Source organism: Melospiza georgiana, chromosome 22 (assembly GCF_028018845.1).
Source record: "Melospiza georgiana isolate bMelGeo1 chromosome 22, bMelGeo1.pri, whole genome shotgun sequence".
NCBI classification, from domain to species: domain Eukaryota; kingdom Metazoa; phylum Chordata; class Aves; order Passeriformes; family Passerellidae; genus Melospiza; species Melospiza georgiana.
The window spans coordinates 7,013,983-7,115,499 of NC_080451.1; the positions used below are offsets into that span (position 1 = coordinate 7,013,983).

Consider the following 101,517-nt stretch of genomic DNA (forward strand, 5'->3'; position numbering starts at 1 on the left):
GAGAATATTCCAGGGGAAAGGAGGCAAGGTCTCCTTTGCTGTAAGGAGGGAAAAACAGAAATTATCTTGAAATATCTGCAAACCAAGTTTGAATTTTCTCAGGAAAAAGTGTATAGGTTTAATTTAAATAAGTGATTTTTCTCAGGAGGAAGTGTATAGGTTTAATTTGTCCTCTGTGCTTCCTCAAAAATCTTTTGGGGGAGTTTGCTCTGTTCTAAGGAGCAGCAAATGGATTTGAAGCAATTAAAGCTGTTGAGTAATGTTTATAAAAATCCCACATGGAAACTGTCTGAGTTTAAAGCCCTTCCAGATCATGAGGTCTGCACGGTACACCAGAGACTGTAATAAACCACAAAACCCCAAAAAACCTCAAACTAACCCCATAACAACTGAAAGAGCCCTAAAACAAACCAAAAAAGAACTTGAATTAATCTTTGATTAATGCTGTAACATTGATGGCCAAAAAGGATGGTGCACTTGAGAGGATTTAATGCAAATTAGCACCAAAAATACACTCAGCAATGAAAATTCCATTTACAAAGGCACTGATTTAATTGGAAGTGAAGGTCTTTTAGTGACTCCTCAGTCTGCTTTGGTAAGGGAATTTCACAAAGACATTCTGTGGAATGTCTTCTCTGGCTGTATTTATTAAAGTTATATATATATATTATATATTTATTAACATTATATCTATATTAAAGTGGTACAAGCTATTCACAACAGGACTTAAAAACAGGCTGGGTCCTCTAAATCTTTGTTGTAATGCAGAGAAAACAACCCCAAGACAGTCATTAGTGCTCCCTTCTCTTCTCCCTTCTGCATTGTTGCTGCCTGCACTCCATGGATTTAAATATGCAGAAAGCATGTTTGTGTCAGTGGGAATTCCAAGCATCAGCTGAGAGGCAGAAATAATGGAAATAATTATCACACCCTTCTCTGTTGCTCTTTACCATAAAAATACTTCATGAAAAATAGAATTATGTTCTTAGAAGATCAGGTTACTTACAAAATAGGACTTGAAAACTGTCCTTTAAAGTGCATCTCACACTCATTAAATTAAGTGCACCCTTCCCAGAAGGGCTTTTAAGACTAAACTGTCCAATTAAGAGCTGACACCTGGATTATTTTCACTTTTATAACCCAATAACTGATCCCACAGAGCTGCAATGGGAACTTTTCTGCTCAATTACAAAATGCCCCCAAACCCATGGAGAAGGAAGAAGCATGAAGAAGAAACCCAGGACAACACCCTGTGCCCTCCATCTTGCTGCCATCCACAACACACTAAAAATCCCCAAACCTCAATTTCTCACCAAGTGACACACCTACACTGCTCTCTGTAATCTATTCCACACTTTTGTGGGTTCCAGTCTATTCTGGAGTTTAGGAAACTTTCTCCATGAATGAGGGTCAGAGTCAGTGCTGCCCTGGGGGTCAGGGCAGCCCAGAGCAGACACAGAAATATTCCCAGTGCCCTGGGCTTCCACAACCTTTCTCTTACACCATCCTTGAGAAGAAGAGAGAGATAAAGTAGAAGAACACCACCTGCAGATGGTTTATACTCCACAAGTTATCACATCCTTACAACCCCCTACAAATTCTCACAAGGCGCCGTGAGAAACATTTGCCGTTTCTCTCTCTCTGTCCCGTAGCATCCCCATCTCTCCGTTCCATCCTCTTAAAAGTTTCCCTGGCCGTGCAGAAGTTGAGTGTCCCTCAGGGGAGGCAGCAGGCTGACTTGATGCCTTGTGACATCTCCCTGGCCCTGTTAACAAGCTGGCTGGGATGTCAGGTGGGATCTCGTCAGCGAGCGCAGCGGGGCCCGAGGAGCCGCGCCGAGCTCTCCGTGCTGCTCTGGAGCTCCTTTCCACAAACCAGCGCTAATTATTGCACTGAGCACTTTCCATAATTGCCTCAGAAACCACTCACTCACTGGCAACACACTGGGGGGACTTCTCTGGTACTCGGTAATTCAAAAAAAATAACCTCCCAAATTTTATTGCAGTCCCGCTGGGAGTGGTGCGAGCTGCTCTAGTGTCACCCTGATTTTTTAAAATTTTCTAAGCCTTCTGATGTTTACATTCTTGTAACGAACTTTCTCACACACTTTCTGTAAACAACTCATTGTTTTGCATCCTCTTATGGAGGAGGAGAAATTTTATGGACTGTTGGTTTGTCCAGTGTCATTGGAGAGGTGGCACTGTCACCCTCCAATCCACTGTCACTCTTGGAAAACTATAAATGTTGGAGTCAGAAAATAAAGTTCCCTTTTCTTCATCTTGAGAGCAGCAGTGTGTGCACTCGTTTTGTGTCCTACAGTGACACTCTAACACAGGGTTTCAGCCTCTGTGGTGGAACTACAGTGGTGTTAAAAACAGGAGCAGACTCCTGGTGCTGAAGTGATTTCAGAATTTATTATAATAAAAGAAAGGCCTAAAGCAAGGGGTACTGAAGTGATAATAATCCAGGTGTCAGCTCTTAATTGGACAGTTTAGTCTGAAAAGCCCTTGTACCAAGAGATTGTTGGCCATTTTGCGGCTGCTAATGAAAAACTCACAGCAGTGAGACTGTTTTACTGATAAGAAACAATAAACACCTGAGTGTGAACATGAACTGCTGTCTCAGTGCCTTCAATCCAGACCCACAGAAACCCACAACTGGGACCACCACAAGCAGGGGTAGCTCAGTGCCCTGTGCCAGTTTATGGTTGTAATTTATGTCTGGATAAATCCTTCATCCATCTGTTCATCCTGCCTTCTACAGCTCTGGGGTCTGCCTCATTTCAGAGACCCTACAGCTGAGTGACATCACCAAAAAATGGAAAACCCCAGTTAAACCCCATTAACTCCACTAATGTTCCTCCCTGGGGAGCATAATGAAGTTAATGGGCACTCTGCAGTGTTGTATATGGTTCTACATATTTTTTTTTCTTTTTTTTTTCTTTAGTAGCATCAAAAATAAATCCATCTCACAAGAAGGGAATAAGTAAAATCACTTAAATTTGAAGGGAACACAGAAGAGAAAGTAAGTTTGCTTCAGGCTGTTGTAAATTTTTCAGGAAGTTAATGGCACAAAAAAAGAAATATGGTAAAAATATTGTCCACGTGGTAACATGTGGAATGCACTGTCCATTTTCTCAGGCAGTGCTACAAGCAAAAAGACATTTTTAGTGAATGTGGAGTGGCTGCAGACTAAAAATAGAGAAACCAAAAATGTCTAACAAAATGCATTCAATAAAAAAAAAAACCTGAAAATTACTTTTTTTTGGTATTGTTATTTTTGGGTCCATAAAGGTAGGACCTTTCTTTCACCAAAATTATATAAGAAGTCACATATTACCCAGAAGATCAACTTTCCTCTGGTTACTATCCCAGTCAGGTATTACAGGGCATAATTTTCCATGAAGAAAGCATTTCCTATGCTATTCCATGGGATGATCAGAGGAACAGAGTTAATAAGAAGTGTTTAATGTCCAGTTTTTGAGTAAGATTAATCAGTCACTTGTGATGCTAAAAAAATTTAATCCAATAAAGGATTGAAGTGAATGCAAATATTCAAGAAAACCTCAATGATTTTTAGTTTGTTTTAGACTTGTCACTTTTAAAAAAATCCAGTTTACTGCAAAAAGGTGGCACCAGGTGTCACTCAGAGCAGACACCTTATTGCTCCTTTCCAGAGCCCTTCTGCTGCTGTGACACATCCTCATTCCCTGCTGGGACAGGGCCAAAGCAGGGCCAGCACTGAACCAAGAATTCCTGGGGAGCTCTTGGGAAGATTTGTGTGCACACAAATCTTCTATATTCTTCTCTATTCTTCTCTATTCTTCTATATTCTTCTATGTTCTTCTATATTCTTCTATATACTTCTATATTCTTTTATATTCTTCTATATTCTATATTCAAATCTTCCATATTCTGTTCTATACAGTAATGAGGTACAAGTCAAACTCCATGGATGCACATTCTGAGATTTAAAAAATCCATCTCAAAACCAGAGTTTTACCTTAGTTTACACTTAGAGTGTGATACCTTGGGGCCTCAGTTTCCCTTTTTTTTTAACAGGAGAAGGGGTAAAACTGCTCTCAGATTTAAGGGCTATAACACAGGATATTTAGATCTAAGTCACCCATTTTAAAAGTAATCTTATTTGCTGTGAAATATATTGAATTATCAGTAGTGCTTTCAGGCAGTTAAAACTGTTAATATTCTTTGTACTTGGTGTTCAGCTGCCTACGCCTACAAATCCATGAATCATGGTCCTCTAATTCAGTTTCCTGCAGTGAAAGCAAGATATTATTAACATTCAAATAAAGAAAAACCCTCTTAATTCACTACTTGTATTTAATGAACTGATTTATAGAATCGGGACAGTGTTGGCACTGAAGGGAGAATCTGCAATATTTATTTCCACTCCTATCTGCTGTATAACCTTGGGAAAGTCACCAGAGTGCTCAGCACCTCAGTTTCCTCCCCATTTCATATGGAAAATAACCCAGAGCAGCAACAGGATGGAGCTTTAAAGTTAAATGATATTCACTGCAAAAGCTTTCAGCATTTCCATGTTAAAAGGCCCTGGCTTTTAAATATTTATTTTTTTAACAGCACAATAGTGCCTTGATCTGAAGATGATGTGTGGATGGCTTGGGGCTATTAAAGTGCTGAGCAGACCTCCAAGAGTGCAGCTCTCTCCTTCTCCTTTGTGTCCCTGGATTAGTTTATGCAAGACAGGTCTTGCAAATACAGAGCAGAGCATAAAACATTCATCCCCTAATTTAACTTACCACTTAGATAGGAAAATCCTGCATTTAAACTGCTTTCCCTTGTCTCCCTGGACTGACAGGCTGCTGTCACACAAAGTGATCCCAGGCAGGGCTTTGAGTGATGCAGAGATAAGGTTTATCTTTGTAAACCGATTTTAATCCTTTTCCTCGAGGTCCACCTTCTCCTCACAGACTGGCACTACCCACTCTCAAGTCATCATTTTATTTTATCCAGACATAAATAATTTATAGTGTAGTCCAGACAAAAATCAAACTCTGAATCTGATCGTTGTTTTAACTGTGATGAAGATTCACTAAATATTTTTTATGTCCTCTGTTGCTTTTTTCCCCCTTGTCATGACACTTAATGACTTAATTTTTCAGATAAACAGTGCAATATTATAAACATTTAGCAGGAATGTTTGTAAAGCCATGCTCTTGGTCTAGTATTTCTCCTAGACAAAACATTTGCAGTTGCAGCTGAGACCTTTGTTAAACTCCCTGGTTTAGAATTTCATGTGAGGAGATTGCAGTGCATGATTCAGCAGCATGTCAGTGCAAGGAGATGTGAATGAATCCAGATTTTGCAGAGCAGCTGAAACACCCATGATCTCTGCCCTGATTTCAGTGCTTGGGTTCATTCTCAGCTGAGGTGTGCTTTGCAAAGCAATAAAAATAATAAAGCTTAATAATCCTTAATAAATAACCCTCATTTAAATAATTTATAATTGTCAATTAAATAATCCTTAATAAACTCTCAGGATTGCTGCTCCCTGTTGGTGTGGCTGCCAGTCAGAAGGTGAGCTGGGATCACCATCAGTGCCACTGCTTTCTGTGCTGAGAACTCTGTGAAAAATGTGTATTTTATGATTGGCTTTTCACAAATATTAAAATTAATATTATATGTGTTATGTTAGAAAGTGATGCTGTATTAATTTTCTTAAGTAGTGTGTTAAATATAGTTTTAGGTTATAACATAATAGAAACTATGCTATGTAAGATACCTTTTTCAAAGAAAGGACTTGCACTATATAGCAGCCACAGGACACCTGAATCTTTCAGAGAAAGAGAATTTATTGCTCCATTATCAGAAGAAATTAATTTCTTCCTGCCTCACTCAGCCCTGAAGATGCTGTCAGGATTCAGAGGAAGAAGCTGACACTGCCCAGACAGAATCCTGTGTTTGAATGGAATTTATGCATCATGGATGAGGTGTATGAATATGCAACGGGCTGTTGCTTTTAAGGGTTAATCCTCTGTTAACGTGGGTCCTTTTTTGGGTTTATTTTGCCCAGAAAGAGGTACCCAGACTGTCTGTAACTCTTTGTTCTTATTGCCTCATATTGTCCTAATCCAAATTTTCCAAATTTTTATTACTCTAATTATATTACTATTTTTATAACCATTTTATTACTATTAAACTTTCAAAATTTTAAAACCAAGCGATTGGTGTTTTTCACACCACTCTGCCTTGTTTCTCTCACCAAACCACACATTTCCATCCCCATCTGGCAGCACAGCTGGGGTGGAAAGGCATGCTGCTTCTGGAAGATGTGGCAAAAATATTGCAAAAACGTGGCAAAAATACTTCAACTCAAACTTTGCTGGTCTGGAGTGTGTTTCTCTGCTCGAATTCCTCACTGGCACTGGGGGAGCAGTGCAGGAATCTCATCCCAGCCAGGAGCTGTGAGCATCTCGCTCCCTCTCGTGGCCTGGCCGCAGGTGCTGAGGGAATGGGCTCTGTTGATTCCCTGACATTGTTTGCAGATAAATCCCACTCTGGATTGGGAAATACCACTCTGCACTCCTTCCCCACAGTGCTGAGTCTTCATCCCCACACGGAGCTGCTTTTCTGTCCCTCCCTCATTTGGAACACAACTCTTCTTTCCAGCAGCCTTTGTTCATTTGTGCATTTCCTCCACAAAGCTGCTCGTTCTTGGGAACATGCTTTGTACACAGAAAGGCAAAGAAACCACATTAATTTATACGTGATTCCTGCCTAAAATCAGAGTTTAAATGGGTTTCTTTTTCTCATGGAACTTCAAGGGGGGTAGTGTTCGTCATTTATTCATCCATGTGCATTTCATTTCTTCTCAAAGACTCACGAGTTCATTCGAAGAGACAATTAGTCACTTAATGAGGAGCTGGCTGTGCCCTTATGCAATGTGGGTCTCCCTGTAAACCCAGGCAAGTCCTGCTACACCTTAAAGGTGCCCAGACACAGCATGGCTTCAAATAGTCCAGAGACCACCCCAGGTTCTGCTGAAATTCCCAGCAGGAGTGATCTAAGTCACCTTGTCAGGGTTTCAATGTCTCTTGCTAAATTTCCAGCATGCTATCACTATGTGTATTTTAAAAAATTAGGGCATGTAAATTCCCACTGACAGGCATTTGCTTCATCTGTATAAGCTCACTCTCAATGCAGTGAAAGCCTCTGAAAGTATTAACAAACTCCTAGGACCATTCTGCAATAAATGAGACTGAGAACACAGTCTGAGTGTTTTCCCCTCCTGGCTCCATTGCTGTGTTGCTTTCCTTATATAACTGTTCTAGTCAAAAAACACTCCTGACCTAAGAAAACCTACGTCAACCTTATAATTTTTTGTTAAATACAATGTGGTCAGTGACAGGTTTAAAAGTAGTAAAGAGTGGGCATTCCATATTTAACTCTGAGTCACTCCATTGTCTGTCACGTAGAGACAGCTGCTGGCAGGCTTGGAGAAGAGTTTTTCTGCATAAAGTTCTCACTGAACAGAAATCCCAACTCCAGGGTGTCCTGAGGGGCATCTCCACTCCCTAAAATCTGCTCTTAACCTGTTGAACTCCATGAAAATTCTGATTCCAGGACTGTGTCCCCTGAGAATTTCTGTGTTTCTGGAGGAAGCCTCATTGAAGAGCTCAAAGCTCTGCTCTGGGGTCCTATAAACAACCAACACTCCTATCCTCGTGAGAAAGGCACTGCAGACCATTTACCAAATGTCTCCTACTCCCTTCACACCTGTGTTTTTCTTGAGGTGGGCAATGGTGTTATCTTACATAAAAAATAGGATTCAGGCTTTTGTGTTAAACGGCCTGAGTTTATCTGCTTCTAATGGAAAACCTTAAAATATGAACAAAATCCAATTTCAGCTTTGAAACATCAGCATCAAATGACAGGCTTTGAAATATCATAGAGAAATTTTGCCATTTTACATAGAGAAATCTTGCCATTTTACATAGGCCAACTCGCCCTACACAAAACTGCTGTGCAGTTTCCCTGTGTGCCCTTTCCCTCTCCCAGCACATCTTAATCAGCTCCTTTCAGGACTGACTAAAATGCCACCATGGAGAACAGCAATTTGCACAAGGAACATCTGCCCATAAATCTCAAATGAAAGTGTAGAGACTTGCTTCTTTCTCTTTAAATATATTGCTTTTGAGAGTCAATTCAATATATCTAGATTTCCTGGCTGGGAGGGCACCTGGCTGTCCCAGAATTTCTCCCTCCATCACCTCCTGTACAGCCTGGAGGCACTGACTCAATGTGTGCCCATTTCTCAGATCCTAAAATATTTTTGGTTTCCTCAATGCCCCATAGATTGGAGGCCTGGTTTGTGAAGACTGACTTTGGTGAAACTGATTTATATCAGCTGAAAATGCAGCCCCATCTCTAAAACTGAGTGACAAACATCATTGTTGTAGCCTCAGGACTCCAAGCTCAAGGATTGCTGCAATTTTCTCATTCACAGTCTCTCTTCTCCTCATCTGACAGCTTGGGCTCTGTGCATTTATTAAACTGTCAGAGCACAGATGGTCAAGGAACAGGGTTTGATTTACAGCTGCTTATCTTAAAAAAGCTGCATGATATGGATATCTGAGTTTGTCAATACTGAGACCTATCTCTTCCTATAGGACACATTTTACTTTTTATTCTTTTATTAACAAGTCTGACTTGACATTCCCTGTCATATAGGAAAGGCTGCCTGAAACACAGACAGGGTGAAAGCAGCACCTTCCATTCTCCCATTCCCTGTCATCAATTAAAAATTTTGAAATTGCCATTTTAGCAGCTAGAGGCTGCCAGGTGTTCTCATCTCTTGCATTCCAGAAATCAGGAACTAAACCCAAAGTGACTCAAACCCAAAAGATACAACCACAGGACACACCTTTAAGGACTGCACAAATCAGTGACAAGATAGGATGGATTTGAACTCCAACAGTTTGGGACTAAGGGAAGGTAAAAGCCATTCCTGAAGGCAAAGATCTGTAATTCTGCAAAAGCTGTCTGCAATCCCACACAGCATAATCTGCTGGAAAATCACCCCACAGGAAAGCAAAGTTACCTCACAGAAAACAGATAACAAAAATTGGAGTTATCACCTCCTCTCCCAAGTAATTGAGCTTTTCTTCAGACTGAATTGGGTGTTTCTGTATCTCAGTACCTGCCAAAAGGGGTGGGTTTGGCTGCAAAGGGAAAACAGGAAATGGCTTGAAAATTAATAAAGCTTGCAGAAAACAGCTTTTCTGCTTCTGACCAAATATTGCAGGGCCCACAGCTGCCCCCAGGGTACAGAAACAGGAAATTTGGCAACAAAAAGAGACAGTGTTTCTTTTTGAGTTGCAGAGCAGATTTGTAAAGGATGTCACCAAACAGAATGCTTAATTTACACTTTTTGAGCGCTTTTACTGAAAGAATAGGAAGGGAAAATTTGTGTTTACTTTCTATGGATTGGAGGTGTTGCAAGCTAGGATTTCACTTGTCCAGTGATGATGGAGCAGATGTGTCACAGCACAGCTGGCCTGTGGATGGACAGATAAATCTGGCCATAACAAAAAATCCAATTCAGTTAGTCTAGTTCATTATAGAAAAGAAGCAAACAAGTCCCTGAGTGAGCAAGCATAAAATGGGATTGAACTGGAACAGGGGACCCCAGCCAAGTCCATTCAATCCTAAATGCAGATAAATCATTGGCCAGGGAGCTGGGTGGTGCAGGGACCCCAACAAATCCGTTTTCCAAGGGCAGGAATTTTGAACCCCCTATAAAAGGGGTGCTAGGCAATAAACAGAGCTGTTTGTCCATGATCCTCAGTGATTTCTGTTGTGTGTCTGTCTCCAACCTACGACTGTAACATAACAGAGATGGTTCCATGGAAAGAGAAATTTTAGCAGCACATGGAGATGCACACTCATGAAAAGTTCTGTAAGAAGTCAGGCAGAAGCCAGGACATTAAAGTGTGTCCCCATGCTACAGCCCCTGCCCATCTGTGAGACTTTGTGGGACTGTGGAGGGGTACAGCATTGCAGGGAACCCCCAACGAGGGGAGAGAATGATGGATCTGACTCCATCTTATCAGAAGGATAATTAATTTATTTATTATACTGTATTATTCTATACTATACACTATACACTATATTACATTACATCTAAACTGAATCTGCCAAGCACTCAACTGCACAGAATCTCATGACAGTCCTGACACACACACTCACCTGGCCCTGACAGGCCAAGGAAACAAAACTCCATCACTGTGGGTAAACAATCTCCATGTTGCATTCTACTTTTTCACAAACACAGGCACAGCAAATGATAAGAATTGTTTTTCCTTTCTCTGAGGTTCAGAGAATGTGAAACCCAGAAATATTCTTGGGAAGAATTGTGCCTTCCTTGCTTTTCTCTGTGAGGAGAAATGAGGTGACAGAGGGGTGGCTGGGATATTCCTCTGTGGAGAGACATTTGTGTGCCCTTCCTAGTGTGTGTTGGAGAGAATTCATCCTTGAGTGTAACTTTGGTCTACATTGGACATTAAACAGAGTGTGGATGATCATGTGTCGCAGACATCTTTTTATGAAAATCCTTTCCTTAGGATTTTTTCCTCCTGAGAAGCTGAGAGGCCTCAGGGACAAAATGGAAACATTGATTATCTGCTGCTGTGGAATGCAACAGGTGCATCTGGGATTGGTCTCATGTGGTTGTTTCTAATTAATGGTCAATCACAGTCAGCTGGCTTGCACAGAGAGTCTGGGACAGCTGCCTTTGTTATCATTCTTTCTTTTCTATTCTTAGCTTAACTAGCCTTCTGACTGAGATGAAACCCTTCCTTCTATTATTTTAGTATACTTTTAATGTAATATATATAATAAAATAATAAATCAAGCCTTCTGAAATATGGAGTCAGATCTCCATCTCTTCCTTCAACATAAAACCCTTGTGAACACCATCACAATCATGTTCCCATCTTATGGGTTATTCACACGAAGTGAAACCTTTTTGTGATGGGGGGAATCTCTGATTGAGCCCAACCCCTGGGTTCCTGCAGCGACACTGACTGAGCCAGGGGAAAACATCCTCCCCCAAAGCTGTGCCTGTGAGGCAGAACGTGCTGCAGGTTACAGTCACCACTCCTCCACTCCCCCAGCCCGGCTTCATTCCTTGCTCTCACTGAACCAGAGACAGTCTGAGCCTCCCACAGGACTCTGCAAAACCCTGGTACAATGAGACGGAAAGAACGGGTTATGAAATGAAAACAGAAAGGGCTGAGTGGACTCGAGACCCTCTCCACCTCCTCCCCTAAACCACAGGGGCTGAAAACACAGACCTGGCTGGCAAAAAAAAAAAAAAAAAAAAAAAAAAAAAAAAAAAAGAGTGACCCATGCACTCATATCCTGGCAATTTGTGGGATTTGTCGTAACACACCCAGACCAAATTACAACATCCCTATGTAGATCTAACCTGCATTTCATGGCAGCATCAAGCACGGTGCAGATCCACTGCAGGCAGCACAAACACACACTGGGGTGTGTGCTCACTCCTGCTCTGACACAGGCACAGGTGCTGCTTTAAATGCAGATGAATTGTTAAATCAGAACCTGTATGTGGAAACCCAGGGCACTGGGAATATTTCTGTGTCTGCTCTGACCCCCAGGGCAGCACTGACTCTGACCCTCATTCATGGAGAAAGTTTCCTAAACTCCAGAATAGACTGGAACCCACAAAAGTGTGAAATAGATTATAGAGAGCAGTGTAGGTGTATCACTTGGTGAGAAATTGAGGTTTTGGGATTTTTAGTGTGTTGTGGATGGCAGCAGGATGGAGGGCACAGGGTGTTGTCCTAGGTTTCTTCTTCATGCTTCTTCTTCCTCCTTCTCCATGGGTTTGGGTGGCATTTTGTAATTGGGGCAGAAAAGTCTGTATTGGGGCTCTTTGGGATCAATTATTGGGTTAAAAGGGGAAATAATCCAGGTGTCAGCTCTTAATAGTTTAGTCTGGATAGTTTAGTCTGAAAAGCCCTTGTACCAAGAGATTGTTGGCCATTTTGTGCCTTCTAATGAAAAGCTGCCCAACTCACAGCAGTGAGACTGTTTTACTGATAAGAAATAAACACCTGAGTGTGAAAGTGAACCGCTGTCTCAGTGCCTTCAATTCAGACCCAGAGGAACCCACAACTGAAACCCCCATCTGTACACAACTCCTTTATTGCCACAGAACCGTTTGGCTTAGCAGAATTCCAAACCAGTGATCCACAGTTCCATCAAACCCCCTTAGTCTGGTACAGTCCAGAGGAAAATGCTCCCTCATCTCCCTGGATCCATCCCCTCTCCCAAGGGCACATGGGCTCCTCTGAAACAATTCTGTTGATGTTTTCAGTCAGAGGGCTCAGCAGTGTCTCCCAGCCTTAATCTCCTTGCACAGCAGCACACTGTCCCCATGGGGGCAAGTTCCTGCCCCTGCTGTCCTCCAGGAACAATTCCATCCCCAGCTGACCATTACTGAGACATTTCTACCTTTTGCTCTGACTTCTTTTGCATCTGTGGGCACATTTCTTGCCCTTTGTTGCACTATATACCATGATAGAAGGTGAATTCATTAAATAGTTCAATAAAGTTATATAAGGAGTTTTTCTTTCAGGAACAGGCTGGAGCAGGAGAAATAGGCTCATACAGAAGAAACTATTCCTTATTAGGAAGAATAATAAAAGTATTAAAAAGTGTTGGAGTAGCCACAGGAACTTGGATATCTCCAATTCCTGAAAGCTCAAGTGCCTCAAGTCTATACCCAGGATAAAGCACAATTTAAAGCAAGACTTTATATAACTCAGGAAAAAGGTTTTCTTTAGAAAAACTTATTCCTAAACATGAGACAAATTTGTTTATATGAATAATCATAAAAGTAAAAGGTCTTCTGAATACTTTTGAAAATTGAATGGAATTCTAAAAATCCCTTCTTTTCACTCTTGCTGAGAATATGTTAACATTTAAAAGTCAGTGTTCTGGTTTGTTTTTCCTAGTGCACTGCATTAATTTTTTGTTCTGAAGATACATACAGAATTCCAAACATTCCATTCCGATAAGGTAATAAAAAATTGTTTCAGTCTTTCAAAATAGGTTCCATTAAAACTGATATACTACTGATATACTCCCCTAGCAAGCTTCAGTTTCTTATAAGGAACATTTCCACAAAAAGCAAACATTCTTTTAAATAAACTTGAAGCAGAGTTATCAAGAAATAATTAATTCCAGATTTCAAGATACTGAATGTTTGTGGCAATACATGGCAATATTTGTTTTGCTATTTTCCTGAAGACAATCAGCCAACATTGCCTGTTGTTTCTTTGCATTGGCACCAACTGTTCTCATCCTACACTCCTTTTCATCACAAATAACACAATTATAGCACCATAATTGATAGCTCACAAATTCCTTTGGCAAGGTCTTTTAAGACTAAACTATCCAAGAGCTGACACCTGGATTATTTCCCTTTTTAACCCAATAACTGATCCCACAGAGCTGCAATGGGGACTTCTCTGCCCCAATTACAAAATGCCACCCAAACCCATGGAGAAGGAGGAAGAAGAAGCATGAAGAAGAAACCCAGGACAACACCCTGTGCCCTCCATCTTGCTGCCATCCACAACACACTAAAAATCCCAAAACCTCAATTTCTCACCAAGTGATGCACCTACACTGCTCTCTATAATATATTTCACACTTTTGTGGATTCCAGTCTATTCTGGAGTTTAGAAAACTTTCTCCATGAATGAGGGTCAGAGTCAGTGCTGCCCTGGGGGTCAGGGCAGCCCAGAGCAGACACAGAAATATTCCCAGTGCTCTGGGTTCCCACAGGGTTTCTGCACTCCTAATATTGCACATTAAAAGGAGAAATCCTCTCTCTGAAGGGTGGTATTGGCTCTCTGCAAGCCTGTGGGCAGAGAGAAGTGGTCGAGCACAGCCAGGATGTCACTTGAGGACACAAGCTGAGAGACACAGACACACAGGAAAATTCAGACAGTATTTACTACAGAATTAAATAGCCTGCCCTAAAAACTATTTCAGTGTCCCTAAATGCACATTCAGTACCACACTTGCTTAGATAAACATGGAGGCTCACCTTGAAATGAAAAAAAACATCAGTTCACTGCTAGAAATAACAAGAGAAGTGTCCTTAGTGTTGTTTCTTAAGGATGTTTTAAAGACAGTTTGCAGAAGGGAGGGAACAAACACCTAGCTTTGCCTAAATTCCTTTTCCCCCCTTGCTAAATAAAAGTCTTCTGAAAGCCACCACAGGTCCTGTAACTTTAAATCTGAGCTGAGATCATAACTTTGGTCCTGACCAAACAGCGTGGGGAGGGCGGGCCTGGCTGCTCATTGAGGACCACCTTAGGCTGCTCCCATCCCTTGGCTAAAGAAAACAACTCTGACTCCTCTCAGCTTTCTTTAACTGCTCAGTTATCATCTGAGAAAACCTCCCCTCCTCACGTTACAGCAGCTGAAGGAATATTTGGAATACCAAAGTATTTTTTTCGCAGTGATTTCTTTTTATCATCGCGATTCTCCAATAACCCAAATTTGGATCCGTCTGGTCTCAGGATTGGAAAGCGACCCTCTGAGCAGATCCAACATGTTTCTAAAAGTTCCATTCTTCATCCTGCTCCTCGGGAGCCTGCCTTTTGCAGCACTTGCTCAAGAAGGTAAGGGGAAAGTTTGCTTACAGTTATTCCCAGATATTTCCTGTAATTTAACAGTTTCTGCGCTCTCTCATGGGTTACAAAGTTACTCTGTTTGTAAAACTTTCTTTGTAATCCTTAAGCTGCAACAGGGCACTTACTACAGCTGTGATCGGGATAGAAGCAGCAAAAGTTTTCTATGGGCTGAGTTTGACTCCATTAGGAAAGAATTTTCTGTGTGTGAGCAGGGTAGGGAGAGGGGCAGGGGCAGGGGAGGCATTCCCTGCACTTGGAAATGCATTTGGAAATGAGACTTGGAAATGGCTCCAGTCTCACTGCAACACTCACAGCAGCCTCTGCAAGCCATAAATTATGGGTATAACTCTCTGAAAGTGACTTGTGAATCTGTTCATTCAGGAGTTTGACTTCTGTGCTTAGAGACATTTCAGACTTTTAGAATTTGAGGCTTATGCAGGGCTTTGCTGAGTCTAACTTAGCCATTATATATATATATATATATATATATATATATATATAAAATATTTATTTTATATTTATTTTTTAAATATATTATTTGATATTTATTTTGTATATATTTTATATACAAATAGATATATATAGCTATTTTATATATGTTATATATATAACATATATTATACGTACATTTTTATATTATTTATATATATATATATACACATATAAGTATTATATATATTTATATACATATAAATATAATATATCTCTTATATATGTGGCTCAATATATATACAAAGAGGGAAAATAAACCAGGAGGATTTTTTGCCAAAGACCAATTTGAAAAGCATTATGTACCAAAAAGATTAATTTCAGAAGATTAATTTTGAATTTTATAAGAAAGATACAATATATACTTTTAGGTAAAATAGACATTATTGTTAAAAATTCTTTCTACAGCTAACGGATTGGAGGCTGATTCGTTAACAGTAAATCAGAATTACCCTGATAAGTACTTGATTCCAGGAATGTCATTTTGAAACTGAGTTTTTCTGAGTAGAGTTTGACTCATGTGGGTGAACTGGCCAAGAGGCAGTATGGTTTGCAGCTGCCATGGCCATGGAGCACGTTCCAAGCAGCAGCTTCATACCAGTGCTCTGAAAACAGCAACTCTAAACTCAGCTCACTCTTCAAAAGCACAGATCTCCTCATCAGGCTTAGATCTGAACACCCAAACTGCAAAAATTACCTGACTTTGGCCTGATAACAATCAATGTCATCCTGCTGGGAAAATGGAGATATATTGACATACACTGTGTGTGGATGTTGACTTGAAACTTCTAGTGGTGTTCTGTATGTCACAATGTGAGGCTGAAATTTGGAGTTATGCTACAAAATTTCACAGAAAAACCAAAATCAACAGATATTAGGCAAGTCACAAAAGTCGTTTTCCAGGCTCACCCAGCCACTTTGTTCTTAAAAAGCATCTATATTAGGTATACCAAAATTTAAAACCATTAGAAATGAGGTAAAACCACCACTACTTTATAGAATTGCTTTAAGCAATCTAAGACACCAGAATTAAAAGGTTAAAAGGTCCTTTATCCTCAAGCTTTTGAGAAGTTTTTCAGCTTATTTTCTCTCAACTCTGAGATGAGTCCAGCAATGCTCAGGCTGAAACTCTACTAGTCATAAAAAATACAAGAATATTTCCTGCTTTAAGAATAAGAATATTACCTCTGCTTTATTACCTTTATTACAGTTTGCATTGAACTCCAGAGCTGGATCAATAATGTGATTTACAGTATGTGAGGTTTTCTGTGTCTGTTTAGGGTTTGTGACTTTTTCTTCACATGGAGCCAGTCATTTGGGACAACTTCCAAAGGATACAGCAGGAGAACAGACTCCAGATAAAATAAGCCTTGAGTATTTAGTGTCTATCACTGCTGTTTACTGATAATCATCAGCAATTACAAGTTAGAAGAGATGGGAAATGACAATGACAACTTCAGCAGTCTCTGCTGGGTGACAGGGAGATGGAGAGGGCTTGGTGGAGTGGCTTTATCCAGATCCATGAACCTCTGGGGAACACAGTTTTAGAGGAAAAAGGTTTCCATCTGACACCTCTTAACCTAAAAAAGGCCATAAATAACCTGCAGCTACCCTTTTCTTATGGCTGGGCACTCCAGGTTATGGACTGAGATGAAATCGAGAAAAGCAGCTTTGTGTCCAGCAGGAAGCACATTTCCAATTTCCAAAAGTATTGCTATTAGTATTATAATTGTTTTTATTATTATGTACATTTTGTCCCTTCTGATCTCATTCAGCATGCCAAAACTCAGGCAAATCCTCACACACAGAATCAGACAGACCAAAGGAGCTGAGATGGAAGTTGGCTTTTGATTCCAAATCTTTCCATGGTGCTGTATCATAGCAGGGAGGGAGATTACTCTGTTGGCTGTCACATAACATGAACAAAATTTAACATGATTGTTTAACAAGATACCACACGTCACCTGGGCTGTATCAACTGTCCATGTGCCTGATCTTACCTCAAGGCAAATATTAGATTTTATTTCCTTATGCAAGGCAGGTTTATGCAAGGTCATGTTACGTTTGGTTTGGACTGAAAGTAAGAACATGGGCAGGATAATTCAGATTAAAAGTGTTTATATCATAAGAAAGGAAATTGAAGTTTACAGTCAACTGTGAAAGACTAAAAAGCTTTCTGTTTTTCAAAATCATAACAAAGAGAATTGACAAAACCACAAGAAAAGATTGTTTCAATACAGTCCTGATTTACCCAAACCCTGTCACTATTGCAGTGGCAAAACTAAATAATAAAATCAGGCAACTCCAAAGCCTTTTGAAAATCCAACTCTGTAAATGCTGGTGGTAAAAGCAAATGGAATAGTCACATTTGACTCAAAAGGGACCCAGTTTTCTACTAAATAAGTGCTGCACAACCTTTCATCCTGCATGAAGAAAGAGGAGTACTCTTACACATGCCCCATATGCACCTTTTCACCATATGAATCTAACTCTACATGCCCAATACTCAAAATTATTATCACAGAAAGGAGAAAATCATCTTGCTCATCTCAGGTCTGCAAGTCTGAATTTTGCAGTATCTTTGTGGAAGACAGAAGAGAACAAATAAAATTCAATTTCTCCTCAGCTAGGCAAGGAAAAAAGTTACCTGATTTAAAAATTTAAAATTACCAGGGAGCTTTGCACATCTGTATTCTGACAGTTAGTTTTAGAATCTGTAACTTCACAAACAAAGAAAAGAGTCATATTTAAGGGCTTACAAGTGGACCTTTCATTAACTCAAACTGGAAACAGAGAGGCCAGATTCTCAGCTCCTGCAGTTCAGCAGTTTCTACTCAATCTGTGCATTTACCTCAGATCAAGGACTTGTAAATCATATAAAAAAAAAAAAAAACAGCAAAAAACCCCAAAGCAGCAAAGAGTCTGGAGAGCATTTAGGCAGATGATGAGGCAGTGCAGGAAGGTTTTCAGGCTGTGAGGCTCCAACAGGACCGTGTGGTGTTTCTCCATGTGTCACTTGAGGTGAGCCACACAAGGACCACAGAAATGCCCACTGTGGCTGGTGGCACGTTTGTTTTGTTGGTTTGTTTGCTTTTTGTCTGGATGTGGTCAGGGATTACAGGATGAGCCCAAATGCTGCCAGATCCTTCCTCCCAGATCCTCTCAAAGGGCCCCTCTGATCTGTGTGTGCCCAGACCATCCCCTCCATGGGGACTGATCCCACAGCAAAGCTCAGAGCTCTGCAGTGCACAGTTTGTTACACAGAGTTGCAGGAAAAGATGTGGCATTGGGGGTATAGGTATGCTGGGATGTGCTAAAGAGAAACAAATGAGGGAAAAAATAAGAGACAAATGCACCATTGATTTCCAACTCCCCATCTCAGAAGCTTGGCCAAAACCTCTCAAAGGACATGGAAGCTGATGCTGAGCACATTCTCATGTTGCTTTATGACTCCCTCATGTTTTTTCCATCCTTGTACTCGTTGATTACAAACACTGCAACATCCAGCATCAGAATAATCCTTAGTGAGGGCACAATTCAGCTCTTACACCAGCACCATTTTCAGGCAGCATGTACTGTGTTAGGACAGTTTGAGACACTACTAAATCTCTAATGGGGACACACACAACTCCAAACCCACTTGAAAATGTTTTTATGACTATGAAACCCATCCAAACATTAGTCTATTGTTAGTGGAATATAAAAGTCAGACTAAACACATTTGAAGGGAACATGCCTGCTGCATGGCAATATAAAGTGGGTAGTCAAAAATCACTGTGTGGACAGAATTAACTCCTAAAAGTTTCCAGTTCAGGGTCTGGCATGAGTATTCCAAACAAATGAGATGAGGAATCTGCAAAACATTCTGCTTGCAGATACAAAGGGTTAGTAATCTACAACAAGGCAGCTGTGAAAGGGCACACAGCTGCAGCCTCAGAGTCCATGGAAGGAAGTCATTTAGGGGAAAGATGAGTTTATTACTGTATTAGAGGTCATTTCTTAATTCCTTTCATTTGCTTTTATATATCCCAGTATTTGTAAGCAGATGTCTGCTTTGTGCTGCATATCTGCCCAGCTTGCTGATCCCTTCCACTAAGTTTTGTATTTTTTGTCTTGGCTGCAACTCTTCCTCCTAGCCAGCCATGCAGCAAAAGACTGAAAGTTCTGTGATTCTGCCACTTTACAGCAAGATACAAGAGGCATTTACACCTTGATCACAAGCCCAACCTTGTTATTCCATCCCTCACTGATCAGAGGAAACAATTACACAGTTATAAAATTGCAAACAGGGAAACAGGGTCACAAGGCAGCAAATCTCAATAAAAAAGTAATTTTATCCCATATTAATGGGATAACTCTGAGGTTAGTGTTCTTAGCAGACAAGAAAGCAGATGTTGACATAGCAACATTATTAAAAGCAAGAATTTGGAATACTCATCTGTAGCTCTGCAAGGAATATTTTAAAGGAAAGTCCTGTAATGGAGTTTGTAATTTCCTTCCTAATGCCCACAGCTCTGTGGCTGATTTCACTGTACATAGGACAAAGCTTAGGAAGTTTGCAGTTTTTCCTTTCCTGGTTTTGCTTTGTGACTCTGGTTGGAGATCATTGTACACACTTTAAGAGCAGTGGCTTCTCTGTATCTGCCCAGCTAAAGCACATTTTGGTTTGCCTTTCTGGCAGTGCAATATTGTAACATTGAGACATGTGAATTACTTGACGAGCAGCTGAGTGGTTCTTTGCCACTTTGGCACTGTTGATTTAAACTCTGGCTTTAAACCAGGTTTTTAAACCAGGACAGTTCCTTTGGCTGAGCCAGCCCCAGCAATAAAATCCCATCTGCAGCAGGGTGTGGTGAGCAAAGGAAATGTTTCTGACAGTTCAGCAAAGCATTGTCATCACATGCTACATGGAATACCTGACCAAAGTCAGTCATGCTCTAAATTAGGCTGAGCTAAATCCTTCCTTGTGCTTCATGACCATTTCCCCAACTGGCAGATCCTTTCCAGAGTTTCTGGTGTTCTCTCATCCAGCTTCCTTTGTTATATATAGCAGAGCTGTCAGTCTTTGTCTTAGGAAACTGCAGAAAGCACTTCAGGATTTACACAGTACATACTTTCTCCTCAACAACAGTCTAGACATTGAAATACACGCCAGGGGATTTTTAAGGACATGACAGATTACTCCAGCTTCCAGAAAGAATTAAGAGAGAAAGAAAATGCCAATGCTGTGGCCCCAAACAGGCCAAGGACACAGAGCTCTCTGGATATTGCAGATATGATTTTGCAGGAGCCCCAGGCACAAATGAGAATTTCAGTTCTCATTAACAAACTTCCCTACTTTTCTGAAGTTTGAAAATTGTAACTGTCCAAAGAGTCAAGCTGCAAAATTCAAACACCAGAATCGACTATATTATATTCTTCAAATCCTTGCATTTTCAAAGTGCAAAAAAATTTTGTATCTTGGATTTGGAAGTGTTGAATGATTTCACAACAAAAGAGACACCTGTATACTTAAAAAATCCAAAAGTATAAAAATAATGGAAAATTATTCTCAGACAAAATTAATCTAATGTTGGAGGTTTTGGACATGACTCTGGAATACACTGAAATTGAGGATGAAGCCAAATCACAGACAAAACTGCTTTTGAGAATTCCAGAGCTGCTGTATTTAAAATGCAGATCATATAATGCATTTTTGTTAAACCTCCACCACCATGAATAGAATTTTTCAATTAACTACAACAGAACCAATTCCAGTAATGAGATACTAAGACTCAGTTTGCTCACAATCAAATGAATGTCTCTAAGTGAAGAATACTTCTGCAGAAAGGGAATTCCCTTATCAGGAAGACTAGTTTGCTCACAATCAAATTAACTAACACTCAGTTTGCTCACAATCAAATGAAGGTCTGTAAGTGAAGAATACTTCTGCAGGAAGGGAATTCCTGTATCAGGACATAAATGCTGAATAAAATGCAGTCAAAACAGGAAGGCCAACACACTCATCCATACTCAGTCTTTCAAACAACGCCCCTTGGTCTGCACCAATTCCGGAAGCAGAAACTGAAAACCATCAGTCAGCTCCAGATGTTTGCTCTGTTACATCTCCAACAGAAAAGTGATGTGTCCCAAGTGATCCATCCTGCTAAACTCTCTGCTAGTTAATATTTTTAGCTGTTATGAATAACTGAAGCTGGGTTTTTTGGGGTTTTTGGTTTTCTTTTTTCATGTAGAAGCAGAGGGCAACGAGCAAAGGATTATTGCAGTTCTTGCTGGAGGGAATCCTTTAAGGTTTGCCATTTTTATCTCCTGGTCTCTTATCAGAAATGGAAACATTCTATTTTGAGGGCTTACTATTTCAAGGACTAAGCTAAAATACAGGCTTACAACTGCCTTTACCCACTAGGGTTTGGGTTTATTTTGGTTTATGCAAGGAAAGAAGCAAGGTCCTACAACATTTTTCATCTTCAGAAGTATCTTTGTTGGTTTTGGAGACACCTGAAAGAAATGCTAATGAACAACAGTTTTACAACTCCCTCTCCTTTCCAACACAACCACTGTGCTTTGAGAGCAGCTCTAAGAGGTTTCTGTAGTAAATTGTCACTCTGTGCATGCAAGTAGTGAGCTCAGCTTCCCCTAAAGTGGGTCATGGGATGCTGAAGCAAGGGAGGTTTTTCAAAGTAGTATTAAACTTTTAAAGACATCAAATTTTGTCCTGGTGTGAGAAGCTTCAGCCTGAGAGCAGCTGGGGCTTTGAACTGAGGGGCTCCCAGCTGGAACTTTGGCAGAAAGGGATGCAATGATTAATTCACATCTGCAGCAACATTTAGCTGCAAACAGAGGGGGCTCCTTGGAGACAGCCCAGCACTGTGAGGCAATGTTTTTATTTACAACCTCCTCTAAGATAATATTAAGAACACATGCAGAAGCACCACTCAGCCCTGAATCTTGCTACATTTGGCCCACATCAGATGAAATCCAGGAATGACACAGGCACACACCCCTTCAGTCCCATTTCCATCCCCTTTGGTGGCAGTGGTGCTGAGCCCTGTAGTGGGTACAGTGAAAGAATCTTAAAGTCCATTTTCATTTCAATATTTAATTTCATTATAACTTTCTCTGACAAAGAGCTGTCTAGCAGCCAGTGTTCCTTCCTACAAATAAAAATTGCCTCCCAGTCTTTCTCTGGGTAATAATTTGGTAGTGCCTAACCACCAGCCAGCCACCTCCTCTGTCAGTCTAAAATGAACCTGGAAATAGAATCCAGGGATTATTCTGCATCAGGTACAGAATTTCAGCTTGAACAGGGCTGGGACAAGACCTTCAGAGTGACAGAAACCAGATCAGATCAGTCTGAGCCTTGGGCAGTTCATAGGGAAGCCATATTCCAGTTTCCCTTTGCAATTAAGGAAAGGCAGCACTACCAAGGATGACCCAAATCTCAGGTGTGATGATTTATCTTCCAGAGGAATTTATTTTTCCCTACAGACTATCAAAGAAGATAAGGGCAAGTCTTCACTTTATTTAGGTGCCTTTATTAAGAACCTAAAATTAGGCAAGATTAATCTGGGCCACCTCCTTTTGTCAATCAGAGGGCAAAAGCACTGAAATAGGTTTTCTTGCCACTCATGGCCAAGAATCTGCGAAAAGCATCACATAAAGAAAAATTATTTTATGTTTCTTTGTGACATTCACTGATTTTCTTCACCTTTGCTGTGTGACATGCTTTCCTTTCCTGCCTTCACTCTCAGGCAATTTTCAGGGCTGAAAGCTGCTGCCATGCCAGGAGTATAAGCAGCTTCTCCCAATAAGCTGCTTGTTGTTAACATAAAAAATTTATTTCACCTTCTGCTGGGGGATTTTCCTCTAGTAATTGGTTTTCTCCATCAGTGCTTATTTTCAGCTAGCGAATAAAGGATGTTTCCTCAGTTCTGACTGGGATTACAAGGTAAACTGATCCATACACCTTTGTGCTGTGGAGTTTTATTGCTATTTCTTTGTTCACACTTAATATTTACATAGCTGTGATTGTACATCACAGTATTGCATTTTAAAGATATTTTTAATAAGCAAAAAATAAGGATTAAAAAATAGTGCTATACCTTAAATTGCACTGATATTAGAGTGTGTCTAAATATACAACAAACAGTCAGCCCACTTTATGCAACTTCAACAATACCTGGGGTATTTCAATCAGAAATGACCAAATTATTATTTTTAACATCTAATTTGGAATCTGATTTACTCTGTTCTAGACTTTCCATGGATTATAAGGTGATTTCTGGGAGACTGGCTTAATTAGCCACTATATTTGGCCTCATGTTGGCATAACATGAATGTAGTTTCTTCATCTATAACTGCCTAAAGTGCTACCTGCACACCCTTTGGCTCCTAAATAGGAGCTGCATCTGTATTCAGGCTTATTAGGACACAGAAATATAAAATTCTATTTACTTCAGTAAACATGGAATTAGACATCTAAGTTTAGTTCAGTGTTTGCTCTCTTAGAAATGGGACAAAGCTCTCAGTCTTTTATTGGTTGGGATGGATAAAAAATTTCTAGTTTGGTTCAGAAAATAGTTTTGGAAGCCAAGGAAAAATATTTTCAAGTTTTCAGTAGAATTCAAATGAGAGTTTGAAGAAAAACCAGGGGTTATTTTTCTCAATGGCAAATCATTCATCTTCTGCTTGAATAATTTTCTTTAAGATGCCAGTACATTTTTTTTCCTAATTTTAAAATTAAATATTGGCTTTTTTATTTGAAATAACATATTTATATGAAAAGGGGCAAGTAAAAATGAACAAAATTTAAACAGAACTCACAATTAAAGAAAAAAAATTCTGAGTAATATTTACACAGCTGATCAAGAGATTCTACCCTTTTATTAATTTCTGGCTGCTATCAAGCAAAATGCCCATCCTTTCTATTTCTTTCACAGAACAAAAGCTGTTTATTTGCCTCGATATCATTTATAAAACAAGTAGAGTGCATTTAGGAGTAGCAAAGTTTTCCATAAAAAGTATTTGGAATCAATCTAGCAATTCAGAAATTGTCCAATGCAGAGGAGATGAGAATGTTTTCAGAACACTAAATAAAAAGTGTCATTAGTAGAAAGTGTTGTGATTTAATAAAACAAAGAGGCTGCGAATATTTCTCATACCTAAGATATTTAAATGGTACAGAAATTTTCATTTTTAAAAGAACTGTCAAGAGCTGTCCTTCTTCTGATCTGGTTGCTTTGATAAATAGAGGATAGATGCAAAATTGGAGTCCAGGAAAGAAGTTTTCAGTGCTTTTTTTGCCCCAAGTTCTTGCTCAGGACATTTACTATTAGCTCTTTGCTTAAATTTCAGCACTGCTATCTGGAATTCACCAGGAATCACAAACTCCCAGGTGCTCTCACAGCACATTAACATCACACTCTGCCTGTCCCACGTTTATGAATCAGCACAAAATGGAATTTAATGATAGTTTGGTTTTCAGGTTTTCAGCACATTCTTGGTACTGCCAGTTATCTCCACACTGCCCTGCCTTTCCTGCTCTACCTTATTCCAGCTCATTTCCCCATTGATGAATTCTGGCTGTATTTATAAATTAACAGCACTGTATGGGCCAAAATCTAAATATCCATTTTATCAAAGAGCACAGATGAACTAGAAGTCTACAATTAAAAAAAAAATAAATAAACAACAAAAAACAACCCTTACATTGTTATCTAAAAATTCAAATTTTGGCAAATAAGGTTTGCACCTTCAGGAAAGCCTCAGGACTGATTTGTGTAGGAATATTTCCAAATTATAGCTGCACCCATAAGCATTGATAGCAGGTCTAAAAGAAAAATTGCAGCTGGGGCTGAGCTGAAAGATGGGAGAAAGCTTTTCCTATTTTAGAAAATGGAAGATGCTTGAAGGAATTTATCCCAATACAGAAGGTAATTCTTAGCTTGAAATCTGGAATCATCACATCCACTTTGGAGAAATTTTTTTAATAAAAAAGGAAATAATTTCTTGGACAAGATGTTAGTCACCAGTATGTTTCAAGGTTGTATCAGAGTTAAGTGATGGCTTCAGCTTTTTGTCCTACTGCTTTGGGCAAGAGTATAACAGAATTCAAGTTTATTCCAAATAATTTCCCATTCCCATGTGGGCAAGGGCAGGGAGACAGAACACCACACAGAGGTCATGTTTGATAAAGTTTGTTTCTCAGAGGAGCCAGAACTTTTACCAAGGAAAATTCTGACTAATTTTCTAAAATTTTATGCAGCAAGCTCAGTTCTAGAAGGAGAAGAAAGTGCAACAAGTGATTTCAGAGACAGAAATGACACAGAATTTGAAGAAGTACCAACAATTGTGAGTATATAATGCTAAATAAAAGATCCTTTATGCTGCCTTCTTATTCACTGCCACTTCCCACCTCTTCCAATTCAGTATCTTTTAAACAGTTTCAGTGAAACTAAACTTAAAAACTGCTTTACAAAAACCCACTCTAAAAAGGCAATTCTGCAAAATTCTGCAGCCTTCTACACCTTCTGCAGTCTTACCAAGAGATCTGATGTAGAAATCCTCTAACTGAGAAGACAAATCAGCTTATCCTGGTTTGTTTGGTCACTGTACTCAAGTCAAACATCAGAGGTGACAGCTAAACAAGCATCCACACCTGACCAAGAAATTTAAATGTTACTTTAAACATGTAGACTGAATGTACTGAGGGGGATTTTCCCTCTTTCCCCCCTTGTCATTGCCCACAAGATTACACAATGTAATAAATGTTTTGCAGTTTGGAGACCTGAAGACCACAGAAAGCAGCTTCATCCAGGAGAGAGAAATTGAAAATGCTACTGCTTATGAAGTTAACACAGAAAGTGTTGATGGTAAAAATCCCTTTCACTTCTATTTTTACACATCAAAGTTATGCTGCCATCTACTAAACAATATCTGGAAATCTCAAATACTCTCTCAAACTTTATTTGCTATTTTTTTTATCAAAAGAACAACCTCAAACCATTGTGACAAAGTGAACAAAAGTTTTCCTTGGATATAACCGTTCAAATTGGAAGGCAACACTGTGCAAAGCAGAGGGAGTAATTATTGTTTTTCTGTCTTTACAGGTGAACGGAGTGGGGAAACAGAGAAAACTGATGAAGGTATTAAAGGCAAGATTTGCTTATAAAGACAATGGAGAAATGTTACTGTCAGGCAATTCCCCTTCCAGCAGCCCTTCCTGTGCCCATGCCATCAAATAAAAGTTTCAGGAGAGGCACAGCTGCTCCCTAAACTGCTTTCCCTGGTTCACTTGCTCACTGTCTCCATTTCCACATCCCTATGGAGCCCTCCAGCCCAAAAGCATGGCTCCAGGCTGTGGCATTCACATTCTCTAAAAAAATCCCTTTGCCCAGGATTTTTCTCCTGGGAAACTGAGAAGCTTCAGAGAAAAAGGAAAACAATAATTATCTGATTTGCTTCTCCTGTGTTTTGCTCCTTTGGAATGTGGTTGGGATTGTTTACCCAGAGGTGATTGTTTCATTGCATTCTGCTGTGAGTTGTTTTCACTCTTTGGCCAATCAGGGCCAAGCTGTGTCAGGACTCTGGAAAGAGTCAGGAGTTTTCATTATTATCTTTTTAGCATTCTGTAAATATCCTTTCTGTATTCTTTAGTATAGTTTAGTATAGTATTCTTTAATATAATATAGTACCATAAGGCAATAAATTAGCCTTCTGAGAACATGGAGTCAGATCCATCATTCCTTCCATTTTCTGGGAGGAACACAATACAATACCAGGCTGCAGAACATCCAAACCTACTTTAGAATTCACAAGTAACAAATCTCCCCAAGGAGTGGGATGCAGTAGAACAGCACCAGGTCTATCAGTAGCCTCTTATCAATGGTCTCCATGAGATACATACTAACATTCCCAATTTCTTCTTGCAGGTGGTCTAGGGACAATTGCACTGCTTGGAATAATTATTGGAATCATTGTTGGTGTTGGAATCCTTGCAGGAATAATAATTGCTGTTGTGAGGAAGATGTCAGGCAGGTACTCGTAAGTAAATTGCTCATCAGGATTTTTCTTCAACATCTTCCTCTGAGCAGGGTCACAGGAACCACTTGGGACATTTTGACGGTCTCTATTTTGACAAAAACGACCTATTTTCCTGGTTTACAGTGCTAGACAGACTCAGCAAGAGCTACCATGGTGTCTTCATGCTCTCATGAGCTTCAGAAGAACTTCCCAGACAGTGTGCACATACTATTATAATATCAGGTGCTTGGGGCTAGGATTACTCTGGGGAACAGGAACAAAGTCATTCACTAGGGACCACAACAGGTTCCAGAAGTAGTGGATAATATGTGAACATTGGGTGTCACCATCACATTCTCTGGAAAAATTCCTTTGCCAGGATTTCTCTCCTGAAAAACTGAGAAGCCTCAGAGAAAAAGGAAAACAATAATTATCTCAGTTGCTTCTCCTGTGTTTTGCTGCTTTGGAATGTGGCTTGGAGATTGTTTACCCACAGGTGATTGTTTCATTGGTTTCATGTGAGTTATTTTGACTTAATGACCAGTCATGGTCAGGCTGTGTCAGGACCCTGGAAAGAGTCACAAGTTTTCATTATTATCTTTTTAGCCTTCTGTAAGTATCCTTTCTCTATTCTTTAGTATAGTTTAGTATTCTTTAATATAATATAGACCATAAAGTAATAAATAAACCTTCTGAGAACATGGAGTCAGATTCATCATTCCTTTCAAAACCAGAGGTCTCAGAAAATATCTGACATTGGGGAGTGATCTCTACCTTATTTTTGGTGACACAAAAATCTAAAGAGTTTTACAAACTCTGAAAGTAAGAAAACCCCAGGAAACTGAGCAGATACTGAGCACCAGGAGAAAGCCAAAAAGGAACTAGGAAGAGAAATAAAGAGGTGATAGGAAAGGCAAAGAGAAGGAGGAAAAAAAACTATCATGTGACTTACATTTGGGTAATGATGAACAATAAAATGTCTGATTTTTATTTTCCAGGCCCTAAACACAGTTGAAACAAGCAACAATGCCATTCCCTGCTGGAAAATACAAGTGCTTCTTATTTCATACAAACTAAAGACAATTCCTGTATTTGTGTGAGAAGATGATCCATGGAAAATATAGTCAAAGGATTTCAGATCTATGGGGATACCACACAATTCTAAGGACCACCCTCACACCCCCCCTTCCACAGAGCATGGAATATTTCATAGGATTTTTTATTAACCAGAATTTTACTAGAAGAAAAAGATATTACAGTAAAAACACCCTGCAGCAAAGAGATGTACATCTGAAATGTGATTTGCAGGTATTATATGCTTGGGTTTTAAATGTTACCAAAGATTATTTCACATTACATTATATGTATTCTTTTAAAACAAAAGGTGGTTTTGCCTGGTTAAGTGCAACAAAAAAGTGGTTTTGCCTGGTTAAGTGCTCCTTAACTTGTTTATTTACCACATGATGTATCAAAAAGGAGAAATTAGCTTCAGTGAGAACCAGTTATTTACAAATTAGGAAAATACTGGATATTGGAAGCTAATATCTTTCTACTGCTGATACAGATTTTCTGCTCTTGATATTTATGTTATTTTGTGGCAAAATATGGTAGGTCTGGCTGGAACTGATCTACCAACTGAGAGCTTGCTTGTCTGACTATGGCATCAGGAATTTCCTGCCCTCTCTTGTTGCAGAGACATGCAGGAATTGAAATACACATCCTGAATTAAGGGGTGCTTGGAAAATACCCAGTTTTGATGGGTCACTTTAGAGCTGACGTGTAGAAGCTTTTGAATTAGCATACACTGTGTTTTCTCATTATGCCTGTCCCATTTTCTAACTGTACAGCTGATTTGTTTGACAACATGAGCAACACCAGGTCAGAACGTGGCACTGAGGTGTGATGCAGCTTTTCTGGGGCATATTTAGAGCAGCACAACCTGGATATACAGAGCTCAGAGCAAAGGCTTTGCATGTCAAGTGACTGCAGCGCATCAGGTTTCCTAAATGCTACAACACTTCAGTGTTTGGTGTAAAAATCATGAGAATCAACATCATCATCCATTGCTAAATTTGTTAGATTATCTGTGTTTGCTTTTCTGTTTTTTTCATGTGCCTTGAACTATCATATCAATACAAGCTTTGGAAATAAAAATCATAATATAAACTGTATTATTTTACAATAATTGTTCTTGTTTCCTTAAAAAAAAAAAAAAAACAGTAAAATGTCTTACTGTTCTTTCAATTTTCCTGACTTGTTTTGCTACTTGTCTTATCAATGTAATGTCTACAAACAACTCATTTGACATTGATAAATGAAATTATAATTGAAAAGTAAACATGTGAGAGGAAACTAATTCAGAAGTCTGTAGTTAGTTCTGGAGCTGATTGATGAGACCCTCAGTCTGTGACCAAGGAGTAAGCTTAATATTTATCATTGTGTAAATTGATAAATAAGCAGCAAAATTCCAGTTTTTTCTTCTTGCAGCAAAAGAATATTAATTCTGTTAGCCCCAGTTTAACATTTTCTAATCTGTGCTGGGAAATACCCCATAAGGTGCTCTGATGCCTGCTCAAATGTGTGGCATATGCAATTATGAATTATTCACCCACTGAAGGGAATGCACAGATGTCACCAGTTTCTTCTGCCTCAGCTCACTCACTGCTAATTTGCAAGAATCAAAATGAGGAAACCTTTCTTATGCCACCAATAGTAACAAGCCCCCCATTTGAAAAATGTATGGCAGAAAACATTTCTGGGCAGTTCTGAGTTTTCATGGGCAGAACAATTGAACAGGCAGTATTCTGCTCAAGGACACTGTGCTTTGTTCCTGCTCCAGAAGCCATTTTAACTTCATATTACAACTACTTAATTTTTCTGGTTTTATCTGTGCCTTTATAGCCCACCCCTTTGTTCAAGGCAAGTTTTTAAATCTTAGGTTTAAAAAGTCAATCCTTGACCAAATGGCCCACACTCTACTGAAATATTTAGGGGGGGTTTCCAGCACTGGAGACTCAGTAGTAAATACTGTGGTGTATTAAATCTGACAACAAAAACATGAAGAAAATTTCCTTCTGATTATCAACTGGAGCCCAGGATACTCAGTTATGGCTAAAGAAAGCCCTAAAGGATTCTAAAGAAACAGAAGATATCTCTTACTTTGAAAATCCAACAGCTGCTGCTGCACTGATACATTCAATATTCTGATGATTCATACACCTTGCTGCCCAGAAATCTCAAGTGCAGAACATTCCAGTCAGCTTCCAGCAAACCTCAAGAAACAATGGAAAATTCATTAAAATCTTGCACATTTGTTACATATCTATGTGTTACTGAATCCTTAGTTTAATTAATCTGTAATTTCATGATACAAATGTTTTGGAAATGCAGACTAAAGATGCACAGAGGTTTTTATTTCACAATAATCTATTGCAGAATTCTGTTTCTGAGCTGTCACATTATGCAATTTCCTGTTACTAGTTCAGGACCTCAAAGGTGGGTTGAACACAAACTATGTGGTTTTTTGGTAGAATTTCTGTGGAAGATGGGACCTTTTGTGCTTTGTGAGAAGTCACCCAGCACATTGTCCCAGGACAAATCCTTCTGTGAGCTGAAAAATGAGTGATCAGTACAACCAAGGCCAAGGTCAGGAGATTTCCTATGCATGAAGGAAACAACAGCTCCATGCTTTCACCAGCTGGCCAAGCTTGACTTTTATTCACAGGGAACAACACTCAATAAATCAACACTTGCTTTTAACTTCAAGCCCTCACTCCTGATCATATTCATTCCTTTAGAGTTAGTAACAATAATGTTCCCTTTTGCAGCTTGGCTTTGAGTCATGAATGTGGCTCCCCCGAACAGACAAGCAGGCACCAGGCTTCCTGTGAGAATGCCAGATGTCACTAAAAAATATCATAAACAGAGTTGTCCCCTTGCATTTGTGTCTGTGGGGAAGATACACAGCAGTAGGAACTATGAAAGCAGTGACTTGATACATCAATATTTATAATAGTTCTGGACATCAATACAGCAATTCTTACAAGAGTTCATTTGAGGCATGCTTTTCCTGTCAGAACAGAAAATGTCAGAAGAATTAATTCAATAAAATCAGCAGTAAAAATGTGTGCACCAGAAGAATTATGGAGATTGACTTACTCCTATAAATTAATTATAGGAGTGGTTAATTTATAATTAAATATCAATTAAAACATGCAGCAATTGCTTATTATTTTAGGAGCATTGCAGTATGCCGTTACAATTATCTTAACCACATCTGATTTTATGAAAGAGTAAGGACAGCCTGCACATTAACACCTCTGAAAAGAGTTCAAACTCAACAGCACAGATGCATTGTTCACAGGCAGATGGCAAACACTGCCAGATGAAGTGGCTTGCCAAAGGTTATAACACAGGTAAGAGAAAAGTCACCAACCCAGGAAACTTTAAACATTAAAACATTAGTCCTGTCACAGCTCCATATTAGTTCCCATGAAGCTCCATTACATTTTACAGTAAAACCCCTTAATGTGCTTTTCTATAAGGCAGGAACAAAGAATACAGAGCAAAAAAGCCCCTCACTGAATCTCCAGGAGCACTCAGGTCAGGAGTGTGCTTGGGCTGCTTTTAATGAGGAACAATCTAAAATAAATTAATTAATTAAATAATTAATTAATTTCTCTGGCACCAGCTGAAGTTCTGCAGTGTTGATGCTGCTGAACTGCTTTTAATGAGGAACAATCTAAAATTAATTAATTCATTAATTTCTCTGGCACCAGCTGAAGTTCTGCAGAGTGGATGCTGCTGAACTGCTTTTAATGAGGAACAGTCTAAAATTAATTAATTAATTAATTTCTCTGGCTCCAGCTGAAATTCTGCAGTGTTGATGCTGCTGAACCACCCTAAAGCTTAAGAAGACATTGTTACACCTATTTGTACTCACCTACTTCACCAGCTGAAATATCAGATTGGCCATACCCATCCTTCTGCAGGCAGTTTTTTTAAACTAAAGGATTAATCATACTGAAATCCCCATTTTTTGTTTGACAACTCCTGATGGACGCAGGAGGTAACAGGGGATCTGTAACTTGACACCAGGTGCCATAATGAGAAGGCTGAATTAATGCTTTGTACACTTTTCCCAGCTGCAGCATGGAGGTATTTATGGATAAATAAACTGAGCATCACACTGGCCATGTGTCTTTGTCCAGGCCTTGTGGATTTAGGCACCAGACCAAACCCACAGCTCCCCCTGCTCTGCAACAAACAGTTGGGCTGCAACACAAAGATCCCCATTCAATCATGGGGCTTGTTCAGCTCTCTCAGGCTTGAGAAGTCAGATTTTCAGACTCTGGTAAATGCTTAACTGGCAAATGTCTTAGCAGGCAAAGGAGTGCTGCCCATTCCATGCGTTTTTAAAGCTGTGCTCTGTCTGCAGAAGGTAGCTGGCAAGGGTGAGTGATTATTGAGAGTTCAGAACCAAAACCAAAGAGTGACATGCACAAAAAAAGAGGAAAATGGAAGGAGAAGGGAAAGTTGAGAACTGCAACACTTTGTCTTCACTAAAATTTGATTTTTTTTCACATTTCCAGCTTGAGATAAAATTGGACTTGCCAATAGACTTGCCAGCCTGTGAGGCTACTTCAGATGTTAATCCTCATCAGTACTCAGATAAACTTGCATCAGGGGAAAAAAAAATCTTAAAAATGTTACAACCTTATTTTCTGATAGGAAAGGCAGTGAGGGTGATGCTGATGGAACACAGCAACAAGTCCAGTAACAGCCATGGAAAAAAGCTGGGTTGTGAAGGGGAAGTTGGTCCTATTGAAGCAGAATCTGTCTATTACTCAGAGGACCCCAGAGCTTCTTTCTCCCATGTAGAACTGGAAGCAATCAGTGTTCTAGGACATGGATTTCTTTGTACTACACAAGCCCTTTAAGTAATTTTCCTTACAATTACTGGTAATAACTTGAAGGCAATACTGACCAGGAACTGAGTTAAGTCATTGTCTACAAGTGGATGAACCTAAATCCTTATTAAAATATTCCCTTCTTCCCTCCTGAATGACCAAACATTTTCTAACAAGATGATTTCAAATATACTGATATTTGTCTTAGGAAATTAGTAGTGGATGTCTCATTTGAGCTGGGAAGCAGCTCCATTTCCTGCCTTTATGAACCATGTTATCCTCAAATAACACATTCCTTTGAGTCCTGTGGTTACTTTGCCTCATGACATTTGATTCATCCTAGGCAGGAAACAGGGAAGGAATTAGCAGGTTCAGCAGGTGTGCTCAAGGGAAAAGAGATAGGAATGTCAGCTCTTCCTCATTTCCTATCCACCACAGGAATAAACCCCACAGGAGTTGAATAAGCAGCAATAACTGAGCACAGTGGAGGACATTCCAGCTTCTTTCTTGAAGGAATGTTCTCTCCTGTACATCAGGCACTGAGGCAATTTACTGAGAAATAAGAGAGTTGTTTTCCTGCCTATACCCCTACAAACTGTATAAACAAGGAAAACTGAGAAAAGTCCACTTCTCATCACTTAGACAGGTCTTTACATACAGGTGGTACAAGAGATTTTGACCTAAAAGCCAGCCCTTAAAGGCAAGTTGTATATAAAAAGCACAGCTCACTTTTACAGTAGAGGAAAGGCTGCCTGTTATAAAGTAGTGGAAGAATTTATTGATTTAAGTTGCTGTTCAAAGTTTCCTCTGTGATCCAGACCTGGTCTTAGCCTGAGGAAACTATTCCTGGAACTAAGATCTGAGTCTTTGTAATAGAGAAAATATTATTATAATGTCAGCATACATTACTGCTAATCACCTCTCACAGGGAGGCAAAGCCTGTCACCTCTTCATTTAAACCTGGAAGGGCTGAAGTTAAAAAATGTTTAACTCATAACTATGAAGCTTCTCCTTAAAAATAATTTTCCTGATGAATTCTTCTAGTTCATTTTGTCATGATCAATGCTTAACTTACTAACACAACAAGCATGCTTGATTGAGGGGAAAGTAGCAATAGAATTACTGAGAAGGTAAACCAGGCTTGCTTTTCATGCAGAAAAGTGAGCAAGAGCCAGAAGAGTGACTTCAGGTTTCATGAAGGAATGAACCTTCAGGTTTCACCCCTGACAAAAAACAATGAGTAAATAAATGCATGAGCAGAATAAAATGAAAGACTCCTCTCTGCAGGCTGATGTAGATGCAGGATAGCTGCACACTCAGTGAGCTGTACCTGAGCCCCAGCTAGTGGTGGAAATCACAGATGGCATTTTTACAGCAAAGATGAGCATGTTCACAACAGAAAAGCTTCAGTTTCCTATGTATTGCCTCCTACTCATCAAGCCTAGTTTCATTTTTAAAATGCTTTCAGCAAAACAAAAGCTACATATTGGTTACTCATGGTTTGCCTACACCATCTACACAGATCCTCAGTGGTTCTGCTTGATCCAGCTGCTGGAAGTTGGAAGAAGGAGTGCAAGCAATGAGATGCTTTCTCCTTTCTCAGTGATATTTTCATCCTCTGAGCCAGTCTGTCACTACACAACCAGTAGGCAGCACAACCAAGAGCTGAAAACGAGTTTTACATGTTCTTCCTTCCATGGAGTATTGCCAACATATTCTCTTAATAAGTATTTCTTGATTAAATAAGTTTAAGTGATTAATTCAGCTAACAAATTTGTGTTCATCAATTTTCTGGACCCAATATTGTAGTGTTCAAATCAGTTTATAGAGACAGTCCTAAAATATCTTCTCTAGTTTGCAATGGAGATTATCCAGTATCATTGATGAATTTATGTTTTAGTGAACTTTAGCCATAAAGATGACACTGTTGGTGTATTTGTACAGATGAATTTTAGCCAGTTATTGTGAGTAGTATGCAGGAAATGGCTGCTAAATCCATCTTAGTACAACTGCCCCATCCCTGGAAGTGCCCAAGGCCAGGCTGGACAGGGTTGGAACAACCTAACTGGAAAATCCTTAAAATCCAACCCATTCTATCAAGTCCTACAGAACTTACCTGCTGGACTGAAGATCTCAGCAGTTGTCACGTTCTGGAGAGAGCAATGATGAGTTTTGGAGAGGAGTCATCTCTGGTAGAAACAGGGATCCCAACCTGTGATCAAGAGGGAATGAATCAACATAACTGACTTAATTAACACCCCTCTCCTGTCCCTGAGATATCCTGGTCACCCTTTGCTAAAGTCAGTCAAATGGGAGGTGTGGAAAAGTTGTGTGTAAATCCCTCTGGAGCAGGATATAGAACCCAAATGTGTAAGATTACCCAGCTATGAGCTATGATCAGTTCCATAAAGTGCTCCTGAAAAGGAACTCCTCCATAGCTGTAGGAAAAGCAGCACTTGTGGGGCAGCAGGTGAGGAACTTTTGTACAACATAACAGATGAGTGACAACAAAGACAACAGTGACAATCCATGAGACGCTGGAGTCGTGTGAAAGCTTGGACATTGCTTTAAACTGTGAAAAATTAGATTTTTGTGACAAAACTTGCTACTGGTGCAGGCTGTAGAAAGCAGAAATGAGGACTGTGAAGGACCTTGAGGTCAGAAGGGCTCACCTAAATGAGAAGGAAGGGAAAGGAGCAGGAATATTTAATGCTTGGGTCTTTAGAGTCCCATTCCCCAGGACATTTTGAGAACAGCTTCCCAAAATATCTTAGCAGTTCATTTAATTCTTTATTTTCCAAAATGACACTTGCAGAAAATGATGGTGATATTGCCTAAATTCTGAGCTATTAATAAGCAGTGAGCCAAGCAGTTCAGTCTTTCCCAGAGCCATAACATGCAGCACATTGTCTTCTATGTTTATAAGGAAAAATCAGAATAGCACAGAAAGTTATGATAAAAGAGACCTTGTCCCATTTAACAAGAGAAAAACTGGCCATACTGGTATCACTGGAGTCCATCTACTTTCAAGGCAGTTTTAGAACTTCTGATTAAAAAAAATCTTTTCTAGAAATGGTTTTTCCTGCCATGGCTCACTGAGATTTTCACACACAAGAAGAAAATTGTAATTAACTAACCCATAAGTCGTCTTTTCAGTCACCCTGAATAAATTCATTCAGAGGACCAAGATTTACAAAAATGTTTTTGCTGGTATTTGTCTCTCCTATGTGTTTACACACCTCCAAATAACCAGAAAAGCTTATTCATCATTTTAGGGAGCAATACAGCAGAAATATTGATGTTTTCAAAATATAAAAAAATAGGGGTTCAGAACCTTAATCAAATGAAGATTTGTAGGCTTCTCTGACAACTGAAAGTGTAAATTGAAAGTGCAGATCCCCTGGAACACCACCAGATGGTAGATATTCTCAGTATAAATGTGGGAAAATAAGGATGACTTCTACATACAGTTAGAGAAAAGTTATAATTTCTGTTATTTGTGATAGTTTTGGGAAATCTTCTACTTAACCTTGAAGGTAGAAAGATTCATATTCCAGCTAGTTGGATAGGTAATTTGTTCTAAGTTTTAACTTTTCTGTTACAGGTATAGGGCTCTAACCTGTTAAATGGGAATCTTGATTTTTTTCTTAAAATAACCTCCAAACTTACACAGGTGTAACTAGTCTAGCTTACTTATAAAATTAAATGTTAATACAGCTAAATGAGAATTAATTTAGTCTAATAAGTCAAAGCAGTTTAAACCTATTTGAGGTTTTTTTACTACTAAAATTAGAGGCTTCAAAACAGAAGACTCTAATGGTGTACCTACAAAATATTTTGTAATATAAATGCATCCCGAGTGTTCCAGGTGGAAAAATCACTGTGTTCTGTTATTTTTCAGTCTGCTGTTGCTTGCCAAACCTAAAGATCACTGCAGAGATGTTCAAATTCCCTGGCAGTGTGTGTGTCTTCCAGATGTATGAAAGGTTAAGTTGGTAGCTATTTCTTGGTAATATGGTTTTTAAAAAGCTGTGTTTTGATAAGAGTGGGCAGAGAGGTGATTTTCTTGGTTACTTGCTGAGGAAATCCAGCTTCCAGCTTTATGGAATGGGATTTTTCTGTCCTGATGCTATTTGAGTACTTTTTGTGCCCAGCCTTACTGGCAGATGTACTCATTGATGTATATCATCAAATAAATGTAAAACATTTCTGAACTTCCTCTTCTCTGTAACTGTATTAATGTCCTATGGATTTAAATCGGGGATTTTCCTCTGAGAAAATGGCAAATTCTTAACAATTCCGGGTAAAATACAGTTCTAGCCTGGGAGGAATACATCTTTGACTGCATTATGAATAGAACATTCAGGAGAGAGAGAAATTAAGGGCAGACACACTGTTATACCCTGCAGTACAAATACAGACATCTCCCAGCAGGTGATTATGGAGGGGTTTTCTCCTCCCAGGAACTTCCTCAGAAATAGCAGAGAAAAAAACCTTGGTTTAAATGGAAGAGTACAATGTATGTGCAGCACAAATGGGTCCCAAGCCAGCAACAGCCTGGGCCCCTCAGTGAGGGTCAGTCCCACATCACCTCAGTGACCCAAATAATTTCCCCTCACTCACCTCCTTGGGTTGTTTTTGTTGGTTTTCTGTTTTGTTTTGGTTTTTTTGTGTGTGTTTTTTTGTTTGGTTGGTTTTTTGGGTTTTTTTTGGTTTTTTTTTTTTTTTTTTTTTTTTTAAATTTCAGTCACAAGTGAGAACCCTGCGGAGCTGCTTTACTAGCAAAAAGAGTTTGGAGAACCTGTTGAGGTCTGGCAGAGGGCAGTGGATGGAGGTGGCTGGGGCATGTGGTGAGATCTGAAAGGGGCTCAGGGGATTGAGGGGTGGAGGGGATAAAGGGGGGAAAGAGGGTGAAGGGGGTAAAAAGGGATAAAGGGGATGGAGGGGAGGAAGGGGATGAAGAGGATGAAGGGGGAGATAGGGGTATAAGAATGAAGGCGATGAAGGGGAGGAAAGGGGTGAAGGAATGAAGGTCATGAAGGGAACAAATGGAATGAGGATGATGAAGGGGCTCTTGTGATATTGGGTATGGAGGCAATGTAGAGGGTGAAGGCCAAAGGGGCTGTTGGGGATGAAGGTGATGAAGGGCAGGAAGGGGATGCAGGGGATGAGAGCAATGAGGGTGATGAAGATGATGAGCGGCAGGAAGGGGGCATTAGGGATGAGGGCAATGAGGGGGATGACGATGAAGGTGATGAGGACGATGAAGGGCAGGAAAGGGTTGTTGGGGATGAGGGGGGTGAAGGACGGGAAGGGGTTCTTGGGGATGACAGGCATGATGACGATGAAGGCAATAAGGATGATGGAGCCAATGATGAGGGGGATGAAGGCGATGAAGGGCAGGAAGGGGCTCTGGGGATGAGGGTGATGAAGGGCAGGAGGGGCTGTTGGGCATGAGGAGAATGAAGGGCAGGAAGGGGCTGTTGGGGATGAAGGGCAGGAAGGGGCTGTTGGGGATGAGCACGATGCAGATGAAGGGCAGGAAGGGGCTATTGAGGATGAAGGGCAGGAAGGGGCTGTTGGGGATGAAGATGATAAAGCCGATGAAGATGAGGATGAGGGGCAGGAAGGGCTCGGGGGTCCCGCAGCGGGCCCTGCCCGCGGCCTCCCCCGAACGTCACTTCCGAGGCTGGAGACAAGATGGCGCCCGGACGGTGCCGGCGCTGAGGCCGCTCCGCCGCCAGCGGGGCCCGGGTGAGCGCGGGGCGGCGGCACCCGGCGGGCCGGGCCGGGCGGGCGCGGGGCAGAGCCGGCGGCGCTGGGAGCGGCGCCCGCGGAGCTGCTGAGGCTGCGGAGCCGCCCCGGTGTCCGCGGGGGGGGCGGCGGCCGGCGGCGGGAGGGCAGCGGCGGCAGGTGCGGGACCTGTGCCCGCCGGGACGCGGGAGCGCCTCGGGGAGGGGAAAGGAGGGTGGAGGATGCGAGGGAGGCCGGCTGGAGGAGGACGCTCCATCCCCTGGGCGGCTTTTTCAATCTTTTTATCTGGGAAATGCTGCCTCGGAAGTGTCGGCTGGCTCCTGGCGCTGGCAGCGCGATGCTGAGAGAACTCGGCTCTTTCAAAGTGTCTGCAGAAGTTGTGGCACTTGGCAGGGCCCAAAGCTCCTGCAGGTCAGTTCTGCCAAGTTGAGTGAGCAGGGCTTGGAGGAATTAACTCCGGAATTGGTTCCCCTCACTGGAAATGTCCATCTGTGAATTATTCTTCTTAGTCAGAGAATAATTCATTGTGCAGCGGGGGGAAAATATTTGGGGTGAGATGAAAAATATTAATCTAAGACATTCAGCTTAAGAGATGTATATTAAGTGCATTTTTAATTTGAAGGCAGAGTAGCCCGCGGAGCTTTGCTGATAACCATCTCATGGACAGGTAGCTGAACTATTCAGTGAAGTTTCCAGTGGTTTCAAATTCATATGAAGCTGCAAAATTTCCATTGTGAAGCAATAAAGAAAACTTTAGGTTGTTTCCAGCTGAGGAAGGAAGAGAAGGTGATGTGGCTGCGCGTGCTAAATGATCATTCAGTGGCAAGAGAATTATTTTTCTTATTTCACATTTGAGTGAGCGGCAGTGGACAGCTCTAGAGAAGAGCAGGGCTGCTTGTGCTTCTCATGCTGCCCCAGTTTGCTGTTCCCAGTCTGTGCTCTGGACTTTGGGCATGCAAAGTCTTCTCCAGCTAATTCAAATACACTAAATAGATTAGGGTAACTGGAGTTGTACAGCAGCATGGCATGTAATTATGTTCCTCACCAGGAACTGATTACAAGAAGTAATGGTTTCAAGCTGAAAGAGGGGAAGTTTAGGTTGGATATAGGGGAAAAATTGTTCCCTATGAGGGTGGTGAGGCCCTGGCACAGGGTGTCCAGAGAAACTGTTGGTGGAAGTGTCCAAGGCTGGGTTGGACAGGGCTTGGGGCCACCTGAGACAGTGGAAGATGTCCCTGCCCATGGCAGGGCGTGGGACTAAATGAGCTCTAAGGTCTCTTTGAGCCCAAGCCATTCCATGACTATGTTATTGTTGTCTCCTGACACTTACAACAATTCAGTAAAAATGATGGGCATGTTAAGAATTCCGGGCTGCTTTCCTTGATGTGGAGATTTCCAGCTCTTCCAACTGCAGGAAAGCCTAATGGTGGATCAGTGAGAGCATTGGCACTTTTCAGATGGACATCTGTGTCACTGATAGATGAAGAAGTGACTTTTAAGAAACAAAAGAACTTTTGGACTTGCAGAGACAGCAGTGAGAACCTGTTGTTTTTCAAAGAAGTGGCTCCCAGGGTTTGCTGGGACAGCAGTGCCTCAGTCCATAGCAGAGACCATAAAAACAGTGGAACCCTAGTTATGTTAATTAAAGGGCAAATCATCACTTTGGGTAAAGTATCTTTGCTGGAAGTGCCAGGGTAAGTGTGGAGTTTGGAGATTCCTGAGTTGGTGCCTGTTTTATGGGAATCCAAAGAGCAGCTTTCTACCAGCACAGCATGGAAGGTGGGGAACAGTGTTCAAGCACTTTTGTGCATTGAATAAAACACATCCTGTTTTTTATTATTGACAATTTGCTCGAGAATGGAAGAGAAGTAAAGCAGAAAGTCATTTTCTGTAACACCTGAAGTGACTCTGGAAGTCCATCCTGCAGTGCAGTGATGTCTCCATTCCCTTGTTCCACATAAAATCCTTGATCCTTAGGGATAAACAAGTAATATAAACTGTATAAAAGGGATGTGCTGCTTACTGGGTGTCTCTGTTGGATACAGAAATTCAGAGAGGTTTAGAGATGACCACTAATGCAAACCTGTGTAAAGTGCTGTAATATCTTTGTTGTTGAACTTGTTCTCATGGAAAGGGCAGACATGATCCTGAGACTTAACCCCTCAAATGACATAAATTCTTTTACCAATATGTTTTTTTTTCCACTGAGAATAAGCTGGAAAATATTTCTTCTGTGCCTCTGCTGTAGTCAAAAGTGGGAGGATGAGTCCTGTGTTGTGAAAAGAAATGACTGAAATCAGCTTTTTCACATAGTAATAATCAGCAGTGTACTTAGCTGAGAAAATTTTCATTGGGTTTTACTGCATTTGTGAGTCAAATTCAAATGCACTCATATCTGAAGATTGGAGTGGAATTTCTGCATATTTGCACTTGTTAGAGACTGGTTATTTTCTGTTGACTTCTCTTGACTAGTTGCTCTTTAATTAATAAACTTGGGGTTTGTGTTGTGTTGGTGATTTCTTGGCTTATTATCTTGGTTACCTGAGGTGTAGCAGTTTATTTGGGTTTGTGGCAGTTAGCAGAGCCTTTTTTCTTACTGGACAATAGATAATAGATTTTAGTGTTCAGAAAATAATTCTCTGACCATTTTCCCTCTGTTCTTATTCAGGCAGCCTTGAGTGACTGAAAAGTCTTTGCATTTAATGCCTGTCAATAGAAACAGGATGCCCTATCATAAAACATTCAACTTTTTGAGTTAACATGAACTTTGTTTTTAAATTGGCCAGCTTTATTTCACCTAAAGCATGGAAAATTCACGAGTGAGAGTATTTCAGCATTGAATCGAAAAACATGGAGATGTGTTTAAAAAAATGATCATGTGCTGCAGCTAGAAAGTAAAACAAAGGCAAGAGCTGTGCAGTATCCCAGGCTGAACCCTGGCCATGAGGAAAACAGGCTGGGGAGACTTTCAAGTTGTTCCTGGTGCTCTAATGAACGTGTTTTTACTGGAGCAGTGATGTAATGCATGGCCCATTTTCAGCTTCCAAAATAGGATTGATACTCTCATGCCTGCTCTTTCCTTCCTCTGCATTGGAAGCAGCGTTCTCTTTCAAAATGCTTTTGGATTCTGGGATTTAAAAAACCTCCATGTATAGAAATTACAAATATGGCTTATAAAACCAGATTATAGTCTTCTTAGTAAAACCTAGGAATGCTGACTAGTCTGATTGAGTTGGAAAGGGTGATCTGCAATGCTGGTTTTCAATAAAATTACTTGCTTTTGTTTGCAGACTTTATTCCTAATAATTTACAGGTTTTCTAAGGGAATATTTAAAATTCTGAAGCATAGATTTAGAAATAATTTCAAAATACTTTTTGCTTTAAGGATTTTGTTTTAGGGACCACAGTTTTTCCTTAAATACAAATACCTTGTATATTCTTTTATGAACCCAATATAATTTGTTGCCTAAAACAGAGCCTTTCAGAAAAAGAATTTTTTCTGTGACTCTAAGATAAGACAATGCAGTAGATCTTTCTCTGCTTGGTTTCTGAGATGTTTTAATGTCTTGAGTAAGTGTGTAGTATTTTTGTGATAATGAGATAAAGCAGTAAGTAGTAGTTTAAAATCAGTATGACTTGGCAACGTTTTCCGAGAATGAATTTTGAAATTCAGGTTTGAAAATTGAAATTTGAAAATTCAGTTGGGAAAGAACCTTAATTGTTCTTTCCTTAGGGCTGTCAGTGAATGGTTGAAGTTTATTGTGGTAAATGTTATTAATAATATCCAGGTCTTTAATAGGTTAGCTTATGTTGCTGTTGAGTTTGGATGAAAATACTTGTTACATGTTTTTATGGGGCTGCTGAGTGACTTTTTCAGAGTACTAAAGCAGTTGTTGACTGACTTTAAAACTGATTTAATGGGGCCATCATTGTGCCTTTAACAGAGGCCAGATTGGTTTCTCAGATGCTTTAATCTCTTGAGTAAGTGTGTAGTATTTTGGTACTCATGAGATAGAGCAGCGAGTAGTAGTTTAAAATCAATATGACTTGGCAATGTTTTCTGAGAATGAATTTTGAAATTTCAGGTTGCTGGTGTGTGTGCTTCACTTTTGGGATAGAACCTTGATTGTTCTGTCAGTGAATGGTTGAAGTTCACTGTGGTAAATGTTATTAATAATATCCAGATCTTTAATAGGTTAGGTTGTGTTGCTGTTGAGTTTGGAGGAAAGGGTGGGTGAAAATACTTGAATTTGATGGGGCAGGGTTATCTTTTTATACTAAAAACTACATGTATTTATTTAAAATAATTTTCTAATCCCTATCACTTATGTTTGTCTCTAAGCTAATCTAAAAGTGCCACTATTACAGCAGAAGATGGAGGACAAGAAAAAGGAGAAAGGACACACTTAGATTCTTCTATCTTGCTTCTTGAACTTCTATTCTAAGAACTTTAAAATTCTATTTTTTCGCATTGTGATAAATTCAGAATCATTCTATTCAGACTTTTTTGGTTGCAACTTTTTGCACAAAGCTGGTAATTGTTTCTGTGGGTTAAAATCAAAGGCTCGGGTGGTTTTGAGAAGCATTTTGTGGCTTGATTGGCCATTGCAGTTCTGTCCAGGCTGCCTCATGGTGCACTTTGCTGAGCTGTGTTATGGTACCTTGAGCACAGAATTTCTTATAATTACCCTTTTAACCCCTTTTACAACATAACAACAAACTATCAGTACATGCTTAACAATTATCAACTATTTTACAACAGTTTCCAGCCTATTTTTAACACAGTGATGAGAGTAAACACCTTGTTGGTACTCACTGATCCTGCTGGGAGCTGATGTTTATTCATATTTTTATTTATATTTCTTGAATTTGTTGGACTTTGTATACCAAAAGTTAAACCCTGAGTTTACTGTTACAGTTACTTCTGTTCTTACAATGTTTCATTTTAGGTACAAAGAAAACTAGTGGCTGCACACAAGACTCTGTTCAGTATTAATTTTATTTCTTTTCGAACACAATTAATCTTCCTTTCCACATGAATTCACTGTTAACAAAATAAGTAATGTGGAAGAGTGAAAAAATACCAAACTGCAGGTATAAAATTTTAATATGAAGTGTATATTTTAAATTAATAGCTTTAAAAATACTTCTAAAAGCTTTTGGTTTACTACAAATTTAATTTCTCACCTAATTCTGTTTTATGCTCAAGTGATAATTGGTAGTTGAAGGGATATGGAGTTAGTAGAGTCTGTTAGGAATCTGCAAAAACTGATTTGTATGAAAGTTTAACTACATCAGTTTATTAAGATGTGTTGTCATCTCCTAAGAAATACCATTGAGAGGTTGGGATACAACCTGTTGTATAAAAGTTGAATTAAATATTTACATATATATATAATATTTATTTATTTATAAAAATATCATTAGTTTCAAAAATTCCTTTTTAACTATTAATTCTTAGCAAAGTATTTTGAATTAGTATATAAAAAGAAAAAAAGTGTATTTTTACATCTTAAATGAAACAAAATAAGAATTTTCAATTTTTTTGAGTAATTTGTTTAATAACTGGGCTAAGAAAATTCAGCTTAGAGGAAATTTTTAGCTTGACTTTTAGGACTTTTGGGACTTTTCTTTTAACTCTGCAGCCCATCACTTTATTGCTATGTACTTGTCTCAGATCCTCCATGTTTAGTGTGGATAGTGATGGTGTTCAGTGTTTGCTTCTGTAAGAAAAGGCTTTAAATCCTTATTGTCTGTATATCTGGATTTTTGGGCTGGAAATGAAGTGTCAGAGGACTTTCCTGGACTCTTTTCCAGATTTGTGGTCAGAAGTGTTCATGAGGACAGCAATGATCTTTGGTGAGAGGGAGGAGGAAAGGTAGAAATGGGCAGGGAAACAGTGAAAGCAAAATTGATATCACAGCCTGGTGATCCTCAGGCTGTGTCCATAAGAGCTTCTGGCTTTTCTTAACTCTGTCAGTAATTGAATAAAAAATTGGTGTATAAAAATCTAGCCATTTGATACTAAAGGTAAGTTTGATTTCATCCCAGGAAATTACTTGACACCTCTCCCACTACACAAATTATTTCATTTATAAAATGAAGTTGCATGGGTTTTATCCCAATGAGCATTGCTGAGCTTTCCCTGATGTTCAGGCTCAGTTGTACAGATGTTTTTGCTGACTCCAGTTCTGAAATAAGTTAGAAGTCAGTAATAACCCATTCCAAAAGGAATGCTGTTCTTTGCACGTGTACAAGCTGCTCAGATGGAGCTCCTTATCCATAACTGGCAAACTTGGAATCCCTCAGAATCAGTTGCAGAACTGGAGCTGAAATACAGATGTTTCAGCTCTTTGTAGTATGAGAACACCAGGACAAAAGGAGTTAATCCTGGAAGAGGTGTCTACAACAGAAATATAATTTTCAAGGATGTTTTTCCTTTTCTTATGGATTTCTTAAGCAGTGTAACACTTGAATGATGCTTGGCAGTGTTGGCACTTTTGCACGGCATTAAAAATTCTTTCAGTGCAAAGATAGAGGGATTATATGAAATTTATTTGGAGTAGATTTTGCTTGAATTTATTTTAAATTAAATGTTAGTACTTATGCAGAGTACTTAGTAAAAAATTCAGTTGATCATTGTTATAGTAGGAGAACTAAAGACAGGAAGAAATAGCAGGGCTTGAATAAAGTGCTTTAAGTTTTAACTTTGAAAAATGAGGGATGGTAATTTATTGAAAATTCTGTATGACAATGGGTCTGAAAGTGTTTTGGGCCTAATTTGCAAAAACCTGTTTTGTGTACATTAACAAAGAAAGGAAGTGAGTTGATCTCAACCCTTAGATATGGCATCATTCTGTTTAGTTTTCCCTCAAGTTGTGAATTTCCAAACTTGATGCCTACTTGAACTAGGAATTTTTGTCAGATACCTTTTGAAATCTCTAAAAAGGAATTCAGAATTCATTCATGTAACAAAATACCTCAATACAGCTCAATTTAAGGAATATTTTCCTGTTTCTAATACAGAAGAGTAGAGACTACATGCATTTTTTAAATTTGAAAAACATGTAAGTCCTTCCATAATGGTTTGATATAAAATTGTAGAGAGATCTGACTCCTAAGTTATTGAAATATTCAATCTTGAGCAAACTGACTTACTTTAAAAAACAAATGGAACTATCTTACCTGAGCATATCTGTTACATCATCATTTAAAATAGGAAAAAGATTAATGCTAGATAACCTTGAGATTATTCAAACACATTTAAGCTGTGATAACAAAACTGCAGCTTGGAGCAGATTTTTTCTAAAGCAAAATGTTCTTTTTCTACAGATAATTTAGGAAGAGAAACCACAGCTCTGTGTACTTTCAGTTCAATGTGAATTTGTACATGGGCACATGTTACAATTGTCTGTTTTTCTTTTTAGGGTTCATGTAATCAAAGGAGTTTTTGTTGTGTGTATCTTTTCAGAACACAACAGGAATTCAAAATGAATCAGGTGAGTAGACATGTAAGACTTTATCAAAATACTTTGAACAGTTAATTATTAATAAGAAAAGTAAATCATCCACTAAGAAATGGTCTTTAAAATCTTCAGTCTCATTAAATTTCATCTTTGTCCATTCTGCAGTGTTTATGCTTGTGAGATGTCTGAGATGTTATGGATTTGAGGCTTTTGTGAATTCCCTTTAGCAGTGTGTAAGTTACTACTCCTGGCACCTCTTCTCATAACACTGCTCCAGAAAATTCAGTTTTCTCCTCAACCTGCACGTAACAATCCAGTTCCTTAAAAAAGTGGCTTGAAAATTGAAGGCTTCCATTTTTAAAAATCATTTTATAATCACATTCCTTATTCAAATGTGCAGAAAACAATCTGCCACAAATGGATTGATTGGGAAATGTCAGACTTTTCTGGAATGTGAAGTGTTTCTCCTGGAAGCAAGTGGAAATATTGAGAAAGCACATTTCCTTTGTGGAGCAGCACGAGTGTCCTGGCTGGAGGGGGTTCTTCTAACCAGCACCAACTGTGCAGCATTTTATTATGCATTTGTTTATCCAAACAAATAGGAATTGTCCATCAGTTTGTCTCACACACATTTGTGTGACTTACTTACAGAAAAAATACATGTGAATTCAAATTTTTCTCACAAATCCTCCTCCCTCTGGCTGATCTCACTGATATTATTCCATAGGATATCACACTGCACTAAAGGCATTTTTACTTTGCTGAAAAAGTCAGCCATGAACTTTATGAGTCAGAAACAACCACAGTACAAAATGTATAAAATGCTTTGTGTACTTCAATGCCTGTGGCTAATATGTGCTTTTATTATCCTTGTTTGATCAGCACAGGCTGAGTGCAGTTAGCATTTGCTGAAGTATTTTATCTGTGAAGTCATAGAGGTATATGCATAAATAATTACAACATGGAATGGGTTGGTGAGATGTTTCCTGTTGCTTTTTTTTCCTCTGATTTAAAGTAAAAAGTAACAATTGTATATGCAAAATATATGCCTTTTCATATAATGTATACACAAAATAATTACCTTTTTAATATATACAAAATTGTACCTATTAAAAAGGTAAAAATCAAAATATAATCTCTACCAGTGTTGAAATATGTATTGTGAAAAAACAAACTTGTATTATATCTATAGACAAATATTAATTATATATATATAATAGAAATATATATATAATAGAAATATAAAATAGAAATAAAATAAAATACAAATATGAATTATATATATAAAAATAGGAATATATAAAAAATAGAAATAAAATACAAATATGAATTATATATATAATAGAATATATAATAGAAATATAAAATAGAAATAAAATAAAATACAAATATGAATTATATATATAATAGAAATATATATAATAGAAATATAAAATAGAAATAAAATAAAATACAAATATGAATTTGTGTGGTGTCTTTTCTTGTCATTTCATTCACTGTTGGCAAGTGTAGTGCCAGGTCTGTATTAGAAATGTTTTTGCCTGATGCCAAACATCTTTCAAGTGGTTCATTCTCATATTTCTTTCATTCTGCTTGTCACTACTTTTGGTGTGACTTTGATGACCATGAAGCTAACTGGACTGGTGTTGATTTGGTTTATATGAAAAATCTGTTAGTTTTGTGGTTTATCCCACAGAAATCTTGAAGTGAAATCTTTTCTTAAATTCTTTGATATGGCCTTCTTGTTGTAAGGAGAAGAAAGATTAAAAAAACCCCCATCTGTTGTTGGAGTTATGTTTTTGGGTTTCTTGGAAGATTGCTGTCTCAGGATAGGCAGTCCTCTTTTGAAAGGATTTATTAGTTCATCAGAATAGCTGAATAATTTATTTTAAAAACCCTAAGCAAACGTGGGGTTTGATTGGTGGCATTATCTCAGACTGCAGTAAGACACAGTAGGAGGAATTTGGGTGCTACTGGGAAAACAGCAAGGCAGTGACTTAAAAAATGCTGAATGCAAAGGACATCTGCACTTGTTCTGAAACTTCCTCCCCTCATTCCTTCTGAATTTTTCAATGATTATTTCAAATATTTCCAATACATCTCAAATTTTCAAGCACATGAATTGTGTGAAATTGTGCAAAGGGTTCCCAGGTAAGGTAGAGACCTGTCTGCCTTCCCGTGCTGGCTGGCACAGCTACCCTTCCTCAAATACCTCCTTTAACTTCTCTGCCATCTCCTCCCTCCCTCTTCAGTGGCATCCTTTCCTTTATCTTCTCCTTTATCCTAATCCTGTTTCCACCCTGCCATGGCACTGCTGGCTGCCATTCATGGCACTGTTCAGGATTCTTTCCTTTTCACTCTGATCTTTTATCACCTGTAAGTATCTTGTTGCAGGTGCCTTTTCTACTCTGTTTAAATACTGTTTGTATCATTATAGACTAATCTGTGTCTGGTTCGTGAGCACAATGGCACTGAAAGTGGTGTGAAAATTTGCTTATTGTGTTAAAAAGTACTGTCAGAGTGTCTGGACTCTGGGTTTGATTCAAAAGGGAAAAGATTGTTTCAGTTAAGGCACCACTTCATGATCCTTTGGCATTGTCCTCAAGTCACCTCATGCTGGTTGATTTAAATGCTAGAATGTAGTTTTCTGATGAACTTCAGAGTAAGAAGCTTAAAAGTGAAATAAGCTTCAGGTGTTATTGTGTTCAAAATTGCAGCCTTGGAAGGAATGGAAAATACTGTGTTAGGGCTTCAGATAAATTCAAAAGTTGGCTGTAGGACATGCACAAGTGCACTACCCTTATCAAGGGGTGAATTTTGTAAACAGAAAAATAAATTTAAATGTGGTTGTGAAGTCTTGGTAGAAAAGTGATTGAAATGCAGTATTTCTTTTTGGTAGACAGACATTGCTTGGGGACAAGTTGTAATCTGGAAAAAGTTTCAAGTAGCTACATCTAAATTGCAAATAAAAAGAGATTGCACTGATTTGACTGAACAAAATTGTTTATTTTACTGTTTAGAATTTGATTGCTTGTTACCATTCATTTGAGGTGTGAAGTGCATTGTTGTGCAAAGGCCATGCCCAGTTTTCTGGCACTTGTGAGATCCATTAATGAGACAAGTGTTGGATGAATCTGAGTGTTGTGTTCTTTGAATGTCCTGCTAATCTCTGATTTATGCAGGTAGATGCACAATAAAATTCTGATTGTATACTGCTCCATACAAATAGATCTCTTAAATGGTAGAGCAGTTCAGGGATATTTGCAGTTAAAATGTGTGACTATTAAGGAATATACCAGAAAATCAAAGATTTCTCCCAGTGCTGTACACTTCTGTCTGAACCAGCTGAGTCTGTTATGATAGCTTAAAATTTATTTGCAGGGTTGAGATCTGAGATTTTGAACTGCTCATCAAAACACCAAAACCAACACTCTGCAAAGAAACCAAGCCCCCAAATGAAACCCAGCCAAAAATCCATCCTGCTTTTAGCTTAAAACTGGAAGTGCATCATTCTGAGAGCTGTCAGCCCCCCTCTTCTATTTCTGTGTATAACTTGTTAGAAACCACTGGGAAAAATAGCTTTGTTTCTCCCCTGATGAAATCCTGGGGTAATGTTCTGGGAAGATTTTTAGGTTTCTTTGATATGCATGTTTCTTTTTCAGCTGAGACATGGCTCCTTGCATATCAGTTCAAGGCAAACAGATGTCTGAAATCAGGCTGCTTTCATCAGGATTTTTCCTTTTGGGTTGTTAGAAGAGCAAAATAAAGCTTTGCTCTGCTTTGAATAGACTTCAGCTATTCTAACTATTGAAGAAGTATTTATCCCTGGTGTCTCCACTCTTGGATGGGAGAGGATTTCTGGCATTCTCTCCCTTCCATGGTTTCCAATTTGGGGGTCTTTCTCCCCTCCAAATAGCTCTCTGTGCAGCTGTTAAGGTTTATGAAGGCAGCACTAGAATAACCTTGCTCTCCCTCCACTTTTATAATTTTCCTCATTGTTGCAATTAAAACTGGCAGAAGATTTGTTCTTTTAACTCCACTCAGCAAATTGGGTTCTCAAATAAAGTGAAAATTATTGCCATAGCAGCACCGTGACAAAGACTGGGTGTTGAGGAGAAAGGGCTGAGAAGCTTTATTTTGCTTTAGAGAGAAAAAAATGAAATTTGATAGCATATTGAGAGGCTATTTTAAAATATATTTCCAGAACCTTTCAATGTATTTCAAAAGTACTCTTGAATGCTACTCAGTATTTTATTCAGTATGTGAAAATTTCTATTGTATCTCTGCTTTATGGTTATAGGTAAAAGCCAGAATAATTTCCATAAAATTTTAAGTTTATTTGGAAAAATTTCTCAGTTTAATCTCTTCCTAAAAATGGGTTCAGAGGTCAAGTATAACATCCTTAATATTAGAGTTGTTCCTGCCTTTGCCAGCAGTGTTTGTTCCTGACCAGAATGATTAGAGTTCCATATCAGAGGGCAGGGAGTTGTTTTAGGGCATGTGGTTCAATAAAGGCTTAAATTTCACCATGCACAGTTCATTTGGAATATGGACAGATTTTATAGGAAACTTTGCCTACTTGTAACTTTGAAATTCTGGTAATTTCTATCAGAAATAGTGTTGTGTTAATTCTAAGTGGGTAATAGGGAGCAGGTTGTTTTATGATGAGTGTGAGTAATAATAGTATGGATAAAATTATAAAAATAATATTGAACCTTGGAGGCTCCATAAAATGGAACTAATCACTTACTGGACAGTAAATAATTTATGAGCTTTATATTGCCAATCAAACTTTAATATAAAATATTTTAAAACTTCTTGTATTAATTATAAGCTGCTGACTAAAGTTCTGACGTGTTACTTGATGCAGGAAATATGAGTAACATTTATGATACTGAAATAATTACTACTAAAATCCTTTTATTCTCTGTTGCAGAGCAGTAAACTTGACATGCACATGGTTCAGTCACCAAGAACTGCAGTGACAGGAGAAGGGCAATGGCTTCATGCAGGCAGGGAGTGGCTTTAGGAAGGGTTTGGCTGTGAGGGTGGTGAGCCCAGAGAAGCTGTGGAGATCCCATCCCTGGAGGTGCCCAGGTTGGACACTGGGGCTTGGAGCAGCCTGGGACAGTGGAAGGTGTCCCTGCCATGGCAGGGGTGGCACTGGGTGGCCTTCAGAGATGGGATGTCCCCATTCCAAGGAGGAATCTCCACCACACTGCAAGAAGGGGTGTGTCAAAGATCCTGTTCACAAGTGGGGCATGACTTTCCTAGGATGAGAAAAGTGCTGGGCTGTCAGAGAAGTGTCCTCAGGCAGGTCATCAGCAGTATCCCTTGTGTGCTCCTTTATGGGGTGTTTTGTCAGCTCTGCCACATCTCCTCACCCTTAAAGGGATGTTGAACTTTGGGATTGGTGAGTCTGCCTGATTTTAGGATTATTCAACACCAAAAGCAGCGTGACCCCATCCCCTCCATTCAGCACTGACAGCTTTGCAAGGAGAGCATTTTGTTACCCTGTTCCAGACAGAACCTCCTTCTGCTGTAGTGAGTGGGTGGTGTATCCCCAGTGCAGGTTCTGGAGTGGTTAATTTACTGCAGCACACTCACTTCAATCAGCAGAGCCAGTGACTTTTCAGATTTTTTACTGTATGCACTTCTTGGAACTTTGAGTTTGATTTTCTCTTTAAGTTACTTTTCAATCTTTCTCACAAGTGGCACTTTGTCACATAAGGCAAGATAAGAAACTATTTTGGATTGCTTTTGGGGGACTGGTTAGGTTGAGCATGCCTGGAAGCCATTCTTGGAAAAAGGGAAATAAATGATTGCTAATATATGTGAAATCATCCTCAGCACGGTGAGTTTGGAAATTTTACTTTCATTGCAAGTCAGAAGGTTTTGAAGTTCCTGTGGGTTGATCACCTGCTGTGTAGCTGTTCTGCCTGTTAATGGTGGTTGCCTTTTTGACTTGTAGAACACAAGTGACTCCCCTGTTGCTGTGGAGACCTTGGATGATGTTCCTGAGCACGTGCTCAGGGGCCTTCCTGAGGATGTGAGGCTCTTCCCATCTGCTGTTGACAAGACTCGGCTTGGTGAGTGCTGCAGCTGTGAGAAGAGAATGAAGATTTTCAGTGACTCACATAAATTTGAGTTACTGTGAAAGCCTGGTGCCCTCCTGTGCTGGGTAGAGATAATGTCTGGTGTATTTGAGTGGACAGCTCCCCAGTCCAAGACAGACACATCTAATAATCTTAAAAATATGAATTCTGAATAGATTTGCTTAGATTAGTTTTAACTCCTGTTACTTGTCTCCTCAGGTGTCTGGGCAACAAAATCAATTTTGAAAGGCAAGAAGTTTGGACCATTTGTTGGTGACAAGAAAAAAAGATCTCAAGTTAAGAGCAATGTGTACATGTGGGAGGTAAGAAACAGCTTGTAAATGGGAAAATGTGCTTGTCACCGGGTCAATATTTTTTATTTAGCTTTTAATTTTCCAGATATTTTAGAAATAAACTTGATATAAGGTAATTGCCATCTGTCACTGCCATTACTAATGGTTATTTATAGACACTTGGATAGAAAAACTATTCTGAATTACAGAGCTTTATAAACCATTGGCATTGTTTGAAATTGTTGTATTTCTTGCATGCTGTGTGTGGATCACAGTTGCCCTTAAGAGTTTGTTGCTGATCTTTTCTTTGTTGGCTTCAACCCTGAGTGCAACTGAGTGCTGTCAACTGCTTATGAAATCAGGGAAATTAGGAGGATGTGGAATCTCTAAAGGAAGCCACATCACTCCTCATTTAGCTCTTTGAAGATCAGCTTTTGGAGTTTTTGTAAGAGTTCTCAAGTGTTGCAGTGTTTCTTGTGCTGGGCTTGCCTTGAAGCAAGTGCTGTCTGGGCAGCTGAACAGCTCTGGAAGCTCCACTGTAAAATATATGTAAATAAATTTATATTTTAAAATATAAATGCCATAATCTGGAGCTGAATCCCTTTTACAGTCTCTTTAAGGCAGTTCATAACCACTTCCAAAGATTCTTCAGTCTTTCTGAAGACAGACACAGGACATGGTTTTAGCAAAGTGAATAGTCAAGGAGGGGAGGGGTTGAGGAATAGAATGTTCTGGAACATGGAACACTGATAATGGTCATCCATCCTTCTGTCCCCTTGTCTGCAAAAATGGAATTCCCTGAAACACTAAAAACATACACAGAGCTTAGAGTTAACCTCTATCAGAGGAATTGATCTAGAACATTGCTATAAATGCAAATTACCCTTTAAAAAGGCAATGCAGTTTTCAAGTATAATGTTTGTTGTACTGAGCTCATGCTATCACAAACTCCACTGCAGAAGGTATCTCCAGTTTTGATCTGTTACAGGAACATTTGCTGAGATGAAATCAGTCAAGTAAATTATTGACCTTACAATTGTGTTTCTCAGTGCTGGATGCTGAATGTTCATAGTGGATATTTTTACAATTTGTTTTTACAATGCAGGGGATAATGAAAACCCTTGTTAGATTCCAGATTAATTGTGTGTTGTTTTAATAGTGATTTTAGAGTTAGAAAAAGGCAGCTAAAATGAGACTGCAACAGTTGGTCTCATATGCTGATACCTGAAACCAGTCCAGAAATCTGAACTGGTAGAAAATATGGTTTGTAGAAGGATGGTGATGTGTAGGAGCAGCTTAGACACTCAACTTGAGGAACAACCTTTTCCAAAAGTGTTCCATTTGCTTCTTTAGTCAAATTAATCTGAATTTAAAAATAAGGCTTCAAAAACTGGCATCTCCAGTCAATTTTAATGGTGTTGAACTGTCATACCAGAGGCTCATTGTGAAAAATACAAGTTGTGTGTGTCAGTATTCCTCTGTATCTGAGGAGAGAACATATTTTCCTTTTCTACTGGTGAAAAGCCACAGTTGGGAAAGTGAGAACAAGTGTCTGAAAAGGCAGGGAAGTGCTGTTCAGAATGACTGGCACAGCTGTGCTGAGTGGGTTTTATTGTAGTACAGGAATCACTTCAAGACAGTGTTATGGAGAGGAGTTGGAGCTATTTTCCTTCTCACAGTGCACAAGGCCTTTAAACAATGTTCTGTAAGTGAGACTGTAATATTCTGTAAATTAGAAAAGCAAAAAAGTATTTTGGTTTATGGAAAACCCATAATAATATAAAAACACAGTACAGTTATACATACATATATCTATAAATATATATATAAAAGTAATCAATAACTACATTTAGACATATTTTCCATATCTGTTTAGCTCTCCCACAGTATTGGAAAGTAATTGTAAATATTGCATATGTAATTTTTAGTATAAAAAGATAACACTGCCCGGGGGCAGGCAGAGTGTCTCTGACTGTCCTGCTGGATGGACCTCGGCTGGGCAGGAGAAAGAATTTTAATAATAAGATGCAATAAACAACTTTGAGACCAAGAAATGAAGAGCTCTGACTCCTTCTTCGACTGCCAGACTGGGAAAAGAGACTTTGTGACACATCTGGGGGCCTCAGTGACCAACTAGAGATCCCGAGAGTTGCCTTTAAAGTTTTTCAAGATATTTACATTCACTTAACAGACACATTCACCGCCCATTGGTCATAAGAGAGAAACAAAGTTCTCAATATGTGAACAAGGAGCCACATCATTGTGTGAGCCAGCTAAAGTCTGGATCTTTTCATTTTCTCTCTTCCATCACATTGTCATAGGGACAGCCTTGGTGTCCTCGAGAGAGATACGGGGCTTTCCTTATCTTCAAGAACAGCACAAAATACCTTCCCTACACCTGAGAGGGAAGGATTCAGAGAATGCCCCATTTCAGTGCTGTGGTGTGAGCAGGTGTCCCTGTGCCTTCCCACAGGTGTATTACCCCAACCTGGGCTGGATGTGTGTGGATGCCACTGACCCAGAGAAGGGCAACTGGCTGCGCTACATCAACTGGGCGCGCTCGGGGAAGGAGCAGAACCTCTTCCCCCTGGAGATCAACAGGACCATTTACTACAAGAGCTTAAAGGTACCTCTGCCTGAACAGCTGCTGCTTTGTTTGGTGTCTTTTATTTTCAATACTTTTTATTCTGCTTCATTAAAAAACTTTTTTCTTACTATTTTTATATATATATATATATATACACACACATATATATATACACACACATATATATATACACACTATTATATATGCTATTGTATATACTATTATATATATAATATATATTATATATAATATATTATATACACATTATATGTATTATATATTATATATTATATATACATTATATATAATAGAATAGAATATGGTATAGTATAATATGGTATAATATAACATAACATAAATTATATAAAATGTATAAATAGATAATGTATATAATATATATGATATATATTATATATATATAAATCTATATTATATATTTATATTAAAGAGTTTGAAACATTTTATATATACTATATATAAAAATATATAGTATATATACTATATATAAAAATATATAGTATATAAAAGATGCATAATATAGAATTTATATTAAATTAATATAAATTTCTAATATATCTATAAATATATATAAATATATATAAATAATATAAATATATAAATATATATATATATAATATGTATATTTGTATTAAACAAAGTTTGAAACGTTTTATGGAACATATTTAAAACACTGCAAATGCTACACATCATTGGTATAAATCCTTATCTGCCAATACATTTGACATCAGATTTACTGTTAAACTACTGGGTGTTTCAACACTAAGTCTGTCTTATTGAGTAATGATTTGCTGTAGCACCAAATTTGATGCACACTAGAGCAATAAACTACACAGTATATAAAATATTTTTCTGTTTTTATAGATACCAAGACTCCTGCTGAGGATGTTTTTGCAGGAATCAGTTATTTTTTTGGTCTGTGCATTGTTTGACAAAGTTTGGCTGTCAAGACACTTCTGTGGGTAGCTCCATGAAACCATTTCTCATGGTTTTATACCATTTTGGTTTTGTTCAGAGAGTGAGGGGAAGGCAGGGAAAAGGGTGTAATTCCTGGAGCATTTTATCTCCCAAATCAAGAAAAAAAATGGTTTAACTATAATGGTGGAGCATGTTAAGAATATTGTAGCTCAAAAGTATTTCTTGAATCCCTGATCAAGACCTCCTAGCAGTGAGTGTGTGTAGCTTGACTTTATTTAAAATACTTTTGGGTGTTCTAAACATTTTCTGAACTTTGTATTGAAGTAGAGGTTCACTATTGCCAGCCAGACTGGTGGCTTCTCTGCAGTGTTATTCACAGAGACAGGCTCCAAATATCACCCTGTAGCCAGCCTTGATTTGTCCAGACACTTTAGCTTGGATTTCTTCTCCCTTTGCCCACAATTCCACTAGCTCATTAACAGAGGTGTGTCTTTGGAATCACTCTAACATTTTAAATTTCTGCAATGTTTCAGTCCTGGCAGAGACAAGCATTCACATATTTAAAATTTGTTTATTTGATGGATGATCATGCACTTCAGAAAATAACTGTAATGCTAAAAGAGGCTGAGCACTGCTGACAGAATAACAAATACCTTGTCTCAGCACTGGAATATCCTTTTGTTCCTTTGACTGTTGTCTCTTGCAATTTGATGAATTTTATCCCAGTCACACCTTACTGCTAACTGAGACAAAGGAAGGCACATAATAAAGAACATCTTAAATGTCTTTATCTTTTGCATATAATGTTAGCATCTCTACACTGCCATTTCAAATTGCTGTAAATTTACCAGCCCAGATATGAACACATGGTTCTTTCCTGATCTTTATCAAAATACATAAATTATGGGGAGTTCCATTTGCTGACAAATAAACAGCCCAGGTTTTATTTACCCCCAAAGGAGAATTCAACTGGCTTGTGTGTAATTTTGTTCTGCTTTACCTTGAAGCATTGAAAGTAAAGTCATGAGGTCTTATTTTTTCTGAGGTTTCCTTTACAGAATCACAAGGTTGGAAGATCATCGAGTCCAACCCAGCCCCAACACCTCAACTAAACTTTGGCACCCAGTGCCACATCCAGGCTTTGTTAAACACCCCCAGGGATGGTGACTCCACCATCTCCTCAGGCAGAACTTTATCAGTACTTTATTTAGCTTTTGGTAGGTTTTTAATTTGTAAATTAAACAGGCTGATTTCCAGGCCTCATTGCTGAAATGACAAAGTCCAAATTTGCTTGGTGCAGAACCTCAGAACTGTAGAGCTTCAACTTCCCAGTTCCCTGCTCTCAATGAATAGTCATGGAATAGAACTTGTGATTGAGCACAAGCAAATGTTTTTCTCTTCCATCTTCATCTTTGCTGAAGGGCTGAGGGTGTTTTTGAGCTGCTTTGCATCTGCTTTCCCCAGGATTGCTGGGTGAGAGCTGTGAGGGAGCAGCTTAAACTCGTGATGCAGTTTCAGCTCTTCCTGCCCCTGCTCATGGGAGGAGCTCTCTCTCTGGTGCTGTTCTGCAAAAATTCCAGTTCTGAAAGTTCTAGTAAAAGTAAAATACAGTGAAAACTCAGTTTCAAAAAGTCTTCTGAAGAAGCTTGGCTATGAAACTGTCCCTGATTAAAATGAAATTAATTTGCTTGTGGAAGATTGTTTTGCCCAACAGGTTTACAACACCTCAAGATCCTCCCTGTTACATGGGAGAGAGCAACAAAATGTTGGGTTGTAGAGTGTGAAATTCACTCAGGTAAATGTCAGACTGCTCACTTGGGTTATGTTTGGTGAGATGAGGCCACACCCAGGTGCAGAAGCACAACAGCACAGTAAAATGCTGTGTCTGTGGTGAAAAATAGAAACTCTGATGAGGTTGGGCAGGCAAATGCCTGTCTCAGTCTGTACAAGGCACATTAGAGTGCTTGAATGTGCACAATTAATTGTGCTGAAACCTCTAAGGTTACTTGGGTTAGGTTAATAACTTGTTGGGATATTACTCTTGAAAATAACAAATTTTGAACTATAAAGGAAATACACAGATTAAGGACAATTCAATGTTGCAGTTAAAACAAAAAGCACAAAAAAGTGTGTGGGGATTATTAACCTAATCAACCTTCCCAAAATTCATCCCTTTTTTAGCCAGGCTGTCCCAGTGTGACACTGCTGCACCAAGGCTCTGTAGGGAATAGTTTGGAGGAGGTTGGGCTGTGGAGTTGTCACAAGGAGGAAAATTGGTGGCACAAGTGGCACTTGCTCAGTGCAGTCCTGCTCTAGGAGGGAGCAGCTTTAATTGTCTGGTTTTGAAGCTGCTGCATCTCATTTTAGAACTACAAGGTTACAGGGCTTAATTGAGATTCTAGAGCAGTCACAATAAAACTAAATTCATCAAGTTCAACCTTAGCTCCAGCCATGCAGCCAACAAATTACTGTTCATTACCACCCTGTGTTTGCATTGCCTGGAAACTCCTCCAGATCTTTTGTATTTTTTTAGATGATAAAGGGTTTTTTGCATCAGACAACACTGCTGCTCACCACCTCCAAGGCCATGCAAATAATTTTGCCTCTATTTATCCTATCAGGCCTCTGGAACTGAGGGAAGCCAAGCCATAGGCTTTGCTTGTGTTATAACTTACTCTTCCCTTGCTTGTTGGGATCTTGCACCTCTTGTTGTTCCAGTGTCTGGGGGTATGATGAAAATTACCACCTTTATCATGTGCTGTGAGACCCACTAAAAATGGGCTGTAGAAGAAAGAAATCCTCATTTTCTTCTTGCTACAAAATTCCCCTTTGGCTTCAGACTGGAAATAACAATCTGAGGACAACCTTGGCTCTGATGTAATGACTGAAAATAGGATTTGGTCTCCACCAGCCCCGTGTTCATTCATTAACCCTGAAAAAGGAGAATTGAAGTTAAAGCATTTAAATTTTTCTTGGTTTTGGGTAAAATGCTTCAGGAAATGGAGAAACAATGAGGAAGATTTAAAAAATTAAAATCTTCAGTCTGCCACCTTGGGGACTTACTAGTTTGAGTCTGATATTTTAAGGAGTGTGGGAAATGAACTGATCAATAAAGTTTCTTTTGTTGGCAGTGCTGGGAGTATGAGTAGCATTTGCAGTGATGCCCATTGGACTAATTTAGTCTGTGATTTTTTTAAAAATTTGATTAAAAAGAATAGAAATAATTTGGAATGGCAAGCAAAGCTTTGATTTTTGTGTTGAAGTGTATTTATTAAACATGTTCTAGTTATCTGTATTCCCATTAACCCACTGTGACAGTCTTTTCCTGGATCTTTAGAATTTGTTCCAGATCCCAGCTGTAGTGGCTGCCTGAGCAGTAAATTATTATTATATTATAATTAATTAATGTTATTTAAAGCTGTGTATAAGGTGGGTATGTTTGTCCCAACATGGCTGCTCTCTGGAAAGAATTAGCAGTGTATGTGTGTATATATATATATATATATATATATATATATATATATGTTTTTAAACAATATAATTTTTTTTCTTTTTTTTTTTAACAATATACTTATATATAATATTCAGAACAGTGAGCACTAGGATTTAAATCAGTGTCACTATTTGAGGAAAAACCACAATTTGGGACATTACAGCTGGAAAGTTCATGCTAAAAATAATAATAACAACAACAACTTTGTATTAATTATCAATACAAAGACTATATTAATAATTAACTATAGTAATATTAACTAAAACTGTATTAATATTACCTCTGTATTGTCAGGAACTGTAGTTGGGCCAAAGATCAATGGATACAAATTGAAAGAGGGGAAGTTTGGGTTTGATGATTTTTGGGTTTTTTTGAGATTTTGTCTTTTTTTCCGATTTTGACTTTTTTGTGATTTTTTTTCCTAGTCTTTTATTTTTTGACATTTTTAGGGTTTATCTTTTATTTCAGTATTTCTCTGATCTTTTGTCTTGTCACTTTTCTGGAGTTTTTCTGTGTTTTCCTGTGAATTTCTTGGGGGTGATTTTTTAATGATATTTTGTGTTCTGGGGGTTGTGTGGGTGTTACAGTCTGTGAGGAGGTTTTGGGGTTGTTTTTGGGGGTGTTTCAGTGCTGTTCTGTGTGTGTGTTACAGTCCATGATGAGTTTTTGGGTTGTTTTTGGCTGTTTTGTGTGTTGGTGCTGTTCTGTGTGTGAGGTTTTGGGTTGGTTTTGGGGTGTTTTTGGCTGTTTTAAGTGTTTTTGGCTGTTTTGTGTGCTGTTCCGTGTGTGTGTTACAGTCCATGACGAGTTTTAGGGTTGTTTTGGGGGTTGTTTTTTCAGTTGTTTTTGGCTGTTTTGTGTGTTGGGTACTGTTCCGTGTGTGTCTGTGAGGTTTTGAGTTGTTTTTGGCATTGTTTTTGGGTTGTTTTGGGTAGTTTTTTGCTGGTTTTGGTTGCTTGCTGCTGTTCTGTGTGTGTCTGTGAAGTTTTGGATTTGGTTTAGGGTTGGTTTTGGGGTGGTTTTGGCTGTTTTGTGTGATGGTGCTGTTCCGTGTGTGTGTATTACAGTCCATGATGAGTTTTGGGGTGTTTTTGGGGTGTTTTTGGCTGTTTTGGTTGTTTGGGTGCTGTTCTGTATGTGAGAGGTTTTGGGGCTGGTTTTGGGGTTGGTTTGGGGTGTTTTTGGCTGTTTTGGTTGCTCGCTGCTGTTCCGCGTGTGTGTGTTACAGTTTTGGGGTTGTTTCTGCATGATTTTGGGTTGGTTTTAGGTGTTTTTTGGGTTATTTTGGGCTGTTTTGGTCGCTCGCTGCTGTTCCCCGTGTGCCCGGCGCGGCCCGCGGCGCTCCCTGCACTGCGCCCTCCGCCCGCCAGGCGGCGCGCGGGGCGGCGCCCTCGAGGCTCGGCGGGAGCAGCGCCGTGGGCGCCGCCGCGGCCGCTCCCCGCCCCGCCAACAACGCGCGCTCTGATTGGCCGCGCGCCCTGTGTTGTGTCCCGGCAGCCAATCGCGGCGGGAGAGGAGCTGTTGGTGTGGTACAATGGCGAGGACGACCCGGCGATAGCGGCCGCGATCGAGGAGGAGCGAGCGAGCGCCCGCAGCCGCCGGCACTCCCCGAAGGCCCGCAGAGGTACGGAGCGCACCGGCCCCGCCGCCGCCAGCGCGCGGGGCAGCCCGGCCCGCGGCCGCCGTGACCTTCCGCGGCCCGAGACAGGAGGGTGGGGAGGGCCCAGCCCGGCGCGGCCCGGCCGGCGGCGCCGCGGGCGGAACGTGGAAGTTGCGGCTGGAAAAGTTGGGAGAGGCGGCGGCGGCGGGCACGGGGAACGGCCCGCTCCGCCCGCGGGGCCGCGGCAGCCGCTGCGATCCCGTGTGGGGCCGGGGCCGAGCCCGCCGCAGCCGCGGTGCCTTCTTGGGAAAGGGAGCGGAGTCCGGACCGGCCTGATCCCTCACTGGGAGAGCGGGCGGAGCTCGGGGTGCCCCGATCCCTCACTGGGAGGGCGAGCGGGGCTCGGAGTGCCCCGATCCCTCACTGGGAGGGCGAGCGGAGCCCGGGGTGCCCCGAGCCCTCACTGGGAAAGGGGACGGATTCCGGGGTGCCTCGATCCCTCACTGGAAGAGCGAGCTGAGCTCGGGGCCGCTTTTCACATGCGGGAGGAGGAGGCTGAGCCCGGGGTACCCCGATCCCTCCTTGGACAAGCGAGCCGAGCCCGGGGTGCTCCGATCCCTCCCTGGGAAAGCGAGCGGAGCTCGGAGCTGCCTCGATCCCTCCGTGGCAGCGGGAGCTGAGCTCAGGGTGCTGCGATCTCTCCATGGGAGAGCGAGCTGAGCTCGGCTGCCCCGATCCCTCCCTGGCAAAGGGAGCTGAGCTCGGGACTGCCCCGATTCCTCCTTTGGAAAGGGAGCGGATTCCTGGGCCGCCCCAATCCCTCCCTGGGAAAGCGAGCTGAGCCCGGAGCTGCCCCGATCCCTCCCTGGCAGGCTGAGCCCGGAGCTGCCCCGATCCCTCCCTGGCAGGCTGAGCCCGGAGCTGCCCCGATCCCTCCCTGCAGGCCCAGCCCGGGCCCGCGGCCGCCGCTCTCTCCTCGGGCAGCGGAGCCGAGCCCGGGCCGGTCCCGCTGTGGAGGTCGCGGCCCAGCCCGGGCCCGCTCCGATCCTGTGGGAAGGGCAGGCTGAGCCCAATGAAGAATTCCCTTCCTGTTCTTCCCCTGCGGTTTTTAATTTCTTGTTGTTTCTAGGCCGATTTGCTGGTTCTGGAATTTGGCAGGATGGGAATGGCTGCTCCTGGCTGACTTGGGCCGGGGAGGGAGGGTGGGACAGAGTTTGGGGTGCTATGAACGCGTTGTTCCCTCTGTGAATACGCATGTCAGAGCAGACATCCTTTATTTTTTCCATTACTAATTCAGCAGCAGGGTTTTTTAGAGTGCGTGTGCCTCCACGCGTGGCCTTATATAACTGACATTTTGCCTAACGTTTTAGGCCAAAATCACAACAAAGCCTTGACTTACAGGGACTCGATATAAAAAATGGAAATATTCAGTTGCAGCACGGATGTATCAATTCCTATTGCATGGGAATATGTACATTTTGGAGTATGTACGTTTTGATATTCTCAAGAAGCTAGAAATGAGCTGAAAAAAGTTCATTATAATCATTATAATTTTTTAAACTTAAAATGTAGCTCCTGATCTTACAGGTAGTGCAGATGACTGGAACTCAGATTGGAAACAAGGTCAGATATTGAAAACATTATTGTGTAAGTATTTTATTTGAGATTGAGGAGCGAGTGCTGTAACTGTAGTGCAACACAGTTATTTTGAACAGTATTTCACAGGTTAAGGAAATACAAGCTGAAATTCAAGCACTGAGTTTTACTTTATAATGAAAAAGCATATTTAGCACATATATTAGAAGCACTTGGTAAATTACAGGCTGTATTACATTTTTTTTCCTAAATCTGCATTATTTTAGCACATGGAATTTGTGTGCCTATGATTTACCTGAAAAGCTAGAAAAACAACCTGCAAGAATTTGATTATATGATAAATCAGCAAAGCCAGACAGAATAATTTCTGAGGTTATTTTTCATGGCATAGAAGTTTGATTTGCATTCATGAAGTTATAGGTAAATATACCAGTAAACTAATTTGGTTTCTGGGTTTTGATTTTATGCTCTTTTTTAGGTTTTGTGTTTTAACTGTTATGGATTTTACAGATTTCATAATTGGGAACAGTAAATCTTTTCCCCCTTTTTATAAACACAAGCTCCTTACTGAGGCTCACAGATATTGAATAAAAAGCAACCCAGCAAAAACCAACTCCAAGCACAATATTCATGAAACATTTGAGAACAACCAAGAATAATCTATTTATGGAGTTATACCCTTGTCTCGTGAAGCAGAAAGACTGAATTCTCAGCATTTAGTTGATTTGAATTGTTAAAGTTTCAGCTCTAAAATGATAAGGCAATTCATTGGATATTTTGACATTTTATAGTTCTGTTATTTACAGGTTTCATTGGATTTTTTTTTTACTTTGCATTTACTCTCAGTTTTTTAGTGTTTATAGTAACATCTGCTAATATTTGCAATTCACAGCAATCTTTTTTCAAGAAATAAACACTTTTTTTCCTGCAGTGAGGATTCCAGAATGGTTTCTGCTCATATCCCTGCTTTTGTAGATTCAGCTGCATCCTTGGATGGGGAAGCTTCTTAACCCTCGACTTGAGGGCTTTGGGGAAATAAAGGAAATTATGATGAACATGATTGAAAAGTAATTAAATTAAAAATAGATAGTTCTAATTGTATGATACAAAGGGATAGAAGGAGAAAGATTTATTTTTTTTTTTGTGATTTAACTTTATGTATGTGAAAAATTGAGAGTCAGTATTAAGGTAATATTTAAATTAAATAGCAATTTAAGAAACTTGCTACAGAGGAGCTCCTCCAGGGGACTGTGAAATTTGAATTCATTAGTGACCTAAACAGATCAATAAATTTTTTAGATTTTATTTTGGCCTATGTTGCACACTGTTGTCTTACATATTAGAAGAAAATACAACCAAGTAAGAATTGTTAAATTCTAATAATTGTGAATTAGTGTGTCCTTTAGGAACACATTTTCCAGACAAGTAAGTGACAGTTCAATACTATAGGAATGACTAGACAAGACATTATTTGAGAGCTGTATTATGATACAGACCATGCAGTTATTTTTAAATTTTATTTTGGCCTGTGTTGCACACTGTTGTCTTACATATTGGGAAGAAAATATAACTAAGTAAGAATTGCTGAATTCTAATAACTGTGAATGAGTGTGTCTTTTAGACATTTTCTAGAAAAAAAAGTGACAGTTTAATACCTTAGGAATGACTAGACAAAACATTATTTGAGAGCTGTATTATGATACAGACCATGCAGTTATTTTTAAATTTTATTTTGGCCTGTGTTGCACACTGTTGTCTTACATATTGAAAAGAAAATATAACCAAGGAAGAATTGCTGAATTCTAATAACTTTGACTGTGTGTGTCTTTTAGGAACATATTTTCCAGAAAAGTAAAGTCACAGTTCAATACCTTAGGAATGACTGGATAAGACATGATTTGAGAAATGTATTATGATTTAGTGATGCAGACCATGTAGTTATTAGATAAAATTCCTCATTATTCTGTATTCAGTAAAACAAATATCCTTTTGAATTTTTAATGCATCTTAGGTCTTGTGCTTGAGCATAAGTTAGAGATGACATAGATGGTTTGGATTAGAGTTTAGATTTTTATCATTTGACAAATCACCTTGTTCTGCCATCTGTGTAATGAGCCCTTGACAGAAGAGGTGCCCATGCCATAGGTATTAAAATGGGCTTCCATTACAAATGGAGGCTTTCACTGCTGTCCCTGTTCATGGTGCAGGAGGAATCCTCTCTCTGAAGGAAGGGTGGAATTCTCTGTGCTGTGCTGTGCTGTGAGTCAGCAGAGGCTGGAGCTGTGGCTGAGCCTGGAGCTGCTGACCCTGACCTTGAGCTGCCCTGAGTGCCATGATCCCTGACACAGGCACCATCATCTGCTTTAGGTGCATCTGGGATGGCACCTGGCATTTCCTCCAGCTCCCTCCTGCATGGTTTGGGTTTGTGTTCTGCATTCCAACTGCTTTACAGTCCCCAGGTGCTGGTGTTTGATGGCTCCTGCCTGGCTTGGCTGTAGCTTTTCTTAGCTGGAATAAATCTCCTACATCTTCCTTCTGCCATGCACAGCAGCTCAGAAATCCTGCAGGAAAAATGCACTCATTGCATTTGTTTTCATACATTGGAACAGTGTGATCTTCCTCAGGTGCATTTGAGATGTAGAAAGAAATTCAGTAGGATGACAAAGGATTGAGGGATGGGAATGCAACCCCCAAAAAGTAAAACCTGAACTTGAACTGGGTACCATCACAGGATTTATCAGAACCAAGCTGTCATTGCTGCCTTAACTACACAGTTCAGAGCCAGCAGCTGCCAGTGCAATAGCTGAGATTTGGTTTTTTTATTTCTTTTGCATTTTCTGAAATTTTTTTTTTGTTAAATACTTATTGTTTCTCCCAGGTTGTAGTTAATGTGCTGCCTGCCAAGCTTGTAGGGAAATTTGCTCAATCAATGCATTAGCACAAGATCTTTCATTAATTCTCCTTCTAAGGAAATTAAAAAGAGAACAGCTTGGGTTCACTTTGCAAGTTGGGCTCATGTGTCCTTGAGAGGAGTAATGTGGATGTTTTATTGTGTCATCCAGGTGTTTCTTGCTTTTCATGTGACAGGAATAATTTGTAGCAGTGAGCAGTAACATCAACAGAGCACATGAAGCCTCTGGCTTCAGACTCAATCTTTCTGAAAAAAAGTCACTTTTTAGTAGCTAAAGTATTTATTTTAAGGAAAAGATGGTCATTTTTCAATGGTCATACATAAAGATATCCAGTGTTTTTATCAGGCTGTAGCCTGCTTTAAGGCTGCACAGGCTCCAAAGGCTAAAATCTCATTTCTGTTGTGGATTATGTGGCAGATCAAGTCTGGTTTTGAAGGGAGAAAGATACTGATGTTACTCAGGATGAAAGCTTGTCTTGCTCCATGCTGGGGAGTAATTCCTCTAAAACAGCCTTTTCTGGGGAGAGCAGAGGGCAGTGTTTGTTTTCCTGTGCCTGTTTCTGTCTCTGGATGCACTCAGGCCCTCTGTGTTCCCCTCGTGTCCAGCAGCCCTGGGGCTCCTCAGTGAGAGCTGTGGGGGCTGCACTGGTGCCATCAGGCTCTCCATGGGGGGAAAATCTCCCATTTCATTCTTCCAGAAGCTGCATAATGCAGCTGGAGTGATTTGTGAAACCAAGTCACCTCTCAGCCACACTTGTGTCAACTCCTGAAATATTTTGCTATTGTAGTGCAGGAAAAGCACCTGCATCAGGGTCACCTGTGTCCTGGACAGCCCTGCTGATTGTTCAGTGTGGTTTTAAAACCTCCAAGCATTGCTAATAAATCTTTTAAAGCTTTGTTACCTTCAATGGTTCTATTAATAATGTTGCTGCTTCCCATGGTTCTTACTGGGCTTCAGGCAGAGCATGAACTGTAGGGGTGCTCATAATAACTGACCCAGAGGCAGTGTGAGGTGAGGGTGGGTGAATTAAAATCAGTTATTGGCTGTTACAAATAATCGTTGTGCCTTGGTTTATATCAGGTGAATGCAAAGTGCAACTTCAGGCTTCTGCTTGCCACATGTAAATAAACTGTGTCACCCTAAGAGTTACAGTGTTTTTTCTCTTGTCTGAAAGTGTGGCTGTTGCTGAAACAGTGTCAGATTGCTGCTGGGGAACGTGAACTGAAGGGATGAAATAAACAGGTTAAATTCTGTGATAGCAGAAATCCTTGCAGGTTTTATTTATTTATTATTATTTTTTTTGTTGTTAATAATTTCTTAGGCATTCTCATACAGTTCCAGATAATTAGCTGTATGTGAGAGTGCCATAAATATCATCCTGCTTATAAAAGGTAGGCCTTGGATTGCCATCTGGATGTCATCCCAAATGGAAATCATGGTCAAGTGATGCTGTGATTGTCTGTTATTTAAGTTACCCAAATTTATTAACTTTGTACTTGGACTAAGTCTAAAAGTTTGTTTCTGAACAGAAAAGAGCTTGTGAGGAAACTGATTGTGTGTGAGTTGGAATGTAGCTTATAGAGGGATGTGTGAGTGGTACATTTGTAGCAAGGGTATCATGAAATGATATTGTTATCTAAGCTCTACTTCCAATAAATTTAATTAAAAACTCAGATAGGAGCTCAAGGCTTCACCATTTCCTGACCAGTGACTGGGAAAAGACAATGGAGGAAGGGAGAAGTCATTAAGATCATCTGGAACAAAGTCCTACAGTGGAATTGACTTTGATTTCCCCAAATCACATTGATTTGCAATAAGGTTTTTACAACTCCAGAAGCACCATTTGGGTGCCAAGGGACCATATCTCTCACAGAAGCATCTGTCTGGGGATAACTCATGTATTTGAGGTCTTCTAAGCAGTGCAGGTTTTCTTTTAATCCCCAGAAATGGCCTTTGAAAGGGAGACTTGTGTTGCTTTCCATTCCCATCTTCACCTCTGCAGCAGTGCCCCAGTTCCAGGACAGCTGCTCTGGCCTTTCACAACAGTGAAATTGGTGTCACTCATTCCAGCCTTGCTCCTGCCTGTGCAATTAAGAATGGCAGAAAATAAGCCTTCATTTCAGGAATTAAAAAATAAATTACCTGCATTTAAGAAGATAAAAATGTCAGCACTGAATTGCTGTGTTGGCCCCTTAAACTCTGTGTTTCTAAGGATAAACTTTTGGAAGTACTGCAAGCACCTTGCACGCGCTGTTACTTTATCTCTGTGGGGTTTTTGTGTTTGACTTAAAATAACAATCTGGCCTTCATGGTTGTTACAAGCTGTATTTCTAGCTGCTAACTTAGTTCTGCTTAAAGCAGGTCTATGGAGTTACCTAACAGAACAAAAAATTCCTGGGTTGTTTGGTTACTCAGATTCTAAAGTGTTCTGGATTTTTTTCATATTTTTGCATTTTTAGTCATACTTCCTTAGACTGCTTTTCTCAAGTTAAAAAAGTCAAATATATCTAGAGCACAGTTGTGGCATTTCCCAGCAAATTTGCTAATGCTGTCTTCAGTTACATAATCCACAGTGGGAAGTGAAATAAGGCACCAGGCAACTTTCTATTATTAATCAATTTTTTCTTTCACTTGATCAGGATTAGCTTTGAAGCAAGGAATGACCTGGAAGAAAAGCTGTTTGATATTTCACTGCTATTTTTTAAAAATAATCCACTGCATTTGGAAATTATTCTCCTTTCTTAGTAAATGCTGTTTTGACTTTCCTGAAAATAAGTTGAAATACTGGTTTGCCTGTAGAAATATTTGTGTTGGGATTCTCCTAGACTTTTTAGACCATTTTCTTCTGACTCATAGAATTGTTCAAACACTTCTGTGGAGAAGATGTGGAGAAAATTTGGTGATTGCTTTTTTAGGGAAGAGTTTTGAGATAGATTTGGAGGATTTGTTCCAAAATAGGAAGGGGATGAATTCCTGCAGAGCAGAATAGGCACTGTTTTCCAGAGACAAACAAGAACTGATGTTTTCTGTTCCTTCAAGATTTGGTGATTTAGAGTTGACCTGTTGCTTATAGAATATAAGAGAACAAACTCAATGAGCTGCTGCCTGCCTTACATCTCAGTAAATCTGGTGACTTTTGCTCACATCAATAATCCTTTCTTCAATTGCTCTGTGTTCCTCATTGAGCCAAGGCTTTACCAGCCACTCTTGCTCGTTCTGTGCCTTCCTGACCCTCCTGTGCAATCTCCCACTTCAGGCTTTGTTTCCCAATTGGAGGCTCTGGGGATTATGGTGGATGCAAGGTAAAGTCAGTTATTGACTTTCAGTGTATTCTGATTTTATTTGCCTCCTCTTTGAACCATCTTTTTATGTAGGGAAGGCTTTAAGTTCTTGTAGTAAGAATCTTGTGTAGCTCTTAATAATTTCTGTTGCCTTCCTCTAGATTTTTTTTAGTGCATCATCTTCTCAAAACCATTCAATCAGAATTAATATGAATAATAGTATATAATTACCTGTACTAAACTTTTTATTGTAATTTACCATAATTTTGCATTTACCATTTATTTTACTTGATTATTACAGGGAATATCATATACTGACGTGTTATCTGCAGATCCCCCATGTGATTTATTGTGCAGTGGTGAACAAGCACATTGAACTTAACTTCAGGAGTGTGCACACAAAGTTTTCATAGCTGATTTATTCATGGAAGACATGCAGGCTCCATTTGAGTGTGTGGCTGAGAGCTCTTTTCTTTAATTAAAATCTCCTTCAGAAGGTAACTTGTGTTTGTCAGCTGTCTGAAGATTCTCACATCACTGCATTACAAACCTGCAAAATAGCAAAGAAATTTTATTTTTTATTTATTAACTGGTTTCTATATTTTTCGAATGAACAAAAAGGAAAACCATTTTTAAGACTAGAGTCTATTTATTTTTTTCAATCTGTCAATTTATTTTGTCATTCCTGCCAAGAGCCTCACACAGATTGACAGGAATGGCTGTTCTGAAGAATTCTACACTTGCTGTGTTGAGTTCCTCAAGGAAATGTTACAGCAGACTGACTTTCTGCTTGGGTTTATTATCACTTATTGAAACAAGACTCAGTGGCATTTGTAGCTAAGAAATTAGGCAATGTCTGACCATTTTACTTGCCTTTTATACACTTTCCCCCTGGAAAATCACAATATCTATTTGGATCAATGCCTGAGAGTTATTTAGGATGAAGCTTTCTGAGCACTTCGGAGCTTACCAGCTGTTAAGAGTTAATTCTGTTGTTACACTTTGTTATCAGAGTTGTGTGAGAGCTTTTGATTGACTATGATTAATGCTGCAGAACTTCAGAGAGGCTCTGTTATTAATGTGCTGATTGACATAAAATTATTCTAGTGAGAGCATTTCAATAGCTGAAAATCCATCATCTTGATTATTATTGCTGCAGAATGCCATGGAAATGAGTAGTCAGCTGTACATTATTGTAACTCTTGTTGAGAGTCAGGTGCCTCACTGGAGTCTCTCAGATACAGATCTGCTTTTGTTTGGCAGTCCATCAGAAACAGTGTGACTGCTGTTTGTAAAAGTGATTTAATTCATGGAAATTTGGGAACATTTTCTCAGGCATCACCATTATTCAGGGCTGAGTGCAATGCACACATCCCTGTGTTGGTGCCAGTAAAATGCAGCCTGTGAGCTGTGGAGTGAACAGCTCAGGGCAGTGAGAGCTGACCTGTCCAGCTGGGAAATGGGATCAGAATGTTCAAACCCCACCTTTGCCATGGTTGGATCCTCAGCCAGGTCTGGAAAGTTGCCTTGGGCTTTTCCCAAGGAGTAGATGAGTTGAGGAAAAAAAATGGACTTTCCTGCAAAATATTCCCTTTCAAGTTGCAGGTGAAGAGCAGCAAGTGCAGTGTTTCTGATCCTACAGACCCTTGGCAGGATTGCAAAAGCAAAGAGGACTTTGTGCTGCAGCTTAGCTCAGAGCTCTCAAATCCTGAACTGTTGGGTGTCACCCCACTCAGATACCAGAGCTGGTTTTATTTTCTGGTTCCTTACCTGCACATTAAATTGTCCAAGTTATGTTACAGTGACATTTCTGTAGTCTTAGTGGATGTTTGGTATAAAACAGAAATGTCACTGTAACATAACTTGGACAAATTTGGTATAAAATTTGTCCAAGTTATGTTATAGTGACATTTTATGTCTGTAATCTGTTTCAGTTGTTTTAAACTAAACTATTTAAAACTAAAACTTACAGTTTTAACCCATTTAGATCAAATTAGCTTTTCATCTCAGATGTAGCACTTAACTGAGCAGAAGACAAGTATATTTGTGCTCTGAGATTTATTTTCACTGTTTGAAAAATGGAAGAAGTTGCTGTTCCCTGTAATAACTTCATGAGCCTGTGACCTTGCTTGGTGTCACAAGTGAAGCACATGGCAACTTGCTCTTGTCTGGTTTGGGCCATTTATAAATTTAGAACTTCTGTTGTTGGTCTTGTTAACATGAGCACCAACTGTTGCTGTTGTCCTGTAGCACAGTCCTTTTGAGAAATGGGCTGGTTGGGCAACTGGAGGATTACAGTTCCTTTGGAAATATAATTCAGTGTATCTCATGTTATCAGAGAGGGCTGACAGGCCTTTCTCTAAGAAACGTCAGTGGGCTGTGGCTGAAATGAATGAAACACTTTGTTTCACCAAGGAAGTGAAGCAAATCTTCCACCGTTTCCCAGCAGATAAAAATATTTTGGTGACTATGTTGTACATTAAAATGATGAATTTAGATAGTCACCATTGTATTATCCTATTTTATCTACTTCTGTAAAGGACCTGCTGTGGTATTCTGCCACATGACCTTGGATTTGTCACTCTGAAGCTGGAAGGAGATAAATATTTTCAAATTTAACAGAGGAGCAGAGTTTTCATGCTGCAAATGTGTTCTGACAGGAGCTGGTTATTAACAATTAATGTTCTTTGCTAGGTTGGAGACCCAGTTGAGAAGATGCTGTAATATTTTAAATGAGGACTGGTGGAAAAACACTGCATACCTGTAGTGAAGAAATAGAGTAAGCTTAAAGGAAAGAAATTTGGAGATGGATATCAAAGAGTGGGTGAAATACACTGTAAAACACAGAGGGGTGATTTACTGGGAATACTTGGAGAAAAAATTCTGAAAAGTGGTAACCGTAAACGACATGAAAAATTTGAATAAAACGAATAACAGAACAAATCTGAGTGACTGTCAGTGCAAACATTGAGTGTGACCTTGTGCAGTTGTGAGGGGTTTAATTTTATCCCTGGGAGCTTTAGCATGGTGGGAGCACTGTCTGTGAGAGGCTTTGCTCCTGTTTCTCAGGGTGGGGACTCTTGTTGCAGTAATCCTTGGGCCCTGTTGGACACAAAGGCAGCCCTGTCCTGGGGATTGGTACAGCTGTGTTCTCCAGGCACAGCCAGCACCCCTCTTCAGGCAAACATTTGCATCAGGGTTGGTTTTCCCTGCAGTGACAACTTTTCATGTGTGGCACAGAGGGAAAATTGCTGTGGATAGTGACACCACCTTTATCAGCTGTGTGAGAATGGCTCTGGGTCTGCAGTGGACTCAAAAGTCCTTTTTTTCTATTATTTTTTTTAATGTCACTTATTTGTGTGACTGCTGCTGAATTGGAGCATATCTGGTTTGTCAAAGAGCAGAATAAAATGGCAGTAAAGGCCTAAGTAGTTACTTTTGAGGATAACTTAGCTAAAACCACAAATATTTTTGATGTAATCCTCTCAAATGTTCAATGAACCAAATAGGGCCATGACAAATATTTGGGTTTTTTATTACAGATAAAGGCAGACTGATCTAGCAGTGCTCATTTTAAAAACTTGCTAGAACAGGGAGTTGTGTGAGGACTTCCATTACCTTTAAATGCTGCTGTCAATATAAGTGGTATTTCTAATTATCTGAGAGTAACTTCATTTCACAAACATTTTGGAACAAACTAGTGACTGGAAGCAAATTTTCTGGGCTTAGATAAAAGCTCTGATTGGTTAAAGCAAAGATTTAAATTTAGACATTCTCGGTATTAAATACACAATTTGGGTGCTCTATTTTTAACTGAATTTTAAATAAAAACTGGCTAAATATAGAGAACAGTTATTTCTGGAAAGTGTGTGTGCCAGCTGACATTTCTTTTGCTGTTGCTTTTGTCTTTATACTTAGCAAAACAAAAGCTGATGGAATAGAAGTACAGAGAAGAATTTTCATCATGTTTTCTGTCCTGGGCTGGCTGTGGGAGCTGTGGCAGCCATGGAGCAACTTGCTGGAAATTTGTAGTGAATGAGGGGAGGCAGGAAAATACCAAGAATTGGAGTGATAGAAAAAGTCTAGAGCAAGTCTGATCCCATATTTGTGTCCCATTTCTACTGTTTTACAAATACTGGCATAAGGGCAAAATAACATTTCCAAATCTTGCTAGGATTAAAGCTCTCCATTTAATTATTTATACTTAATTGTTCCATCACGGCTCTTGTGTGAGTTAAAATTGCATGGAATTAAACCTTTGTTTGCCATGCCTTGTAATTGTTGGGTGACATTCTGTACTACTTAAGTCATTAGAAGTCTTGTAGTCTGTAAATTTAAGACTTCCTGGGCTGTGCACTCAGGTTAGTCAGAAAGCAGAACACGTTGGGGATTGGAATGAGATGCTGCAAGAGTGGATGACATACTCTGGCAGACAGTGTAAACTGGTTTTTTCTCTTGTCTGGTGCAGAGTTATGGTACATAATTTAATTTACAAAAAGTAACTTGTAGGAAGAAGACCAGGGACAGCTCATAGTTCAGCTGGTAGGGATTGGTGTAATCCCACACATTTAACACAGGCTTCCCACTCAGAGTTTTTCACCAGTTTTTTAAAATCTGTTTGTCTGAAATTTGTGAACAGTGTCAAATTCTGTAGTCTCACAAACTCTCTATAATGGCAATACATTCCCTTCTGCTTTTTACAAACTCTTGGGTCATTTCTTTCTCTTGGCATGGCACACCTGTGGTGTCATCCTCACCTTTCTTGTACTCTCTACCATAATTCCAGAAGTTTGTGGTGAGACACAGTAACATGATCTTCAGTGCTATCATTAAAGTGGAGACTTTGCCAAACATTTGCAGAAATTGGTGTTTTAAATAGCCCAGCTCAGAATTTTCTTATGCTTTCCATGGCAACAAGTTCATCTGTTATGCAAATGTCACTTTAACAGTCTCTGTCAGTGCATGGCTGTTTCTTCCCTGCAAAAAGGGTATTTAGTGCTTGGAACCAATAGTTCATGCACAGTTTGGAGCATTTACCTCTTCAGGTGTCCTGAAACACCTTCCCAAGGTGTTCATCACTCCTTTTGTATTGTGCTTGGAAAATGCAGTGATTAAAATGTGCTCTTTGTTAATGGGGAGCATTATACAACAGGCAGTTTGGTATTAATAGAATTGCTGTGAAGTTTGCCTTCCTCTTTCTCCTGCTCCTACTGGGTAAGCTTGAAAGTGCCTTTTTATGGAAGAGAAGATGCAAGTTCTGCTGGAAAAAATTACAGAGAAACCTTTGCTCACTGCATTTGCCCAGAATCTGTAGATAATTCACAAGACTTTTCTGTACTACATAGCTGTGTGTATTCTTCCTCTCCAGCTTTATTTGATTTATTAGGTCTGGGCAGATTGACTGAACAGAACCATGATTTCTGCAGCTCTGAAATATTCCTGTGGTTCTCAGGAGCTGGAGGTTAAAGTTCTGTTGTGATTGTTTTTGTACACTGTGAAACAGCTCATTTCAATTTTAGTGTTTCATTTGCTTAACAATCCAAGTTATGCCTGCACAAAGGAGTTGTATCTGATAACTTCATAATGGTGTTGCAACAAGTGCACTCCACCAAATACTTACAATGATGACAGATTGAAGGAAACAAGGTAATAAAAGCTTTTACATTTTGCTTTTTTTTCAGGTTTTCATACCTACCTGACAGCATTGTTGAAATAGGCCTCTTAATGATATTGTGTGTGGAGCCATTTACATTTAATTGACATCTCTGTTAATGAGGTGTTTAAAAAATTGATCTGAGTTTTGAATTTCACCCTTAGACTTGCTGGAATTAAAATGTGCTGACTTTGCCTCTAAAATTTTCTGGTTTAGCAAGATTCAGTACTGAAAATGGAGATTTTCATGTGCCTGGGATGATCTGTAGCCAAAGTGGGAAATTCTCCTAGTACAGCTTATCTATCTTACACTGACAGAGAAATAAAAATTAAAAGCTTTTGCATTTTGTGGAGCACCTCCAGCCAGTGCAACTTAGATTTAATTTTTTGAAGCAAGTTTTGCTGTTCTTTTGGTTGTAGCATTCTGTGTGTGAAAAAGGCACTCATGTGTTCTGGCCTGTCTGCAGAACAAACAACTACTCACATTTTTACTGATATCTGAAGGCTTGAGGAATTTATTTTTAAAAGCATGACATCAAGCAGCACTCTAGATACAAGAACAGATGAATTCTGGTGCACAGCAAGCTGTTTCTCAAATCAAAATTCAAATTGTTAAAAGTATGTTAAAATCCATTAATCAAAAGAAATTATAGTGCAGTTGTTTTCTGTTGAATTTTCCAATAGAATGTTTTAGCTTGAATATTCACTTAATCTTTATTCCATTCTTTTTAATGCCAAAATACTGATTTTTTTTTTCAATAGGAGAAAATAATTAGACGTTGTTTTATAAAATAGTAGCAGCTATTGCATGGGATCGATGCAGACTTTAATCTCAACCAGTTCCAAGGGGTTTACCAGTGAGTTTATGTTATTACACTGTGATTCACACATTGAACTGTGTGACATTGTCAGTGTAATGTGTCAGTTTGTCTTTTCCCTTCAGCCACAGCCTTGCCAAGTGCTGCCCTTGTCTGTCCTCTAAAAATACTTTCCAGGGGGTCTCTGAGGGAGCTTCTCCACTGTTTTCCTGGAGACTTGAGATTTGGGCAGCTTTCTGTGGTAGGTTGGAGATTTGGGCAGGTTTCTTTGCAGGTTTGAGATTTGGGCAGGTTTGGGATTTGGGCAGGTTTCTGTGGTAGGTTGGAGATTTGGGCAGGTTTGAGATTTGGGCAGGTTTTTATGGCAGGTTTGAGAATTGGGCAGGTTTCTGTGGTACTCTTTTAGCAGTCATGGGTAAGGTCTGGGTTTGTTACTGAGCTGCAGTTAGAGTTGTTGGCTACAGATCTCAAAGAAGTAACAGTAATTTCAGCTCATACCAATGATTCTTTTCCCTTATTGACCCAAGAATTTTGGGGAGACAAGTGTCCACATTCTGTATTTCTGTAAGAGATTGAAGCAGTGTTTGAGCTCAGGTGTGAATGTCCTTCTTCCTTAATGATCTTAACTGTGAACAGGTTTGGTGCTGCAGTTAAAGCTTATTAAAGACAATGGCATCTTGTACAGTTGAGCAATATTTAATTATAGAGTTCAGCTCCAAGTGTATGGAAAGACTGTGTTAAATGTCTTCCCTCCCAGCTTCTGAGTAGGCTTATTCCATCCCACCAGAAATAACTCTGTGGTTTAATAATCCCATTAATAGTTTGGTTAACAACAAAAGTCTGAGCCCAGCTAACTGTAGGTTCTTCAGAGGTGTCTTGGTTTTATCAATAAGATGAAGTTTGGGCAAATAAAGATTCCTCCTCTCTTACACTTTACTCTGTTGTTATCTGAGCTGCTCCAGAGTTAGTGGCAGTGCTGATGCCTTGGCCATGGCAGCAGCCTGAGTTCTCCTGGGCCTGTGCACTGTTACAAAGGGATTGTAAAGGTGTGAAGGCTGAGCTGTCTTCAGGAGAAGTGGAGAGGAGAGAAAAAGGAACCCTATTGAAGGTTGCAAGACAAATTACAGATTGGTGAATTCCTCTTTTGATCTTCATCACTGCAGACAAGTTCCTACTTTCCATCTGTTTATTTCATTCATTTTCCTTTGCATCTCTCTTTTACAATTCTTCTAAAGCACATACACACATATTAAGTTCTGCCCTTCATTTATTCTTTTGTCATTGTTTCCATTTCACTTTCCCTGTGTTTCATTCCTGTATCTTTCTTGTTTAGACCAAGTGGAGGATCCAGCTGGCCGTAGCAGCCATGTAGGACCCTTCAGGAACCTGATGGTAAGTGCACGTGTGTGCTTATACTCAGGCTTCCACCAGGTTCTGTGTTCAGAGCATTTCCCCTCCTGCAGCCTTCAGTTCACTCCTGACCTCAGAAACAACAGGAAAACCAAGGGACAGCCTTGGACTGCTCATTGATACCATTTATATCAGTTGTAGGTTGTGTTTTTATTGGAAATCTACAGGAAGAAAGTTCAAGTTTATATGGATTTTAAAAGCACTTTGAGAACTCATGAGAGAAAATCTATCAACAGACACTTAAAAAATGTTTCTGAACTCCAAATACATGAAAGCTGGGAGAGCAAGCAGTGAAGTATCACCTGTTACTCTGTTCTTAAATTCTCTTGCTGGGCTCTTGCTGTTGAATGGTCAGGACCATGGAATTGTGCATCTGGGACAGTCACTGTCATGTTTCAATGCAGTGAATTCTTTGAACCTTTTTAGAGAAAGCTGCAGCCTAGAAAATGAACAAACTAAAGCCATCTACAATGTTTGGTGTCTCTCATTGATTTGTGTCAGAAATTGATCTGACACATCTGAAGTGTTGTGTGTGCACAAGGAGTTTGTTCACTGTTCAGAGAAAGGGCAAGCTGGGAGCTGGGTGAATCCTCTCTTCAAACGCATTGGTGCTCCAAGGCCAAGAACTTGAAACACCTCCAGCTGTATCATGGAGCACGTTACATCATGAGTGACTTGCATCTCTTTTTAGGACTGGCAGAACTTGCAAATGCTCTGCTTTCCATCAGTAGCATAAGGAATGTGACACAATACCTTGATTTTGTGTGAAAATCCTGCTATTGTAGTGATTTCTCAGATTATAAACAGATTTGAGGTACTATAAATTTTATATTCTCTAACTGGATGACACTGAAACATGTCTGCATGCTTTAGCACTTGGGATTTGTGTTGGTGCCTTTTCATACTTACCTCACCCTTGAAAGAGCACAGTATATTTCTAATATTGTTAGAAAAAAGAATTAATTTAGAGACTTTGACAGTAACTTGTTGTTTTGCTGAAATTCAGGGCTGCTGTAGAGTTAGATACAGAATTGCACTGTGGGGGGAAAAAATGTCTGAGCACATGTCAGGTTTGGCAGGTGAGAGGGGCCTGTGCACCAACCTTTTAATTCTTGTTTCCAGTCAAGAATTTTGTTGGTTTTAGGTCAAAATACTGATAGTGGTCTTCAGATGATAAGTGGTCTGCAAAAATTTTGAGAGTTCTTAGGAATGATGTATGATTTGTTGTGTCACTGAATTATGTATGATTTCTTATGTCACTCATAAGGTGTATTGTGATGCATGTTTGATTCCTAGGAATGTGTTGGAATCTTACATTTCCACTTTTTCCCTAAGTGGAACTGTTGATTTTGTTACTGAACATTCCCAGAAAATTTCAAGTGACTTGAGAGATACTTCTGGAAACTTCTTTGATATCCTTCATACTCAGATCTTGGTAGTGTTGGTTCTAATAATGAGCATTAAAGGTGCTGATAATAAAAAAAATGGTGCTCAAATTGGACTTTCAGTAGCTTGTCACATAAAGAAAGATGTGCTTTAACTTCCTCATGCCTATGTGAGCACCCAGGTATGTGCTAAATCTTCTGACAGTCACAGGTATTTGGTATAAAAGCAAAATTCAGTGTTGAGTTGTTCAAACAATCCAGGAATGTCCTTTATGGCAGGTTAGACATGGGCATCATAACAATAATTGAGGATATTCAGAGAAAATTGCTAGGAGAATTTGTGTGTCTTGTCCAAAGGTGACAAAAATTCAGTCTGAGTGACTGTTGTCAGGTTATAGGACTAAAATCTGTTAAATTAGATAAGAAATTTAAAAATGCTTATTATATACATAAAACTGGAACACATTGGAATTTGGGGACAGCCTATGAAATCTGAGCTCCTTGGGAGGAAATATAGATAATGATTTAGTTTGTTGAAATCAAAACAAGTGAGGCTGTCTGAGCTGTTCTCTTGGGGGGTATTTGTACTTGGAACTTCCTGGAACAGAGGAGCATTTTTTGTTTTTTAAGGCATTTCAGTTTCTTGGCTCAGGATGTGACAAATATTTTCAAGGGGTAAAAAGGAGGAGTTTGACAAGATTGTGATGTGGAAGAATGTGCTTCTAGCTAGGAAATGGATTTAGGGCTGTGATGGACATTTCTGATCAGAGGGAATGGGCAGTGTCTTATAAAGTAGAATTTGTGTGTTAGAGGGGGCACAGGAGGAGTTTGGGCTGCTTCTGAACAGTTGTGTGGAGTTTCAGTGGTGGTTTCTGTATTCTGTGTGGAGAATACAGTCTGCAATGAAGTGAATGAAAAACTATATAAACTTTCATTTGTTATGACACACCCCATACCATAATTTCTGTATGTTATAGGCCTGAATCTGTAACATTAATGGCAAAAATCAGCAGTACTTTGTAGTGGTCAGCTCTTTGCATATAATGCCCTTTTGTGTTCATCATCCTCTACAACTAATACATGCTGCTGCTTCATTTTGCTAACAGAAAGTGACAACTTGAAAGTGGTGTTTGGATCAGGACCCATCCAAATACCTTCAGTGTTTGCTGTTACCAGTTCCATCTCATTTGGTTGTACTGCCTTTGCCCTGGTTGTCAAGCTCATGCTGCTTTCACTCTTCTCATGAAGTTATTGCTTCATTGTTTTTATCATAACTCTTCTCATCATGCAGAATGTTTATACAATGAAAATAAACCTCTGTGGGTTTCTATTTTGTAAGGTCTTCCAATTAACATTAGGATTAATTGTGTATGAAGAGATTTTCTATTTTCCATACACTTCTGTGAGATTTAGGAATTTTGTGGCCCCATTAAGGGATTGGGTACCTGCATTATGTGAGCTGCTTAATCCTGGACAGGTGGTTTGTTCTTGCTTTGAAAGTGAGAAAAGTATTTCAAGTGTGTGAAGTTTTTTACCTGAATGCTGTCTGTTCTCCTACAGGGTCTCTGCAGGAGTTTGTTGTACTCCAAAGCTGAGGGTTTAAATCTGCCACTGATACATGACAAATAAAATTGTTAAGCAAGAATAATAAATGCTTTTTTCCCACTAGGAAAGAAGAAGACTCAGGAAAGTAAAAACAAGGGAAAGAAGGCAGCAGATACAAAACAGAAAAAGACTGATTTGGATTCTACTTCTGCAGATATGAGGGATTCTAAAGAAGGTGAGTTCTCAAGTATATTATTTTTTCCTTCTCTTTATCTTTTTGAAGCAAAGGATGTTTGTCATGTTTAGTCCATTAGCAGGTTATCTTACTGTAGCAAAGTGAACATGTTTATATTGTTTACCCCAGTTGTTTTACTAGTTGGGAACTTGGCTGTTAGAAGCATGTCATTAAACATAAAACTCTGACCACAGGGAAAATTAATGTGCTGCAAAATTGAGATAGAAACACAAACTCCTTACAGGATAATATCAGAGCAAAAACCTTATTCTAGTGTCTTGGAGCTTAGTTTCATGGTCATTATTTATTGCTAATTAACAAAGTCAGTACCAAGGGGGGGGGAAAGACACTATTAATTATTTTGGCCCATAACTCTTCCATTCCTTTCCTCTGTTGTCCCTTCTGCTGGCACAACACGAGCACCACTGCTGAGGTGTCTCATGGTCCAGCTAAGGAATGGAGAAGGATTTTTGCTCTATACTGTACCTACTTAGGCAACATGGTGGGGATTGGCAGCAGAGGTCTTTTATTAGAATCATTGCAGAATCACAGAATATTTTGGGTTGGAAGGGATCTTAAGGCTTATCTCCTTCCAAAGGCAGGGACACTTTTCACTAGACAAGGTTGCTCAGAGCACCATCCAACCTGGCCTTCTTTTCTTCTGCAATGGATATCCTTGAGAACAGATGGGTAGGACTTGAATGCAGGAAAACATCCATCCTCATGAGTAAATAAATGGGAAGTGTGATATTGTCTTGGGTCAGGAATGTTGGATATGTTGTGCGACAAGAAAAAAGGAGAAGAAAGATGTAGCATATCCTGAAGTGTTTGGTAAAAATATCTCATGCTTTTCTTTACTGCACTCTTGTGTTCCAGGTCACAAAGAGGAAGATGAAGCTCCTTCTGTTTCTGCAGTGCTGTCTCTGGAACAAACAGCTGTGATTCAGGAGATGGTAAATCAGGATGTCCTTCCAAAGCTGATGGTCCCCAGTCCCACCAACGAAACACAAGTGGTAACTGAAGACAAACAAGGAGAAGCCATAAATTGTGCATCAGATGATTTAGATGACGATGAAGAGGAGGATGAAGAAGAGGAAGATGAAGAGGAGATAGAAGATACCAATATGCCTAAAGAAAATGCTGAAATGCCTTTGATATGCGAAGAAAAGTTGGACTCCATGGAAGAACAAAAGAGTACGTCAGAGGAATCTCCAGAAAGCTCTCCAAAGAAAAAACTCGTGGTGAAAATTCCAAAAGCAGAGGGGGAATCCAACGGTGATGTTCAGGAAACCTTCATGTTTCCTTGCCAGCATTGTGAGAGGAAGTTTACCACAAAGCAGGGACTGGAGCGCCACATGCACATCCACATCTCCACCCTGAGCCACGCGTTCAAGTGCCGCTACTGCGGGAAAGCCTTCGGCACTCAGATCAACCGGCGCAGGCACGAGCGGCGCCACGAGGCCGGGCCCAAAAGGAAACCATTCCTCACTCTCACCTCCTCACAACACTTGGATAATGTTGCTGATAACCAGGTGATTGTGGATGATGGTCTTAAAGATGACCTGAATGTTTCCAGTCTTGTGCAAGACTCTGTTGTCTTGGATTCTGAGAAAGTTTCCCAGGAAATGTCAAACTCGGCGTTTGCTGAGGAGAATAAGGAGCCCAAAGAATTGCATCCGTGCAAATACTGCAAAAAGGTTTTTGGTACTCACACCAACATGAGGAGGCATCAGCGCAGGGTTCACGAGCGTCATCTTATTCCCAAAGGTGTCAGGAGAAAAGGGTTCTTCACTGAGGAGCCACCTCTCCCAGCAGAGCCAGCCCCAGCAGTCCAGAGTGTGTACATAGCAAGCACAGAAATAGAAGAGGAAGGTGAGGGAGATGATGTCTATCTTATGGATATATCCAGCAATATCTCTGAGAATTTAAATTACTACATTGATGGGAAAATTCAGTCCAACAGCAGCACTAGCAATTGTGATGTGATTCAGATGGAGTCCAACTCTGCAGACTTGTATGGACTGAATTGTATAATCAGTCCGGTCACAGTGGAAATTTCCACAAATTTAAAGGTTACACAAACACATGTGAATGAACCTCCTAAGGAACCCTCTAGCAGTGGGAGCAGTGAATCCAAAAAGAGAAGAACTGCCAGCCCTCCTCTTGTACCAAAAATAAAAACTGAAATAGACCCTGAACCTATAACTCCTACTAGTTCTTTAAATCTTCCTCTTAGCATTTCAACAGAAAGCTTAACTTTTCATAAAGAAAAAGGGGTTTATTTGTCATCAAAATTAAAGCAGCTTCTTCAGACACAGGACAGTAAGAAGATAACTCCATCAAGTGAAATCCCTAAAATAGGACCTTCTGTTACATCATCATCTGTTTTGCCTCCAGTATCCAGCAGGTTTAAAAGAAGGACCAGCTCTCCTCCCAGCTCTCCACAGCACAGTCCAGTGCTTCGAGACTTTGTCAAATCAGGTGAGGGAAAAACTGTGTGGAATGACAACATTAGGAGTTCAAAAATGCCAAAGTTAGAAAGCCACAGCAACTCACCTGCTTGGAGCTTGACTGCAAGGGAGGACAAAGAGACTTTGAGCCCTCATTGCTTTGAAGAATATAAAATATCAAAAGACTGGACAGCAGCTCCAACTTTTGGCAATGTGTGCAACCAGCAGCCCCTGGATTTATCCAGCGGTATGAAACAAAGGTCTGATGTCAAAAGCAAGACTCAGGTTCCCTGGGAATCTGTTTTAGATCTGAGTGTGCACAAGAAGCCTTGCAGCGATGCTGAAATGAGGGAATGCAAAGAGAACTCCACACATGCAACCTGCAGTGGTGTGAAGAAGAAGAAGCCCACCACGTGCATGCTGCAGAAGGTTCTGCTCAACGAGTACAACGGGACGGACGCAGGCCCGGAGCAGCCGGGCCCCGACAGCGCCGGCACGGCCCCACAGCCTCCAGCTGAGCCTGACGCTGATCCTGCTCCCTCAGCAGCGTCTGCCACTGACACTCAGCCCCTCAGCTCCTCTGCTGCCTCCCCTGTGCCAGCTGTGCAGCCTGCTGCCCCTGCCGTGTGCCAGCTGCCCCCGTTGTTAACGCCCACCAACCCCCCGTCCCCGCCGCCCTGCCTGCCCGTGCTAACCGTGGCCACGTCGCCGCCCCCCCTGCTCCCAACCATGCCCTTGCCCATCCCAGATGTCTCTGCCAGTGCCACCAACACCTCCTCCTGTCCCTCACCACTCTCCAACACTACTACCCAGTCCCCACTACCAGTTCTTTCACCTACAGTTTCTCCTTCTCCATCCCCCGTCCCTTCTGTTGAACCTCTTATTTCTGCTGCTTCACCTGGCCCCCCTAACCTGTCTTCTTCATCTTCCTCCTCTTCTTCCTCCTCTTTCTCATCCTCTTCCTCCTCATCCTCTCCATCTCCACCTCCTCTTTCTGTGGTTTCTTCTGTTGTTTCCTCTGCTGATAACCTTGAAAGTTCTCTCCCAATAATAAAACAGGAGGAAGCTGAAAGCGAGCAGCAGAAAGCGAGAGAGGAGCCTCACACTTCAGGTGAATCAGGAGTGGTGCAGGAAACCTTCAACAAGAGCTTTGTGTGCAATGTCTGTGAATCACCTTTCCTTTCCATTAAAGACCTAACGAAGCATTTATCCATTCATGCTGAGGAATGGCCCTTCAAATGTGAATTCTGTGTACAGCTTTTTAGGGATAAAACAGACTTGTCAGAACATCGCTTTCTGCTTCACGGAGTAGGGAATATCTTTGTTTGTTCGGTGTGTAAAAAGGAATTTGCTTTTTTGTGCAATTTGCAACAGCATCAACGGGATCTCCATCCAGACAAGGAGTGCACACATCATGAGTTTGAAAGTGGGACTTTGAGACCCCAGAATTTTACTGACCCCAGTAAGGCAAACGCAGAGCACATGCAGAACCTGCCAGAAGATTCTTTGGAGCCTTCAAAAGAGGAGGAAGATGAAGATCTAAATGATTCTTCTGAAGAGCTTTATACTACTATAAAAATAATGGCTTCTGGAGTGAAATCTAAAGATCCAGATGTCCGGATGGGCCTCAATCAACACTACCCAAGCTTTAAACCACCTCCATTTCAGTATCACCATCGGAATCCTATGGGGATTGGAGTTACTGCAACAAACTTCACAACCCATAATATCCCACAGACTTTTACCACTGCCATTCGATGCACAAAATGTGGCAAAAGTGTTGATAACATGCCTGAGTTACACAAACACATACTGGCCTGTGCATCTGCTAGTGATAAAAAGAGATACACACCTAAAAAAAATCCAGTTCCCCTCAAACAGACAGTGCAGCCTAAGAATGGCGTGGTGGTCATTGCTGGGCCTGGCAAAAACGCCTTCAGACGGATGGGTCAGCCTAAAAGACTCAATTTCAATGTGGAGATTAGCAAAATGTCCTCCAACAAACTAAAAATAAGTGCATTGAAAAAGAAAAACCAGCTTGTACAGAAAGCTATCCTGCAAAAAAAGAAATCTGCCCAGCAGAAGGCAGAGCTGAAAAATAACCCATCCGAGACAGACTCTCACATCTGCCCCTACTGTAACAGAGAGTTCACTTACATTGGGAGTTTGAACAAACATGCATCATACAGCTGCCCCAAAAAACCCATCTCTCCCTCCTCCAAAAAGAATTCTTCCAAAAAAAGTGCAGCTTCTTCCCCTGCCAACAGTGACAAAGGCAGCAACCAGCGCAGGCGAACGGCGGATGCAGAAATCAAAATGCAGAGCACTCAGCCTCACCTGGGCAAGACCAGAGCACGAACCTCAGGACCTGCACAGCTCCAGCTCCCCTCTGCCTCCTTCAAATCCAAACAAAACGTTAAATTTGTACCTTCCATGCGATCTAAAAAGCCAAATTCATCTTCATCCTTGAGGAACTCTAGTCCTGTAAGAGTGTCTAAAATGTCCCATGTTGATGGGAAAAAAACTAAAGTGGTTTCTAAGAGCAATTCCTCTGGAATCTCCAGCAAAGCCTCCCGGAAATTGCACGTCAGAATACAAAGGAATAGCAAAGCTGTTTTGCCAAGTAAATCTGCTGTGGCAAGTAAGAAAAAGGCAGACAGGTTCAGTGTCAAATCTAGAGAGAGGATTGGAGGACCAATCACACGGAGTCTGCAGCAGGCAGCAAATGCAGAAGCAGCAGAAAACAAAAGAGATGAAAGCAGTACAAAGCAAGAACTGAAAGATTTCAGGTAAGCATTTAATTTGAAGTTGAAACAACCCAGGAACACGTTGCTTGCTGTTTTGCTTGCTGGTCTTTTTTTTTTTTTTTTGTCCTTTTTTTTTGTCTTTTTTTTTGAGTTTCTCATGCTTAAATAAAAAAAGAAGTTGCATTTCCTAAAACATGGATGAGCAGCTTACTGATGCTGGGGTATGATGTACATACTTGATGCATTTTGTCATGTCATGAAATTATACACGGTTTGTATAGAGAATGTCTTTAATTATAAACTGAATTGAAAACTCTGGAACAAAAAAATGTCAATACCTGAGTGCAAATAAACTTCATGTCATTAAACTCAATGTTATTGGAGACACTGACCTTGTATTTGGTATCTGACATCTAAGGTAGCCCAGAAGCATTCTAGATTTATTTATGTTGGTTCACTAAGTTAAAAAATATGACTGCATTCTTTACTCACTAAAATAACTTGCTTTGGTTTGTAATAAAAAGCATTCTCTGCATATATATATATATATGAAAGAAACAAACCATGACCAAATACTTCCAAAATGTATGTGCATACGGACTGAGATCATAAAATACTTAATATAAGGGAAATAGACATGTAAGAAAAGTTACATGAACATGTAAATTTGTTAGAAGTATCATGCTTTTTATGTTTCACTATAAAACTTTATAATTAAAGTTCTATTTCTTTTTGAGAAGAAGCATTTTAATCACAAGAAAGGGTAATCCTTCAATAAATAAATAAAAAATCTTAATCTACGTGCCTGAGTCCCGATTTACGTCTTCATGTAGTCTCTCAAATCAACAGTATATTTTGCACAGTGTTTATAACCTTTGTTACCTTGCTCCTGCCCTGTTTTTCTTGGAAACAGGAGTCTGATTTGCTGAGGAACTTTCACCAAGCTCACTGGTAATTAAGAGTTCTTTTGGGGTTGGTAATTGCAGCGCCTGGCTGTGATTAACAGCAGATTTAGGGCCCAGGGTAGGGTTTGAATGGAAAGGAGGGGGAGGAACTGGCAGCCTCTGTCAGAAGAAGCAGAGCAGGATCTGTTCATTGTCAAAATCCAAACTGTTCACAGCTTGTGTGTCTCACAGTGAAGATCTCCAAATAGTGAGGAAATTCTTTGGAAAGTAAAGGTGTTCAATATAGCAGAATTATTCCCAAGTGCTGGAGGGGAATTTGACTTTAAATAATCCATACCCAAATTAGGATATGTTGAAGGAGAAAAATGTTATTTGGAATTTGGAGACTAATGGTGTAAAAATGCCTTTTAGGAACAAGAAATGTCTACCAGGCCTGTTCCCTTGGGACATAAACATCTTCGTGTTAATTCTCATCAGCTGCTCTCTTAGTTATGTGTGAAACTGCATTTAAATGCTGCCAGAACAGATCAGTAGAATGAGAAGCCAAAACACATCTTTCCATCTAAATGAATCATTTGACCTTAGGCAAAATAACCAAGTGCTTGGAAATGGGTGCACACGGGAATTGTTTGTAGTATTTGGGGAAATAACAATTGACCTGGGGCAAGGTTTCCTTGGCTGCCTCAAACACCCTTGGTTTGCTTTGGCTGCTTGGAGTCTTTATCATTTTAACAAATGGTTACACCAGGGAATTCTTTTTGCCTCTGAAGTAACTTTTATAAATCTAGATTGTCTGCTCAAATTCTTTTTCTATCGGTTCTGCAGTATGAAGAATTTTTCTGCCTTCATACACAAATATCAGCACAGTTTAACTTTGATTCTGCTCTATGTAGGCACTGTTGGGTTTTGATTTTTTTTCCCAGGAAATCTTAATATTTTTTCAAGACTTGCTTCATGTATATTTGTCTGCCAATTTGTTTTTCACCTTTCAGTTTTTCTGTGTAAACATACTTGTTCACAAATTGTTTTGTCATTTATCTTCAGTTTTTGTTTTGTTGGGTTTTTTTAAATTTCTATTTTCTAGGAATCTCCTGTAAAAACAAAACAAAACAAAAAAATCCTTTAATGCCATGAGAGCTGTTGCAGGCTCGTGTTAGGATAAGCACTACACCAAGGGATGTGAAATCCAAGCTTGTGAGACTCACAGCCATAGATTTTCTTATTTTGTGCTTGACACACGTGGGATAATTCAGATTAAATTCAAGGGTGCTGTTAATTAAACACAAATTGAACCCCACAGGAAATCAGCAGAAGGAATGAACTGAACCAAATGTTTTTGCTCTTGGTTTTGTGGATGGTGTCGGGCAGTTCAGTTGCTTTGCTTGGCAAATATTGTTTTACATACCCAGAGCAGGTTCCTTCAGCCTGTCCAGAAATCAGTGTGGATTCAGGGCCAACAATTGCTGCACTCCAAGGATTTTGGTCTTGCATTGGGTCTCTCAAAGCTTTTTGTCTCAGTGAGTCAGCAGAGGCCAACCTAGCAGGGCAGAATTACCTTCCCACCTTCTCCTCACTTTCTGAGTCTTTTAATGTCCAGGATACAGTGGGAAAAAAAGCCTGATTTGGATGTTTTATGGATTTTCCAAGTTCTTATTTACACATGCAAATAAAATTTATATAGCAGTGATGAATTTCTAAACACCAGATATATAATGGATGCAGTGTATCTTTTTATGCATAAGAAGGCTAGAGCAGGGCTAGAGACCTGCATATTTTGAAAATGAAATATATAATTATTCTAAAAGCTTGTACACCTCTAATTTAAGACAATGAATTGGTCTATTGTTCATAACAGCTTTTTATGGAAATACTGTTTGTCACGTGTTCATAGAGCTTTCACAATTAATGACAGAATGGATGGAAAGTTTCTTTATACAGACACCCCTTTTATTTTTTGTTCTTAAAAAGTAATCTACCTCTTTAAAATTTGTAGTTTAATACTTGTTTGGTGAATTTGTGCCACTTTTAACTTTCACTTTCACTATCATTCCCATTTTGTTACATTTCTGTTATGGGGACTTTATGTTGAAATATTGTATAAAGCATTTGTAGCAAGTTTAAGAAAATAAAATATTTAAAATTATTTAAATTGTTTTGGACACTTCAATTGTACTATATGTGATTTACATTTTACATTAATTTCATTTTGTTTTCATTTTGGGTTGTTAATCTTGGAGCATGTTCCTGTATTAAAGTTTGCTGTTAGGTATATTGTTTCTTCTATTGGAGAGTGCTATAAAGATTATTCTAATGAAAACATTAAAAATTGCAGTTTGACATAAAAGTGGGGTTGTCCTTGCTTTTGAATGCTGTAGCCTTGCTGGAGGGCTGTGAATGCAGGTAAGAACTGAAGAGGGATTTTCCTCCTCGTGTCCATCCTGTGCTGTGAGTTCCAGTCCCTGGTGTTGCTTAACGACCAACCAGATGGAAATATCATGACACATTTCCTAAAACCAATAAAGTGAACTTCTTAAAAACTTGGGGAAAACTTGCCTTTTGTTTGGAAAGCAGATGTGCCAAGAAAGAGCAAAGAAAGATAAAGATAAGAAAGATAAAGATAAGAAAGATAAAACAAGTTCATCTAGGAGGAGTTCAATGTGCCTGTGTCCTTCAGTTGTGTCCCCTGGTCAGTGACATGAATTTGTACCAATTGGCCACTTCTGACTTAGCCTGAGCATTTTTGGTTTTAATTGTGGACACAGCTGATTAAATTTAAACTGTTTAAATGAAAATTACATACACTGTTTCAACTTTGATACTATAGTATTCTGATATTATAGTTTTCTATTTTTATATGCTTTAAACTTGGTAAATAGTTCAATAAGAAAAATACATGCAAATGTTTTTTTTTGGCTCTAGACAATTGTGGAATGTTTGATTCCCTCCAGGGTGTGTGTTCTGCCTCTTGCAGTGGAGATGGAAGCAGCTGGGTCCATGTTAGTGTGGCAGTGGGGTGGGATGATGGAACATTGCTGAGGCTGAACAGCATTTGACAGCAGTCAGTTCCTTCACTGCTCCCAGCTAATCCAGTCGTGAGTTATTATCTCATTAAGTATAAGTTATTATTTTATGGAGTTGTCTGTTCAAATTAATACTTCTATCTGAATTTTGGTAAGAAGTCCCAGTTTATTTTTTCATGTTTTCCTTGAACATGTTCTGTCTATAACAACATTTGCCCTGAATTTGGAATGATGGGGGAGATCTGATGGAGTGATGCAGAGGTTCCAATGCTCATGGGGTGGTTTTGCACTCCCTGCAGTTTGGCATTTGCACCACAATGGGAGAGGTGAATCCTTGGTCTCCTTACAGCAGCAGTCACACCAAGGAGCTGGGAGGAAGCCACAGTGGAGGTTTTCACTCTTGGTTGGGTTTTACTGCATTTACCCAAGGGAAAATATTGTTTTGCATATCCAGTGTTGTATTTGGAGGCTTTATAAGAAAAAGGGAAACATGAAAAAAGTGAAGATTTACAGGCTTGAGATTGCAGAGGATGGGACATAAACTTGATTCATTGTTTCCAATCTTTACTGACAAAGGAAATATCACTTTGTGTTTGCTCTTGCTGCAGTCTGGGTATTTCAGTCACCTTGTGAGGATTTATTTGCCATGTCTAGCAGGGAACTGATGGTGAGTAAACCAGCCTCAGTCTTTAATATCATGGCAGAAATCATCCTGTCATTTTATGTGTGGTTTCTCTGTGATGTTAAATCCTGTTGGGTCCCCAGGATGTGCCACACTGAGATGGTCACCTGTGTTCACCAATTTATCAGGGAAATGCTGGGTGATGGAGATCTCCAAATGAGAGATGATCATCAAAGAGTTTCAGTCCTAAACAGGTGACTCATTACAAACAGAAATGTGCAGCTCTCATAGTCACTATTGCTATTGCATCTCATCTGCATAATTGAATTTCTCTGGCTTTTATAGCTGCCTCTGTAGGATCTGAAGCAACAATAAAGCTGTACCAGAGCCCACAGAGTGCTGACACGTCTTGAAATGCATCCAGACAGGCAATGAAAACAATTCCACTTGTCCTGTTTACAGAGGCCTAGTGACACGCTGGGTGAGATCAAATGAGTGTTGGTTTAATAAAAACAGAGATGCTGGAGCTGTTGTGGAGAGGCAGATCTGACAGGTTGTGTTTTCCTTGTTGTGTTTCCCATTTTCCAGTGTGCTGGAAGGCTTGGGAAGCACCTTGTGGCACAGCTGCCTGGGCTGTGCTCAGTGCTGGGTGTTGGAGCCAGGCCCCTCCTGCCCTCCAGGCTCCTCAGCCCTGGTGGGAGCTGCCCAGGGGATTCAGGCTGGGGTGGTTCTGCTCCTCTGCTGTGTCAGCAGTTTGTGTTGCAAGGCTGTTATTTGAAATTCTACTCTGGTTCCTGGTGATTTTCTTTGGGGAGATGTCATAGAGTTTGATGTCTAAATGTTCAATATTGAATGCAAATAGGAATAGCATTCACTTCATTTATTGTGGTTTATGACTTCATTTCCAAAATTATGGGCTCAGCTCCAGATTTTCACTGCACTTGGGTTAAGCCAAGGAGCTGAATTGCTAGAGACAGACAAATGGCCTGTGAATGACCTTAAAAAGAGAACTTAGAGGACCTTACACTAATTCTGGCTTTTATTTACTGAATGTCTGGTGACTCACATGATGCTGGAGTTCTGCTCAGGATGGAAAGGAGCTAAACAATAGATTTTGAACAAGCACGTGCTGAGTTGGAGCTGAGCTTTTGTGGTAAGTCTGTGATGAGAGAGGGGTGAACTATTTAATTAAACTGTAAGAAATAGCAGCTTCCTAGTGGAAAAAAGGATTTACCTTCCAGTACTTTGCAAGAGCAGAATGGTGAGGAAAATATATCTATTTCACAGCAAGATGCAAATAAAATACTCCTAAATATGGCATAGTATAAGTGTACACTGCCACAGCACAGCTTGGACTCGATGCCCTTGGGGGTCTTTTCCAGCCTCTGTGGGTCTGTGATTCCCTCTGCCCTTCAGGTAGTGCTGCTCAGCAGAGCTCAATCACAGAATCACACAATGATGAGGGTGGAAGAGACCTCCAAGATCATCAGGTCCAGTCTATGCCCTAACACCTCAACCAGACTCTAGCACCAAGTGCCATGTCCAGGCTTTTTAAGCACATCCAGAGATGGTGATTCTACCCCTCCCTGGGAGCATTCCAGTACTTTATTATTCTTGTGGTGAAAAATTTTTTCCTAATATCCAACCTCTACCTTCCCTGATGTAGCTTGAGACTGTGTCCTCTAATGGCTGTGTAAATGCCAGGACTTTTGCAGGGAAGGGATTTTGCTGGGAATGCAGAGCTCATTCCAACACACCCCCCTGTGCATAACCCCAGTGACTCAGTGGGGAATTTATGCAGTGTTTCCTTTTGGTGTCGAGATCCCTGCTCAGCATTGCAGTTGGAAGGAGGTGGGAAGATGAGGAGTAATGAATTCTTACATCACTGAGCTGCTTTGAAGAGTTTCACACTCAAACTCCACTGTCACTGGAACTTGAAGTTGTATTCTCTGTTCATTATGGCAAATTCAGTGTCCCTCATCTCCCTTTTCCAATCAAAACACACTTTTTTCTCTGGTTTCTTTTTTATGTAATGAGATGTGCAGGACTGAGGGCTCATCCTTGTTCAGCAATCCTTTGAAACTCTTCTGGTGTCACCATTTCTCTATAAATCTAAATAAAATAAACTACAGTGTTCCCTACGTGTGATGAAAGTTCTCTCATTCTGTTAAGAATGTGATTATTAGATACAAACTTTTTATCAAATCACATTACCTGACTGTATAGAAGATTAATTTGAATACTTCTATTTTTAATCCCAAATTGTTCACCTTTTGGCTTGCAAAATACTCTGTGACATTTTGAAAGGGCAGGAAGAGAAATTGCTGACATGATACTGTTCATCTAAATTTATAGGTTTACACCAAGATTTCTTAAGTGAATAAGACTGAGCTCAACTTGAAGTACCTTCAAGGCAACTGATTTTCTGGAGGAGCTCAGAAGCCATCTCAGTGCTGGATTCCTTTTCAAGTGGCTACTTTAGGTCACTGGTTGCTTTTAAAAATGTTAAATGCCATTTTAAAACTCCATTGTAAACCACCATTTTAAAATACCATTGTAAACCACCATTTTACTTAAATTTTAATGCATTAATTATAGAGTAAATTTTACTACATTAATTTTAGAGTCCCCCAGGTGAGTTTAGGCATGGTGTGAGATTTTTTTCCAGCAGTTCTCATTGTTGGTTGGGTGTTCATCACCCCAGTTCCTCGTGATCCACAGGGAGTGGAACTGAGCCAGCTCTGAAGAAACTGAAACTGCAGAGCAGGTGTGGAACAAAGCAGTTTGTGAGCTCCTGTGGGTGCAGAGCTGCTCTAAAGGATTCAGTTCTTTGAAGCACTGTGGTGGAGAGAGCTGTCAGGTCTCTTCTTGGAAGTCTAGAATGCAAAGGATCTCAATAACTGGTTTTTCCAGTTTAGATTCATGAAAGGCCTGACCATAATATTCATGTTCTGTGAAGGGAAGATAAAATCCTGACCTGCTCCAGCTCTTTCCCTGCTTTCATTAATAAACACACATAATTCTCCAAATATCCACAATACAGCACATGAAGATCCTTTTTGCTTTCTGCTGCTTCCCCATTTTCCACACAATGTCAGGACTTTTCCATACAAAAGGAGACATCCCTTTAAAGAAAACTCTATCCATAAACCAAAACTCTTTAAAGACATCCCTTTAAAGAAAACTCTATCCATAAACCAAAACTCCATCCATCAACCTTTTTGTCTTGAGAAATACTTTGTTTCACTGAAGAGACAAAAGAAGATGTTTTCCTTAGTGGGTGATGTTTTTATGTTTTTCCAAGTCCTTGTTTTGTGTATTTCCCATTAAGCAGTGTGCTGCTGCCAGAAAGCCCAGAAATGGCATTGATCCACCCTGACCCTTCTTGCTTCCCTTCTGGCCTGTGAAATTATTCAGCCTAATTCTGCAAAACCAAGAATTTGGGCTTAAACATCCACAATTCTTTTTTTTTTTTTTTCCTAAGCAGTCAATGATTTATGTCAGCTTAGCTATTTTCTTATTTAAGATTAGGAAACACTTGATAGAATAAGTTCCTGGCATGTTTATTGTTAAATGTAATGTGGAATGTGTGTGTGTGTCTGAAATTTTGGAGCATATGTTTAGGATTATTTTAGATTATAGAGTATAATCCTTGCAGAAAAAAAAAAATATTGAGGTAAAAATGTGAACATAAATCACCTGAATTTTGTTCACTGAATTTCCAGGTGGAACTGGCACCCACCTCAGATCACTCCAGCCTTCATGCCCACAAATATCATGGCTTATTTTTCTAGGATATTTCTAGATAATTAAACTAGCAACCCAGGAGAATGTTAATTGAAGGAGTGTGGTAGAAGACAAGCTAATTTGAATAAAAAATACCAAATGTATTTTGGGAATGTCTGAGGGAAGGGGGTGTGTGAGGATTTGGCATTTTTCCTGGCCTTTGAGTTTGTGTCTGCTGCTCATGGCAAGGCTGATGGGGAAGCCTGGGAAGGGATATGGAACTGGGAACTTGGTTTGGACAAATTAAATATTCAGGAGATAATTTAACCTGTGAGAGTAATGTGGGTGCTCTGGGAATCTCTTCCTTTGTTCAGTCCTGTTTCTGAGTGACCGTGGCAAATCCCTTTCCACCTGACTGTTCTGGATCTGAAAAACTGGGATTAGGGTACTGACCCACACTACAGAACACCTTCAGATCTGAGGATGGAAAACTTTAAGAGCTGGGATTTAGTATATTTTTTATTGTAGGGATACAATTTTTTATTGTATCACCAAACTGGGTGATTTATCTCTTCTACTTTGGGTATGCTCTCAGTTGTGAGAGGGAGCTGTAATAAATTGCCTCATTTAACTTCTGGGTCAGCTTTAATTTCTGGAATAGCATCTACCAAACTATTTTGTTTGGTTTTAAAGTCCTTATTTGACAGAAAAAACTTCGTGCACACAAATCCTTTCTGCTACCTGACATTTGGGTTCTGGGCCTTTTTTCCTTACAAGCAGAGGATGTTTTCTGATGTTATTTTTTATTTTTAATGTTTTTTTCTGGCTGGGGCTGCTCCCAGCAGTGGTTGTGGCAGAGCTGGGGCAGCCTGGGCTGTGCACAGGGTGTGAGGGGCTGGAACAGCCCTTGGCCCTTCCCATGGGACCATCCCTCACAGGGTGCCCCAGAATTCCTTTTCTTTGCCTGTCTCCAGTTACCCAGGGCTGAGATGGTGAAAGCAGGTGCAAAGTGACAGGGACAGAAATAGCAATGTCAGTCACTGCTCCTCATGCAGCAGGGGGATCTCAGCTCCCCTCCCTCTGAGAGAACAGCTCCCCTTGCCAAAACCATCCCCACATCCCAGCTCTTCTCTGGCCAGGCTCTCAAATGAGAGTTCTGCATCCACTGCAGGTGAGTGCTGGGCAAGGAGGGCCCTGATTGCTGTTGAACCATTTCAATTCTGCAGCTTTGGCAGAGCAGACAGGGCTCTGGTTTTGCAGCACTATGGAAAGGCAGCACTAAGAACTCCATCAGGAACTCAATTTCATTTTCTACTTGGAAAAAAAATTCCTTTTTTAGCTCATTCCTCTAATCCTCAGCTTCCAAATAACAAGCCATGTTATTGGCTTTAAAGCTTGAGGAAATTAGGGGTGAAGGATTGTAGAATTCTGGAGTAGTTTGGGACCTTAAAACCCATCTCTTTCACCCTTCCATGGGCAGGGACACCTTCCACTGCCCCAGGCTGCTCCAAGCCCCATCCAAGCTGGCCTTGGGCACTGCCAGGGGTGCCACAGCTTCTCTGGGCACCTGTGCCACCCTCACAGGGAAGAATTTCTTCCTAATGTCTGATCAGGGTGTGCATTTGAAAGTCTAGGTCAGATTTTCCCTGATATTTTGTCTCTTTGGATTTGAGCTTTTAACATTTTTTTCCTTTAGTTTTCCCATAGGATGCAGACCCTGCCTCACTGCATGCAAGAGCACACAGATGTCGTTGATTACAGAAGAATTTTAACTCATAATTAATATTTTGACAGAAAGCATTACTTACAAGGAGACATTCTGAACAGAAATAAACTAAAATTTCCCTCTTCTAGTTATAGTAAAAATCTGAAGCCAAACAAACTAAACTTATTTTGGATATTCTGCTGTTTCCCTTGGTAACAGCCCTTATATGGAACAACAAAAATCTGGCTCTTGTTGACCTCCCCATTACAATTTCTGGTTCTTCCACACTGGCTGAAGGTTCAGGATTGAATTCACAAGGGTTGGAGTGGATGATTTACACAGAACAATAACAAAAACTTTTGGCAGGCAATTTTAACCACCAATTTTAATTTGAAAATAATTGACTTGCTTGCTTTTCAAAATTTCTGTGGTTTTGGTTTTCTGTTGTAATGGAAAGTTTTGCACTTCTTTATGTCTAACTTGCAGTTGCATTGTGTGTAAGGACAAACTGAAATCTCCTTTAAAGGGTGTATATTGAACTCTAAAAATAACCCAGAGAGAAACCTGGCTTTGAACTTTTTTTAGACGTGTTGCTGTGTAAGAAAATGATATTTCAAAAGATGTTCCCTTGGAAGAACATAAGGGGTTTGGTTTGGTCAGAATTTTGAAGAATTTGCCTTGGGAAGGAAGGTATGGAATTACCTATGGGGTGCACAGGTGTGAGGGGAAGCAGACAAGTTTGTGCATGATGGCAGAAGGTGCTGAATTTAAAAACAAACAGGGGAATTTTTGAATCCTTTAGAGCATGGAAGTTTGGTTTCATTTGAACTGAATTGTATGTCTAGAATAGGGCAGAAGCAGTTGGACTTCCCTTGCTGTGAGTCATGTGTTCAGGCTTTCTTCCTGAAATCACAATCAACTGAGGCAAAAAATTAAAATGTTACAGTAAAAATCTCAGATTTTCCCTTTGGGACACTTGGTTTAAAATCTGAACTGCAATAAAGGCACAGTTGTGTCCTGTGCTTGTCAGTTCTGTCAGTGCAATTGTGACAGGAGTGCTCTGCCAACTTGGACCTGGGGAGGAATGACCAGGTGTGGTCTGTGCTCTGCTAAAGTAAAATTCCTTTTCCAAAAATATGTATTTCAAAACCTGATATGGTTTTCTTTTATGGTTTCTCCTGAGAGAATGGAACTTGTCTCTTCTAGTTTCTGATGCAGCTGTGGGTTTGTGTGTCCCCAGTGGGTCTGGGACACGGGGTGGGAGCCTGGATGCTGCTTCCAGTTGACATTTTCTGTTTCCTGCTTCAATAAACTCCCAGGGTAAGTTCAGAACAGGACAAAAATACCCTCTTACCTTCAGAAGTGGCTCTCGGTACTGCAGTGTGTGCTTTTCCTGTCTCATGGCTTGCCAAAGCACGGCTCTGGTTTTGTCCCTGACGCTCTCCTGCCTCTGTGCACATTGCAGGCTCCGCATGGCCTCTAGATGTCCCTCCTCATCCTCGCATAGCCCCAGCAGCAGGCAGTGCAAGAAACCCAGCTCCAGCTCATCCCACTTCTTCAAGGAATAGACCCCGGGCATGTCTGACCACAGCAGGTACAGATATCGATGATATTTTTGCCCCTGATCAAGGAGGAAATGATGAGGAGAGCTCCATCTTATCAGAAGGCTAATTAATTACTTCATTATACAATATTATTCTATATTATATTACATTGCATCTAAACTGAATCTGCCAAGCACTCAACCCTGCACACACTGAACAGAATCTCATGACTGTGAGCTGATGGGCTTGGGCAAACCAATGACCCAGCCCCAGGTACTGGTGAGGCTGAGCTGAGTTTCTGTTGGTTTAAACAAACACTGTTTTCTGCTTCTTCATTTTCTCATTAACTTTCAGATAATAATCTCCTTTACCCTGATGGAACAGCTAAAGAACAGGATACTTAACATGTGCAAAGCTAAAGGTGACAATGAGTGCCAACCAAATTAAGACACTGCAGCCTGAAGTTTATTCTTTCTTAAAACCATTCAAGAAAACAACATTTGAGGGAATGGTTAGTAAAATTCTGAGGTTTGCTATCTCCTGAATAATGGGGATGGTTGCTAATGAATGTTAATATCTCTAGCTGTCTCAGACCATTTAGCTGTGGTCCAAATCCAACTAAAATTAAATCATGGGGGTCTCTTTATTGTAGTGGTCACTGAATGACTTGTTCTGCTTCCAGCTGCATGGGACATGGAACTGTGACTCCTTAAACTATTTATTCTTAAATACAACTATACAATTAATACTATTAAATACAACTCTCTGTGTATTTTCAGGTACCAGAAACTTCTGACTGGAAGGGGTGAAGTGAAATAATCCTCAAGCATTTTCCTCTCCTGCTTTGCTCAGATGAGGTGAGGTGGGTTCCTCAGCAGACAACAGCACAGAAATTTCTTCTGCTGGAAGTGATGATGTGCTTCTGTCATGTCAGCCTTCCTGAAGGGAGGGAGCACAGAGCAGGCTCCTGCCTTCCCCAGAGAGTGCTGAGCTGTGGCTGCTGGCACAGGGTGATCTTGGGGTGTCCCAGTGCTTGGAGAACAGCCTGGAGAAATGTTCAGGCATCTGCAGGCCAAGTACCCCTGCTCAGAGGGAGGGTGGGTCTGGGTGAGTTTCTCTCTCTGGGAGAACACAGAGGGTTTAACACACTATGCAATGAAATTCTCAAAGGACTGTTACATCCTTTTAGTTCCTGCTTTCCATCCTAATGGGTAAAGAACTGGGCAAACCACAAAAGAGGGAGTGGTTGGGTGTCCTGAGGTTTCCACATGGGAAATCTGTGGGTACCCTGACTTTGTACCATTAGCTTTAAGGGGCAGATGCTGTTTTTGCAGTGCATCAGGACACGTTTATTGGGAAATGCACTGAGAGCCCAGTTCCAGGAAGGGACAAACATCCATTTCTCAAAAGCTGCCATACCTTGTGTTGCCAGTCTGGTGCTGTTTAGAGCCAGGATTTATTGATTTAGGGACAGTATCAAACACAGGTGTTGCTGTGCAGCATCAGGCCAGACTTGTCCTTAAATACAACATTTGTCTTTAAATACAACATTTGTCCTTAAATAGAGCACCTGTGTTGTGTCTCTAGATGTGTTTGGTTTTGGGGGTGCTGTCCAGAGGCCATCCCTGAGGACAGCCAGTGAAGTCTAATTGCAGAAATACACAGGTCAGCTGATGAAATGCAGTGCAGAAAGGTCTCTCACCTCTTTGCTGTCCCCAAATAGGGTCAGTCACACCCAGCTACATCATCTGCCAGCTCTGGGCAGAACTTCTGCCCAGTTCACCCATTAGGTGAAGGGTTCCTTCTGCCAACACATGATTTTCCATGATCCCTGCTAGCTTAGCATCCAGGTTTGGAACTTTTTAAGGAGGCCAAAGGGGATGATTGTTGTATTTCCTTCTTGTTTCAGTCAATTTATTCCTGTCCTTGACTTTGCACTCCACACAGATAAGCACAGATCTGTGTATGCACACATTAGTTAGGAAGAAACAAGTGCCCAGCTGATATTCCTCCCCAGCACCCTGAAAAAGTCAAAGAAAGGATCAATTTTATATATATATCTTCATATATAGATATATATATATGTGAGATAAAAATATGTATGGAATTGCTGAAAGCAGTTAATTTTGTATAGTTTTGATGAAAATCAAATAGTTCAAAATGAATAGAAAAGCTTTATAGAAGAAACACTGTTCACCATAAAAATGTTTAAGGTGTATGTTGTTTGAGTTGGAAAGAAAAGGTTTTCAGGATCTGGTATTATCCCAGCACAGATTTTTTTGGATAAACCCCTCTTGGAGGCTTTCTAAGTGCAATTGTGGTTTGGGGGAAGGCTGAGACCTGGATGAGCCATAAAAATCTGCATCCCCTCCCATGCTGGAAGTGATGCTCCAGTCCAGGACTGAGACCACTGAGATCCCTGGGCCATTGCTGCCTGCTCTGCCTCATTTCTGGCCTGGAGGCTCTCCAGGGTTTGTTCCCTTTGGAGTTTTTATCTAGCAGTAATCTCATCTAGAGAGAGATGTGCTAATTGCAAACAAAGGCTGGGATTTTTCACAGCAGCCTTGGAAGACAGAATCTCATTAGTTATCCAAACTAGTTGGAAGGGAACATCCAGATCTGTTAGGCAGATTGGTAAATTTTGGTCAAATAGCACAAAAGATGAATTTTCCTAGCCTTATGTCTATATCCAAGCAGCTGGTGTGCACACACAGCTCTCTGAGCAGTTTGTCTCACTTTGGTTTTGCAGATTACCTTTTGATTTTTATTTTCTCTGCACATTTTGTCCTTTCTCTCATCATGCAATGTTAGGATGGTAAACCCTGTTCTTTCAAAGAGCAGTGCTCTTCCTGTGTGTCTGGAGAGCACCTAAATCACTTGAAAGATGAGTACAAAGTGCTAATAAACCCAATATACTCTGAATAAAGCACCAGTATTATTAGTGATTGATTGATTGATTATGATTGATTTTCCCAGTGCAGCTTTGTCAAAGATCACAGCTAGTGTATAAATTATCACTTGAGGATTGTTGCTGAGGAAGAGTTTTCTTGCCATATAGCCCAAAACCTGCTTTGAACAATCCATTCTCCTCAGACCCACTCAGCTTGCAGTCAGTTCACTGAAGGATGGAGTTCTGGCATGGATGCTGCCCAGTTTAGTGCCTTTAAGGCATCCCTGGGAGGTTACCAGAGGCCACTTCTGTGCAATTTATTTTTGCTGCCTTTTTTAGAGTGTTATCAACTATAAAACCTGACATTCTCAAGGAGAGAAGTGTGTACATTGTTGTGATGTAGGAAGGTTTTTCCCAGAGAAATTCTGGTTTATCACACAAGCCTGTAAATATGTATTTACAATTTTCAAAGCACGTCTTTATGTCCCTGATTGTAAATGCTCTGTTTTTAAACTTTTATAACATTTATGACTCAACCAAGAGACCAGAGCACACAGCTTTATATTGTTCTGGTCTGTTTGAAGGGTCCATTACAGTCTAAGCTGTAGCAGAAAAATATCCATGTCACCAATAAGAAATAACCCATGGTTGCACCAGATTTCATCATTTTTCCTCAGATAAAAATGCAGTTTTTCTGGGAGGGGGGTGGGGGATGATTTTTCTTGCAGAAAAAAAAAAGCATCAGTTCAAAATGATGTCATTTCTCTGGACCTGTGAGGAGATTTCATTCACAGTGAATTCAGGAAAAGTATGCCATCTTTTCCCAAGGCAGAATTTCACAGTTTTGCAGCAAATTTTTAACCTCCCCCGTGCCTGCTGATGAAACGCGAAATTTTGCCCCTGACCAAGATCACAAATTCTTGTGAAAATTCAAGGAGAGGGTGGGGAAAAAGCTCAGGTTTTGCATGTAGAATTTGCAAGGACATCACTGGCAGCTCTGCAGGGCTCTGATACTGAGGAGTTTATTGAAAATAAACTCTGTGGAGATGTGGTGGGACCTGGGTTGTGCTGGGGCTCTGAATTGCTCTGGAGGACTGAAAGCTCTGTTGTCTCTCTGCCATGTAAAGAAAAAAAAAACAACAATAAATTAATGTGGAAAACTGCATTATGGAAATAATTATTGTTATTTCAGCCAAGGAGGTCTTAAAAATTGAGACTGTGCTCTAGCTCTGAAACAGTGGAATGGTTTGGGATTTTCCTGGTGGGGGAGGAGGAAGGAGATGTGAGAGTCACCTTGGTCTGGCAGGTTCAGTGCCCACAGACAGGGACTCATTGTCCTGACAGCTCCACACGAGCTCTGCAGGCTTGGAGAAGCAGCCCACGAGCCCTTTGCAGCCCCTCTGCATCCCATCCAAACCTCCTGCTGAGGTCTGCCAGCACTGTGGAACCCCAAGGCTGCTCTGCTCAGCTGGGAGGGAATTGTTCAGGCAGGGTGTGCAGTGGGAGGGTTGTTCTCCTCCTAGGAGGGCTCCCTGTTTCATAAACTGTGTGCCATCACAGCACGCTGAGACATTTTATGCTTTCTTCATGGCTGTGGGGCTTGGCTCTTTCCATAGATCCCAAAGTGGTTTGGGCTGGAGGGAATTTAAAGTTCATCCCATTCCCCCCTGGCCATGGGCAGGGACATCTCCCACTGCCCCAGGGTGCTCCAAGCC

General features: G+C 40.0%; 2 protein-coding genes across 2 annotated transcripts; both read left to right on the forward strand.

Moving 5' to 3' along the window:
• The first annotated feature begins 14,634 nt into the window (after positions 1 to 14,634).
• PDPN (podoplanin) lies at positions 14,635 to 27,251 on the forward strand. Its single transcript, XM_058039559.1, has 5 exons — positions 14,635 to 14,704; positions 25,470 to 25,555; positions 25,983 to 26,076; positions 26,314 to 26,349; positions 27,136 to 27,251. Exons 1-5 carry the CDS (start codon positions 14,635 to 14,637, stop codon positions 27,249 to 27,251), a joined length of 402 nt encoding a protein of 133 aa, XP_057895542.1.
• An 11,579-nt stretch (positions 27,252 to 38,830) lies between these two features.
• On the forward strand, positions 38,831 to 99,893 carry PRDM2 (PR/SET domain 2). Its single transcript, XM_058039136.1, has 10 exons — positions 38,831 to 38,889; positions 46,317 to 46,388; positions 52,327 to 52,444; positions 52,670 to 52,773; positions 55,217 to 55,369; positions 61,257 to 61,383; positions 80,083 to 80,193; positions 81,070 to 85,432; positions 96,834 to 96,962; positions 97,692 to 99,893. Exons 2-9 carry the CDS (start codon positions 46,380 to 46,382, stop codon positions 96,934 to 96,936), a joined length of 5,088 nt encoding a protein of 1,695 aa, XP_057895119.1. The 5' UTR covers positions 38,831 to 38,889; positions 46,317 to 46,379; the 3' UTR covers positions 96,937 to 96,962; positions 97,692 to 99,893.
• Positions 99,894 to 101,517: the final 1,624 nt, after the last annotated feature.

What these genes read in the sequence shown, in the direction of transcription:
- PDPN (XM_058039559.1), top strand. Translation starts at nt 14,635, where the DNA reads ATGTTTCTAAAAGTTCCATTCTTCATCCTGCTCCTCGGGAGCCTGCCT. An exon ending in TTGAAGAAGTACCAACAATT is followed by an intron (nt 25,556 to 25,982) that starts GTGAGTATATAA and finishes AATGTTTTGCAG; the next exon opens with TTTGGAGACCTGAAGACCAC. An exon ending in AACAGAGAAAACTGATGAAG is followed by an intron (nt 26,350 to 27,135) that starts GTATTAAAGGCA and finishes TTCTTCTTGCAG; the next exon opens with GTGGTCTAGGGACAATTGCA.
- PRDM2 (XM_058039136.1), top strand. An exon ending in CTCCCCGAAGGCCCGCAGAG is followed by an intron (nt 61,384 to 80,082) that starts GTACGGAGCGCA and finishes TTTTCCCACTAG; the next exon opens with GAAAGAAGAAGACTCAGGAA. An exon ending in TATGAGGGATTCTAAAGAAG is followed by an intron (nt 80,194 to 81,069) that starts GTGAGTTCTCAA and finishes CTTGTGTTCCAG; the next exon opens with GTCACAAAGAGGAAGATGAA.